General features: G+C 41.8%; 1 protein-coding gene, 1 long non-coding RNA gene and 1 pseudogene across 7 annotated transcripts; 1 reads left to right on the top strand and 2 right to left on the bottom strand.

Moving 5' to 3' along the window:
- Positions 1-877: 877 nt before the first annotated feature.
- LOC144579617 (uncharacterized) lies at positions 878-5,762 on the bottom strand. The gene is made up of 2 exons (XR_013527723.1): positions 3,317-5,762; positions 878-1,454 (listed from the first exon to the last, which is right to left on the bottom strand). It is a non-coding gene; the product is annotated as an uncharacterized LOC144579617 (long non-coding RNA).
- Positions 5,763-19,267: 13,505 nt separating this feature from the next.
- Positions 19,268-20,917, bottom strand: LOC144579616 (elongation factor 1-alpha 1 pseudogene; annotated as a pseudogene).
- A 13,465-nt stretch (positions 20,918-34,382) lies between these two features.
- CD47 (CD47 molecule) lies at positions 34,383-84,302 on the top strand. 6 transcript variants are annotated; one of them, XR_013527721.1, is made up of 12 exons: positions 34,383-35,216; positions 46,390-46,743; positions 57,223-57,312; positions 67,142-67,249; positions 68,434-68,526; positions 69,682-69,774; positions 70,561-70,653; positions 72,751-72,797; positions 76,355-76,386; positions 77,716-77,740; positions 78,366-78,398; positions 80,345-80,558. XR_013527721.1 is itself a non-coding variant. In XM_017965266.4 (11 exons), the coding sequence occupies exons 1-11, from the start codon at positions 34,559-34,561 to the stop codon at positions 80,347-80,349; spliced, it is 1,584 nt and encodes a 527-aa protein (XP_017820755.2). In that variant the 5' UTR covers positions 34,383-34,558; the 3' UTR covers positions 80,350-84,302. The 6 variants fall into 6 exon arrangements, 4 of the variants coding, with proteins under 4 accessions (XP_017820755.2, XP_035130274.2, XP_017820756.2 ...); XR_013527722.1 differs by having other exon boundaries at positions 72,710-72,797; XM_017965266.4 differs by lacking the exon at positions 72,751-72,797 and having other exon boundaries at positions 80,345-84,302.
- The last annotated feature ends 37,594 nt before the right edge of the window (positions 84,303-121,896 follow it).

Raw genomic sequence — 121,896 nt, 5'->3', positions numbered from 1 at the left:
AGCAACTCAGAATGCTCTAGAGTTGATTCAATTAGAAAAACTCTCTGGCCCCAAATATGAATATTTTCACCACACCCAATACTCGTAATTTTAAAAATAGATGTTCTGAGTTTTACCCTGACTAGTAACCTAAAGACCACTGACTTTCGATTTCTTTTTTTTTTTTTAATCATGCTCTACAGTTACAAATGTAAAAATACAGACTAGAGAGGGCCACAGGGGTGTTTGATCCCATCGCTTCATGTAGTTAGGAAGACACTGAAGCCCTGAGAGGGGCTGGACCTTGTCAGGATCACACAGCAGGCAGAGCAGGTCAGGGCCTCAAACCCAAATCTTCTGCCCTCTCCTCCTAAGGCCTCCATCACTAACACCCTGTCATGGTCCATTAGCAATCCCGTACCTTGAAAATTATTTTTTTTTCCACTCACACTTTACCACCCTTCCGTTCTGCAAGCATTTGGAAGTTGAAAGGTCACAGCAGGCTTCATGAAATCAACCAGAAGAACTGAAAGGAAGCTGGTGACAAAAGTACTTCAAAACCTGTTTTCATGAAGACATCTCCCCTCCCTGCTTCAGATCAAACTGAATTTTTCTTTTTATTTTTCTGGTATTCTTCTAATTGTGCCTTTTTAAATGTGTTCGAAATAGTTCTTTTTTTTTCCCTATAGATTAATTACCTTTCAATGCTTCCCTTTAAAAAAAAATCTAAACTTTAAAATTTTCATTTTTTAACTTTCAGTCCTTCTCCTTTATCATAATTCACTTTTCCTATCATGTTCAATGAATTATACAATTAATTACGTTTTCAGCTTCCAAATGGTTTGCTATTGTACATGTCATGTTTTCTTTTGGATGAGAAAACACTTATTCCACACAATAGTGCCATTGCTTTTATTATTCTTCCTGTCACTGAGAGGGGGGAAAGACCAAGAACCAGACAATAAGACTTTTATTTACAGCTACTGGAGAGCTGTCCTGAAGGTCACTACAAGCCTCTGCTGTTGTGTGCTTCCATCTTGGACATGCCATCTGAAATGTGTAGAAAGGCAGGGGTCTTTCAGAGCTCGAGTCTCATCTCATTTCACAGTTGAAGAAACTGAGGCTCATAGGTCCTCTCAGGGCCACACAGCTACCTAGTGCCAGATCCAGAGCTAAACCTCAGGTCCTTGAGTTCCAACCCACTGTCTTTTCCACTGCCCGGAAAATCTCAGGAATTTTTTCCGAGCTCCCTGAATTCACCCCAAGCTAGTGTTACAATCCATTTGCTTTTATCTCAGCAGTGTTGGAAGAAAGGGCCTGTCGTGATTCCTGGCTCAATAATATGAGTTTGCATAATAATTTGCATCATCTGGTTGATGAGTTTCTTGTTGCTCCAGCTCCAACCTTCAAGTCGTCTTCACGAGTTCTTTCGTGTATCGGAATCCAGAAGCTGTCAGCAGGATTCTGCACGTGGCCTTGTGGGGGTAAGAGGATGGGATCTGGCGTCAGACCTGGGCAAGTAATTAATATCCCTCTGCCTCAGTTTTCCCTGATATAAAATAAGGAGACTGATAGCAGCTGTGTCACGTTGCCCTTTTTAAGGATTACATGAAAAAAAGTGAGTTTAATATTTATAACAACTCAATAAATGTTATTCTCACTACCTATGAGGACATACTACTCAATAGTGGTTTAATAAAAGTTTATAATAAAATACAAAGCTGTAATTAGTGCAACTGCAACAGCTGTGGTGTGGTGCAGTAGAAATCATCCTGGGCTATGAATTGGGATATCTAAGCCCCAGATTCAGCTTCACCATGAATGAGCCATGTGGCCAGCACGGAGCGGTCTCACCTCTCTGGATCAGTTTCTTAACCAACAAATCTAATCCTAATCTTTAAATGGGAGAAAGGGACTCCCTGAAAAGCACAATTTAACTGGCAATTTAACCCGTCAAAGCAACCCAATCTCACACCGGAAGAAAGTGAACCCCTCCAAGAATTATGATCCCCTCCTCAATGAGGAAGGTGATTCCTTGGTCTGCCTCCATGAGGAAGATAATTGTTGGGCCATCACTCTGAAGCATCCTGGCCCCAAAGCAGGAATAATTCCACCCTTGCCTTCATGGGAGCCACCTGCCTGAGCTCCAGCAGGAGAAAGGAGCAGATGAACAATGAATGTCACAGCAATTAGTTTTGGCAATTAGGCAGGCAATTAGTTCTGCAGCATGTAGAATGGGAGGAGAAAGTAAATCAGCACTGAGAGGTGACAGGGAAATATGATTAGGGCATCAGGTGCCAGTGACACCCAGGTGGAAAGTCATGCATTAGGGTCCCAGCCTCCCCTTCCCCACCACCGACCGCCACAACAAAGGAGGGAACTTTCCAGAGACTCTGGAAAACAGCTGCTTTAATTGAAGAGATGTCCCACCCTCTGTTCTAGCCTTTTTCTCAAGGACATCTCGTGCCTCCAGTGTTCACTCCATGCTGTGATCGTGCTGGTTTCTCACCCAAAATTCTGCCCACAGTGTCAAATAAATGAAGCAGTACTTTCCTGGAGATTGTCTTCTCTTAGTTGAGAATACATTTGTTTTCTTTTGTTTTTATAGCTTTGGTAGCTCTTCATTAAAGACAAGTTAATGAAGTAAAGACAAGTTCACATTTTCTTGGGGGTGGATAGGAGGCAGATCCTGAATCAGTGTATGATACTGTGGGACATGGGATGGTGCTTTAAAATCAAGGACCTGGAATTAGATTCCAGCTTCACTCAAGATCAGACCTGGGCTCTGAACTTTAGTTTCCTCAGCTCTAAAATAGGCATAACAACAGGATTTCCAGGTAAATACATGACACTTCCATATCTCTTGTTCACAGACATATTAGTTTCATACTTTTGGGAGTCTATGTTTTATTTAGAAATTATTTGTTTGGATCTGACATTCAGATCTCACTGGGCAGCCTCTTTTTATTTGCTTCATCTGGGAACCCTAGAATAAAATAATAATACTTACATCAGAAAACTAATGAGAAGATTAAATCAAGCATTGTATTAAAAAGCCCTAACTGTGTGCCTATCTGGGAAGCCGAGGAACAATTGAAGTTTCCTTCTTTTCGCTTTCCTCTGCCATTCTCACGTGAAAGGTTAGACATTTTCTATAGAGCCTGGGAGTATAGAGCAATGCCAGTAGTGGTGGACTGGTTCTGACTCAAAATAAGGAAAGACCTTTCTAATGGGTTGACTGAGGCAAGGGGTCCAAGCCCAGGCCCAGATGCCTCTTGAAGAGAAGACTCAAGCATCAGAAGAGTAGCTGGACGTGATCTTTAAGGTCTCTTTCTACCTGAGCTTCTGAACTGGTATTTGGAGCTCCTCTTCTTATGATGAAGCACTGGGAACAGCTTCGGAGGACCCGGAAGTACAGTTAGGAAGTGGGATGACACAGGAGCACCTGGTGCAGCAGTCGTCTGTTCAGGGCATTCACAGTGATTCTTAGGAAAAGTCAGGGATGGAATCCGGTGCTAGATTTCACACTGCGACACATTTAGCTGGTGTTCTGATGACCCACCTCACCAAAGGCACCTTCAGGTTTTGTGAGGCATGAGCCTTACACAATTATGGGAGCCCTCTTTAAGAATGCAAAATTGCAAATACAAAATTAGGCATGAAAGCGAATATTTACTTAGAATGAGAAATTATATCATGACAAATTACAGGAGTGCTAGAGAATTAGTTCCTTTTCTTCTGAGATCCCTTTAAGCAATTTACCAGAAATGCTGACATAGAAATGTTTCCTGATTGTAACCCAGCTTCCTCTCCCCACCTGGAACTCTATTAGCAACCCAGGCTCTCACAGGTGCCCTGCATGGGAAAGGATCTGTAACTCACATTTTATTCATTTTATGAAAGATGTTCTCTTGTAACCAAATACTTTTTTGAAATATAATTTTATTCTTTTATTTTTAATTGATACATAATAATTGTACATCTCTATGGTGTACATTTGATATTTCCATACCTGTATATGATGTTTAATGATCATATAAGAGTATTTAACATATTCATCATCTCAAACATTTACCTTTTTTTGTGTTGAGAACATTCAAATTCCTCTCTTCTAGCTGTTTTGAAATACACAATAAATTATTATTAACTATGGTCACCCTACTGTGCGATGGAACACTAGAATTTATCTAACGTAACTTCTCTTATTTTTTATTTTTTTGAGATGGAGTTTCAAAAACACTTAAGTCTGTCACCCAGGCTGGAGTGCAGTGGTGCGATCATGACTCACTGCAGCCTGGACCTTCTCAGGCTCAGGTGATCCTCCCCCCCAGCCACCTGAGTAGCACGTGCCACCATGCTTTGCTAATTTTTAAAATTTTCATAGAGATAGGGTTTTGCTATGTTGCCCAGGCTGGTCTCAAACTCCTGGGTTCATGCCATCTGCCCACCTCAGCCACCTGAGGTTCGAGGAGTACAGGTGTGAGCCACCACACCCACACTACAACTGCTATCTCACTCCCACCTAATGTCTTCCTGCCTAATTGTAACTTTGTACCCTTTCACCAACTTCTCCCCATTCCCCAACTACCCTTCCCAGCCTCTGGTAACCCTAGTCTACTCTATTTCCATGAGATCAACTTTTTGGATTCCACACATGAGTGAGATAATGTGGTACTTGTCTTTCTGTGCTTGGTTTATTTCACTTAACATAATGTCCTCCAGACTCATTCATGTTACTGCAAATGACAGGTTTCATTCTTTTTTATGGCTGAATAATATTCCATCATATATATATACCACATGTTCTTTATCCATTCATCTGTTGATGGACACTTAAGTAGATTTCATATCTCAGCTACTGTTAATCACCCAGCTGAATAATTTTACAATCATGTTTATTACACAAGCAATGTCATAAGAGTGTTAACGGAAAACAAAATAATGAAAAGGTGGAGAGGGAACTCTCATAATCCCTTCATTTCAACCAACCATCTGTTTCTTTTTTCCATGTTTCCTTTTCAGCCCATGCTTCTATATGCACAATTTAAGCACTTGGAAAGTATGGTGCAGATACAATTTCATACTCTTTTCAACTTCACATGCCATCATTTCCCTATGGCTCTCCACTGTCTTAATTGGTGTGAAATTTAAAGACTGCATCATAATCCACTATCCTGCCATTGTGAGAAATTCATATCACACAAATAAGAATTAGAAAGATGGGATCTGAATTTTAGCCTGACTACAGACAGTTCTAATCACACACACATAAAAAAAAATGTAAAGGAAAGAAAGACCATAGGAACAGTGTGATTCACAGAGGTGTAAATAATATGTCAATTTAAATAGAAGAATCAGTCAAACCATTATTAGGTGTGGACAGATGAAGAAACTATCACCTGGTTGTATTTCCACTTTTCAACTAATTTCTTCAGTTAAACAGTTGAAAATCCAGTGAGGATGATCCTTCTCATGGGGTTATGAAGAGGAATAAATAGATTGTCATGTGACTTGATACTACAGTGGATGGACATTTTTCCCCTCAAAAGAGTATTTGTTTCTTAATGGAAAGTATTTCTATTGGAGTCATACCATGGGAATTCTACAGCAATAATCTAATTATGCCAATTAGAATGCAAATTATTCCATAAAACACTATGAGGACCCTCCCTCTGAGAAACTTCTGAGCAAAACATTTCAATAGTGCTCAGTAGCTTTCCCTTCCTGGGTATAAATTACAACAAGTCGGGTACAATATGATTCATACCTTCATGGAACAGTTGCTGTGGGTGGACTTGTGTCACTCACATCCCCTTACAAGCCCATGGCTACACCCCCTTACCTTTTACTTCCTCAGCTTCTCAGTGGGGTGCAGCAACCAAACCACCCTGTCGAGTTTTGACTTTTTCAAACTGCAGTATAAAAGACAGGCAGTAAAGACATGGCAACAGCTTCCAGAGCTCCTATTCTAAATTCTCTGAGTGTCATATCAGGCAGCAAGCTCAGAGTTTGAAATGTCTTTTCTGTGGTTTGGAACTGTTTCCACAGTCTATCCAATTTATAAGGAGAGGTGATTACAGCTCATCACAACTCACTAACAGCATTATGCCAAGATGGATATAAGCTATTAAAACTACAGCTAAGTCATTTTTAGGATGGAGGCGCACACTAACGGGCATGACTCACCTTATTTTGGGATTCCTAATATGACAAAGGTTGTTGCAAATATTCCCTGTTAGGTTTTTAAATCTGCAACTCTCATGTTCTCCTGTTAAGGGCAGGATGGAGGATCTGAGAGCATTGGAGTAGAGGTTTGGTGCTGGGCCAGTTTTGAAAGCACAGTCTCTGTTTCAGCTGAAGGTGTCTCAGATCCTATGTTGTGACGATGTCAAGGTTTAGACACCCTAATCCTCAACCTGTAACATTCCCTCAGACTTTATGGCTTCGATTTCTTGCAATGAAAAACAGAAATTGGGGAGCAACTACAAAGAACTGATTCCACAGGGTCTCCTCATGTGTTGATCTTCCTTCTGCATCAGTGACTCACCTGGCAACACAGGGATGGTGATGATCAAAGGGCTTCTTCCTGGCAAAGACAAAAATGTGTACAATTATTTTTTTCTTTTAATTTTATAAAAGACAACGTGCATGTGAACCAAAACCAGGGAATGACATTCTGACCAGCCAATTTTCTCACTGAAGCTTTTGTAAAATGGAATTTTCTTTGCTTCCTATTTTTATGCTGTCTTCTAGTGTGGCTGGCACGGGTAACAATCATACTTGGCACTTCTGTCGTGCTTTTCATCCAAAGATTTCAAAGTGCTCCACAACAGGATTTCATCCTCACGGCGGGGCTGGGAGGAAGGTCAGCTCTGTTATGCCTAGTGAGCAGACAGGATGCGAAGCGGGGACATGACTCATACGTGGGCCCTGCAAAGCTTCGGTGACAGAAGCAGGTTAGAGCCCAAGCTTCCTAATTCCTAACTCTGTCTGCTGTTCACTTGTCCCAGCTGATACAGCCTTTTCTTCTAAGGACTGAACATTAGGCCCAGCATGACATATTATGAACAGCTTGTTAAGTGTCTGACCCCAGGAGAAATGAGAAGCCCAAATAAAAAGATGTTTGATTTGTTTTTGAGAACTACTTTTCAGACTTTTAAGAACTTGGACCAATAAGCCTTAAAAATGAGTGTAAATCTCCTGGGTGAAAAATGGCTACCAGATTTCAATACTTGAAAATATCAAAGTATTGGCAAGAAAGTCAAGCAACAGGAATCTTAGATTCTACAGTTGGGAATGTAATTAGTACAGCCACTCAGGAAAACAATTTAGCAATGGCTTGTAAAATTGAACATGCACATCCATTTCAACCCAGCAAGTCCACTCCCACATAATATATGTAATAAGAATATAATGTAATATGTTATTTCTCTAGAAGAAATTCTTGTATATATGCACCATGAATACATACATACATGCACATATACATGAGAAATGAACTACAATATTATCCAGTACTGAAAATGAATGAACTACATCTTCCCATAAAATATGGATAAACCTACATAGTACTTACTGAAAAAAAAGCAAGACTGAGATGAAGAGATAAAAGAAGAATCTATTTTTGTAAAGCTCAAAAATATTAAAACTAAACATATGCTTACAGGCACAAACATATACATAATAAAACTAGTTTTTTAAAAGCAATCAAATAGCAAAGGCAAAAGCAGGATGATAATTCCGTATTGGGAAAGTTAGGGCTCTGAGATTGGGGAGGAACACGGAGTGTATGTTCTAGTATGTGAACTCGGTACGTTCTAGTCCTTAAGTTGGGTGGTGGACTCATGTATTCATGTAATTTTGTTTTACCATTTCTCTTTATGATTACATATATGTTACACATATTCTTTTCAAATATTACCAAATAATTTTAAGTCAGCACAGATGGGCTAAAAGTGAAAAAAAACAAGAGACTTTTAAATAAAGCATAAACCTCCACCAAATGTGTGTGTATATGACTGCAGGGCTTAAAATACTGCTTAAAGATTATAAACATCTAAACATTTTGAGGGTCAGTATTTTTAAGATATCTGTCAAACAGTGAGTCAAAAAAAGTATTTGAAACAATTATGACCTAAAAAGATTTATTGTCGTTTGTAAAGAGGTCATATAAATTGAGAAGCAAGACATTAAAACTCAATATAATCTGGAAAAATATATGCACAAACAATTTCAGGAAAATTCAAATGAGAAAGATATGAAAGAGGTTTGGACTTCCTTAGTAAACAAAGAAGTGAAGCTTGTCTAGGATAACATTTTTTAAAAACCCATAATATTAGTGAAGATTGAAAAAATTCTCAGTGCTGGCAGGAGTTCAGTGGAGTGAGCATTAAACACTGCTGACTTACAGCCTTTTCCAGAAGCATTTTAGAAATAGGATTCAGTAGCTTTAACTAAGCCCATGACTTTTCATCCAGTAAGGTCCTAGAAACGACTCCAAAAGAATCCGTTAGAAACCCAAAGATGTTCACAGCAAAATTATCTTTAACAGCAAAACTTGGTTTAAATGCTGAACAATAAGAGGATGGTTTAATATAATACATCCTCAATGGCAATTATTCAATCAACAGCAATGGCGCTTTCAAAAAATACTTACTGATATGGGAAAATGCTTACACTAAGTGAAAATCAGCACACAGAATTGTTCTTACTGCACAGTGTAAGATGTATAAAATATATGAGTACACACACCCCCCCAAAAAAAAACACAGAAGATGTTGAAAGGGTTAAACAGTGACCTGACCTCTGCATAACGAGCTACTGAGTGTTTTCTAGTTTTTCCTTCGTTTATCTCCATAGCTTCCATAGAGAATTTCCTAGATTAATTTTTTTTAAATCAGCATTTTTTCTTGAAATAATACAAAGTTGTTACAGTAGAGGGGCAGGCATTTCTGTAACACAACAATGTGGGCCATAAAGTCCACTGTAGGGTGACCAATTGTCGCAGTTTACCTGTGACTCTCCCAGTTTCAGAAAAGGAAGTCTCACATCCCGGGAAACCTATCAGTCCCAAGGAAAACTGGGACAATTGGCCATTCTTCCAGCCATCGGAGTGGAAGGACTTCCCCACCCTAAATTCCAACCGTAGTCTTGATAATTCCTCAGTCTCCCTATAGACATGGCTATTGTGACCTTGCGTTATGAAGATTTTTAAATGTCACATCTTACAGAGCTTGTGGAACACAGAGCAGATGCATAAATGCTAAATAGGCTAGTTTAGCTGCGTTATGCAAGCTCTGAATGTGCACTCAAATAGGTCAGGAAGCAAGAACCAGCTCTTGTCTTAGGGAAGAGGAGAGTATTTCCCATTTTGTAATTTGTGCTGTACATATTCCTTCCTTTTGCAGAATGGCAGTGCCCTGTGTATCACGTTGCCAGAGAAGAACTGAGTGCTGGGGAATGCAGCTTAGAGGGTGAGGCGAGTTCTCCAGGTTGGAGCCAAAGCCCTGCGGATGAATAGATTCAGGTTGGAACTGCCTTCACACAATCAGGGCAGGTCTCCTCCTACGCTAAATCTCCGGGAAGTTTTTCTATGTTTTCGCTTAGGAAAGCATCTGGAAAATATAACAGGACTACGATCCTGGGTATGCTAACAGCAATCTCTGTGTCACGAAGAGCAGTCAGTGGCAGATAAGGGGGCGGCAGGGAGTCGGCATGCCTATGTTTGAGGCAAGCCTTTGCTACCTCCCAGGGGCATGAATACCTTTGGGCAGCCACTTAGCCAGTTTCTGTTCCTTAGTTTCCTTATGCGTAAAATGAAGATGCTAACAGCACCCACCTCAGCGTTGTGAGGATTACACAGGGCAATAAGAGCTCAAAGCAGTGCTGGCAGATGGGCACGCAGTCGGCTTATTAGAGGGTGCACTTAGAATCAGCCGCAGGGGCAGCGAAGGGAAGGAAGCAGGACTGAGCAGAGCAGAGCAAGAGGTCGAGCTGTGATGAAGTCTTGACAGAGCCTCAGTGGGGACCCACCACAACTTTCCTGAGTTGGGGCTACAGATGAGTCCTTGATACCCCTGCAATCAATCAAAAGACGGCCACCCCCTGAAAGGGGCTGGACCCTGACTTGACAGCCCTGAGAGTCACCTCCCACAGACCCCCGGCTGAGATCTGAAATCCATGGCTGCCTTGCACCACGGGGGCGGCGCCTTGTCCGGGCTGCTCCCAGCTGGTAACAGAGCCAGCGGGATTACTGGGGCAGGCCTCTTGCTGGGAGCAGGGGACTGATCTGATAGCTGCTTTTTATCTGGAGAAATCCCCGATGATCTTGCCGAATTTTCCGGAACCTTCAGAGTGGTCTAGTATTCTTCCACCCAGGCTTCCTTCCTTCTTTTCTGTACTTTGGATCAGCCTTCTCTGGTTTCCCTAAAATTGGTGATGAACACTGTGATATACCAGCCCAGTTCCCCTTTAGGAGCAAATTTTAAAATTTACTATTTTTAATCCTCTTTATTTTTTGAACATGTAAAACTTCACATGGTTCAAAAGCCAAAACTAAACTAAACAGACAGACAAAACCAAGTATAATCAGAGAATTCAGGCATCCATCCTGAAAAGCAGAAAGCAGTGCAGAGAAATTGTTCTCAACTAAAGGGGACTAAATGACTGGTTCAGGAGGCAGGGGAAGGGAAAATCTAGCTAGCTATGTATCTTGCTAGATATAAAAAAACAAATACAGCAAAATGCCAACAATTGCCCTAGATTAAGAACATTGTAATATTCTTTGAGTCTTTCTGTAGACTTTGAAAGTTTTTATAAGTATAAATTCTAGGAAAAAGTAAGAAATTTTTTTTTGTCAAAGTGTCCAGTACTTGAGTTCTTATTTATCTGCAAACATATTAAGACATGAAAGAGAACTAACATGGTCTAAAGCATAGTAAATAAGTAAAGCACTACACCTGTGCCCTAATTTCTTAAAAGTAAAGCAACAACTCATAAAGGGAGATTTCCAGGTTTAAATATGACACACCTTTCAATTCTCAATGAAATTCTAGACAGCAGAATTAAACACATGATTTGTGAGCACTTAGAAAGGAAAGCAATGTTCACTAAGAGACAACATATGTTCATTAAGAAAAGGTCACACAAAATACATCTCTTTTTTCCCCCCAGTGGGGAACATCAAAGACATAATATAATTCAATTACGACAAAGCACTAAAAAGCTGATGATATTGGCTTTGGGATTAAAATGAAGAAATACAGCTGAATTATTAGCTGAGCACTGCTTCTACCCTTCATTCTTTCTTTTGTTCAGTCATTCATTCAGTATTAATCATGTGTCCAACACTGTGCTAAGAAGACACAGCACCCTATTTCAATGAATGAACATGTTAATGTCAATTTAGACCAAAAGGAAAATTTTGAAGATATTTCTAAAAGCGTGGCCAAGGACAAAAAGCATCAGAATCAAATGTGGTGCTAGTTAAAAATGCATATTCCTGGAATCACATCCCAGACTTATTAAATCAAAATTTCTAGAAATGGGACTTAGGCATCTGCACATTTAGCAAATGTCCTAGTTAATTATTTTGCAAGCTAAAATTTGAGAGCCACTATGAAAAGTGATTCTTTGTCTTCTAGTCTAAAATTGTGAACATCTTAATCAGTGAATTGGGTGAATTCCAATAAAAACTTTGCCTATCAAGTTTTACATGACTGAAAGGTAAAGCTGATAAACAATATTAAAGAATCAAATTTGAAAAGACCTTGGAAAAGGAGAAGGATGGAATGAAATTAACAATATACAATTTAATAGGGTTAAATGGTAAGTTCTGCATCTAAGTTCAAAGCATCAACTACTTAAATATAAGGTAGGAAAGCTCTGAACTGACAGGAGTTCACTTGAAAAAAATTTAAAGTTCAATGAGAGTCAAAAATGCAATATTATTTCCAAAAAAGACTGATATAAATTTTAGGATACATTTATAAAAACCAAAACTAGGGAAGGGAGGGGCAAGGTTGTACCCATCATGTTCTGCATTGGCAGAGCATATTTATTTAAAAATATTTAGATATACTTACTTTTAAAAAGGCATTATCAAACTAGAGTGTGTCTGAGGGAAAGTGACTAGGTAGAAAAGTGCCTTAAACCCACATCAGATGAAGAACTGATGAAAGAACAGACTGTGTTTCACAAAGAAAAGTGAAGACTCGGGTCTATTAATAGCCAACCTTATAGGGTTGAAAGGCCATTGTGTTGAGGGAAGAAATAGACATTTTCTCTATGGTTCTGCAAGAAAGAACTGCGGACATTAGGGAAAGCTATTTTTGGTTTAACGTATGAAAGAATTACCTAAGAATTAGCAAGTTCAATAGATGAAATCAGCTGTTGCCATTATGCGATAGTAAGTTCCAGCAGTAGGTTAAAACCCCCATCAGAGATTGTGAAAAGGATTCCAATCAATCAACCAATCAAGGGAGGTGCTAGGGCTTAAATGTTTTCATGCCCCCAATGCAACAGTATTAGGAAGCATGGCCTTTAAGAGGTAGTTAAGTCATGAGGGCTTTGTTCTAAAAACTGGTATTAGCATTAGGCCCTTTAGACCTCAAGGCTGGAGGAAGCACCCTTTTGTCCTCCCACTCCTTCCACCATGTGAGGACACAGCATTACCCCCTCCAGAGGACAAAGCAACAGGCACCATCTTGGAAACAGAGAACAGGTTCTTACCAGACACCAAACCTTCTGGCCTCTGTATCCTGGACTCCCAGCCTCCAGGACTGAGAGAAATAAAATTCTGTTCTTTATAAATTACCTAGCTGTTGTTATTTTGTTACAGTAGCACTAAAGGACTAAGGAAGCTTTGTATGTACCAGTAGCAATGGTGGAATATGAACTAAGAGGTATGTGTAACTGAAGCCACTATGACTGAAATACAAAACTTAAAAAAAAAAGGAAAGGAAAATAAATAAAAAGGATACCTGCATTAGAGAGGACTTCTATCCAGAGATTCCATGCTTTAAATTTCTGTGTAACTACTTAGAATTTGGGGTTCATTGCAAAGCCTTCAAAGCCTTTTCTGGTTATACCATTTGTTTACCCTTCCAAAGGAATCAGTTTCTGACATGTTAGTGGGGCTCTTTTGAAGAAGGCAAGGATCAGAATGCCCGTGACACACTTCCATGGTTTTCTGCAGAGGAAACTGACCATGGTGAATCCTTAAGCTGACATACCTCAGTTCTTCAGCTGTGTTATCCTGCCACAGCACAACAGCCAACCTTGCCAACAGTGGGAAGTGAACCCGAAGGCAAACAGCATGTATTCTGGCTGGTGCTCTATGAATAGCATGGCGCAAAATCTGTGTCAAAACGGGGATGATGGAGATTAACTGAAGGAATGATATGCCATCTTTGGGTGATTTTTGTTTTTACATTTAATGCATTACCATTAAATGTAAACCATTACATTAATTGGTTTGAGCATTTGGAATATGGAGCAGAAGCAGAAGATACCCAGAGAGAAAGTTGACTGAAGATGTTGTGAAAAGCCATTGCGTATACTGAAATTAGAAGTGGGCAAAAGCTGTAAGACAGCTGTAACAAAAAAGATAATAAAGCATGGGAAGGGCTAGCTGGTGGGAATAAGGACTGTTGAAGCAGCTTGTATGTATACCCTTGCCAGAGTTACCTAACGGCACTCTACTGCTAAGTTGACGTTAAGATAATTCAGTTGCTCAGGACCATCTTGGATGTTTGGGGGAATTCCGTTCTTTGAGTAGTATTCCAGTCTCCAATATCAACTCTTGTGCAGCTCTTGTGATTGCCCTTATTTCTATGTGAATCTCACACGACACTTTTCTGACTTTTCTACTAAATGAAAGAAAAGAAGGTTTTAGTACTACCAGCAGCCTGGGATAGAGCCCAAGAGGCTTATCACAAGCTCAGCAATTCTCTGCAGTCTGATGTTGTTTTCATCTTCAAAATTCCACGGGCATTTTCCTCCTCAGGAGATAAGGATTATTTTTTATTAAAAATGTTTCATTCGTTTAAAATGGATAATTTACAGAGACATGTCATATTTTTTGTTTCAGTTAGTTCCCATAATTTTTGGCTAATGCCATGTAATCCCTTGAGATCTGGCCACCTCAGCTTGAGAAACATGATCTTACAATAAACTTATATTACTTGAGGTTCTCTGGGTGACTATTCCCTAAAGATCCTAATTCATGCAGTCACTTTAGGGCGATATGGATGTGCGTGTGTGTCTGTGTGTGTCCTATTCCAGAATGTTATCTGAATTACAAAAGTCAGAAAACAGCATTTTACGTGTTTTAAAAATACAAGCTGAGGCAGGAGAATTGCCTGAACCCAGGAGGCGGAGGTTGTGGTGAGCCGAGATTGCGTCATTGCACTCCAGCCTGGGTAACAAGGGCGAAACTCCGTCTCAAAAAAAAAAAAAAAAGTTGTATATGTAAATAATGTGTTAAACGATGATGATTCTCCAAGCCACTTTTTTGTGCATTGCTAACACTGACTTTCTTTAGAAACTGGCTTATCCTTTCCGGGCATTATTACAATGCATGCAGTGGACAGAGAACCCACTGACGACTCTGCACACCAGTTCACTTCAGAAGTCTTTATGGGACCAGGCTCAACAATGGAAGAGGACTAAGACATGAGCCGTGCCCTTCAGGAGCCCACAGCCTTGAGAGAGAAAGGGACTTGTAAACATACGGTGACAGTGCGGCGTGATATGTGCAAGACGGGAAATACGTACTGGGCATCAAGTCAGGAGGCTTAGAGGTGTCCTCACAGACGTGGTGATTACTGGACAGGACTGTCGCAGTTAAATATCAGAGAGGAGGATTCCAAGCAGAAGTACTCAGAGGTGCAGAGGTGTGAACCAGCATGCTGCATTTGAGGGACAGCTTTACTTCGGAAGGACTGGGAGAGATTAGAGGAAATGAATTGTAGTCTCAGTGAGAAAATAGGATCAGGCTAGATTCAACTTTTCTTCTCTCTGCGTGACCTGAGGCAAATTATCTGGCTCTAAAAGCCTCCATTTCTTTATGTCTAAAATTTCTTCCTAGAGCTGTGTTAAGATTATGGACAAAGACCTGGCCCCTAGCACTCAATGAAGACTAGCAGCATGGTGTTCATGGGGTGTGACATGGTTAAATACATGAACTGGGACCTGTGGTCTTACAGGACCACCTCAAACTCACCACCCTGCAAACAACTGTGAACCAGGGGCATAGCAAAGACAGCAGTGTAGGTGGGGTGTGTGTTATGTAAGACAGACAAAGAGACAGAAAGACCACCCTGGGAAGCAGGAAATTAGTTCCACCTGTGTCTCCTACTTTCTGACACCCTGCCGATTATATATTTAATGTAGTTTTCTTTCTTTCTCTCTTTCTTTCTTTCTTTCTTTCTTTCTTTCTTTCTTTCTTTCTTTCTTTCTTTCTTTCTTTCTTTTTCTTTCTCTTTCTTTCCTTTCTCTCTCTCTCTCTCTCTCTCTCTCTCTCTCTCTCTCTCTCTCTCTCTTTCTTTCTTTCTTTCTTTCTTTCTTTCTTTCTTTCTTTTTGAGGCAGAATCTCACTCTGTCTTCCAGGTTGGAATGCAGTGGCACAATCTCGGCCTCTGTCTCCCAGGTTCAAGCAATTCTCCTGCCTCAGCCATCCAAGTATGGGATTACAGGCATGCAGCACCATACCCAGCTAATTTTTGTATTGCTAGTAGACACACGGTCACACCATGTTGGCCAGGATGGTCTGGAATTTCTGACTTCAGGTGGTCCAACTGCCTCGGCCTCCCAAAGGGATACTTAAATGTACTTGAAAGCTAGTACTGCCCCTTTTCTTCTAACCCTAATGCCTGTGCTGGTCAGCCATCGAGCTTATGGGGATTGAACATGTTCCCTTCCACTCTCAGAAATCCACAGAAGCATGGCAAATGAACACACCTATATGAGTGATGCTCATTATCATGGAACACAATACACTTTTAATAAACGTCTTAACATCAAAGTCCAAACAGATATCTTTCTGGTTTTTGATAAGACAGGATCTCAAATTCATGTGTCTGAAAGCCAGTCTCCCCAAACTTTGTCTCCCAAGCTTGCATCTCCTTCTCTGCTCCCCGTGCTGGCCAATGGCATCATTATACACCCAGCGCACAAGTCAGGAAGTCAGGAACTTACAAGTCATCCCTGACGTCCTTCCTCTTCACAGTTCACTCAATCAATCTCCAACACTCAGGAAATCCAACTCTAAAAATATTCCCTCCTTTCTTACTGTGGCTTCCTCAGTTCAGGTCCTTATTACTTCTTGGCAACATAATTGGAAAAGCTTCTTCAATGGACTCCCCGTGTCCAGCAAAGCCATCCCACATGGTGACAGAGAGATTTAAATTACAGAACTCCGCTTAGAATCATTGCAGGGTGCTGCATGGTCTACAAAATGAAGCCCAAACACAGGATTCAGGTCCTGTGGGCTCTGACCCTGCCTCCCTTGACTGTCTCATCAACCCTCATGTAACGCTTTGCATTTTATGTTCTGATTATGCCAAGTCACTGGTTCTTTCCCAGAAAAATGCTACCAAACCTTCAAGCCTTTGCACCTGCAATCCCCTCTGCCTAGAATTTTGCTACTCAAAATGTGACCCAGGCGCCAGCACCATCAGCATCACCTGGGGGCTCGTTGGAAATGCAGACTCTCAGGCCTCACCCCAGAACCACCGAAGCAGTAGCCACATTTGAACAAGATCCCCTGGTGACTCATGTACACATTAAAGTTTTGGAAGTGCTGCCTAAAAGGTTCTTGCTCCCTGCTTTGCCTGTCTCACTGGCTCTCATCCTTACAGACCCTTGCTCCCCTTGGCATATATTAATAACATTAACCTGCACTTTACAATTGAAATAAATGTTGTGCATAGCATATACCATCTATACTCAGAATTAAAAATAATTTGGTATGATGCTTTCACTCTAATATTTAAAAGACAAGTAATATGAAATCAGATACCTATTTCTCTATATTTATTTTTATTTTATTGTACTTTTAACCATACTTTAAGTTCTGGGACACATGTGCAGAATGTGCATGTTTGTTACATAGGTATACACGTGCCACGGTGGTTTGCTGCACCCATCAACCCCTCATCTAGGTTTTGAGGCTCACGCGCATTAGCTATTTGTCCTAATGCTCTCCCTCCCTATTTCGCTATTTAAATGTGTTGGTACAACTATACTTAAAGATATAACAAAGTAATGAGATGTCTGATTAGAATCACTGGGGATTGACAGATGCAAGACTGATTCAGGTATATTACATTGAGCACACAAATACCACGAGCAATGATATAGTCACAGTGTGATTTTCCAAGATGGTAAACTGCTTTCAGCAATGTTCTGGAGAGAGCAAAACAGAATATTCCTCTGATTCATAAGGGATTCATATTTCTGGAAAATGCAGCTTTTATTAAAATTGTGTAGAGTAGGCTTTGTGCATATATGTGACATGAGTTGGGTTTTAGGTTCAGATAGTTATAACCACATTTTTACCTACATGGATACCTTGTGGGACATTTAAACATCATGCTGGATGCAGGATGATTTTTTGTTGTATAAGATTAAATCATAGCACAGCAGGACATCTCACATATCTGGCCTTCATCCACCAAATGCTGGAGCTGTCCTGCCATCAGTGACCACCAGTAACGACCCCTAAAATTTCCAAACTTTCGAGGGGCCAATGACTTTCCCACTTGATCTGCCTGTACTATAGTTTGGATATTCAACCCTCTAAACCTCATGTTGAAACTTGATCCCCAATATTGGAGGTGGGGTCTACTGGTAAGTGTTTGGGTCATAGGGGCATATTCCTTATCAATAGATGAATGTCTTTCCTAGGAGAAGAGGGGTGAGTGTGAGCTTTTGCTATTAGTTCCTGAGAGAGCTGGTTGTTAAAAAGGGCCTGACATCTCCCTCCCCTCTCTCTTGCATCCTCCCTCTTGCCATGTGATCTCCACCCACACCAGCCCCCCTTTGCCTTCTGCCATGCGTGGAAGTGGCCTGAAGCCTTCACCAGAAGCAGATGCTAGCACCATGCTTCCTATACAGCCTGCACAACCATGAACCAAATAAAATTCCTTTCTTTATAATTACCCATCCTTGGGTATTCCTTTATAGCAACACAAATGAACTAAGACAGCCTGATAACCTCTAGAACTTCCTTCATGCCTCAATTGAAGGAAGGAAGCCATCTGAGGGTGACACAGTTGCCCTCTCCATCCCTGGCGATTTCCTGGTTCTTTCCTTCCATGGTGCTGTCTCAGCATCCCTAAATGTAGTGATAACCCAGTCCTTTTTAGTGCACTCAGCTGTTAGCAGAGCAGGAGTCTCCCTCTCTCCAGCTTGAAAAGAGAGAAATTTGTCGTCTTGCACTTGTGGAGGCCAGAAGTCGGAAGTCAAGGTACCAGCAGAGCCACGATCCCGCTGAAGGCTCCAGGGAAGAGCTGTTGTTCTACGCTTCTCTCTCAGCTTTTGGTGATCTCAGGTATTCCCGTGCTTGTAGTTGCATCGTGTTATTCCTCTGTCTTTATGTGACATTTTTCCTCATCCCTGTCTGTCCTCTTTTCATAAGGACACCTGCCATACTGGACATCCATCACACTGGCCCATCCCACTCCAGTATGACCTTATCATCCTCTTCCTCTTCCTCTCCTCCTCCTCCTCCTCTTCCTCCTCCTCCTCCTTCTCCTCCTCCTCCTCCTCCTTCTTCTTCTTGTTCTTCTTCTTTTCTTCTTTTTCCCTCATTAAACTTTTTTAATGGGTCTCAAAATTCTGTGACAATTTTTGACCAAGTTGTTTCCATTAAAAAAGTACTGATTTTGGCTCAAGCCTGTAATCCCAGCACTTTGGGAGGCCGAGGCGGGTGGATCACAAGGTCAAGAGATCGAGACCATTCTGGTCAACATGGTGAAACCCCGTCTCTACTAAAGATACAAAAAAAATTAGCTGGGCACGGTGGCGCGTGCCTGTAATCCCAGCTACTCGGGAGGCTGAGGCAGGAGAATTGCCTGAACCCAGGAGGCGGAGGCTGCGGTGAGCCGAGATCGCGCCATTGCACTCCAGCCTGGGTAACAAGAGTGAAACTCCGTCTCAAAAAAATAAATAAATAAATAAAGTACTGATTTTAAAAACTAATACTTAAAACTGCCACACACAAAGTAGTAAACCAAAGTGGTCCACAAAACATTCTCCTTTCCTTCTCAAGGTTTTACGATGCATTGTTATCATTGACCAGTCTTTTACTACTAAACTTAAATGCCCAGTGGAAACCAACAGTTCTGAGACCGTCCTTCTTCCTCCACCACTGATTAACACCAGCGTGGTAGGTATTAGGGGTAATATTCATTTAGCCTTCTGAGCCTTCTGGGCAGACTGGGTGACCTTGCCGGCTCCAGCAGCCTCTTTGTCCACTGCTTTGATGACACCCACGGCAACTGTCTGTCTCATATGACGAACAGCAAAGCGACCCAGAGGTGGATAGTCTGAGAAGCTCTCAACACACATGGGCTTGTCAGGAACCATATCAATGATGGCAGCATCACCGGACTTCAAGGATTTAGGGCCATCTTCCAGCTTTTTACCGGAACGACGGTCAATCTTTTCCTTCAGCTCAGCAAACTTGCATGCAGTGTGAGCGCTGTGGCAATCCAGTACAGGGGGATAGCCAGCACTGATTTAGCCTGGATGGTTCAGGACAATCACCTGGGCAGTGACGCCAGCTGCTTCCACTGGTGGGTCATTCTTGCTGTCACCAGCAACGTTGCAACAACAAACATCCTTGACAGACACATTATTGACATTGAAGCCCATATGGTTCCCAGGAAGAGCTTCGCTCAAAGCTTCATGGTGCATTTTAACAGAATTCACTTCAGTTGTAACGTTGACTGGAGCAAAGGTGACCACCATACCAGTTGAGAACACCAGTCTCTACTCAGCCAACAGAAACAGCACCGATACCACCAATTTCATAGACCTCCTGGAAAGGGAGGCAAAAGGGCTTGTCAGTTGGGTGAGCCGGTGGTAGGCTGCAGTCCAGAGCCTCAAGCAGCGTGGTTCCACTGGCATTGCCACCCTTACGGGTGACTTTCCAACCCTTGAACCAAGGCGTGTTAGCACTTGGCTCCAGCATGTCACCATTCCAACCAGAAATTGACACAAATCCTACTGTGTAGTTGAGGTTGTAGCCAATTTTCTTAATGTAAGTGCTGACTTCCTTAGCGATTTCCTCATGTCTCTTCTGGCTGTCAGGTGGCTCAGTGGAATCAGTTTTGTTTACACCAACAATTAGTTGTTTCACACCCAGTGTGTAAGCCAGAAGGGTGTGCTCTTGGGTATGCCCATTCTTGGAGATACCAGCTTCAAATTCACCAACACGAGCAGCAACAATCAGGACAGCACAGTCAGCCTGAGATGTCCCTGTAGTCATGTTTTTGATGAAGTCTTTATGTCCTGGGCATCAATGATAGTCATGTATTACTTGCTGATCTTGAATTTCCACAAGGAGCTATCAATGGGAATACCATGCTCATGCTCAGCTTTCAGTTCATCCAAGACCCAGGCATACTTGAAGAAGCCCTTTTCCATATCAGCAAGCTCCTTCTTTATTTTGTCAATGGATCTTTTGTCGATGCCACTGCATTTGTAGATTAGGTGGCCAGTAGCGGTAGACTTGCCCGAATCTACATGTCCAATGACAACAATGTTGATATGAGTCTTATCCTTTCCCATTTTGGCTTTTGGGATAGTTTTCACGACCCCTGTGTTCTGGTGGCAAACCCATTGCGTTAAAAAACAAAAAAGGGAACTTCTCTTCTTAACTTTACTCTCTACATCAGGAATGCTTCTTAATTACTTTTGCACCCCACAGCGAATCACACAATCTAAAACTGAGTAAATGTTTTTTAAAAAATTGTGGAATAAATGACTTTAAAAATTAAAAAAAAAAACTGTGAGAGCATGTAGATAAGATATTGTCATCCATTAAAGTGGAATGTTTCCAATATATCTATTTTACCCTGAAGATAGTATGATAAATATGGACATTTGGTAATCTCTCTTTTCTTTTCTTCATTATAACTTCAACAACTTCTCCAATCTCTGCTCTTATATTCAACATACTCAAGTATCGATTGTGTGCCAGGCACTGAACTACAGATCCTTTTGGCAAATTCACAATGCATCATGAGAAACAGCTACATACATTACTTGGTATCGTTAAATGTGACTTTATACCTCCCTGGTGGCACCAAGGGAAGGAGTGATTAATTCTGACCAGGGGATTTGGGGAGGACTTTTCAGAAAACAGTTCTACACAGTTCCAAAGATCCACACTTTCCATATATAATAGCAGAAAGATTCATATTTTGAAACTCTCATATAAAGGCAATATGAAGAAATTTGTGATTTATTCACTAACGCCACTTTTCCAAGTCTCTCAAAATAACTGAAGGCAGGCATTCCCCCAAAGGTTCATTGTTATAGGTGTAATGTATAAGCCCTCTGTTGGGTGACCTGGGGCCCTTTTTGCAGACCTCATATCAGCTGTTAAAACTGACTTTTCCAAATGGATGCCATGCCACCATCACAACACTCTTCTTAAACAGGTGATTTGAAATTAATCTTATTGTCCTTTTCCCACTAGTGCATTGAGTTTGTTAATTGTATCCTGAGGAAATTTACCACTAAAACATATGCTTCTTTTAGCTGTAAATATATTTTTACTTTTAGGGGTGGGTTAGGGGATGGTGGTAAAAAATTAAAATTAAAATACTTTCGACATGTTTAATCTTTAATAATTACAATAACATATCTTTCTGCCTCATTGTTCTCTGCTCCAGAGTATTCCACAGATTCTGCCATGCCTGATCCATGTAACAAACATTTGTTAAATGAATTAATGCATGTATACATAGATGAAATGGTTATTTTGCCATTTGTTCAGAGCTTCAGAATTTTTCTTCAATTTACTAAGCTTTAAGGAAGTAAAAAAATATTAAAGAGAGCAACCGGGAAGGTTTTTGTTTTTTCTAGTTGTAGAGTGAATGCTGTCTTTGAGGCACCGAGGACTCAAGGTCAGGGAATGCTGTGACCTTCCGAACCTAGCACAAAGGTGGCCTTTTTTCCCCCTCCTTCTCGTCACTGGTTTCATGAGCTGGTGCCAGCTGAGTCTAGATGGTGTGCCTTTACACTTGAATGAAACACTCCCTGCCCTCAGTTCTGGGAGCTCCACTCTGCTGCCTCCATCTGCTGCCTCTGATAAATGCTCATATTTTAAATATATTGCTATCAGCTCACTCCCAAAGTGGTTTGCAGGCTCTCCATATAGCAAACAATCCCACTGGCACAGAGCCACTTTTTGAGTGGGAAGAATTTGGGCAGACAGAAGACATATATCCCAGTGAGGAGAGTGAAGACAGAGGAAATTGCCTGGAGAAGCTAGTGACAAAGACCATGGCTGTGTCCTACAGGCGTATAGAGTCCCTCGGAATCCGCGTAGGGCTCCACAGCACCTCTATGGAGGGTGAGCACATCTGAAGTGTGGCCATTTTGAGCGTGGAGTGGATGTGAAGTTTCAGAAGCTGCATTGCTTTTCTCTGAAAACCTGTTAAACATTAGCCTGCTCTGCTGACAACACTCCATTATTAGCAACCTCCTGGAAACTACGATACACAGGAATTTGCCTCCAGCCCTCAAAGCCTCCTCCGGCACATACACCGTTTGTGACACTCTTCCAAGTCCCCCTGCTAGTTTCAGCTGGCAGTTGCCTCCCTTTCAGTATTTCTTCCTTCCAGCAACTTATCTCTAGCCAACATAATCACCACTTGCATTTGGGAGGATGGAGTAACACAGTGTGGAAGGTCTCCCTGAAGAACACGATCACAGCAGAAGCCACTGGGGTAGACGACATTCTCTCAACAGTTGCAGTCATAGAATATTAGAGCTAGAAGGGGAGTTAGGGTACATTGAATCCAATTCCTTTATCCTAAAGGAATCTCAAATTTTCATGTCCCAAATGGATTCTTTAAACCCCTCCTCCTGCCTACCTCCCCTTTTGGTTTTCCTCATTTCAGCAGTGTGACTCCAGTTGCTCAGACCAAAAACTGTGGAGTATTTGGTCTGACAGCAAATCCTGCTGGCTCTACCTTCAAAACATGGCCAGTATCTAACCCCCTTCTTGCCTCCACTACTGTTACAATTCTGATCCAAGATACCTTCATCTCTCCTCCAGATTACTGCAATAGCCTACAGGTCAGCATGGGCAAAATCTGTCCTGTGAACTGCTTTGGTAAATAAAGTGGTATTGAAGCACAGCCCGACTCACTGGTTTACCTTGTCTCTGGCTCTTTCATGGTATAATGACAAAGTCAGGGAGTGGCCACAGGGACCTTGTGGCCTGAACAAATACTTACCATCTTTTGCCTTTTACAGCAAATGTCTGCTAACCGCTGCAATAACCTATTAAGTTCCATCCCCGCCTTCCTCCCCCTCCCCACCCCATGATCTATCTGATCTCATCTGCTGCTGTTCTCCTGTTTCTCACTTTGGTCTGGCCACACTGGCCACTCCCCCATCCCTTGATCTTCCTCTGTAAGCCAGGCAGGCTTGGGTTGCCCGGCCTTGTATGGACCTTTCCCTCTGCCTGAAATGATCTCTACATTGACATCTGCCTGGCTTGCTCACCCTTTACTCCCTTTGCACTCAAATGCTCTCTTCTAGTGAGCTTTCTCTGACCACCTTATTTAAAACAGCACCCCACTCACTGCTTTACTTCTCTCCATAGCATCTAACACCATTTAACATACCACATTTTCCTCATGAGGGAGCTTGCATTTTAGTGGGGAGATGGGGAGAGACGGCAGACACAGTAGGTGAGGTTCTGTTTTCCTGATATGCCCACAGTGTAGAGGCATGCGCCGGGTGTTTAATGAATGGATATCCTTTGAAGCACTAGTGCTATAGCGGAACACATCAGTGTCTGAGCAAGGATCTCCACAGACAGTTGTGCCTAGGGCAGTCACTAGGAACCACAGGCAGAAATGACCTGTGGAGTGACCTGCGGACTTACGGAGGTATTTCATCCTCCACTTTCCTACTTCCCTTTTTTCATTGCAGGTCTTACCACATCACCAGGGCCCTCATGCCATTCCTTGAGTCTGTGGTTTTCGTTTCTACAACACTTCAGAACACTGTTTCCTCTTCCACCCATCATTATTACCAAAAGAGGAAGCCTGGCACATTCTCTTCTAAGTCGATAGACTAATTAAAGCCCAAATAGTAATAAATAATAACGTCTCTACCTCATGGAAAATAATTTGCATTTAACCACCTTTCAATGCCTAACTCCGAAGAGGTGAGTTATATGGGAATTTCCAGCAGGCACTTGGCCTGGACCAGCTGGGGTAGTCGTCGACAGGTCCCTGAAGCAAAATCCAATCACAGCCCATGGACAGCTGTCCACTGTGTCTCTACGGGGCGGGTGCAGCCATAGGTATGTCCCCCTTGGAATGTGCATGCACACAGATATGCAGATGCCAATTAGGGACACTGGGAACACCTTAACTTCCATGGGAAAAAGCTGTCCCTTATGTGTGTTCACTACATATATACTATCAATTCTTTCCCTTAGCACTTTGATATGTTTTTGTCTAGCTTACAGTCCCACTAGCACAAAGCACTTCTTGGAAGAAAAAGGAAGCCAGATAGGCATAAGGCGCAGACCCTGGTACAGTTTGGCTGTGTCCCACCCAGGTCTCATCTTGAACTGTAAGCCCCATAATCCCCACATGTCTAAGGAGAAACCTGGTGGGAGGTGCTTGGGTCATGGGGGTGGTTCCCACATGATGCTCTCATGATAGTAACTTAATTCTCACGAGATTTGATGGGTTTATAAGAGGCTCTTCCCTCTTTGCTACTCACTATTCTCTCTCTTGCCATGTTAGATGTGCCTCTTCCCTTTCTGCCATGATGTTAAGTTTCCTGAGGCCTCCCTAGCCATGTAGAACTGTGAGTTGATTAAACCTCTTTTCTTTATAAATTACCCAGTCTTGGGTATGTCTTTGTAGCAGTGTGAAAATGAACTAACAGATCCCCAAAAAGGCAGGCAGGATATGGATTATTAGAGCACAAATTACAGGATTCTATTGGCCTTCTGAGGCCATACTCACCACACTCCAGAACACAGTGAGAGCTCTGAAGGTGGAGAGGAGAAACAGATTAAGAAGCACAACCTTTTCACTTTCAAAGGACAGAAAATAATCTCAATTCTCAGACTGTGCTGTGCAAGAAACCAGTGGACTTTCTCAGGCAATTCATTACTATCCGACAAAATTAAGAGAGTCGTCCAAACTACCAAGGAAGTGGGGTTTATCGGTTAGGTCTGACTGATTTGCCTATCAAGAGCCCTGTTCTGTCTCCAGGGAATGTAGCACTCATGCAAGCCCTCTGTAGAGAATCTGCTTACCTTTCAAGGACAGGGCAGGTTAGGATGAGCTCTTTACCTTAGTGTACCAGAAACAGCTTCAGGTGGTCTCGACCAGGTAGCCGTCACATATCATTTTCTTTGGAATTATGATGGAGCATGACTCATTTCTCCCCTACTCCACACACTGCCACGTAGGACCCACTGAATTTGCCACATGGTGAAATGGTTATTGATCTGTCATTCCTCCAGGGGATCCCCTAGTTTCATTTCCTTTCTTCTCTAGACAAAGAGACACAATTGTGTAACTACATGTACACTTTCTGCATTTTATCAAAATGGCATCTTGTAAATGATAACTCACAAGAGATTAGCACAGATGTCAGATACAAAGTACTTTGATGGACGCACACAAAAAAGGCATTTTGTACACGACAGTAAAACCAGTTTCTTAAAGTATTTCTAAACTCACCGAATATAGAACTAAAGAGATCCTCAAGCCACTTTGAAGTACACATTGGCTTCTATCTGAACAAAGGTAGAACATGTGCTGCTTTAACAGGAGATGTGAGAGACCCTGCTGTCCACATGAGAGGCTTCACTTGCAGCCGACTTGCTTCTGTCTCCTGGGTGCTGCACAGCCCCGACTAGCACCCGTGACCTGCAGCTGATACAAAACACCCAGGAGGCCAGGACGCAACTTGGGTTCACAGGGATTCTCCACTCTACTACAGGTGGATCCCTCCCGACCAAGCAAAGGGGACAGAGGAACTGATGATACTTTTACCAAGATAAATCATGTCCCAGCAGGCCACTTGTCTTCTGAGGTCAGACGCTAAGCCAGTGGCTCTCAAACTTTAGCATGCCCCAGAATCACCTGGAAAACTCAGTAACACACAGACAGCTGGGCCACACTCCAATGTGTCTCCTCTAGTAGGTTTAGGGCTGGAGCCAAGAATTTGCATTTCCAAGTTTCCTGGTGCTGCAGATGCTATAAACCCAAGTAGCACCCTTTGAGAACCACCCCTTTAAGCTCAGCGTGGGTCTAACTTTTTTCTTTCCTGCTACCATTGTGGTTCCCAGGCCCTGTGGCTGGGGAAGAGATGAGGGAAGATGCAGCTTCTGCAGGAGCAGTTAGCATGTGGGAGCAGTCAAACCCAGGGGCTGTTTCAAGACAGATTAGTGAGGGGGACGGGGCCTGGAATCAGGCAACCTTTCTCATGATTCCAGACACGTCTGTCTGTCTTGTCTGACAGTTCAAACTGGTTTATCCGTTTCACTTTTAAATCCCCCCTCAAGAGAGTCTGAGTCCATTGGCCCACACCCACAGCAATGAGATCAGTATTAGAGAAAAGATTGGCAGATGGACTCAGAGAGCTCACGTAGTAGCATCAATAAACAAACATCATGAGGCACAGTTTCTCAAGCGGTTTTGCACAAGTGGTCACAGCAGGGCAGGGAAGGGTGTACCTAGAGAGCCCTGTGTAGGCAGAAAACAGTCTTCTCAGTAGACATTCCTGGCTGCTTCGGGTGGAGGATTTATTTGAAATTGTCAGTCTGAAAGGCAGACAGCTACTATGCAGCTCATTTCAGAGAACACCCATGTGCTCTAGCCTTCATTTTCTTTTCCTACAAAACTTGTCCCTCCGAGGATACAAAAGGCAGTCTTTGGAGATCTATTTCTTTCTATACCTTGGCCCCAAAGAGGAATTACGGTGCAGTAAAAGTTGCCAATGGAGCTGGGATGAAAGGAAACAATGAGTCTGCAGAGCGGTTTTGGCCAATTCAAAGGTGTTTGTGTGAGAGCAAGGAAGTAGGGAGTTAGGTGGCTGCCGGCAACATCTTCGAAGGGATGGGCTGTGGTCATTAACTACCGTACATGGTATCCTTCAGGAGGGATGACACATTTACTTCTGTTTATATTATGTTTCCTTTGAAGGTCCGCTGGGACTCTGCTCTGCCTTATCTTCACTCCAGGACCTAGGCTGAGGGGGGCAGCTGCTGTCTGAGCATTGCTGATTGCCATGGCAGAGGGAAAGAAAAAAAAGAAAAAATTGCATGCTAGGCCTAGAAACTTTGGTACAGATGTACACAGTTATCAGAAGTTGAATGTTATCCACCCTACCCCCTCTACAAATTCATGTCCACCCCAAACTTCAGAACATGATCTTTATTTAATAGGGTCTTTGCAGGTATATGTAGCAAAGAATCTCAAGATGACACCTACATTGGTTTCTAAATCTAATGATGGATGTCCTTATAAGAAGAGGCGAACACACAGAGATAGAGAAGAAGACCCTGTGAAGACAGTGGCAGACACTGGCATGATAATGCTCAAGTCATGGAATGCCAAGGGCTGCCGGGTTAGGAAGGAAGGATTCTTCTCAGGAGCCTTCGGAGAGAGTGTGGCCCTCAGAATAGTGAGAGAATGAACTTCTCTTGTCTTAAGCCTCCTGTTCATGGTAATTTGCTATGGTCTCCCCAGGAAACTAACGCACTGGTCCAAACAGGTCCCATTGCCATACCCGATTTCAATGGCATGGGGAAGGATGGTCTCACAGTGCTGGACAGTCTCTCTCAGATCCACTCTCTTACCTTCCTATACTCTTCTCTGAGCCTGGAAAATTAAAATTCAAGAATTGTATAAATAGACTGCCTTTTCCTCTGGCTCCTGGTTAAGATTTGCCAATAGAGGGAGTTCAGAGGGAGGGAAGAGAGTGAAGTCATCTTCTTTGCCACCTGCCTCCCTGCCAGGCTGGTTGTAGTGGTGTTCCACTATTGAAGGCCACAGCTCCAGCCAGGCAGCTCCTCCTTCAGTTTCTTCTTTCTCTGGGGGTTCTGGTAACATTTCTTCCCCGTACTCCTCTAGGAAAGGGGTGCAACAGCTATTGTTAGCCAACGTGCTCCACCATCCCTTGTTGGTTTCCCATTGCCCCACTTACAACCTTGCAGACAGTCCTTTTATTAATCTCTCCTCAATAACTTCATTTGAGCGTGCCATCGGTTCTCTGCTGAGACCCAGCAGACACACACACCATGTACCCAGGAGGAGAGTCAGACATCTTTGGTGGACACAGTGACAACCTTGCTCAATTGAGAAGCAGCTGTAGTGCAACAATGGTGGAAAACGCAATGAGAGTGGCGGGTTGCACAATGGCTTTGCTTCCACTCCTCCCTCTCTGGCAGAGGAAGGAATGTGAGCTCTGAAGCAGGATTCAAACACCAGCTTCCCCATTTATCAGCTGTAGTAGGAACCTCACTGAACCTCAGCTTCTATACACATACGATGGGTATAACAATGCTTCCTTTATGGGGCTGTTGTGTGTTGTGTGTTTAAGGAAGAAAAATATGTAAAAAAAACAAAAACCTAGCTGTGGTAGGCAGAATAATGTCCCCCAAAGAGTTCCAAGCCCTAATCTCTGCAAACTTGTGAATATGTTACTTCACATGGCAAAGAGACCATGTGGATGTGATCGAGATTACCAACCTTAAAATAGGAAGATTATCTTGGATTGCCACGGGGCCCATCTAATCACCTGAGCACATAAAGGCAGACGTGGAAGGCAAAGATTTGGTCAGAGATACGGCACAAGAAGCAGAGACAGAAGATATCTAGTGTCCAAAGAATTTAATACACCACTCCTAGTTCTCAGATGTGCAGGGACTACCTACAGTGACTCAAAAGAGGCCTCTAAATACCAAGGGAGATGCCAAGATGGCAGCCGGCAAGGAAACAGACCTCAGTCCTACAGACATTGATTTCTGCCAACTACTTGGATTAACCTGGAAATGGACTCTCTCCTAGAGCCTCAGGAAGGGAAAGCAGCTCAGCGAATGCCTGATTCAGTCTTGTGAGACTTGAAACAGAGAAACCAGCTGAGCCTACTGGACTTCTGACCTACAGAACTGTGAGATAATAAATGGGTGTTGATTTAAGCCCCTACATTTGGAATAATTTGTTATGGTAGCAACCGAAAGCCAATCCACTAACATAGTGAGGTCTTGGTGCATGGCACATGCCCACTGCATGTATGTTATCTGCATTCAAAGAGGAGAGGCAGTTAAGTTACAAAGGGGCCTTCTCAGGACCCAAAACAGTATGTGCTCTCAAAGAAACAAGCATGCTGCGATTTACAATGTAACATAGAACCGGGCTTTCTCTAGTGCTTTCAAGCTGTCATGTACATGGGCGCCCTACCTGAATGGCCTCCAGCAGCAACGGTAGAGGGAGGAGTAGAGTATGTTGTGCATCTTGTTATTCATTTGACGAAAACTCATAGCAGATCATGTATTCTCTGTGGCAGGACACCCCGTTCCTAAAACCCTCGATCCTATTACCCTCCTACCTTGAGGCAGTTTCTGCTTCTAATATTTACCCCTAATTGAAGCACAGGCTAGGAAAAAATAACTATTTCCTGCTGCGGGGGCCTTCCTTCTGTTCCCCTAAGCCAAATCCACTCTCCACCCCCACAATCCCACACCAGTATCTTCCAGCTCCCTAACTATCCAAACCTAACCCTTGACCAGACAGCACAGATAGACCTTCGTTGCTCAACTGCTTTATTTGATGGCTGGGGCTCCTATGCCTATTTAGCTGGGTCAAGTTGAAACAGCATCCTAGGAAACTGGGCTCTGAGCCAGGTGTCAGAGACATGGGTCCATCAGCATTTAATCGCCAATGAAATGCAAAGAACAAGCAAATTAAGGGCTAGCCAATAGGCATAGACCTGTGCATCCAGCTTCAATCAAAATTGTTGACACTTCTCAAACTCAAGGTGCTCCTTCAAGGCCCCTGACCAGCAACTGGTGATTCTTTTGATAGCATTTTCACTGCCCTTCCAGGAGACCAATCTCACTATGTAAGATGATTATTATAATAAGGGCTAATATTTATTGTGTGCCTGCTGTGCCTCTGGCACTGTTCTACACAACTGTAAAGGTGTTAACTTATTAAATTCTCAAGCCATTTTCAAAAGTTAATTTCTATTATTTTTATCATCCTTGCTTTACAAATGAGTTCTTAGGAAACAAGGACTCAGAAAGGTTAAATAATGTGTGCAAGGTTAACAGGTAGTAAGTGGCTTGAGCTGTAACTCGGACCTAGGCTGAAGTGGCTCTGTATTCTCCACACCACACTGAGTTTTCTTGATTGATTCGACACACGTAGGTCTCCAGCAGGCACTATGTTTGACTTTGGAGATTGTGATGGTTAATTTTAGGTAAAAACCTGGCTGGATTAAGAGATAGGTGGTAAAGCATTATTTCTGGGTATGTCTCTGAGGGTATTTCCAGAGGATATCGGCATGTGAGTTAGTGGACTGAACTGGGGGATCCTCCTTCAATGTGGGTGGGCACCATCTAATAGGCTGGGTGTCTTGATAGAGCAAAAAGGCAAGGAGAGGCTCTCTTGCGTTGAGACACCCTTCTTATCCCGACCTTGGCCATCAGAACTCTAGGTTCTCCAGGCTTGGAACTCTGAGACTCGCACCAGTGGCCTCCCGGTTTCTTAGGTCTTCAGCCTCAGAGTGAGAGGTGCCCCAAGGGCTTCCCCAGTTCTGAGGCCCTCCGTGCTACCGGCACCCCTGGGTCTCCAGGCTTACCGATGGTCTACTCAGGAACTTCTCAGCCTCCATTATCACATGAGCCAATCCCCCTATCTCTCTATCCTATTACTTCTGTCTCTAGAGAACCCTGACTAATACAGACATGCCAATATACTCAGGACAAGTTTCATTTCCTCCAGGCTAACATGATAGAAGAGGAAACTATCGTGTAGAAATAAATATCTACTGACACATTTTGTAAGCAGTATGAACAAAGCATCATGGGAGAGATAACTAGACCCATGAAGTGATAGAGAATCACAGCAAAGAGGAAAAGTAGGATTGAGAAAGGCTTCTGGGAGGAAATGATGTCTCATCTTGGCCTTGAAAGATGAGTTGGAATTCTTTGAGTTGAGGAGCAAAGAAGAAAACATAAGGGAGAATTATGAGAAGCAGAGCAAACAGCGTGAAGCACAAAAGCCTGAGAGCAGAATGGCCCAGGCTTGGAATAATGCAGTGTTGCCAGTGTTGCCTGGCCACGCAACAGATGTGAGCTTGCATTCCATTGGCCAGAAGTATTAACAACTAAAGAATCTTAATTTCAATAAAAGCACATATTCAGAGACACTAAGACGAAAGAGATAATACTCAGAAACTACAACCAGCCAATGACTGATAAGCCAAAAATAGGAACTTAATGATGCTAAGAACCTCTAATATATCAGATCAACTCCAAGGTTAGTTCAACAGTTTCATTCACATATGCTTACACAACACCCTTTTATGCTGGCTGCTTTGCCAGACGCTGATGGAAGACATGGTTCCTGACCCTGAGAGGTTTATTTACTCATTCAGCCACTTATTTATTCACTCCTTCTGTTTATTCTTTTAACAACCATTTTTTGAGTACCTACTATGCACTAGGCAAAGGGGCCAGCAGTAAAGAAGACTCATATGGTCCCTCCCCTCATTGAGCTTACAGTCTCTAGGAAGGAGTTATTACTGACCAGGAAGACAGCTAAATAACAGACAACTTCAATAAAATACAGTAAATGATATGCACACCAAAATAAGACTAAAACACAAAGGACACTTAACTTACACTGACATCATCCTGGGCCTTGGTTTACTGTGGGATCCTTTGCTGTTAGGTTCCCTACTGTGGAAGATGCATCTGGCCCTACACAAAGCACAGACCATGAGTAGGCAGCCACAAAGACTTCTAAGACAAGCGCCAGGGGCACCAGAAGACAGCACTGTCTCATGCCTCTGCTTGACCCACCACCATGGGGCAAAACAGTATTTGCTGAATGAAAAGTTACAATAAGGATACAATTGTATCTACATAAACTTTTAAAGATATTATCACATCAATACCCACTATGTAGTAGGATCTTGATGTTGTGTGGGGAGGAAGATAAAAGCAGATGTAATATTCAGACAGAGGTGAGGGAAAGGGAAACTTTTTTATGCATTGAGAGAGGAAGTTTGTAAATTTTGTCACTGGTATTGGAGTTAGGGAGACTTCAGTCAGACCACAGCCTCTCCCTGAGCTTGTGACCAAGCCTCACTTTTCTTATCTATAAAGGTGACAAGAGTGATTTTTGTTAAGTTTACTTATCTGTAAAGGGGAAACTATAACAACTTTGATATTATGGGGTACGAAGAAAAGAGGATGAAAATGAGAAAAAGGGAGAGAGACAAACAAAAGAGAGAGCAGTGTCACATGTAACTCTGGGCAGAGTGCTTACCATGCCTCTTTCCCTTTGTTTACTCACCTCAAAGAGGGAGACCATAACCTTTACCCTTTCTGAGGTTGTTATGAAGATTAACCTAGGTGATATATCGAATGTGCATTTCCTCTGTTCAAAACATTCTGATATGTATTATCCCCTCCCTCTCCACCCAAGAAACTCCTTACATAAGATAAGGTGAGCTCCACATCCAAATTAAAATGCTTGGAAAAGTTAAAAGGGAAACCTTCTAAATGATTAAATACTGAAAGGGCTTAAGTTATCTCAGAGAGCAGGTAATCAAATCTAGGCAGGCTGCTTTGGAATGTCTCTCCTGGGATAGGCCTCCTCTTGACCCACCACAAAACATAGCCCAGCTAGATTCCCGGGAGCAGCAGTGGTCACCCAGGTGGCCTCGCATTCTATTTTCTGCACAAAAAGACATTAAGCATATAGCTCAGTAGCTCCCAGTGTAAAACAGAACATCACCCGATTTCTACCTCTGAAGGTTGGGGACAGTCCTTTCTAGTCACTCTTCAGCTTCAGGGGGGTTGGTTGGTATCAGGGACAGCTGACAGCCTTATTTAGCCAACCAGCTGCTCTGTGATACACAATGTCCCTAATGCTCAAAGTCTGGTGGATGATTCTTTTGTATCCACATAAGCAGCAGTTGGAGGAGAATCGATGAGTCCCTTTGGTTGCCTCAGGGTGTCAAGGCTGCCATTCAAATCATTACCACCATAATTATTAACCATTGTTTTAGTGAGATGTCTGCCAGACAATTGTTTTTCTTTATTTTTTAATCATTAAAAACGCAATCAAATTTCACTAAAGCAATGCTTGCCTCAAGTCGCATCAACACATTTATTAAACCCCTTCTGTTTGCCGAGCTCAATGGAAAGTCTTGAAGGAGGGAATACTTAAAACGCTCTCGGATTTAAAAGAATTGATACTGCTGTGGGGAAGAGGTTCACACACACACACAAACAATTACAGGAAGAAGCGCGATAGTATACAGTACCCTGGTACAGAGTGTCATAGACAGTGCCACTTTCATATGCTGGGTTTTATTTCTGTGGCAATGGGGTGCTTGGGAGGAGCCGCACTGTGTAGAGGATTTGCAGAAGTAGGGTACTGTGGTGGGAAACTGCTTTCTTTCCCAGCACGTAGGAGGAAAACAGTCAAGGGGGTGGACAGGATGTGCACCCCATTACAGCAGCCAGCAGAGCCTGACTTTTTGATAGGAGAGTACATCAAAGGGTAACTGTTCAAAGTATCTTTAAAAGGACTTTTGCATCAGGATGAATGCCGTGGCCTCTGATTCAGCGATAAATTCAAAAGGCTTGTCCCTATCGTGGCTTGCGGCCACATTTGTACCCCATTGTTCAAGCCTGTTAAACCGAGGGCCTTACATGGGGCAGTCACCAACCAAGCTCGGCGACCTTGCTGGTGGGGACGTGTTGGACACGCTGCCAATGCCTGTTTGCCACAACGCTCGCCAGTCCCGGCCGTGGCGGTGTTCCCAGGTAACAGTGTTTCCCACCGGGAATGAAACTTGTTTGATTAACCCTGATCCAGGATGAAAACACTGAAGAGCCAAGTGAGAAAGACCAAGAGAACCGCAAAGGAAGCAGCAGAGCCAGTGGGCGAGCAGAATACCGAACTCGCGAGGGGCAAGTGGAAGCTCCCTGCGGGCAGGGACCCGGACACCGCCCAGCCCTGGGCGTGGCGGCCTCGGACTCAGGGACCACGGAGGAAGCGGCGAGACGCCCCCACGCGGGGTGCGCTTCGCTGCCGGACGGCGGCGCTTGGGGGAAATGGGCGCAGGTGAAAGCCCAGAAGGCGTCAGGGTCTACGCGCGCAGCCAGACCCGGGGTCCGGGGCGGGGCCCCTGCAGCGGGAGGGCGGGAGTGAAAGCAAAGAGGGCAAAAGTAGAGCGAGAGGACCCCGCGCGAGAGGCAGGAACGGAGCTGCGGGGAGGGGCGGCCGCGGCGGGGTCCCGGGCGAGCGTGGGAACACGGCGCTCAGCCTCCGGCGGCGGACGGGCGCGGCCCCAGGGGCGGGCGGGCGCGACGGGACGAGACCGGGAAGCGCCGCGCGTGCCACCGCCCGGGAGCGGGCATTCGGCCTCCGCGGAGCGGGCGGGCGCCGGGACTGAAGCCCGCGACTGGGGCGGGGGGTGGGGGGGCACGGCGTCAACAGCCGCGGTTGCGGGGCGGGGCCGAGTGCGCGTGCGCGGGCGGGGGAGCGGGCGGGCGGGGGAGCGGGAGGGGAGCGGCGGGAGCGAGCGTGCGCGCGGCCGGGCAGCCTGGGCAGCGGGTCCTGCCTGTGACGGGCGGCGGCGGTTGGTCCTGCCTGTAACGGCGGCGGCGGCGGCGGCTCCAGACACCTGCGGCGGCGGCGGCGGCGACCCCGCGGCGGGCGGGGAGATGTGGCCCCTGGTGGCGGCGCTGTTGCTGGGCTCGGCGTGCTGCGGTGAGTGGCTCCTCGTTCCCAGCCCTGCGGCTGCTGTCGCTTCGCCCCCGCGGGCGTGTGGGCTGCGCCCTCAAGAGGGTGGCCGGGGCGCAGAACGCTCGGGCCTGAGCGCCCGGGGTGCGGACGCGGGAGGGCCCCGCGGGGAATCGGCCGCCGCCTTTCTTCCTCCCTTCCTTTCCCCGGTCGTCTTCTCCCCCCTGGGCGACGGCGGGGCTCGTCTCCTCCACCCGCTTCTCCATCTCCAAACGCACACGCAGAGGACGACTCCAGAAATGAACTAGAAAGAAAGGGCGCGATCGCAGGCGAGGGGCTGCACCTGCCAGGGACCCCCTTCGTTCGCACCCCTCTCCCTCCTCTGTGCTTAGACGCGTTTGGGGTTGAGGGAGGGAGAGTGGGAGGGCTCGGGCCTCTTGCGATGCAAGTGCGCATTTTGGCGAAGTCGGCGAGAAGGGCTTGCTGCTGTTTGCCTCCCACATGAACACAGGAGCGAAGAGGATGTAAAGGACACAATTAAGTTTCATTTTCAACTCGGCAATCAGGAGAATCTTCCGGCCGTGTAATTTTTGCTTTCGTTCTTAATCCTAAAAATAAGCTTCCTGGAAACTCTTCCTTTCTCGTGACCCCCCACGCCCCATCAGCCACTTTCACACATTCCAAATTGTACGTTGAAGTTTTTCCCACTTTATTTGGGGGAACCGTTTAAAAGTAATCTGGATTTCTCCTGAAATAGGAAGACAGTAGCCTCCAGTCAAAACATGTGCCACAGAATGGGATTTGGTGTCTTCCGACGCCAAAGAACCTCCTGCCTCCCCCACCCCACCCCCCGCCACCCCCAAGCTTTTGGAATCCATTTCGCTTTTGTAAAACGTGTGCTTCGACTGTAAAAACAGCAAGGAATAGAAACATCCGTAGCTCTTCGGTGCCTATCACACTTCACATCTGTAGAGCCTTTTGTGAACTTTTGTAAGATTCAGAATTGAGCTTGAGTACCAGTAACAACAATTGTTACATTTATCCTAGAATGCCAAATTAATTCCATTTTAAACTGACTATTAGCCTCAGTGTGCAGTTCCTAAAGGCTATTTCCAGGATACCCGTAAGTCTCTGCTTAGCACTTTCCTCCCTCCCCAAGCATCCTGGATGCTGGGGCTGTGAATCACGATCTCCGTTATCTAAATGCTGATGTTAGATAGTGTTTCCTGTCATACGTTTAGTATGCTTGCTGCCTTCACGGTCATTATAGCTAAAATAATACTGCTTTCAGAGACGTGTTGTATAATCGCACCCTAATTTCAGAACGCCTTCATATTAAACCAGATATGAAGTGATACAATGGCACTCATTCAAACTGGCCAAAATAGCAGAAAATATAAACCATATGCCGTTTTTAAAACAGGCAGATTAGATTTAAATCAAGTAGCTCAGAACTGTTGGAATGGTTCTCTGAGGAAGAGGATTTGTCAGGCCTTCTTTAGATGTAGTTAATATTATTAACTAGCCCTTGTTTACACACAATTTTAATGTATTCAAATCCCTGTATTCATATTATTCAGAATTTAGAGTATTTTATTGTACTTAGTTAATATTGACCTGAAAGAAAAAAATGCAGGCATTATGCAATTGAGTTCTGTTAAGTGTGGATTGTAAAGCAGGAAGTGATAGTATTTGTCATAAAATATATTTTTGTGTGTGTTTAATATGTGGCTTCAAAAGGACATGATGAAGGAAGATGTGTCAGCACACAAGTAGTTATACACCAAGGGGCTTGAGAGACTGACTTTACAATCTAGAATGAGTGAGAAAGTCATGGATTTGTACATTCATTTGTACCGAAGTTTGATTTTGCTTTCAGTTTCATTAATTAAGCCCAGGGAATCAGGGACCTTTCCTGGCAACCTCTACAGTGTTACTGGCCTTTGTGATAAAAATAAGTCATCTCAGATACTAATTTCGTGCAATTACAGGCAAACTGCACCACACCTTAATGGACTGCAAGATGTGGAATGAACTACTATGTTGCTTTCCACTCTGCCCCCACCTCATGTTCAATTATACTTTGTTTAAAAGTGCATACAGTTTCAGTGGTATTCATTAGCTAGTAAATAAAACCTTAAATAATAATGGTGTTGTGAACTGTCTTTTTAGTGGTTGGATTTGTCTTTGTTCAAAATGAGGTTTTTTGTTTTTTGTTTTTTTTTTTAATCGAGTACATATGATTAAATTTTTTTTCATTGTCTAAGTCTAGTAGTAATTTGGCTTACATGAAAATATTTTCTTTTCTCTTAAAGAATATATATGTAATTAAATACAAGTTGCCATTTTAAGGAAGTAAATGCCTATTTAAAAGTACTTATTTATGGGGCCGCCCCAGCAGTCTAGAGGCAGTGTTTTTTAAAGCATTACACTAAATGCCTACCATTAGGACACTTGCTCATGCTGTCATCTGCGTTTTGGCAGATGTTTTATCTTTGCCACTGAGTTGTTCATGGAGATTTGAAAGGCCAAATTCTAAAGATGAGAAATAGATGACTTTCCCTCCAAATTGATGCATGTTCTGAATCTACAATAATCACTCATATTAGCAAAACTAGATTTGCATTTCATAATACGAATTCAGCTGTAGCTAGTATAGGCATTGTTCTAAATACAGTAATGTTCTTTTTGTGACATAATTTTCAACCATGTTCTCTGTCTTTTAGGTTTCTGCTGTCCTACCTTTTTATACAAGATAAACATTTCTATTTTCATATCTTATCTCTCAGTCTGATTTTAATAATATTGTCTTGGGTTATCATAAACTTACTTCCACTTTGTATACTACTGTAGATATTTCTTCTGTGACAAAAAGAACAAGAATAATAGTGTAGAATCGGTTTTGTTAAAGTCATTCTATTACTAAAATAAACAATACAGAGCACCCAGGAAATTTGATTCTGATATTCCTAGGCTAAGACAATAGAACCTGGGTTTTCCTCTTTGTGGTTATACAGCGTTGAAGCAGAAATCAGCTACACCCTCCTCTGAATATGTCATTCCAAATCCATGAAGCAGGTGCGCAAGACTTAAGATCTGGTCAATTTCATGGTTTGAGACTTAGATTAGGAGAACTAATGTGCATATTTGAATATATATTACACTTATAGGTTAAAAGGTAAGGCAAGATGTTTGGCAAGTTCAATGTCTGTCAAAACCACTTTTTCCATTTTAAGCAAGTATGAGCCTATCCTGTGCACCAAGTACTTTGCAAAGCCCTCTTTGACATACAGACAAATTTCAGACAGTATGTCTCTTAATGACTTAAAATGTAGTGTATAGACAGTAGATATATTTTGTTTTTATCCCCTGATGGTACTTAGGTGCTTAATGAGGCCATAATTCTAGATGTTATTGACTTTAAACTGCCCTGCCCCTGTAATTCTAAGTTGGCCTCTTCCAGGCTTATAAGGCCACTTTTAAATTCATTAGGAGGGTTGCTTTGGGGCAGAATTCAATAAAACTTGTGGATACCCCACTGTACCCTAGACCTTTATTTTAGCCTGCATTGAGGAGAGATCTAACTTCATCCTTTTTGTACATAACCCAATTTAGTTAAAGACTCCAGTTCTTCAATCCAGACACTAGTTCTAAGGGCAAAAATAGGTAGGATTCCTTTCTGGCACATATCTTTACTCATGATCTTTGCTGCTTTACCTTAGAGGCTGCTGAGGCTTCTTACCCTATTTCTGAACATGCCTTCCCAGAAGATAATTAACTTCCTACTCTACTGCAAAAAATAGTGGTGTGTGGTTTGGACTCCCTCAGCTTCCCTCCCACCATTACTAAACTGATCTATAATCTCTTAGATAACCTTCATCTCATTCTCTTCCCCTATCCAGCTTCAGAAGAATACCTACTCACCTTTCCAAGGAAAGGACAGCCTGTCTACTACTTTTTCACTTCCACCATCTTGGAGACCTGCTCGTTCAGCTTAATTCTTCCGTCTTGCATCTTAGGTCTTTCCATCTCCATTGACTCCTTTCCCTTAGCTTGCACACATGATCAAATTTTACCCCACGTCAAACAATAAAACAAGAAACCTCAAGAAACAAAATGTCCTTGCCCTCGTCCCTGCCTCCACACTCTCAGTTGTTGCCTTCTCTGCTTTCTTACACTGCCAAATTTATTGCAAAAGGATCACTGCCACTTAATATGTTTTAAGTGCTTGATAAAGCCATCTTCTTTCTCCTTTCTCTTTTACTTCTCAAACATAGTGTGCATCCGATTTCACAGGCCATTTACATTGCTGCAAATGATGTTCTCAGTTTCCATCCAGAGGCCGTTTTTACTCAGCCCACATAACATCTCTTCTGTCCATATGAAGACCCTCCCTTAGTGTCTGCAATGGTACTTTTTGCTGTCTCTCCTGCTTCTATCACTTCTTTTCCTCGCTTCCTTAGTTTATTCCCCTTTGACTATTTGTTCCATAAATGTTGGTGTTTTCCAGGATTTTATTAGAGAATAATAAACCACCTGCTCTGTTTGCTGTGCAAGGACTCTCTGTGCAATCTTTTTCATGCTCATGGTTTCAATTCCCAGCCATATTCTTGGTGGTGACTCCCAAGTCTTTATAGTTCTGACTTTTCTTCTTAAATTCAGACTGATATGTCCTGGAACCTACTGGCCATTTCCATTTTATTCTAGTGCAGATACCTTAATACCCAGACTATTAAATATTGAGAGAGATTTTCCCCAAATATGGAAGCCTCTTTTCTCTATGATTAACCTACTGTCTGACTGGCCAGGCATACTATTAGGTCAACAATTTTAATGTTGCCCTCTTTGTCTCTCCTGCCTTCCATGTCTGACCTCTGTTGATTGCTGTAAGTTTTAGGTTTTCTCTCCAGTTGTTCTTTACTATTGCAATAGTCTCTCTGTGGGTCTCTCTTTCTCTTTTCCCTTCCTGCCCTCAGTCCTCCCTTTACACTGCTGTCAATGTTATTTTTTGTAATGAAATCAAATCTGAGTAGCTTATGATTGTTTATGTTATCAAGTCTAAATTCAGCATGACATTCAAGGAAACCCTTTAGAATTTTTCTTAATCATCTTCTCCAACCTCATTTCCTAGAGCGCACCTAAATAATTCTCTGCTTTCAGTCCTTCCCTTTCTTTATCTGGTTGTACACGTGTTACTCTGCTTAGAAAGCCCCTTCTTTCCCATAACATTCTTACTCATCCTTTGAGACCCAGTTTAAACATCAGCCTCTAGGAAGATCATTCACAGATATATTCTTGTGATTTTTTTTTTTTTTTTTTGAGACTGAGTTTCGCTCTTGTTACCTAGGCTGGAGTGCAATGGCGCGATCTCGGCTCACCGCAACCTCCGCCTCCTGGGTTCAGGCAATTCTCCTGCCTCAGCCTCCTGAGTAGCTGGGACTACAGGCACGCGCCACTATGCCCAGCTAATTTTTCGTATTTTTAGTAGAGACAGGGTTTCACTATGTTGACCAGGATGGTCTCGATCTCTTGACCTCGTGATCCACCTGCCTCGGCCTCCCAAAGTGCTGGGATTACAGGCTTCAGCCACCGCGCCCGGCCTATTCTTTTTTTAAGGAACTTTTCTATCCAGTCATGTGAGTGACTTGAGATTTTTCCATTAAAATATGCAGCTTCATGATTCCATAAACAAGTCTATACAATTGAGAAGCAGTGATTCTTCCTTGAAATATGGAAGTGAATATTTCCTTGAAATATGGAAGGAAAGTATATTTTCTCCCACATGATTTTTAGATTTTTTTCCATGGAATTCATACTTTAAACTTCTTACATAAACAAGGAATATATTGAATTTTACTTTCTGGACCCCGTGTTAGATTGTTAGGATACCACATGAAGACAGTGTCTTACTTTCTGAGTCTGCAGAGATCAGTTAAGTAAAATAGTAATTATACAGTAGTCGGTACAGTGACAACATTTGAACATGAGGCCATGGGAACAATGAGGAGGGGAAGAATACAATTGAGTAATGGTACAGAAGGTGAACAAGATTGAACATTTCGACTGTGCTTTAGCAGGAAGAGCAGAAGTTAGCAAACTGTAGCCGCCATTTCTTGAGCATTTGCTGTATATGTGAAAGGTAGACAAGAACAGTTCATTATCTTATTAAATCTTAGCAATATCGCTATGAGGTATATACCATCACTATTCACATTTTATAGTTGAGGAAACTGAGTGGCAGAGATAAGTAACTTGCCCAAGGTTATACAGCTAAGCAGTGTACGAGCTGTCGTAAATCGGGTCTGACCCCAAAATGTGTGCTCGCAACTATTAAAAACCCGATGTACTCAGTGGGGTGTAGTGTATAGTAGTTAAGAGGCTGTTTAGGTTTGAGGAACAGCATATGCTAAGGCACGGGGATGAGTTCATTTGCATAGTCATGGAATTGCAGTAAGGTCATTACGATTGGTGCTTAGTGTAGAAATGAGGGAGTACTTGAGGTGGGGCTGGAAAGAATCTTGAAAGACCTCATTTGTATTCCATGCTAACGTACTTAGAATTTAGCCTGAAAAGGGTTGAGGGTGTTGTTAAAGTATCTTTCTTAGGCAAAGGAGTGCACATTTGCATTTAGAACAGTTATTTTGGGAACTGTAGAAAATACATCAGGGCCGGGATGGAGAAATCTTGAGGATGGAGGCAGGGAGCTAGTTAGGAGAGTATGGCCATAGTTCATGGACAGGATGACTGTCTCATTCATTCATTCAACAGACATTGGATTTAGGAACTTAATTAGGTTGACCTACCAAGAATTCTCCAAGGCTAAGGAGAGGGGGGTTATCTAACGTGATTCTTAGATCCACTGATAGAAGATAGAAAATACTTTAGCAAAGTGATTTAGGCTGAGGGTAAGAAGGGGAGGTACGTAAGTTTTGGGACACGCTGACTTTGAAGTAAGTGTATTACATCCAAGTGGAAGTGCACAGCAAACAGTTGGCTGTCCAGCCTCTGTAGTTTAGAAGAAATGCAGTGCATGATTAAGTTGTTTAAAAAAGTTTGCAGGTGAAGAAAACCATGAGAGTCAAGGAAAATACTAGAGGGCAGAGGGTGCTGAATCTGAAGCCCTTAGGAACACTAACAGTATGAGTCAAGGAATAGATTTCAACAAAGAAAGCAAACTAGGATGGGGTGGACAAAGCAGGAGGAAGTTTATAATCAGGAGATACCATGAAGGCCAAGAGAGAAGAGCAAGAAAGAAACTGCCCACTGGCTCAAGAACTGTGGAAAAGTCAAGACAGAAAATGAACAAGGCATATTTGATTTTTCACAAAGGGGTGACTTTGGCAAGAGCTGTAGTAGTAAAGAAATAGGGGTGAAGAGGCGGAGGCCAGGTAACAGATTTAAGAAGTGAATTGGAAGTGAGGAAACACACATAGATTGTTAATTTGGGATGCGAGGGAAGAGAGAAACAAGTATGATAAACTTTTTTTTTTAAGTTGGTGAATATTCAAGCAAGTTTTAAAGACAAAAATTAAAAGAAAAACACCTTGTAAATGGAATGAGGGATGTGGGAAGCTGATAATCAACTAGGGAAAGTCCTTGAGATTGATGGGTATGGAGGCAGAAATGGAAGGTAGCTCTCAGCTGATGAGCTTCATTTATGAAAATGAGGCAGAAAAAAAAAGGTGTGGGTAGTTGGGGTTGCAGGTAAGTTGTAGGGAAGGAGTATGGGAAGCTTCAGGGTCTTCCTCTGAAGGATTCAGTTTGTTTTAAGAAATAGGGAGAGAGTTCTGTTGGAGAATGTGGGATAAAGGGCAAAAGGGAATGATATGAGAGTTGTTATAAAGGAGAGAACATTTACAAGAAACCTGATAAAGATTGAAGGCCCAGAGGAGCTCAGACCATGGCATTCTTCTGTTTTTCCCTAGTAGCCACACAAATTTTGTTGGAAATCTGTAAGACTGATTACTCTTCTGCCCATCCATAAGGACGTTGTCCATACAGAAAAGATAACACTTGTAACTTTGTATTATATACAGTACTTATCATACCCTTATGAGAATTGTAAGTTCATAGAAGATAATTTCTATATTTTTTTCATTGCTGTATTTCCACATCCTATCATAATATTTCATATCAGGTAATTCTCAACAAATGTTTGTTGCATTTGTAAAATTTCTAACCTGAACTTGCGTGGTGTGAGCACCATGGATTGAGTGTTCTCTGCCACTACAAAGCTGTCTTCTAGATTGTGATTTGAGACGGTGTGGGCTGATGGTCTATATTCACCAATACTTGTACAGTTCCAATGAAGGTTTCAAGTCCATTACTTTTGGCATTTGGTATAAAATCACTTTCCCATTTTATTTGCTAATTTATCTGTCACTCTGGCATTACTCTTGGTTACATTTATCTACTGCTATCTGATTGAGACTGCTATAAGCATATCTTGTTTATTCAGAGTTTTCACATTTATGTTAATTTTCTGTGTTTCTTTATTTGCTCGCTACATTTTAAATCGTTTCTTCACTTTGCTGTTTTATGAGAAGGCAGTAGGCAAAAGGAAAAAAAAAACCCAAATCAGACAATTTGACTACTTAATAGTTTTTTAATGCATCTTTATTATAGAGATTGAAGTTATAGTTAATAGCTGGAGTGATATTTTTGGCCTGCCCTTATTTATTAATTACTAGTGCAAAAGTTATTCAAATTGTGGTTTATCCAGGTCAATTTTACTTTTATTTTTACTAATAGCGTTTATTCGACTTAAATCGCTTCAGCTATAAAATGTTTTTATTAATAACTCATAATGCAGTACAATTATTGCTTTCTGTATTTCTCTGAAAATTTGTTCTCTAAACAGACATTATGAACTTGTGGAGTGTTTGCCAGCTGCTTCTTACTTAATTAAAACCTTTAAAAGTTTCATGGGATGACTGAGTTCCTCATTCGTACCTCTTTTTTTTAAAGAATAATTTTGAAAAGTCAAACCATGATTCATACAAGTATAAAATGAACATGTGTCAAAGATTTTATTTCACTCATTAATTAACAAGCAAACCAGCAAGAAGGCAAAACCCTTTTAAAAGAAAATTGGAAAAACAGACACATTTATAGGCAATCAAGAATGCCTAAATGAATTTGCTAATAAATGCAGAATTGGTCAGTGTCCTCAGGGCAGTAAAATGTAGTCTTTTGGAATCTTCTCTTCCACCAGGTAGAAATCAATTGCAGAAACAAGATTTATTTTTATCTCTGTGGACACCAATCCATTTGAATTACCATCAGTTTTCTACAACTTATGAAACTCCAAGATAGCCCTGTCAAAGTCAGTGAAAGGCACAGGCTTCTGCAGAGTCAGATAATTCCAAAAGGTCTGTTAGACATTTCCCAGCACTCCATTCAAAGGATACCCAGTAATCTTTGTGTCCCTTTCAAAATATTTCACCGTATTTTTGGATACTTTCCTTTCTGTATAATTTGAACATCTTCACCCCTCTATTCTTCTCTTGTATACTATGTTTTCTCTCTCTCAGTGTTGCTCCATCAGGGGAAATAATTCACAATTCCAAAGTTTTAAAGAATGCCATGGAAGTCCAGGTTTTGCCTTGGGCTTCCTAATATTTAGGTGGCTAGAATGTAAATAACTGGGAAGAGATAAGATGTGGATGCCCACATTGTAGGTTCAAACGGCAGATTCCCAGAAATACAACAATTTGGACTAGTCAAGGAAGGTCCATATCATTACATTAAAATGCCAGAGTATCTAGTTTTTATAGCATCACCCTACATTTTTATAGCACAGCATTGTTTAGAGAGGACTTGCCACTGTATTTCCCACGTTAATGCTCACCACAGTTCTGTGAAGTAGCCCGGTGTTTGTTTTTGATCCTCCTATTTACAGAGAGTAAACCAAGGCATAGAAAAGTGAGTTGCTTAAGGCCGCATATTTAAAAGGGGCAGAAATAGGATGTTTACTCAGGCAATCTGAACATTGTCCAGCATACATTCCACTATGCATCCTTGCATTCAATTCATGGGGTATTTATTGAATAAACAGTGTCCTTAACAATGAAAACATTCTGTGCCTCTGATTTTTATTCCAGTTTATGTAGAAGGAAATTTTAAGCCTGAACTATTAACAAAGTTGGTATTTTATATTTGTTAGTAATTTGCGTTTTGTTTTAGTTTATGTTTTGAGGGGAAGGCCAAGCAGCTACTTAGATAAATGAGTTGCTACGTGTCTGACGAATATGGAGGACAACTACAATTCCTATACATTTTTGTACATTCTAGTTGAACAATGAGTGATTACATTTTTACCCTTTTCTGTATGGCAAACGACTGGTAGTTTATGCTATTGAAAAGTGTTGATAGGATACTTATTAGCAGTAACTTCTCTTGGTTTCAACTTCTATCTTACTCAGCTTTTTCAGTTTTGTGGTTTGTTGGAGGAAGAATACCTGTAATATATGTACATTTGGAGATTGTTCTGTAGTGTCAATGAAATGTGGGGGTGTGAAAATTTCATTCAAAACTCCCATACGAAATGTCTATTGCTGCCTATATTTTGCAATGGAAAAGTAGCCACAGATAATGTTTTTTTTTTTCTCATTAGTATTCTAAGATTTTTCATCCTACTGGAAAGATGTGATTTGATTCATCCGATTTACCTTGTATATTAAAGTACAGAAGAACCTGCCACTGTTTTTGGAAATGCAGTATAAGGATAAAGATAAATTTCATATCAGTTCAGCAAGTTCTATTTAGCAATGTATTGAAGTTGAGACTGAATATAATATTTGGCTTGATTTTCTGTTCAAAATTTTACCTGATAAGGACAATATTTTTCCACACATATCAGTAGGCAGTAATGATTACTTCAGAGGTTCCCTAGCCAGATACTACACCTGCACGTTCCAACACAGTTGCTGAATTTATTCCCAAGATGCATGGTAATGTATACTTTGTATTATTGAGAATGAATAGAGAAAAGTCATAATGATGCCTTCCAGCTGTGCAAGTTCATATTAAAATATAATTTGTTTCCATTTTTCACCTAATAGGTCTTTTTCATTGCTACCCTGTTTACTTAAGTGAACAATAGAAACGTTGCTTTTTAGCTTAAGGATTTCTAACATACCTAAGATCTTCCAGTACAGGCTTCTATAATTAATGAAATGCTTTTCTTTTTCCTTTCCAGGTTCAGCTCAGCTACTATTTAATAAAACAAAATCTGTAGAATTCACGTTTTGTAATGAGACTGTCGTCATTCCTTGCTTTGTTACAAATATGGAGGCTCAAAACACTACTGAAATATACGTAAAGTGGAAATTTAAAGGGAGAGATATTTACACCTTTGATGGCGCGCTGAACAGGTCCACTGTCCCCTCTGGCTTCAACAGTGCAAAAATTGAAGTCTCACGATTACTTAAAGGAGATGCTTCTTTGAAGCTTGATAAGAGTGATGCTACCTCACATACGGGAAACTACACTTGCGAAGTAACAGAATTAACCAGAGAAGGTGAAACGATCGTCGAGCTAAAATATCGTGTTGGTAAGACTTCTTTGAAAGTTCCTCTTTTGTTTGTCCTGCTACAGCTTGATTTTTTTTGGAGAGTAGGCCAAACGGGGTTAGGTACTCCTTTGAATCAAAAAGCAGACTATTAATAATGAATGTTGATATAATGTTTAGCAGGTTTAAGATTGTGATTTCTATCCTATTTGTTAGTCTACTCTTCTCAGTAAAACACATTTGCTATTCAATTTGTATTACTTGGTAATTTGTATATTGTGCGGTTCTCAAACTTTCGTCTAAGGACCATTCTATTTGGATGATTGGTCCTGGGGTAATGTACTGTTCATTTCTGTTCGCTGCCATCCAAGTACTTTCTTTCCTATGACTAATTTTCAAGTCTTTTTCAAATTATTTAGCCTTTTTTTTTTAACCTTACACTTTGACCAGGGGTTGGCAAGTCCCAGCCATGCTCCCTTTGGAGAGAATAGAGGAGAATCAGGAGATTAAATCACATTATCCTGCATGATTTCTTGAGTTTTTTTGTGCTTAGCTTTACTTTGGTCTTCTTTTCCTTGGCCAAGATATGGGAAAGCTAGGGATTCAAATTAATTTATTCAAATTCAGGCTTGATTATAGCACCATTATTCTGCCCATTTAGTCACAAACTTGGGTTGGCGAGGGGTACAAGCTAGTAAGTTTAGCTGAATTAACCCGTCTCCTCTCTCTACTGTTTCCTGCTGTGCTAGCTGAGTTCTTCAACCCCATATGAGTATCTTCTGACTTTCTGTTTTGAAATCTCTGTTTAGAATTACCTGTCATATTACTGATCATGGGTTAACCACATTTTGAGAACCTTAACTCTAGATAGGTTCAGAACTGTTCAGTTGGATCAACTTTTTGCCTAGCTTTTATGAGGTATCTCCTACCAGATTAGGAAAGGGGTGTTGGGTTTGATGAAATGTCTGGACATCACTTAGGATTGATTATCAGGAAGTCTGAGTTGTAGGCCCTGTTCAGCAACTTACTGTTCACTTGTGTGATCTTGAGAAGGTACTTAACTGAGTCCAAGTTACCTCGTGTCTGGAATGGAGATGACAGTAGATACTTGCTCTTACGTATTCTACAGTCAAATGAGCATCAGGTGAGATCCCACGTTGGACATTTTTTTTTTTTTTTTTTTTTTGTAAACCAAAGCGTGTTGTAAATGTTAGTTGTTTTCCTGGGATGTTTATTTTATGAAGTAAGGTATCAAGTAGTTGAAGCTAGCCTGGAGAATTGTGAGAGGGATTTGTGTGCAGTGAGGAATGGGCAGGGGATGGCTCTGATGAGGCAAGAGAACTTGGAAGGGTTTTCACCTCGGAGATCTCTCTTACATTGTAGCTTTTACTATTGCTATTAATTTGGGCAAAGGAACTTTTTCTTTCTTTCTTTCTTTCTTTTTTTTTTTTGTTAAGTATACTTTTCAGGAAGGGTGTAATCAATGAGTCATATGCACTGCAAATAACCAGAGTTAGATCATCTAATACCTCATTGAAATTTTTCTGAGGGAACGTGCAGTTTCGTGGAAATGAAAGACTAAGACATGGGGGAACAGGAACGTTGCAGGGTAGTGTCGGTCACTGAGAGGTAAACTGGAAAATTCAAGATATGAGATTTGAAAGGCCAGAAGATGGAAAGGAAAGGAATGCCAGGATCTGAGATAAAAATAGTTTATAATTTTGCATGTGATTGAAATATTGTTTTATCTTTCTTTGTTTTCCAAATACCCTATAAAAATAAGAACTAGACTTATTTTGGGGGCCATTATGAGGAGAAAGTATTATCTTATTGTGGAGAGTGTAGAAAATTCTACCAGAAGTTTGAGGCATTTGGCTTTGCATCCATTTTAATTTTTTGAAATAATTATTGATTCATAGGAAGATATAAAGATAGAGAGGTACCGTGTGCCCTTCACCCAGTTCCTATATGGTTCCTCGTATGTAACTCTAACATAGTGTGAAAAACAGGAAGTTCATAATGGTGCGGTGTGTGTGAATGGTTCTCTCTCATTTTATCATGTGTATATTTGTGTAACTGCCACCACAATCAGAACAGAAACCTATCCACCATCACAGATACCTCCCTCATGCTTATTCTTAGTAGTCATATTGCCACTCCCACTGTCCCTGACCTGGCAAGCACCAATTTGTCCTCCATATCTATAGTTTTGTCATTTCAACAGTGTTAAATAAATGGAATCATACTGGATATGACCTTTTGAGAATGGCTTTTTCACTCAGCACAATGCCCTTGAGATCTATCCAAGTTGTTGCATGTATCAATAGTTCCTTTTTTCTTTCTTTTTTTTTTTTTTGCTGAGTAATAGTCCACAGTATGAGTATATCACAGTTTGTTCAACCATTTACCTACTGGAGGACATTATGGTTGTTTCCAAGTTTGGGCTGTTACAAATGAAGCTGCTGTGAGCAGCTGTGCACAGGTTCTTGTGTAGACACAGTTTTCATTTCTCTGGGATAAATGCTTAGAAGTATGCTTACTGGGCTGTATGGTAAGTATATGCTTAGTTTTTGAAGAAACTGCCAGACTTTTCCAGAGTGGCTATTTCGTTTTACATTTCCATCAACAGTATAAGAGTGATCTAGTTTCTCCACATCCACATCAATATGGTGCCAATATGTTGTACCCATTTTTAACTGAAAAAAAAAAAAACTTATCTGCACAAAAAGGTTAAATGGTGCAGGAGTCTTACTACGAAATATAAGTTTTTTCTAGTAAGAATACTTACCTGTCACGGACTTTCAAGATTTAGGCATTAGAAACCATTTTTGCTATGTTGCGATTTTTTAAATACAGGCATAAATAAGAAACAGAATTTTCTCAATAGAGAATTGAATTCTACTTAATGGAATGCAGATAATGGTGACCATTCTTTGTGCCTTTTTTTTTTTTTTTTGGAGGACTAGGCCTGAATACATGGAAACGCTGTAAGATGTAGTTTTATGTACCTCTGCGCCTATGTATAATGTAGTCCAATGTAAGGAGCGCTGGACTTGAATTTAGAAAGCTGTTTTCTAGACTTGACTGTTTAATAATAGCTTAAGAAAACTTGGATAGGAAACTCAAACTACCTGGCCCTCGGATTTTTCTCAGTACAATGGGGATGCCATCAGTATCATGGAAATGTTTGAGATATAAATAATATCCCTCTCGCTTCACAAAATTTTACGAAGTGCCTACCACGTGTCAGGCACTGTGTAGGTGTCACAGGCGCTGGGAAGAATAAGACATCACTGATGTCAAGGAAGTGGTTGCAGTACGAATGAGAAGAGAAACGTGACCTAACATTTGTTTCCACACGTGCCACATACTTCATGTAAGACGTATCTTGTTATCCTCTCAGGAACTCTAGGAGATAGATGGAAGTCTTGCCATTTAACAAATAAAGAACGGAAAGAGATTGAAGGTATTGTTCAAGGTAAGAGGAAGAGCCAGGAATTTAACCTAGATCTCTTTGGCACCAAAACCCAGTATTTTTACCACCATAGTATGTGGTTCATGTGAAAACACCTTGTAAATAACTAACTACTAAATGCAAATAATAGTAATCATAAAATTTGTTATTAATATTTCTGTTCTGTTAGTAGTACAAACGCTCGAAAGCTTAAAGTTTATTTTTTTGTAAATAAAACTATTAGAGTTTTGTTTTGAAAGGTCATTCCAGTTCCACAGAGCTGCCAATTCCATTGTTACCAACAGCACATACAGTCAGTTCATAACAAGGACATGAAGGCATGGCAAGATCTTTGAATTAGTTTTCTAGTGCTGCGTAACTACTACAAACATAGCAGCTTAAAACAATACCCATTTTTTAGCTCACAGTTTTGTAGGTGGCAAGCCTGGCCATGGCATGACTGGGTTCTCTGATCAAGGTTTTAAAAGACTAAAATCAAGGTGTTGCCCACGTCATACTTTCATTTGGAGCTTGAGGTCTTATTCCAGGTTCACATAATTACAGCAGAATTCAATTCCTTATGATTGAATTTCTTTGTTAAATATCTGCCAGGGAATTCTGGTAGCTCCTAGAGATTGCCTTCGTTTCTTACTTCGTGGCCCCTTGCCTATTTAAAGGCAGCAAAGGAGAATCTCCCTTTTGTTGAATCCCTTTCACATGTTGAGTTTATTTGCCAGGAAGAGCCCAGACTCTTTTAAGAGAACATTGATTAGGTCAGCCATCTCTCCCTCAAAAATAATTTCTCTTTCTTAAAGTCAGCTGATTGGGGATCTTAATTACATCAGCAAGCTCCCTTCACTGGGTGACATAATCATGGAAATGAAATCCAACGCATTTACAGTCTCGGTTTCCTACACACAAGGGAAGGGAATTATGAAAGATGCATGGCCAGGGCAGAGGTCTGGCGACCACCTTAGAATTCTGGGTTTGATTAAATAAATAATGGGACTGTAGCCTAGTGAGTTGACATATCAGAACAGCCATCACAATCCTGAAACATCAAGTAAAAGTTTGGCTTGCATTTCAGTATTTTAAATGTTACTGGTGTGTGTGTGTGTGTGTGTGTGTGTAACCTGGTGTTCTCTCTGTTATAAATGTTACTGTGCTGTGGGGTGTGTGTGTGTGTGTGTAACCTGGTGTTCTCTCTGTTATAAATGTTACTGTGCTGTGGGGTGTGCGTGTGTGTGTGTGTGTGTGTGTGTGTAACCTGGTGTTCTCTCTGTTATAAATGTTACTGTGCTGTGGGGTGTGCGTGTGTGTGTGTGTGTGTGTGTGTGTAACCTGGTGTTCCCTCTGTTATAAATGTTACTGTGCTGTGGGGTGTGCGTGTGTGTGTGTGTGTGTGTGTAACCTGGTGTTCCCTCTGTTATAAATGTTACTGTGCTGTGGGGTGTGCGTGTGTGTGTGTGTGTGTGTGTGTGTAACCTGGTGTTCCCTCTGTTATAAATGTTACTGTGCTGTGGGGTGTGCGTGTGTGTGTGTGTGTGTGTGTGTAACCTGGTGTTCCCTCTGTTATAAATGTTACTGTGCTGTGGGGTGTGTGTGTGTGTGTGTGTGTGTGTAACCTGGTGTTCCCTCTGTTATAAATGTTACTGTGCTGTGGTGTGTGTGTGTGTGTGTGTGTGTGTGTGTAACCTGGTGTTCCCTCTGTTATAAATGTTACTGTGCTGTGGGGGGTGTGTGTGTGTGTGTGTGTGTAACCTGGTGTTCCCTCTGTTATAAATGTTACTGTGCTGTGGGGTGTGCGTGTGTGTGTGTGTGTAACCTGGTGTTCCCTCTGTTATAAATGTTACTGTGCTGTGGGGTGTGTGTGTGTGTGTGTGTGTGTAACCTGGTGTTCCCTCTGTTATAAATGTTACTGTGCTGTGGGGTGTGTGTGTGTGTGTGTGTGTGTGTAACCTGGTGTTCCCTCTGTTATAAATGTTACTGTGCTGTGGGGTGTGTGTGTGTGTGTGTGTGTGTAACCTGGTGTTCCCTCTGTTATAAATGTTACTGTGCTGTGGGGTGTGCGTATGTGTGTGTGTGTGTGTGTGTAACCTGGTGTTCCCTCTGTTATAAATGTTACTGTGCTGTGGGGTGTGCGTGTGTGTAACCTGGTGTTCTCTCTGTTGTAAATGTTACTGTGGTGTGGGGTGTGTGTGTGTGTGTGTAACGTGGTGTTCCCTTTGTTTGTGGAGGTGTGAAGGAGACACTTGGTTTTGGAATGGTGTCTTCACTTTTTTAGGTTGCCTCATTTTTGTACAGTGATAAGACAAATGAGGTCCTGGGCTTTAATAACGCTTACGCTTGGAAGCAAAAATTAAACACTCATTCAAAGCCCACACCCTGGTGATATCACTTCTTTGCCTTTCCACCAGCAAGGAGTTCATCTTCATGGAAGCCACTCACCTGTCCAGGGCTCAGACGAGCATGACAGACGTAGTTGCCATCCATAGCTTGGGTAGAATAAGGATGTGAATGTTGTTGGCTTATCTTTATTAAGCCCGAGATGGAAAAATATCTGACATTGCCCTTAGTCCACTTTAAGTTTAATTTATGTTCTCAGTGGCATAGAAATTTAAAGCTGAAAGGGATCTTAAAAAGGTATCATGTCTTACTCTCCCTTTGAGGAAGAAGAGTTAACGTCATCTGACAATACTACTGTAACAAATCATAGCTTCATAGGCATGTAAGTGGCTTTATATAAAACATTGTTGTCATTGTTTTTTCTCCCAGCATCTCAATCGGTTCTTTTTTTTTTTTTTTTTTCCTGAGACGGAGTTTCATTCTTGTTGCCCAGGTTGGAGTGCAATGGCACAGCTCACTGCAACCTCCACGTCCTGGGTTCAAGTGATTCTCCTGCCTCAGCCTCCCAAGTAGCTGGGATTACGGTCATGTGCCACCACACCCACTAATTTTTGTATTTTCAGCAGAGATGGGGTTTTGCCATGTTGGCCAGGCTGATCTGGAACTCCTGACCTCGTGATCCACCCGCCTTGGCCTCCCAAATTGCTCGGATTAAAAGTGTAAGCCACCGCACCCAGCCTCATTTGGTTCTTAAATATCTAATGCAGTGATCCTCCGACTTTTCCCACTGTAACAAATTAGAGAGAGAGGGAACACGCTCATCAGGGACTGTAGCTGAACTCCAGCGGAAATGTACAGCAGTGTTTTCAAACTGAGAGAACCAAGGAGGCCTCTCTCCACTGTGTGCTCCCCACCCACATCACACACACCAGGGAACAATTTAAAATCCTGGCATGTAGTGAGAAGGGAGAGTGATAAACTGATAAATTCTGGTTCAGAATCACTTAGGTCGGGCTTGGCAGCCCATGCCTGTAATCCCAGCACTTTGGGAGGCCAAGGTGGGCAGATCATTTGAGATCAGGAGTTTGAGACCAGCCTGGCCAACATGGTAAAACCCTGTCTCTACCAAAAATACAAAAATTAGCTGGGCATGGTGGTGCTTGCCTATAATACCAGCTATTCGAGAGGCTGAGGCAAGAGAATTGCTTGAACCCAGGAGGCAGAGGTTGCAGTGAGCTGAGACTTTGCCACTGAACTCGAGCCTGGCCGTCAGAGCAAGACTCCATCTCAGAAAAAAAAAAAAAAAAAGAACCACTTAGACAGTTTTCTTTTTTGTTCTATAATCTTATTCTGTCATTGAAATGTCTCATATTTCCTGTTTTCACATAGAATCTGGGGGTCATCAAGTAGTCATCCATTCTGTCTCATCATCTAATTTACAGATTATTTCTATCACACCCCAAGTAGCTGGCCATTCAAATTTTTTACCTAAATCTTGACAGGATGAGACATTATTACTTGCCAGAGAACCTTGGTCTGTTATCAGGCAGTTTCAATTCTTCCTAAAGTCAAACTAAAAATTACTACTATTCTCACTCACTGGAGGGGGGCTGTAGTATTGCTCTCCAGTTTGTTTTCTCTGGGATAAAAATCCCTATTCTTTTAGCCATTGCTCGTGGTTTCAGGATCCCCATTCCAGTCGTCTTCCTTTGGAGCAATTCCCTGTTAGATCTTTAAATGTAATGAGTGAAACTGAGTTCAGGACTGAGTTTGTTGGTCACACCCTTCTCCCTTCCGAATTACTGCTGCTGTAACTTTCTGACAGGTCCTGCTTCCCTGTAACCCATTCTCCGTGTGGCTGCCGAAGATCTGAAATAAGTCAGATTATTTTTCTTCCCTATTGAAAGCTTTCCAACTACTTGTCATTGCACTTAGAATAAAATCCAAACTCTCCCAACACACTGTTAAGATTCTACATGGTCGGCCGAGCGCGGTGGCTCAAGCCTGTAATCCCAGCACTTTGGGAGGCCGAGGCGGGTGGATCACGAGGTCAAGAGATCGAGACCATCCTGGTCAACATGGTGAAACCCCGTCTCTACTAAAAATACAAAAAATTAGCTGGGCATGTTGGCGCGTGCCTGTGATCCCAGCTACTTGGGAGGCTGGGGCAGGAGAATTGCCTGAACCCAGGAGGCGGAGGTTGCGGTGAGCCGAGATCGCGCCATTGCACTCCAGCCTGGGTAACGAGAGCGAAACTCTGTCTCAAAAAAAAAAGACTCTACGTGGTCTTGCCGCAGTAGACTGAATTCGTCGCTGAATTCCAGGTTGGTCACAGTGGTCATTGTTTGGCTTCTCAAACTTGCCATTCCTTTGTAGTCTTCCTCCCTGTCTTCACAGCCTAGGCTCCTTCTCATCCTAGGCTTCGTTTCCTTCCTTTCTCTGCCAGCCTGTCCTTACTGCCCCAGAGCATTTGTCCTCAGCGTCTCCCACTCTGCACACTCATGGTCCCCTGCGTTGTTCACTGCTGGCCCTCAAGAGCCTAGAGGAGTTCCTCCCCCTGGTGGGCTTTCAATAAGTGTTTTTGGAATAAGTGAAAAATGAGTGGTCACATCAGGGTCGAATGTATCCCTTACTGTTACTGATATATTCTAAGTTAATATCAACATATTAATATTCTATTAATATATGCTAAAAAAATTTGCATGTAGGGGCAGAGAACAATGAAAGAACATTTCATTGTCAGTTCATCTTGACTATGAGATTGGATTTTGGCTATATTTTGAAGGTAGAGCCTGCAGGATTTGCTGTCCAGCTAGAGTGAGATGTTGGAGAAATCAAGGAGTTGGGTGTAACTCCAAAGTTTTCGGTCTCAAGCAACTGGAGAAATGAGGTCACCACTACTAAAAGGAGGAGAACTTAGAGGGGAGGTTTAGTGGGGGATGGGGGTGCGGGAAATGCTAGGATTCAGCTTGAACATGTACAGGTAAGATAACTGAAGAGGCTGAATTCACTGTTCCTTAGTTTTTACAACTATAAGGAGGGGTTAATAATTTCTCACATGATCATTGCGATGATTTGAGGAGTTGAGGTATATAATTAAAAACAAAACCACAGAGGAAGTAAGGAAAAATACATTGGTTAAGCATGGCTTTTAGACCATACAGCTTTTACCAAATCCATTGGGGATTAGATACAGAAAGCTAAGCATGACCTCCAAAACTTTTTCCTGGTAGGGTTTGAGGCTGTATTGAAGTGAATTTTCTTTGGTATAAGAAGATATTCAGTTATACAGTTGGAAATTAAGGTGTTGATTCAGCGTGTCTAAAAACATCTCTCGGTAGAGATCTACAACCAAAGAAGCATTAAAAAATTGTCTTCCATTCACTGGCGAAACTGTCTTACAATTATGGTAACCTTCGACAGCAAACATACTGAGTCTCTACTACACATAGAACAAAATGCTGGATTCCGAAAAGCTAATATCTGTAAAATAGTGTTTACAATGTTGCTCTATTCTGGGGATTGATGTAAGCACTTTAAGCTTAATGCAAGAAATATGTGGCTCTCATTATGGAGTGAAAGGCTACAGAGTTCCTCCTGCTCACCTGAGGGATAGAGCATGGTAGAATTCGAAAGAAGTGTTGATGTCAGAGGAATGCCCGTGCTTGCCTAGCGCCATATTCGGAAATGCTCTTCCAACAGCACAGCTCCTTGTACAGACAAACTGAAATACTTTCAGTTCATTTATTTGGCTTTATTGTTAGAGCAGAAATTTCACAGCTAAAATTATGGTCTTAGGGTTTTATAAGATGCAATTAAACTTAATTTTTAAAAATTCTCACAAATCTTATTTGAAGTCTTAATATCTTAATGTCCTTTATATGGAATGTGTGGATATATTTTTATGGTGAAAGTAACATGTGACCCACTTAATAACAGCTTCGTTAATATCCTAAAGCCACTCATGTTACTTTACATGTAAACAGTCCTTTTGAAGCCTAATTATGCATGGATAATTGCAGAGTGAGTTTGAGAAAAGACAGACCAGGCGCATCTCTCTCCATCTTGGGCACAGTGAGAAGAGAGTACGTACTGGCGCATCTAACTCACTTAGGTTCCCTGAGTCTGTCTTTACAGGACTGCTTCATTGTTACTTGAAGGTACATTCTTGGCACTTTTCGCACACAGCTACTCAACACATGGCCACATAATAATTTTAGTTAACTGAGTGCATGGTAAGTGCTAAGCTTTGTTTTAAGCCCTTCGTATATGCTTTATTAACTTTGCTAATAGTTAGAACAGTTCTTCAAGATACAGCTACTGTTTTATACCAGTGTAACGGTTGAGGACACTGAAGAATGGAGTGGTGTGATCATGATTCCACAGAGGGTTAAGTTAGAGTTGAGTTCAGACCCTGGCAGAGTGGCCACAAGCCTTGTTCTCAGCTACTGTGCTGCACTCCCTCCTCCCGTGAAACATGGGCTAGGAAAAATGTGGGAAATGCTTAAGTAACTGTAGTTTTTATTCATAAATAAAATGTATATGAGTACATTATGTGTGTAATTTGTTTTATGTATATATAAATATATGTAAACATAAGGTCATAGTTTTAGTTGGTTTTATTTTCCATCTCCATGATAAAGCATATATTATGGTCCGTTAGCAGGATTTAAAGTGTTATAGTAAATATTAATTGTGACTTTTGTTTTCTTCCTCCCCAGTGTCATGGTTTTCTCCAAATGAAAATATTCTCATTGTTATTTTCCCAATTTTTGCTATACTCCTGTTTTGGGGACAGTTTGGTATTAAAAGTAAGTATTATTTCTACTTTGGACTTCAGTGATGATATAGTTATATCTTGGAGGCATTGTCAATGAAATAATTAAAGTTGTACTAGGAAAAGTGCCAGTATGATAAGTATGAGCATGTCATTTGAATACTAGTGTATGTTGTCACCCACATTTTGCTGCAGTTCACTTTTAATTCCTAAGAAGGTGGTTTCATTTGGTGTTTACTTAAAATCTCTTAAGAACGAATGGTGGGAATATTAGTACCAACACCTTAAACTCATGCCACAGTTTAATATTCATGAAACATCTACATACACATGTTATTTGGCAAACAGATGGTGACAGCCTGCATTAGTTTTAAAATAGGATGTTATGCTTTGGAGCATTTAGAGCCCCTCTTTTTATTTTCCCAGTTTGAATTTCTCTGTGTGCATGCGTTCACCCTTGGAAAAGTCCAGTTGGAACCATGTTTTGTCATCCTCTCTGTGCAGTTCCGCTGCCTCTGCAGAAGCAGCCACCAGAGAGTTGTGTTCTTTCATCTTCCTTTCCTATAATAGCAACATAACCAGACTTCTGAGGGCATATCTTGATGCTGCACCAGATTTAACATCAACAAAATATAATTGTCACTGGTAGACAAATAGGTAATATGCATTATGATTAATGTTTATAGTCGACCATATTTTCATATTTTGGTGAAGAAAATTCACAAAATTAATGCAGTTCTGAGGTAACAGTCTAAACTTTTAAGCTTTTTAAATGTAAGACTTACTCCTTCTTTCCTTGTGGCACCCTGAAGACCAGTAAATATTTATATAGGCAAGGAGTAAATAATGCTTATTTATTCTGCAACCTTTAAACACACAAAAGCTAGTAAAATATTGGAGAGGATTGGCCTATTGTGTATTTTATGAATTTTACTTTTACTCAGCAGTTTAAGCTGTGTATATCTATGGTGATGTATAAACATGGAAGGAAGATGACTGATTGATTATATGTTTTAAGTGCTTTTCTCATGTATGGCATTCTGGAAATGCTTAGTGATTTCAGAAGTGTTCTTCACTTTTGTCTGAAAGGAAAAAAGGGGGAGGAAAGGCGTGGCAGTGGCAACTGTCAAGACATTTTACAACTTTTACTTTCAAGATAGGGTCTAGACTTCTTTTGGAAATGTTCTTATAATTTCTTAGTCTCTTCTATCAAGAAAAGGACTGGTATAGCATTGAGACCTGGTCTGCCATCAATGATATTAGGGAAAGCTTTTAACCATATTGACAGAGCCAGGCTTTGAGAGTTAAGTCATATGACTTGGGCAGGGAACAGCCTTTTTTGAAGATCATGAAATTATTTCATATAGTGCAATTTTTTTTTAGTTTGGCTTGATGAATATTTGCCGTTCCAGATGTTATCATTGGTGACATTATCTTTAGTGAAATAAACCAGGAGTAATTCTGTTATTGGCTGTATTTTTACAAAATGAGCTTTACACTATTTTTTCAGACTTAAAAAAGTAATACATATCACTTTAGAACACTTCATATGAAGTAGGAAGTTATTGAGAAAAAAACTTATCTGTAGTCCCCAAACCTAGAAATAAACTATTGGTGTATTCTGGTGAATTTCCTATTTCCCTTTCTGTCATTTTCTATTCATTTTTGTGATCTTTTTTTTTTAAAAGCTAACCATAAATGGACTCATACAGCTTATCTACTTGTACATTCTGATTTTCCCCCATGTCTTCAGAAATCTTGTTATAGCTGCCTGTGTTCTGCTTTTGTGGATGCACTATACTTTACTTAACTCTCATCCGGATGGATTTTACTATGAAAATAACTCATCTAAAGATATGAAGCCTGGAAATGGCAGAGATATTTTAAGGCTCTAGATACATACTGCCAAAATGTTTTCCTGAAACATTGGTATCAACTACTATTGCAGATGAGAATACCTGTATTTCACCTAGTTATAATTCTGACATTACAACTGTGAAATTTCTGCTGATTTGATGGGTGAAAAGCATCTTATTTTAATTTTAATTTTTGTGTTAGTAAGGTGGAATCTTTCTTTTTTATGTTTTTTATTCTGGTCATATTTTAAGGAACGTGCTTATAAACCTAAAGAAATATTTTGGTGGGAATTTTTTATTTTGGCTCATCTTGAAACTGGTAGATGTGTGTTTATGTGCATGGGAGAGGTATGTCTATACTTGATTCACGCAGCCTGTACTCATATTTAAAGGTGTTGTTGATAATAATAGGCAAACACTTGCGGAGCTCTTGCTCTGCATGACAGGTTCTGTGCAAAGTACTCTGTATCTGAAATGACATTTATTTCTCCCATTTTGTAGATAAGAAACAGGCCCAGATAGATGAGGCAGTTTGCCCACAATCACCCAGCCATTTTCTGGTGGTACTGGGTTTTGAGCTAGTACTGTTTACCACTGCACTGTACTGCCTCCCTGTTTTGAATTTATTTTGAGGATTTTCTTTCCATGAAGGGTGAACCTGTTTCTAAGCACAGAATACTGAGAAGATAAAAACCTATTAATAGAATAGAATGTTGACCTAATTTACTTATTTATTCTGCAAATAGCTAATGACGGGGTGCCTACCAATTGCTGGGCACCAAACTTCCTGCCTGAAATGTGGGTGTGATGCACATATTGCCCTGGCTTTGTAGCACCCACATTTAAGTCATTGCAGCCAGGGAGACATGTATGTATGCACGTCCTGTGCCTTGTCACGTCTTCGAGATAGTCATGGATCTGAATCGAACTTTTCTGTTAGTGCCTCCTGCTGATGGCCTGAGCATTCCACCAAACAGAAATAGCACCTCTATTGCCCACCTGCTTAGACGTCTATTTTTTTAGGACCCAGTATGATAAAGCCCCTAGAGTATTCATAATAACGCAGACCCATGACTTTTATTCATAAAAACGCAGACCCATCACTTTTATTTTATAGCGTTCTAGTTCACCTTAACTTTCCCTGGTTACCATTCATGGTCTGTACTTGGCTACAGGGGATTTCTCTCAGTGGTTTTTCCAGTTCTGTGTGTGAGTCTTTGTGGTCCAAGACAAAACCTGGACCTTTACTTTCAATAAAGACAGCAGGTTATGCTCTCACTTGCTCAGTCTGCAGAGAAAGAGTCTCTTTATGCCAGAGCTGTATCTTGAGTGGTATCATCTCAGGATGCCACTGGTCCTACTGAGGAAGTAGCCCAAGAAGACTCTGAAGTCCTCCAGTCAGGACCTGGTGAGACCTGGACCATGTTTCAAAGATAAAGGCCTCTTACAGGGAAATACTCCTAAATACCTTCACCTTTAAATGTTAGCTTTAACTTAGGAACTTTGAAGCAGAATCTCTATGCTTAGCAAACAGCTCAGAGATGACTAGAATGAAACACCAAGCCTTAACTGATAGGATTGCATGTCACACACTTTGTTTGTGCTCTGAAAACTACACCAACTCACAGTTAGCCACTCTACTGACAATTACGTTCCTGACTGATTTTCAGGATTCTACTTTCTCACTCTTGGATAACATTTTAAGTGCTGGCCACCTAGTCCTCTAGTTCCTGCAGGATTAAGGTCTAAGTGTATGTAAAGAGCTGGCTAAGATTTTGAAATTCTTTGAGATAGGCCTATCTGTTCTTTCTTTGCCTTTGTAACGTTGTCTTCTGCAGGCACAAAACTGCAAGACGCTAAACATGACCATGTCAGCCGAACCTCTGCCAAGCAGTCTTCATGATGTGTGGGAAGCTATTATTGTATTGTTTCATCACCTTTAATTGTTGTTGTCAAAACCTTAAAAACTCTGTTATTATCAGTAATAATGGCACTGGGAAATTAAAAATAAGAAAGCTAGTCTTCAGTATGTGGTGAATGAAATCATTAGCGACCTCGAGGATGAACGTGCGTTATCAAGAGTAGCCTGAACAACGTTGTGTGTTCTTCTCGCATAACTTTAGATACAGTGCAAGCATCTCTTCTGTGACTTGGTGAATTGTCACACCCCTTGCTAAGTTTGGATCAGTTTCTACCGTTTTATCCTTTGCACTCTCAATGTCATGAAAGAATTCCTTTAGTGTTTTTCAAGGTTTAAAGCTTATTTTATTGCCAGTCACCTCCTCTGGGACATCTTTATTCTTTTTGTTACATCTTCCTCACGTTCCTCGTTGATGTCAGTCAGTCCACCTTCACTGAGTTCTTCTAGCTTCGTCTCTAGAGTTTCTCGCATAGCGGTAGTGTCAACATGTCCATAATCAGCTGTTTCTTCTCTTCCATGTATGGTCTGTCTATTCAGATTTCACATGCAGAGTTTGTCAGAGTTTATTTCTTTACTCTTTCATCTTTGTTGCCTAGTTTTCTCTTTTGATTTATCCATGATACAATGTCACATGGGTTTATCACTGGGAAACAAGGAGGTAACAAAAAATCCATACTTTGCTGTCTGTGCATGACCTAAATATCAGATGTACAGTGACTAGTCACTAGCAGTCTTCAAAAGAAGTGACATGATTGATCTCTGATCATGATGAGGCATCTGCTATTTACATAGTTGTTTGTGAACCGAAGAAATAGCAGTGAAGTTGTACTTTATGCAGTTAGTTAATATAATGAGGTAATTGAAATTTGGACTGTTTGTGGGGATTTATTTGAGTAAACCAAGGTAACTGGAATTCATATCAGAACAGTGCAAAGTGAGGACTGCTGTAATTGGTTTCAAATTTAAAAGTGTATTCTAGGCATCTTTAATATTTTTTTTCAACTTTCCCATCCCTGCTCAAGATTATTCCACAGATATTTTGGTTATGGCTCAGACATCTTTGAGCAGATGTTCCTGTAGAAAGCATTGTTAGAAAATTCAAGGAAAAAAGTTCTCATTACACTGCCTTGAGATCCTACTAAGTCCTTGAGTTTAGACTTGAGGATAGCTTAATAATGAAAGGAATTAGGCCATGGAATCATTTTTAAAATAAGTAATGTAACAGGAAATTTCTTCCTATTTTAGAAAAATTATCTGAAAAAGTGAAGACATATTCTAACTTGGACTAGGAAATTTCTATCCAAGAAAGCAGAATATCACTACAATAAGTATTACCACAAAGAATCAGTCTATGATCTAGTTGATGGCCCCTAATAATAAGACTTTGTTATTAAGTTTACTGTGAATTCTGTTCAATAATCTTGAACTCCCAGTGCTTTCCCTTGGTCCTGTCCATATAGTGATCACATTCTGTTATTAAATAATGCGACCATGTGCTGATCTTACTGTAGGAAGAGTTGAGCAAATCTGTAGCTCAGCATTTTACTCTTCTGTAGAAATCCCTTGGCCCTTTCCAAATCCAGACATTGCAACTTTCTCCATATACTCTAAAACTGAAAGACCATCCACAAGCCAGGGAAAGTTGATAATGAAAGAAAGGAAGTTTGGGCTGTTGGACATCCTCTCTTTTAATCTTTCATGTTCAAAGTACTTGATGCGCAAAGCCCAGGCTCTTTTATCTCTGTCCTGTAGACTGATGTCTAGTCAGTATTCATTGTGACAAAGTTGTTTCATCAGAGCAAATTGGATCATGTGTGGAGTTTATTTTAAAATCATTTAACTTGCCTTCTGGCAAGTAACCAGTTTATAACTGGTATTAGTGTTCTTTTTTTTTTCTAGTACCAGTTTCAGAAGCTTTCATTTGCATGTGCATGTGTGTGTTAAATAAGTGTATTAAATATTTGAAAAATAGTATTTTAAATTTAAATAATTTAAAAAATGAAATTGTAATTTTATGTGTAAAAGTGTCAGATGTGCTTTATTCTGCATTGGAAACAATATTCATTTACAGCTCAACAGATACCAAAAAGATTCTAAAATTACTTCCCTAGAGGTATCAGAAAACAGCACTATAATAGTGAAATCAAACACATCTTTTCTTATGATTTATTCTTAGTCTGAGACCCATCAGCCCGGTAAGCCTTTCTATCTCTCTGCTTACTTACCCATCCCTCCAATGTCATGTCTTTGGGCAGGTGTTAAATTCCTGGGTTTTGGGTTTTGTTGGATGGACTGCAGTCTCTGTGGGCCTATGTGAGTGTGTCAAATCCAATCTTTGGGGTATCATGGAAACTCAACATGATACATTTGATTTCATCCCCAAGTTGACTTGGTAATTTCATTAGATTTCATCATTCACAACCTGCGTTTCATCTTATATGTGCTGTATGTTGGTCACGACACCAGAAAACCCTGAGTGTTCACTGTCAGCATTTAGAATCATGACTGTCATATAGATGGATAGTGCTCAATCAATTATTGTCAAATTAAGTAATCTTTTACTTGTTCCTTGATTTAGACTAACAAAAGGGTCTGGTACATTATAGGTACGCAGTAAATATTTATAGAACAAATGAATGAACCAACCCAACAGATTTCTGAGAAGTAGCCTGCTTTTGGTTACTAATTATTTTATAGAACATATAAAAGAAAATTCTAGAATATCTAATTTGTTCACAAAAATGTTATATTGTCTCCTCTGATAATTGGTATTCCTGTGTCAGGCTGAGCACTAAAGTTATCAGTTTTTGTTAAGCATGTAAATACTATTGTTTCTCATGTACTTTATTTTGCGTATTGATTTCAGTAGTTGTAGCTGAGGAGAATCCTTAAAAGCATGCCGATTTTTAAAATTACATAGATTGCCTTGCCTAGCAGTCTGAAAATCATGCTAGGAAATTTGATAAGAGCCAGCTATTAAGGACACATTAAGTTATTTCTATTATTTTTGTCTTAATGCTAAGTGGAGAATTACTTGAATTTATTTTCTTTGTTGCATTTAATGTTTTGATAAATTCAATAAATGCGGATAAATCCACTTATTGAAGGAGAAGGAAAGATCAATAAAAGGTCCTTGAGGTTATTGGGTTCTAGGGCATCTATGTCAGATTCCTTGCCCTTTCGCTACACTGAGAAATTTGACGACTGGGCTAGCAACAAGATACCTACCCCACACTTGCCGTAGGGGTAGCCACATCTGCTGAAATGTGGCTATGCGAGCAAAGAAAACGAACCAGAAGAAACTTTTTGAAGGTTCACTGAAGAAAGCGTGGAGAAACTCCTTCATTGCCTGCGGTTATTTAAGGAGATCCCACAGAGATGGGTGGAATGTCCATTAATTATCCAAAATGCCTGGGACCAGATGTGTTTGGATTTCAGATTTTTCTCAGACTTGGGATCTTCAACATGTATATTTGTTGGAAATGGCTGCTTAATTTAAGGTGGCCTGGAAAATAACTAGTAGTTGAACCCATCAACAGGAACTAAAGCTACTTCTAATATATAGTGTACTTATACTCAAGGGGAGACACCGTTTTATGGTGAAGCCTGTCTATGGTAGTATTTTGTGGTGTTTTATTTTTGTTGATATTATTTGCACTGTTTTATCCTATAACGGCTCTTCTAAGCCTAAAGAGGAACAATTTTATATGATATTCAAACTCTTGTTTTTGTTAAGAAGGACATAAGTCACTGGGTGCAGTGGCTCAGACCTGTAATCCCAGCACTTTGGTAGGCCAAGGCAGGCAGATCACGAGGTCAGGAGTTTGAGGTCAGCCTGGCCAACATGGTGAAACATACTGGCTCTACCAAAAACAAATACAAAAATTAGCCATGCGTGGTGGTGCCTGCCTGTAGTCCCAGCTACTCAGGAGGCTGAGGCAGGAGAATCGCCTGACCTGGGAGGCGGAGGTTGCAGTGCGTGAGCCGAGATAGTACCACTGCACTCCAGCCTGGGTGACAGAGCAAGACTCTGTCTCAAAAAAAAAAAAAGAAGAAGTACATAAGTCAACCTTTTTGCATGAAATTATACTGTACTCTAAGGCAAATTTTTGTTTGTTCTTAGTAGCTTTTTTTGGGGGGACGAGTTTCACTCTTGTTGCCCAAGCTGGAGTGCCATAGCACAATCTTGGCTCACTGCAACCTCCGTTTCCCAGGTTCAAGTGATTCTTCTGCCTCAGGCTCCTGAGTAGCTTGGATGATAGGTGTGTGCCACCACGCCAGGCTAATTTATTGTATTTTTAGTAGAAACAGGTTTCCACCATGTTAGGCAGGCTGGTCTCAAACTCCTGACCTAAGGTGATCCGCCCACCTCGACCTGCCAAAATGCTGCGATTACAAGCATGAGCCACCATGCCCGGCCCTTAGTAGCTCTTTTATGAATTGAATTAAACATGAAAGAGTTTCTTATGAATGTTTGATTGATTGCGAGGTGCTGTTGAAATGGCTTCTATTTTATAACCCTTTGTAGAACTTTCAGCCTCTCTTTAGATAACTACATATGGGATTAAAATGGAAAATAAGACATATATCTAAAGAAAATTTCTTTTTCTGTGTATGTGCCTTTTGTGACCTGTACACTCAGTTTCATTGTAGTCAGCATTTGAGCCTAGAAAATAGGGAAGCTATGAGAACTCTGTACTTTATAAGAAGGCAGGGATATGACTGAGTATTATACACCTAAATCCCAGGGCTGGGCAGAAGTAACAGATCAAATAAAAACTTGGGGAACTTGCCGTAGAATGTTTTCTGATTAATGTGGATTTCTCATCTCTTCAACTGAGTAACTGAAATCCACATTAATAAGTTGGTTATTTGTTGCTTAGGTCTCATCTCCTCATAAAGAGACTAAAATTGAGGTTATAATCTAAAGTATGGGTAGGTAGAAATTCCAAAAATCTTTAGGTACCTGTCATATACCTTAAACATAGATTTTTAATCATGATCATTGAGGGGCTTATTTATTGTTTTTACTTTATTTAATGTTTGTCATTGTAGAAGAAAAACACTGAATGCTAAATGTAACATTTAAAATATTTTCCCTTTCGTGACGGTCACCCATTGATTACTGGCATGGAGAATATCTCTCTGTGGATGACATACAGCAGCTTTTCAGTCACGTGCTGTTTCTTCTTGCTACTCAGTTTTCTTTTAGGTTACCTTAAACAACTTTCTTGGTGAAAAAATCAATTTCGGTATTAACCAAAATTTAAAACATGCATATATAGTAAAAGAACTGATATTTGCAGGTTGATCTATTCCATTCTTCTTGCAGAGATAGTATGAGATACTTGACAGTAGAGCTAGCAGCAGAAACAACGACGTGTATGATGAATCCTGTTACATCTTTGTGGTTTATTTTTATTGAAATATTTTAGTTGAACAACTTAAGCTTTTTTCTTCATCAGGATTTCACAAGGGGGTAATTTGCCCGGTGTTTATTCTGTCATTTTTTTTTTCAAAACAAAATAACTGGTTTACTTATTTTATATAAGGTGGAACAAAATTCTCTTTGTCTCAATACTATTAATTAACCCGTTATTTCCCACTGGTATTATGTACATCAGTGTTGCCGTGTCAGTCAGGAGTGATTTTACTCCTCAGGGGACATTGGCAATATCCGAAGACAGTTTGTTTGACGTAACTGGTATCTAGTTACTAGCATCTAGTACGTAGAGGCCAAGGAACATTCTATCTTGCGCAGAGCAGTGTCCCCCTCCCCCAAAAGATTTATCTCATTCGAGATACTAGTAATAACATGAATGAGAAAGACTGATGGATAGAACCTCATTTTTTAGCGTAGGAAAATAAGGCGTCACCAACAAATTCACCATCCGTATTTATACTGCCATGAAACTATCTGTTTGCTTGTGAGAGAGATGTGGGGTGACTTGGCGATACGAAGGAGTTGTTCCTCAGAAGTTATCACATTATAGTGCTTTTGTCAGTTTGTCTGTGTACCTTACAAGTTATTAAAATGGCTTCACTTGTGATTGAGTTCATGTAATTCTTTGTTTTTCTTTTTTAAGCACTTAAATATAGATCTGGTGGTATGGATGAGAAAACCATCGCTTTACTTGTTGCTGGACTGACGATCACTGTCATTGTCATTGTTGGAGCCATTCTTTTCGTCCCAGGTAAGATGTTCCATTCCTAGTCTGGAACACAGGAGGTGGACGAGTGCGTTCCGAGGTGAGGAGGGCTGCACTGGTTTCCTAGGGCTGTTGGAACAGATGACCACAAACTGGGTCCTCACCACTCTGGAGGCTGTAGGTCTGAAATCAGGATGTCATCAGGGCCGCATTCCATCTCAGGGCTCTAGGGAAAAATCAATTTCTTGCCTCTTCCAGCTTCTGGAATTTGCTAAAGAATGACAGTGCTTATCATTCCTTAGTTTGTGGTAGCGTAACTCCACCCTCTGCTTATCTGGTCACATTACCTCCTCCTTCCTGTGTGTCTTACCTGTGTTGTTTTTGTTAACTCTCCCTCAGCCTCTCTCTTAGGAGGACGTTATCTTTGGAATTAGAGCCCACCCCTCTAATCCAGAGTAAGCTCCTCCTTTCAGATTCTTACCTTCATCTATCTTTTGCCGTATAATGTACTCTTGCTGCCTTAGGTAATATTCACAGGTTTTGGAATTAGGAGGTAGAAATAACTTTAGGGTTATCATTCAACTCACCACAGAGGCCAACTTCATTGGCCAAGACATGAAAGTGAAATGACTGTGGGAATCAAGTCTGTGGACATTGGCAGTTGCTTTTGGGGGACGGGAATGTGAGTGGGAAATGAGGACATGTAGCACATATAAAGGAAGGCTTGGACTCAGTCTGATAACTGTAGCACCCCGTCGCTTCTGGAGAAGAATGTAGTACAGGTGTAACATTTAGGAACGTGGGCTTGGCAGCTCTATTTGTATCTGAAGTTAGTGAGGACAGCGGGAGGAAGGAGATGAATTCAGAAGACAACTTGAAAGAACAGTTGATTTGACTTTGGGACGTACAAATGAAGGGAATGGTAAAAGGTGAATACACAATTTCTCATCTGGAATTCCGTAGGCTAGTTAAGGAGGAGGCGGAGCCAACTCAAGGTTTCAGCATGTTGAAATTCAAATGCTGAGATTTAGATGGCTTATGTTTGGTTGTAAATAATCAAAAAATAGTCACTAATTTTGTGCGAGGTTTTCTGGGATATGTGTATTTTTAAAACTCTCGCAGTTGTTAGGAGTAGAATTTAGATTAGTACATTTAAAAAATTAATTTTAACTTCCTAAAGATTAGGAAGTATGTAAGAAAATATTTTAAATGTTTTGATTTATTAACAGGTGAATATTCATTAAAGAATGCTACTGGACTTGGTTTAATTGTGACTTCTACAGGGATATTAATATTACTTCACTACTATGTGTTTAGTACAGGTGAGTACTTGTTGTTACAGTATAATTTTGCCTACCTTTTTCATTGAAAAAAACAGCAGTTTTGGTGAAAATACTCATATAATTTTTTTACGATTCAATAAAAGTTGGTTTATTGAAAGATTTTTCATGATAGTCTTAGTGACATTTTCCCATTCATGTTAACATTAAGGTCATTCTAGGTCAGCTGTTTTGTAAAAAGTGATTTCATATGTATTTAAGGCCAATCAGCATAATTTTAATTATGCCATATAATTTCTTAATGATTATTTTTATATTCCCATTTCAGTTTTTTGAAGTTAAAAGTAGATGTTAAACACAGTCTTTCTCTTCTTTTGCTAAGCTTCTGCTTCTGCATTAAGAAGACTGGTTCTATGAAATGGAATTATGAATCACAGATAGTAGAAACATGTTTGTTTTTATTTTTATTTTTAATGAGTGAGAGGTTCTTACGTTGCCCAGGCTGGCCTCGAACACATAGCCTTGCCTCTTCTAGCACCAGGACAACTGGCCTGAGCCACTGTGGCTCCCCATATTTGTTTTTATTATTAGCAAACCTTAACACTGTAGTTTTAAAAGATGGCATTGATATCCAAACTATAGTCAGTATGATTTTCACTGCATTTTGAAAGTAGATCACTACCATATTTAGTTATTATTATTAAAGAGTCACATTTAACACTTGGTCTTCGAGCCTATCCCTGGTTTATTGTACACTGGAAAGGTATTAGTTTGTTATGAAATGACAGATCTAGAGATGTACAAGATAGAGAGTAAGATATTTCCAGTCACATATTTGCATAATGGTTCTCTCAACAAGAGCAATTCTGTGTGCATGTGGAGAAGCCATTCATAATAGCCATTCATACTGTAAAATGCACAAGTGTGGTAAAAGCAGCATTGTTCTAAGATTCAGGGTAAAAACTGCGAGTCCAGCTTAGCTGACTGGGAAAATTAAGGGCTGCTGAATGTGTGAATTTGGAGCTGACTACTCGTGTGGAAGGGTTAGATCACTGAACTAATATCTGCCATCAAACAGTGAACTCCAGAGTCAGACTTTAGTCTTAGGAGATCCCTGATTATACCAAATGCAAGTGGAAGTGATTGTTTCTTAAATACGCTCAACACACTTCTGTTGCATCCTTTTCCTTCCTCCAGCGTTTGGATTAACCTCCTTCGTCATTGCCATATTGGCTATTCAGGTGATAGCCTACGTCCTCGCTGTGGTTGGACTGAGTCTCTGTATTGCGGGTAAGAGTCAGCTTTCTGTAGACCTAATATGGGTTACCCTTGGACAGAGCTCTTCTTCCTTTTTCTTTTTCTTTCTCTCTTTTAAAAAATACATAGACTTGATTTTTGTATGTGTGCAGTTTTTGGTTCATGGCAAAGTTGAATGGAAAGTACATTCACATACCTATTTTTGTGTGGACATAAGTTTTCGATTCCATTTGGGCAAATACCAAGGATTGCAGTTGCTGAATTGTATGTTAAAAGTATGTTTAATTTTGTAATACACTGCCAAACTCCCTGTATCAAAATGGCTGTACCCTTTTGCATTATCGCCACCAATAAATGAGAGTTTTTGTGTGTTCATATACTTGACAGCATTTAATATTCTGAGCTATTCTTTTTAAACCTCCGATTTACCCCCGTGTGAATAGCACTTCACTCCTTGCTACAAGGATATTGACTGTATATGTGGCTGGGTGACTGATTGTTCTGACACCCAAACTGAAAGGCCTGTATTTCTGGTGGAACTCTTAAAATAACTGGGCTCCACCTGGTTGGAGCCCTAGACTTGAAACGCTAGTCCTCATTTCCTGATATGATAAGGTATGTGTTATCCAAAGGAGGGCTTTGTTCTTATGACAATTTGTAGTCATTTTACTGGCTAAGTTAATAATAAACATATATGGATGATTTTTGTTTTTCGATCATTACAATAATTACTCTTAAAACTTGAGATTATTACTGTTGTCTTTTTAAATGAGTCATTTCATATGCATTTCTAATACAGAATTTTATTTGTTTTTACAGCGTGTATACCAATGCATGGCCCTCTTCTGATTTCAGGTTTGAGTATCTTAGCTCTAGCACAATTACTTGGACTAGTTTATATGAAATTTGTGGGTAAGTCAATATTATTTTCGTTGCCTATGCCAGGAATTTCAGATGTATCACTTAGAAAATGCTTTTTAGTTTGTTCTCCCAGTTTAGGATCAAAAATGAGAAATTGCAATTGGAATGATTTGAGGGTAATTAAAGAGGGTAGAAGACATATAGGATTAATGAAAAGTTTGGGTTACAAACTAGTTTAAAAGAATATGGCTTTATGTATTTTAGAATGTTTATCTTTTTTTTTTGAGACGGAGTTTCGCTCTTGTTACCCAGGCTGGAGTGCAATGGCGCCATCTCGGCTCACCGCAACCTCCGCCTCCTGGGTTCAGGCAATTCTCCTGCCTCTCAGCCTCCTGAGTAGCTGGGATTACAGGCACGCACCACCATGCCCAGCTAATTTTTTGTATTTTTACTAGAGACAGGGTTTCACCATGTTGACCAGGATGGTCTTGATCTCTTGACCTCGTGATCCACCCGCCATGGCCTCCCAAAGTGCTGGGATTACAGGCTTGAGCCACCGTGCCCGGCCTAGAATGTGTATCTTTTTATACTAAGTAAAAGGGGACCCCATCTTTGAGGATCAATTTTAAGTAACAGGAAAGGATTTCCAGTTGTTGCAGTGTTCCTGTGATAGAGCTGTCCTGCAGAGACTGTTTGTCACTTGCTCTTTTTTCGTGGAGACATAGACACCCCTAGATAGGAATTAATATTAAGCATCTATCACTTTTGTTAATTTAAAGAGCAGTGACCTCTAATGCATGACTTTAAAACAGATCTAGTTAAAACCAATATAATGAAAACATTGAGTTTTAAAATTTAGGCTTTTACTCCTTTTAAAATCAATTATTAATAAGTATGGAATTCACTTCATTGCTTCTAACTTTTATATTTAATCTGCCAATTTTTAAGTTACAGCTTTCTGCATAAATTCTTATTTTTTATTGAGATCTGTGCACACAGATATTTTTAATTGTGCCTGAAACTCATGTTATCTTGCCTAAATTCAAGACGTTTTCAATAATCTAATTTATATATATTAGTTTCTCTTTTTTAAAAAATAGCTATTTTTTTAAATAAAGCAAACCCTTAACCATCTATCAAAATAATCAAAAGTTATAAATTAATGGAGTTAAAAAATAGCGTTTCTGCTTTGTTCTAAGTAAACTTTGCTGTCTGTGTTTCTAAAAATTAATACAGAACTTGAATTGTTATAGTCAAATAGTTTCTCATATGACTTACATAATAGTTTCAGAAAGTTGCCTTTATTTCTGAACTTTGGTTCTTGGTGATTGATAATTGAATTCAATTCTCTCATATGTTCTGTGTCTTTCTTTAATTAAAGCTTATTAGATAAGTAATTAAAATATTTCCAAAATCTACCTATCTTTAATATATGAGTTCATAAGTCCTAGGTGTTGCTCAGTAAGATTTTCTAATTTCATACCACGTAACTCCATGAAATACAATGAGATATCTAAAAAAGAATGGAATTCTTGTGGTACCTACAGTGAACATCTTGAATGTTGATGCGTATTCTATTTGTGTTACATCTTCCAATCACCATGTGTCTGGTTCTTGAAGATCACACTCCTGGTGTTGTTGCTCCCACGGATGTCTGAGACTAGTGTGTGATTTGCCGTATCCACACAAGTCTGGTGTTAGATGCCTTTGGCTGATGGGCAGTGCTCTCTTATTTTTTCCTCACTCTCTGACTTGTCCTCCCTTTTACTCCCATGCCTTCATATCCTTTCCATTTCTAGCAAAGAATGATCTTCAGTACAGTTGCCAGCAGGTCTGGCGACAATGCCTCAAGTGGACTAAGCATTGTGTATCTGCCACCCCCTTAACCTCACTCTCCTGCCTTCTCCATCACTTACATTCCTAAGAAGGCTGTGAAATCACTGCACCGCACCTGTCACTGTTCTGATACTGACTCAAATCCTGACTAGTACCCCAAATTATTTTTTCATTGTCATAGGTTACCATATAAGTATGCCATATGCTAAAATTTATGCTATATGTTTAAATTAGTGCAGTTTTATTGATAGCATCCTCATTTTATTGATAGTATCCTAAATTCACTTCTTGAATCCACTTGTCTGATGCCAGAGTTCAGAACGACACCTACGGTCAGTTGAAAGGCAAGAAGAGACAAGGTACAGGAAAGTTGCTCTTTAGTTAACCTGGTAGACTAGGAGGAACATTCATATGATTTGTTTATATAATCTGACTATGTAAATCTGAATCTATGTAACGTTAAGGTTGCAAATTTGAGCCTTTGTATTAGGAAGTTAAACCTTTAAGTGTCTCCGAAATAATTTTTACTCATCGCACATGTTCTCTTTTAGAAAAGTCAAATGATTGTGTTTTGACTAAAAGGCAACAAAACCCTCACATAGTCAAAAATCCAAGCTTCTCTTCAAGAAGTTAACGGTTAATGTCGCTGTGAGATTTTTAACTTCTATATTTTTTTGTTTCCAACTTGAAATTTGTAGCCTTCATTATTAAAGAGTAGGACTTTCACTTTCACTTTCTACAACTTTCTGTGAAAGTGACGTTCACTTTCTATTCTTTAACTTTTTTAACTGTTGGATTTTTTTCTTTTGTTGGAAGCATTTTAATTTTATAAGATGAGACAAGGGACTGGGCACAATAACTTAATGTGAAAGCACAGAAAAGATTACAAGAAACTAACCAAGCTTACTAAAGTTGGGCTTGTTCTTTGCGCAGAACGTTTATGTAATTATAAGGGTCAATACATACTCATTTTTTAGAGCCATTATCAGTTAGTTCAATATAAAGTCATATAGTGTTTTGGTACAAATCAAGATTGATTTGTACCCAGATATTTTAGAATGATGCAGATACAGAATATATACGTAGAATTTATATCTATGTGTAGCTATAAATTCATATATAAATTCAGATATTTTCTTGTTCAATTTAAGGAGAGGTAAATTTGGCATCAGTAGAAAAAATGCTTCTGAAAAATGTAAACCCTGGAAATATATTTGTGGCATGTAGTCAGATGTTTCAGGGAGAGAAGAACAAATCAAGAAGCATTGCAAGTAAGCTCATATGGAATGCTTAAGGCTTGTGGTTAAAAAATATATATATACACATATATAAATATGGCTGTCAGTGTCTTAGGCTCATGGTAACAGAAGCCTAATCATAATCACTCTTTTGTCACATGGGTTATATCCATATTGGAGAGAATTAACTTGGATGAGATTAATTTTTACACTGTTAGATTTTATAATGTTTGGAGGGATCACAACTGACTGATGTCTCTTTGAAGTACCGTTCTTTATAGATCTCTTTTTTCAGAATGGGCTGGCCAAATGTGACATCTTTTGGATCTGAGATTTAGAGCTAGAAACTATTCTTTACACATTATTAGGGAAGAAAAGGAGTTACTTGGCAGTTAGTAATATTCTATTTTGTTTTGTTTTTAGAGACAGCGTCTCATTATGTTGCCCAGGCTGGCCGCAAGCTCTGGGGCTCAAGGGATGCTCCCACCTGAGCCTCCCAAATAGCTGGGACTGCATGCGTGTGCCACCACACCTGGCAATGTTTATTCTGATAAATAAATTTATGAGCTCAAAAATGTAACTCTAAAACCTTTTCTCTGACCTTTCATATCACCATCAGAAAATTAGATGGCTGTTTAGTTCTCTTTTTCTTTGTAGAACATAGATAGGATGCATGGTTTAGTTGAAGTCAGTTGTATATACATGTAACTATCTTGAGGTTCCCAAATGAAGCTCTGTATTTCTGCTTGGTTTATTGGGGAGGCTGCTAAATGTGGTGCGTCCCAACCCATTTTACTCCATTCCACTTTACAAAAAGGTTGGCTTCTTGTTTGAATGCAAGGACCAAATCACTCCCCCAGGTGCCTCCACAGTAAGGGAGATTTATTTAAAGCTGCCTATGGCACTAACAGAGACCAGACTCCTATGAGCTCAGAAATGTGACTGGGGCTCACAGGGGTGGAGCAGTATATAGTCTGGGTGTTGGAAGGATCTGTTACGTCTCTAAGAACTGAAGCATCATGTGGCCGTCTCAGCAGCAAGAGTGCGATGATGCTCCTTTCACTCACAGTTACTGAGTTCTTGTCTTTGATTCTTTGCCTGTTAGCTAGTTAGCTCATCCTCTCCTTTACGCCCCTATTTTTTTTATCCTATTACTGTCTTCTCACAGACCGTTTTTCCACCCACAGCTTTGAGCTCATCCTTGCCGCCTTTCTGTTTCTTTTTCACTTTCCCTTCCCACCGCCAACTTTCTGGTCTTTTTTCTGTTTCTCCTTAGAGTCCAGTGGCAGGGAGAGACCTGTCAGTCCAGTCCGTTGCCATTTTTCCTGTTTGAGAAAGACTCACTAGCTTTTGGCTAGCTCACAGCCTGGCTTTCCTTGGGTCGGGACCCACCCTTTTCCCTGCCAGCTTTGGAAACTTGACAGAGTGCGGGTGTGCAGTGGTGGTGAATAAATAGTCAGGAACACAGAGCAGTCCTGGAGGCGTGCCCCAGTCTGCTGCTGAGAAAATCCAGTGCTGCCATCTAGTCCAGCTCTCAGTGGAATGGACCTCTGTTCAGTAGGATGCCCTCCTGCTCAGTGGTTCATGGAATGCTCTGTTCTTTCTACCTTTCCCATCTGTAGGAATGTGATTCTGTATTTACGACTCGCTTTAGCTGCTTGCAGCCTCCTCATTGGTTTGTTTGGTTTTTTTTGTTTTTGTTTTTTGGAGATGGAGTCTCCTTCTGTCACCCAGGATGGAGTGCAGTGGTGAAACCCCAGCTCACTGCAGCCTCTGCCTCCCAGGTAGGGTGGTCCTCCCACCTCAGCCTCCCAAGTAGCTGGGGCTTCAGGTATGACCACCACACCAGCTACTTTTTGTATTTTTGGGAGAGACAAGTTTTCATCGTGTTGCCCAGGCTGGTATCGAACTCCTGAGCTCAAGAAATCCACCCGCCTTGGCCTCGCAAAGTGCTGGGATTATAGGTGTGAGCCACCGCGGCCGGCCTTCTAATTTGTTTTTTATAAGGAAGCTATCTCTTCTTCCCTACCCAAGTAGAGTATTTTTTTCCCTTTTGTCACTTTTTTCATGTCCTATATTCCTTCATTAATGCATCCATTTAGAAGCTGTGAAAAAGGCAACTCAGAAAGCTAAGGAGAAATACGTAGAGGAATACTCCGAGCTATCTGCATATTTTCTTTAGTGTATTAGCTATTTGGAGCTTTGAAACTGGAAAGACCCAGGGGGTGGTGTGGAGAGAGAGACTGAGCTGTAAGAAACAGGAGCAGGGAGCTAAGGGAGATGGAGTAGGGGGGACAAGTTCTGGCACATTCTCTCCACACTCTGGCTAGATAGAAGAAGGAGGATGGAGAGTCCATGGAGGGGGTATGTCGATGACAGTATTTTCCTACCAAGCAGTGTAACAAGTGGCTGATTAGGGGGAAAGATGACATGAACAAATGAGAGAATGTGTTTATTATTTGATGTAGGTGGGTTATGCGCTTCATTTTTCAAATCAGTGTATATAATCAAGAATATTCAGCATGTTTGAATAGATTATCAGAGCTGGGACTCTTTCACTAACATCTCTGGCACCTTTAGTTTTAGCCCTGAACATTTTATCTTAAAATTAAACATTACCCATTGCCTTAGTTTATTTCATTTATTAAATTTATATTCTTATTTGTTATTTATATCAGCTTCCAATCAGAAGACTATACAACCTCCTAGGGTAAGTTAAAGTATGTTAAATGAATTGCGAATAATCATTTGAGGGATTATATTGAGAAATTGGTAATTGAGATATTTTGCTATCTGTTTAATGTCACATCAATTACGAGAATGTTGAAGTCATTGCATGACCATTGCATGAATGGGTCCATTTCTGTTTTGAAACCTGTGTTTGGTCATTTTAGTATCAATGGGATGGAATAAATGATTTCTTAAGATTGTACTGACTTCTCACACCCAGAACTGGAAAGCAGGAATAATAGCTATATTATCTCTGCAATCAGAAGGAAGCTGATTCCAATATATCACCTCACCTGTTAGATTCATTGGATGTGCATACACAGAATGACAACTTCAAGCTTAAAAATGAGGAGGAGAAATTTATACTAAATTGAGTTCATTAGAAATTATAATCTATAAAATAAATGTAAATATTGCTGAAAACCTCTGTTCGAAGTAATGATTCAATCCCCTCCCATACAAATGTTTTATAAACATTTTTTTTTCCTTAAAACTGTGCTTAACTTTTTACTGTACCTCAGATACCTTATTAAGCCATCTGAGAAAATTTCCAAGAAAGGAGTAATTTTAAGACGGCATAAGTGAAGAGAAAAACATAGACTTATCACAGGGACAGGCCCACGAGCTATTTTGGGGAGATAAGCTCTGGAAAGGGTTATATTGTACTTAGCTTCCTATAACAGAGTGATGATAGATTTATCTGGAATGCCAAAGAGAGTCTTCTGTCTGTGGCAGGAGGTGGAGGTCACATACGCTTCTAAGCCTGACAAGCCTCAGTGTGCCTAAAGGGCGGGCGGGGTGGGCATGTGTGTCTTCAACAGGGGTATATTCTAGAAACACTGGTGCCATAGCCACATTGGTCAGAAGAGGCCAGCAACTCTTCTGTTTCTGTAGATCCCAACACATTTTCTTTCCTGGGTACTGAGTTCAACTTGCGAGACTGAAAGATGATTCTGTTTTGCCCCCACCTCTTCACAGCATCACTTACTCTCTTGTCATCATTTGTGCTTGTACTTTAATAGTTTTAGAAGTTAGACTTTCTTGAGCTGAGAGGGGTGAAGTTGGAAATTCTGCTGAGAAAAATAAATTTAAGAGAATAATATACTTATTATTATTAAACTATTAACCGGACTTGGAAAGCTTTGCTTTAACATTTATAGCCTTATTTAGTTTTTGTTTGTTTGTTTGCTTTTGACTGTAGGATTTACTGCTTACTACATAGTTTAAACATTAGCGTATATAAGTTTTCATATAAAAGGACATAACATAATTTATATTTCTTTGTAAATGTATTTTAAATATTTTTCAGAAAGCTGTAGAGGAACCCCTTAATGGTATGTGGTTGTTTCACTCTTAATCCCTTACCAGATCATAATTTGAACTGGCCCACAATCCAGTTAGAATGCCCCATCTATGCCTTAGGAAGAATATAGGTTTTTTTCCTGTTTCCTCTTGCCTTGATGTCTGTACTCTTGATTATTCATCAAAAATTATGAGTGCTGCTTTTATAATATTCTCACCTGTGGGAAAAAAAGAACTGTTCTGTGTCTAAATAGCTCCTTACCTTAACCAAGTGATATTTGGGCAAGGGGATCATTGCCCTTTGGTACTGGTCGAGATGAAGCATGACACCCCCTAGCAGAAAAGGATCCCAGTCACTTCCAATTTCTGATTTAGGAATTTTAGAAAGATATAGGCTATTGCCACAGAGTGAGACCAAAGCATCTCACTTTCTTTCCTTATAAACCTAGATCTCATTTCCCAGCTGAGTCTGTTTGCTTTGTGAATGCTGTGGGTGTGCTCCACAGAAAGGCTACATAGTACAGTGATAGCTTGACAGTCAATTTGGCTGTAGGGCTGTAGACTAGTTAGCACATCATTGCCTATTTGTTTATTTAGAACTGATTTCTAACTGTGGAACCACACTAACTGCCTGCTTGGCTTGTTACTAATCCCTAGCATTTAAAGAATCAAAAGGAATGATGAATGATGGTAAGTATAAAACGTGCTTAATAATTTTAGATCGGTTAAAACATGGACATGGGGAAACAGAAAAGCTTCTTGAAAATGTGGCTCTTTTTTAGTAAACGGGACACTGTCAAATGATAAAGGTTCTCGTTTCTTGATGTATAAAACTTAAATGTACTTTGCTAAAAATTGCAAACTACTACTATAAAAGCTATAGGGTGTCACAAATCAGACTCAAGTCATATGGCTCCCAGCAAAGAGAAATTACTACTTTTGTAAAACGTTTTTCAGATTCAGTGTCTGGTGACTATAACTTTAAAATGCCTTTTATAAGACAGATCAACAATCTGGCACAAATCTTTATCATTTAGACAGAATTTCTTTTATGCTTGTGTTGGTGATTTTGTTGCATTTAACCCATGGGGACGTAACAGCTCTGCTTTTCCAACCAGGAGCTTGGCTCTAACCTTTGGGAGATGGTGAGAGAGAGAGAGAGAAAGAAAGAGAGAGAGAGAGAGAGGTGTTTCGTCCTCAGCTTTTGCTTTTTTTATATATATATACAAGGACTCTGGGCTATCAACTTTTAATCTTTACTGAATATTTCAAAGACATATATTTGTTCTTAGAGATACATAGGTTTGAGATACTGAGTGCTACAAGCATTCATTTTGGTTTTACCTTAACATACTACAATTCCTCAGTTTTGCTGGTGCTTAGTAACTATATGTTTTTATCTTATCAAAAATTTCTTCTTACCTTTGACATTTATAATCATTCCTCAGTCATGTAAATAGTTTGCTTCGTATTTTGCTGTTTTAAAGTCTGTGACCTTACCTGCCCACTTCTGTAGCAAAGTGCAGCATTTAACTCAGGAAGCTATATTCCCCCAAGTGCCATTAATGTTTGCGTAAGATCAAAAACACTCCAAACATGCATTGGTGAACAAAGTTTAAAACAGTGTATATTCAACATGGTGTCACGGAGTGATCCCACTTTCGTATGTTTGTGTCACAGCCTTTAAAAGCATGTTTGTTATATAAGCCATTCGCCTCCTAAGAACACTATAGTTCACAGGAATAAATTAAAAGACATTAAAAAAGAAAAGAACTGGTACTAGGAATTGTGGTGTGGTTTGTTCCAGGAATTGTGGCATGGCATGGTTTGTCCTACATGTTTACCTTCTGATGTCCTATGTTTTTATTTCGTTGTCCTTTCCTTTTCCTTATTGGTGTCCTTGTTCTGTAGTTGAATGAAGCAACTACACTTTTCTCCATTTTCAGGAAAGCAGTCTCAAAGTCTTGAGTGCCTCTTCCTTTGTTAATTTCTCTTAAGACATGACTTTTTTAAACTACTGCACCCGGAAATATTGTAAAACAGATTTCCGTCGAATATTTGCGTTGAAATGGGCAATGATCTGCGAGATTCCCTTAATTTTGCTAATATTCAGCTGATCAGAATTTGTTTTTAAAATGTCTGTCTGGTGGGTACTTCCCACTGACAAGTGCTCATTGCTCAGAGTGTGTCTGCCTTGTCAGTGAATGAGGTTCAAGGTGCTTTCCTAGGGATCAGAGTTCGTACCATTTTTCCCTTTCATCTACTGCTGATCAGATGTTTATTTTACTTACATTAAATGAATGGTGGAGATCCAAAGTGAATATGATAGAATATTATTCTAGGATCAATGTCTTTTGCTTTGAAAAGTCAACATCTCTTGGCTTTTCCTCAGCCAACCCAGCAAACAGAGATTATCAGACTGTGTTGATTTTTTACTTTCATTTAGCATTGGCCTTTTTCTTACAGAAATTAAAAAGGCTAATGATTTGCCTGGTTTATAGCTCTGACCTTTGCAGATGTATTTTCTTAATTTTTAGATACTGTATATCTGAAACTATTTTTTTAATGCACCAACTTTTTAATGGATACAAAGTAGACACAAATAGTGATTGTGTGTTCATTTTTCGATTTTCCAGAATAACTGAAGCGAAGTGGTGGACTCTGGTTTGGAGAGTAGTAAGACGTGAAAGGAATACACTTGTGTTTAAGCACCATGGCCTTGATGTTTCACTGTCGGGAAGAAGAAACAAGAAAAGTAACTGGTTGTCACATATGAGACCCTTACGTGATTGTTAGTTAAGTTTTTATTCAAAGCAGCTGTAATTTAGTTAATAAAATAATTATGATCTATGTTGTGTGCCCAATTGAGATCCAGTTTTTGTTGTTATTTTTAATCCATTAGGGGCAAAAGTAGAATGGACAGTTTCCAAGAATGATGCCTTTCAGGTCCTAGGGCCTCTGGCCTCTAGGTAACCAGTTTGAATTGGCTCAGGGTGATAATTACTTAGCACTTCCCTGGTGATTACCCAGAGATACCTGTGGCTCCCATCAAACCTTTGCCAACTCAGGTTCACAACAGCTTTGGGCAGTTATGGCATTAGCTGTGATGTGTCTGCCACTTCTGGGTCAAGGGAATAATAAGTTAAGTACAGGCAGGAATTTGGTTGGGAGCATCTTGTAATACCATCTCCGTATGATGTGATATTGATGGAGATAGTGGTCCTCATTCTTGGGGGTTGCCATTCACACATTTCCCCTTCAGCAAACAGTGTAACAGGTCCTTCCCAGATTTCGGGTACCTTTATTGACGGATATGTTTTCCTTTTATTCACACAACCCCTTGAAGCCCTGTCTTGTCCTGCTGTTACTTGCTTCTGCTGTACAAGATGTAGCACCTTTTCTCCTCTTGGAACGTGGTCTAGTGACGCGGTAGCACCAGTTGCACGAAGGAGCCAGACTTGTTCTCAGAGCACCGTGTTCACGCTTTTCAGCAAAAATAGCTATGGTCGTAACATATGTATTCCCTTCCTCTGATTTGAAGGCAAAAATCTACAGTGTTTCTTCACTTCTTTTCTGATCTGGGGCATGAAAAAGCAAGATTGAAATTTGAACTATGAGTCTCCTGCATGGCAACAAAGTGTGTGTCACCATCAGGCCCGAAGGCCAGCCCCTGAACGGGGTTTATTACTGTTGTATCTATGTTGCATGAAAAACGCTCATCACCTTCCTCCTGTAGTCCTGCCTCGTGCTCCCCTTCCCCTATGATTGAAAAGTAAACAAAACCCACATTTCCCATCCTGGTTAGAAGAAAATTAACGTTCTGACAGTTGTGATCGCCTGGAGTACTTTTAGACTTTTAGCACTCGTTTCTTACCTGTTTGTGGGTGTGTGTTTGTATGTGCATACGTATGAGATAGGCACATGCATCTTCTGTATGGACAAAGGTGGGGTACCTACAGGAGAGCAAAGGTTAATTTTGTGCTTTTAGTAAAAACATTTAAATACAAAGTTCTTTATTGGGTGGAATTATATTTGATGCAAATATTTGATCTCTTAAAACTTTTAAAACTGTCTAGGTAATTCGCCACGCTTTTTGACTGCTCACCAATACCCTGTAAAACTACATAATTCTTCCTGTTTGTGTAATAAGATAGTAATATTTGTAGTTGCATTAATAATAGTTATTTCTTAGTCCATCAGATGTTCCTGTGTGCCTCTTTTATGCCAAATTAATTGTCATATTTCATGTTGGGACCAAGTAGTTTGCCCGTGGCAAACGTAAATTTATAACCTGCTGAGGCCTCTCAGAAAACTGAACATACTAGCAAGACAGCTCTTCCTGAAAAAAAAATTACGTATACACAAATATATGTGTATATCTATATGTACGTATATATATGTTCTTCCCTGATTGTGTAGCTGTCCAAAATATTAGCATATATAGAGGGAGCTGTATTTCTTTATACAAATCTGATGGCTTCTGCTGTACTTTTTCCTTCTGAAAATACTTACATTTTGCTAATATAGTTTGTTACTTTAAAAATCAGTTTCAATGAAAGCGGGGGGAAAGCAGATAGACTTGAAAAAGAGCCAAACTCCTATTAGGAAAGGTATGAAAATCTTTATAGTAAAATTTTTTATAAACTGAAGTTGTACCTTTTAATATGTAGTAAACTCTCATTGATTTGGGGTTCACTCTTGGATCTCATCCATCCGTTGTGTTCTCTTCGATGCTGCCTGCCTTTGAGGCACTCACTGCCCTAGACAATGCCACCAGAGGTAGCGGAGGAAATGCCGGATGAAATCAACTCTTGCCTCACTAGTCGCCAGCTTCTCTGGATAAGGGGCCACAGCAGCAGGAGTCCTCCTGCGTGGGCATCATTGGGCCAGTTCCTTCTCTTTAACTCAGATGCGTCATGGCTCCCAAATTCCATCACATCGCAGTTAAATGCAGACAATGTTTTGAGCATTTGAGCATCATGGATCTGTTTTGTCCCACAATATGCTTTTTACTCCCTGATCCCAGTTTCTGCTGTCGACTCTTCCATTCAGTTTTATTTATTGTCTGTTCTCACAGTGACACCATTTGTCCTTTTCTGCAACAACCTTTCCAGCTAGTTTTGCAAAAGTCAATTTGTCTTCTTCAAAACATTCTCCGGCCCTGCAGCCCCTTTCCCCAGCTCTCCTTGGCAGTCTCTCTCCATCTGTGTAGCTGCTCTTCCAACTCTTCATTTACCTTTCCTATAGCATATAGGAAATAGAACGATCTGTCTCTGCTTAGTTCTATTAGTTTTTTGGTCTTGCTCCTCTCCCTTGATTTTAAAATCCCTTCAGTAGCTAGAGCGTTTCTTTGTTCCGTTCCCCCTTCTGGCAGTGTTTTGCATACATCAGACGCTAGGTACGTAAGTTACAGATGATTGAGAGTTAGGTGCATTTAGATTTATCACTTTTTAATAGGGTGAGTGTGAGTTTTCTTTTTTTTGACAAATTTCACATGCTCTGAAAACCTTCAAAGGTAATGATTTTTCTCCTGGAAACTCCAGGTCCATTCTGTATAAATCCCTAAGAATGTCAGAATTTAAATAGCGGGGCTAACCCGAAATTGGAAGTATTTCTTTTTTTCAGGATGCTATAGTCAATTTAGTAAGTGACCACCAAATTGTTATTTTCATTAACAAAGCTCAAAAGATGATAAACTTACTTCTTCATCTCAATAACAAAAATGAAGCTCTAATCAACCTTCTAGGCTTCTCTTGTCTTAAAATGGGTATTCAAAAGGGGGGGTCTGTGGCGTGTGTATGGAAACACATACTCCTAATTTACCTGTTGTTGGAAACTGGAGAAATGATTGTCGGGCAAGTGTTGATCTTTTATTGCATTTTATTTGGTTGAAGGTTTCTTTTATAAACAGTTTTACTTGTGTCATATTTTAAATTACTAACTGCCATCACCCACTGGAAGTCCTTTGTTAAGTCATTTTCATTGACTACTAGGGATTCTCCAGGTAACTTTGAAGAGATGAGCAGTGAGTGAGCAGGAAGTTTTTCTGCCGTTAGCTTTGACAGCTCTTAATTATGATCATTGAAGACCAGCTTTCTCGTAAAGTTCTCCTTCTGAAACAAAGAAAGCCTTTGTACTAAGTTTTTCTGTAAGACAACATCTTAAATCTTAAAATTGATGTTACCGTGGCTGGCGAGAGAAGAAAACATTTTGTTTTTATTAAATGGAGCATTATTTACAAAAAGCCATTGTTGAGAATCAGATCCCACATCGTATACTTATCTAGTAACCATTATAAATGAAGAGAGCTCCAGTGTTGCTATGTGCAAGACCCTCTATTGAGAGCTTTTTTGCATAGCAATTAAAGGTGTGCTATTTGTCAGTAGCCATTTTTTGCAGTGATTTGAAGACCAAAGTTGTTTTACAGCTGTGTTACCGTTAAACGTTTTTTTTATATGTATTAAATCAATTTATCACTGTTTGAAGCTTTGAATATCTGCAATCTTTGCCAAGGTACTTTTTTATTTAAAGAAACATAACTTTGTAAATATTACCCTGTAATATTATATATACTTAATAAAACATTTTAAGCTATTTTGTTGGGCTATTTCTGTTGCTGCTACAGCAGACCACAAGCACATTTCTGAAAACTTTCATTTATTAATGTATTTTTAAGTTGCTCATATTCTAGGTAACAATGTAAAGAATGATTTAAAATATTAATTATGAATTTTTTGAGTATAATACCCAATAAACTTTTAATTAGAGCAGAGTTTTAATTAAAAGTTTTAAACCAGTCTAATGTGTTTCATAATTATTTTTTAATTAATTTTTTCCAAGGTGCGGTGCAAACGTCACGTGAGAAAGCAGGAGACCTGGGTGCTGGTCCTGGGTACACTGTAGCTAGCGGAGGACACTACCTACAGTGTACTCTACAGGTAAAGACAGACACTGCATCTCAGTGTCTGTCTTTACCTGTAGAATGAGATAAGCCTCTTCAAGACTGAAATTTTAATTATCAGTTAGTACTATTTTGATTACAAGTGACAGAAAACTTAAATCTAAGAAGAATGGTATCTATTGGCTAATGTAACCTGAAAATTAAGGCACAACTGGATTCTGGGCCTCCAAAAAGTGTGAAGGACACAATGTCTGTCTTGCCAGCTCTCAGCTTTACTGTCCTTCATGTGGCTTTACTCTCCCAGGTTTCCTGTGATGGCAAATGGCCAGCTGCGGTCCCAAATCCATTTTCTCCCAGCTTCAGGGAAAGTAGAGGAGTGAAGAAGAGCGCATGTCTCTCTCTTAATAGTCCTGTCCACCCTGGGTTGCACCTCAGTGCTGTGACTGGGTCACATGCCATGCCTCATTCAGTCACTAAGGCCAAGCATCTCTGGTGCTCTGATCTGGCCTGGCTGACTCCTGAGTCTAGACTGGAGTGGAGGCAGTGGGCTCCAGCTGAGCACATGTACTTGGCTGGAGGTGCCAGGTGGAGGGGAAGTTCACCTGAAGCAAACTCTGGGGGTCATGCGATGTCATTTGATTTGGGGCCCAGTGTTACCAGTCAACGCTTCATTCCTTCAGGTCTGTATTCTATGATTCTGCATTGTATGTGTGATTGTAGACCATTTGAATGGAAAATAATATTTGACAGCAAAATACCATCTCATTCCTTACCTCATAGGCAATTTAAATTTTATGCACTTAGGACTTTTCGTTCTCAGCAGGGGTAACTAATGAAGTTCAGAAGGCATTTAATGGCCTGCCTCCTGCACTGGCAGCTACTGTGCAGCACAGAACTGTACTCAGCCTGATTGAACTCCCATGGAGGGACAGGCTTCCAAATGCAACTGAACTTCATTTTTGTGCAGCACCTTTCCACCTCAGGCCTTTAGCTTTGAGAGCTTTAGAAAATAACGGATATGGTAACACCATCCAGGTAAGGCATGCTTTTACCAGTGGCTCAGAGATTTAAGCACAGCTGGCAGTGTTTGATGTTAGAAGTAATCTTTATTTTTCGTAAGCTTCATGCTAAGTACTCATTCACCAAATCAGAGGGAAATGAAGTATTTACCCCTCCGTTATGCATAACTGGCCTGGTTATTTCAGGTATCTGTGACCGCATAGGGTAGTAGACTTAATGGGTAGAACTCTACTTAGCAAGTATTTATTTAATCATTTGACTAGAAGGCAGCAACCTTTCAGCTCTGATGAGAGCCAGTTGTGAAAGACTAGGTATATTTTTCAAATTTGGTTGATGACAAAGGCTTGGTAAGAAGTCCAATTTGAAGAGAAGCGATTTGTAATCTAAAGATGGCAATCTGATGTCAGTTTTGACACCAGACAGTAAAACTGCTGCCATTGCTCACTTGATGGACAGACTGTATACCACCACTAGTATTAGACTTTCTGGAAGCCTCCACTTAAAATAATCTTATCTGATCATAGAACTCCCTTAATAAAAAACAAAACTATAATGTTGCTTCTTACTTTCTATGGGTTGCCTAAGAAATTCTTCAAAATTAAACTAACAGCCTGTAAGTGGTTTGACTTTCTAAACAAATGGATTGTTTGAAAATTTTAAATGTATTGTTTATAACACAGGATGGACATTGCCTCACGCCTATAATCTCAGAACTTTGGGAGGCTCAGGGGGGTGGATGGCTTGAGGCCAGGAATTTGAGGCCAACTTGGGCAATATGGCAAAACCTGTCTGTACAAAAAATACAAAAATTAGCTGGGCATGCTGATGGGCACCTCATCAATTTGGGAGGCTGAGGTGGAAGGATCACTTGAGCCCTGAACAGAGGTTACAGGAAGCCATGATTACACCACTGCACTCCAGCCTGGGAGATAGAGTGAGACCCTGTCTCAGAAAATAATAATAATTAAAATAACAAAGCCGGCCGGGCATGGTGGCTCACACCTGTAATCCCAGCACTTTGGGAGACCGAGGTGGGTGGATCAAAAGGTCAGGAGATCAAGACCATCCTGGCCAATAAGGTGAAACCCCATCTCAAATACAAAAAGCTAGCCGGGAGTGGTGGCACGTGCCTGTAGTCCTAGCTACTTGGGAGGCGGAAGCAGGAGAATTGCTTGAACCGGAAAGGTAGAGGTTTCAGTGAGCCAAGATTGTGCCACTGCACATCAGCCTGACAAAAGAGTGAGACTGTCTCAAAATAATAATAATCATAATAAAATAACAAAGCATGGAGTATGTCTTTCATGGAGCTCTCTTTTTTTACGCATTTTTATTATAAGTATTGTTTGTGGAAGGTGTTGTAGTTAAGCTGCGCTGTGGCAGAGTGAACTCCTGTGTCTCTGGCAGTCATCATATATGGCACCGATTCTGTGGGGAAACATGTCTCTGGCATGCTAACCGGAACAACTGGAACGTTCGGTCTCCCTGCCATCGCAGCCTCCTCCCCCAGCAGTTGTGGAACTAACAGCCCCACCACCTGGGGTGAGAGCCTCTGGGGCCTGCCTCCAGCCCCTGCCTCCCAGGCAGCTCCTTCTGGGAAATGCTCCTTATTCTCCAGGGAGTTTCCTTCCCCAGATCCACCAAACATTTTTAGAATGCGATGCTTATAAGCCTCACTCGTGCAATTGTATAAATGTGGTAACCCGAATTAACCTTTCCTTAATGCAGTGTTATCAAGTATTCACTTCTTACAGTTGAGCTGGTATCTTGGATTTTTAAATTTTTTAATTTTATCATCATGGATTCAGTAGAGCCCATATCTCTTCCTGTCTTTAGCTACATGCCTAGCTATCAATGAGGATTGTCTGCTAACAACTATTACTACATGGAACAGAAAAGATTCATGGATCCTATGCAAGAATGTATTTGAAAGCATCAACACAGAGAGTTTTTCTCATTTTTGTTCAAGGAAAGTTGTCAGAAAATGACAGAACCTTTCTGCTTTCAGCTAATGATGATGGAAGATGGGGCGTTTATTAATTGCTTAAAAGAATTTTATGCTCGAAGGTATGCCGAGAAAATGTGTTTTAGTTTTTTCAAACACATCATACTTAGTAAAATTAAATATGCTTGTATTATTTTTATGTCTCCGGAAAAGTACTAAATATATTCTCCCAGAAGAACCTTCAGCAAATAGGCTTGGCTGGACTAATTTACCACAGCTCGTCCTTGGCCCTTCTGGGTAGAATCGTTTCTCTTTCTTGCGCGGACAGATCAGACTCGGTACAGAGACCAACAGGGTCTCTGCCTTCTCCTCGGAAGCAACTGGAATTCTCCAGAGCAGTCATAAGGTGACAGAAAGGCCCCAGAACAGATGTTTCGTGGGCGACCGAGCCTCCAGGGAGGCCACTCCCTTGCTTTAACAGTGCTAATGAGGCCAGGTTGCCCATGGGTCCTCACCTGAGCCAGTTAACTTATTTATTTATATGACTCCATCTTGCTCCTCAAAGGCTTTAAAGTGGCCCCTTTGGGCCAGGCATCTTCACACTGAGAAAAGCGGCTTTCCATGGCCACAGCCAGGTGCGTGCACTCACCCACATGGGCGTCCAAAGAGAGCAGGGCTGTGGAAGGTAAAATGCCCTCTGCAAAATCTTGCCTCTAACTGCCTTGCTCAGAGCAGTCTGCCACAGAGGTCAAGAGCGTCATTTACTCACCTATAGAACAGTTCTTTCTCCCCCACCCCTGAGAAGCAAAGCCCCCATAGTAATTTTCACGATATATAAAAAAAAGTGTTTTAAATCAAAAACGAAACGGAATTCCTGATTGGACACATTCCGAGGGCTGTCCAAATCCAGCTGGCAGTGACACCAGTGCTGGTGGAAACCACATTTTATGAGTCTCCCTTCACTCGTCCTCCAGGGCATTTTTATTCTTCAAATCGGAGATAAAAATAAGGGTTGGTCTCTTAAGGTTAGGAGGGAGAGAGCAGCATGTGTTCTTCAAAAGACTCAATAAGATAATAGATTTTTTTTAAAAAAGCTGTTGCTAGTGTAACTTACTTAGAGTTTCAAAGGGCTTTTTAAAAATGAAATCTTTGCAAGCAATAGTAAAGAAATCTAGAACCCCCTGAGGTGATGGGTAGAGTCCTGTCAGGGATTTAAATCTAATTATCAGCCTGAAAGTAAAAAGGAGAAAGCAGCAGCCAAGTGTCAGCCCAGAAAACAATAGTCTCCGTGGTGGTGTTCAGCCGCCCAGTTATTAGTGCCTTCAAGGATAGTGCAGCGCATTTATTCTTGCCCTTGAAAGACAGCCACAGAAGCCTCAGTGTTTTCTGATAATTGCTTCCTTTTCCATGGAGTAGAGGTGCTTCCTATGCTCCTAGGTTTCATCTCTTCTGAGCACCTCATGAAAGACATTGGCAGTCGGTGCAGGCATTTAGAAGAGAAGCAATGTGACAGAGCCGAGTGCCCCAGCCTGCACTCCCCACCTGTGTGACCTTGTGCACCTAACGTGACTTCTCTGTGCCTCAATGTCTTCGTGTGTAAAATGGAGATGAAATGTGAAGATTAGATGAGATAACGCATGTAAAGTGGGTAGCATGGTGCCTGGCCCAATGGAAGCTCTCAATACGTGTAAGCTGTTTATCCTTTTCCTCTTATTATTCATTGGTCAAGATGGAAAAAGCTTAGCATGACACAGTCTGGAGATGAGCATCACATATGCTAGAATGTGTATTTTCCTCTGCTAGGCTATTGCCAAAGAAGCAAACAGCACACGAAATGACTGATAATATAAAATGATGTGACAAGCGCTGCTAAGCGGCAGACAGGTTCACTCCAAGCAATATCCATGTCAGGCCACCTTTTGCTTCCCTTAGTGAAAGCAGAGGACAGAAGGTGACATTTGGCATTGGGTAATCCTATTTGCCCTTTCCTGGAATGCAAAGGTGGAAGGAAAGGAGCCCACGCCTGTAGCACACCGAGAGTCTCTGGGGCCCCGAGCCTCCTGCCAACATCACTCAGCTCATTCATTTATTTATTCACGTCAGTGACAGATTCTCAAGACCTCTGAAAATGTGTTAAGAGCAGGCTCTCCAATCACGCCAGAAAGAATGCGATTAAGAACTTAGAGCTGTCTTTAGGCTAATAACCAGCAGAACCTAAATCCAAGTATTTGAGAGTGAAGATGGATGTTGAAAATATTGAGGCCTAGTAAATATTATTTAGCAAATGAAAGTATTTCAGTTGGGGGTTTTGATAAGGCTTAGGTTTATACTGTAATCAGCCTGCTCTCTTCTCTAAAATGATTAGAGTCCTTGTTCCATCAGGCCTCCTGAATGGCTGTAGAACACAGAAAAGGCAGCTGGTGACATGCTGTGAATTGGAAGTGGCTTCTATTTACCTCTTCTCCACCTACTCATATGGCCACGGATGGCGTCCAGTTCATGCAGGAATGAAACACCACGCAGGGCTAACTGGCCTAAGTCCTTGGAGTGGAGGCAGAAACTTGCTTGAAGAGAGCCTGATTAAAATCCCCAAGTCCATTTTAAAGCACGGTTTTCTATAAAGCCTCTAATGCTTATAGTAGTACATATTTTACAAAGAGAGGGAACCCGAACAGTCCTAATATGTAAGCATTTTAGGTTGTTGGAAATAGACGTTCAGTGCCGCAAAGAAAAATTAGCACTGAGACAAAGGATCTTTCAGCAATGCAATTTTTTTACTTCCTGGACTGCAGGAAGGGTACCCTCGCTAGCCATCATGCCACAAGGGCACAATGAATAAAGGAAAACAGAAAAATTTATTCCTTACGCGTTTGGGGTTGTCCTTACTGCTGGGTCTGATCTCCATTGGCTGCAGCCAGACCTCACAGTCTAAACTAAAACCCGACTGGCTAACAAAATTTTCTAAACAGGTAAAAGCAATGGAGAGCTGGGACTTGCCTATGAGCACGTCCAGACCAGATATCTTGGTTAAAGTACAAGGACATAGAGTGTACTACGTGCCTGTAAGCATGGCACATCTAACAGCTACATAGGATAAGGCTTAACAAAGTTATTAGCACACTTATTCTTTAACAAGAAAGGAAACTAAACAGAAACCTTTCTACTTCTCACATAGCTCCTGACTCCCAACTTGGCCAGAGATGTGTGGCGAACCAATATGTCACATTCCATTAAAAGATGCTTCCCTGTTTATGTTTGTTTGGTGTTTAGAAATGCAGTAACTATACTAGAGTTCTTTCTTAGGCTGTCATCTGCCTCTGAGGGAACAGCAAGTGATGCAGAGAGCCAATCTCAGCACCATAATTATAACAGAAAGCTATGCATGTGTCCTGCATTAGGAGCATTGCCGTTCTATGCTACCAAATGAAGAGGATTTTATAGACACCTCCCTCTCGCTTCTTCCTCCAAACCAATCCCTTGTTCCTTGCGCCCAGAAATAAAAGGACACTGTGAGTTATGGCATTATCAATGGATTTTCAGTGGGAAGGATGTTCTGAGCAGTGAAAACTATAAATAAATTGATTCTACACTGGAATTAGCTGTGGAGCCAGAAAGATAAACACAGGACAACTAATTGCAGCTGAGCATGATTCACAAGCACGTGCTAAGGAGAGAAAAAGTCAACAGCATTAATGAAAATTAAGCAGCATCTTAGTGGTACTAGTAAATAAATAAATATATGTCTATGTTTAATTAAAAGCAAGACCCAATTATGTCTCACTTCTTACCGAGCTACTTAAATTGAGACAGTCTAATATTAAATGAGAAAAATCAACTCGGGACACTGTGTCATCTGCATTTAATCAGGACCTCCGTGTCTCACACAGGCTCTGAAGATGAGTAGCGGTAGGGGTGTATGTAGAAGTCTCAGGCAAACTTCCCACTGACTTGCAGTGGACAGTCTATAAATCTCCACCTGGAGTACGGAAAACTTCTAGAAGAATTGTGACTGTAAAGCCACTTCTGTAACTCTTCCTCTGTGATTCTGAGGATGTTGGACGAATATAAGCAAAGCTTATATCTAAAGCTGTAGCTACAAGTATCAGTGTGGTGCTAGTTTTTCTGACAATAAAAGCAAGACATCAATGCTCAGCAAAGCATTGACTTAAGGTTTTGCTTCTTTTTTTTTTTTTTTTGAGACGGAGTTTCGCTCTTGTTACCCAGGCTGGAGTGCAATGGCGCGATCTCGGCTCACCGCAACCTCCGCCTCCTGGGTTCAGGCAATTCTCCTGCCTCAGCCTCCTGAGTAGCTGGGATTACAGGCACGCGCCACTGTGCCCAGCTAATTTTTGTATTTTTAGTAGAGATGGGGTTTCACCATGTTGACCAGGATGGTCTCGATCTCTTGACCTCGTGATCCACCTGCCTCGGCCTCCCAAAGTGCTGGGATTACAGGCTTGAGCCACCGCGCCCAGCCGGTTTTGCTTCTTTTCAACTAAACTTGTTTAGCGCACATTAGAGGTCAGATCTGGAAAGGGCAGATTGGGAGGCGGGTTGTTTCCACCTGCTTTGTCTAAATGCCTTGCCGCAGTCAGTTTCCTTAGTTGTTTTGCGTCTACCCCCATTAGTTAAGAACCCGAGGTGAGATCACCTTCCTTGCTGAGTTTACCAGTGGTTCTGTCCTAGGGGAAGAAGAAGGTGTAAGAGGCAGAAGCTCCTCTCTCCAGAGGAATCTGAAGAGAATGCGCTTTGAGGACACTGGGGCTGCAGGAAGGAGCCGCGGCCCCGGCCGGCAGTGACTATGCCTGACCCCAGAGTTGCCTGCTTGGCCCTTACTGTGTCATTTCTTGTCTCACTTCCTCTCACTTGTCAGGAACACTGCCAGGATTGGTGAAAAGACAAATGAGATACCACATCAAATGAAGCCAAATCCTTGAAAGAAAGATGAATCAGACATTTCTTATCTCACTATGAATGATGCAAATGTCTTTCTTTCCTTCATCTCAAGAGGTTTTCTTGTTTTTGTTTTTTAAATCTTTCAGGAAAGTCTCATCATTTACTGATGATAAAATAACATTATCAGAAGCTCTTTATTGAGCAGTTCTTCTGTGGTGGTCACTACACAAGGCCTAAGAATATAGTCGGGATCGGACACAGTCCCTCTAAGATGGGGTGTGTAAATTGAGCAAATTTCCTGCTTTCTCTGAACCTTGATCCCCTCGTTTATTACACAGGATATTTGTAAAAATAGTAACACATACATTCCAGATAATTTTTTTCCTGAGACAGGGTAGTGCTCTGTCACCCAGGCTGGGGTGCAGTAGTATGACCATGACTCACTGCAGCCTGATCTCCTGGGCTCTAGCAATCCTCCCACCTCAGTCTTCCAAGTAGCTGGGGCTACAGGCATGCACCACCACACTGGCTAATTTTCTTTTTATTTTTTTGTAGAGACATAGAGACTGGATCTTACTATGTAATCTAGGCTGGCCTCAACTCCTGGGCTCTAGTAATCCTCCTGCTTTGGCCTCTCAAACTGCTGGTATTACAGGGGTGAGCCACCATGCCTGGCTCTGGACATGTTTTGAGGACTCCATAAGATGATGTATATGAAAGGGCCTAGTGGGATATAACTAGGAGCTCAACAAATGTTATACTGTGTTTTCCCACAATCATAAGCAGGAAAAGAAAAGAAATTAAATCCCTACATTTCCCCATTTCTTACGTTTTTTTTTTAAAGGGTGGTGTTAGGGAGAAACCTGAAAGTTTTGATTAAAAAAATAGCTACTTAGGAATACATAGGAAATCATGGGTCAGAAATCACAGGACAAGCAGTTCTTTAAGCCAAGCTTTCCCTGTCAGGATGCCTTCCCCAGGGAAGCAGACCCTTCACTGGCAGTCAGAAAGGTGCTCACTTGTGTCTCAAGCAACAGGCTGGTGAAAATTGGTGGAGAGCCATGGAAATGCTACTTACTGCCAGGTCGGCCCCTCATGACCTGATGGGCACTGTGGACATGGGAGACCCCAGACCCTGGTGACAAAATAAGCAACAGATTCTTTTTCTGGATGGATCTCAGGTGAATTCTGCTCACAGCCAGAGGAAAATGAGCATTTCCAATTTTTCTCCTCCCCTCCTCAGCTTTTCCTCTGGCCTTACCTAGGTGGCCAGGTTTAGTACTGAAGTTCAAGTCACTGAAGTTCAAGTAATTCAGTCTGTTCAAATCCCAACTAAACTCCAGAGACAGCCAGGAGGGGTCATGTGTGGAGGCAGAGGCCAAAAAGCACAGCGGATGCAGCCTCGGGTGGTGGGGCAGGAAGGACGGGATCTCACCCTGCTGCTGACGAACTGGGGACCCAGATAAGATGCTGTGGCTTCCTGCCTTTTGGCTTGTTTGTCTGTGAAATGAAGGACTTGACCCAGATACCTCAATAGCTCACCAGGGTACTCGCCTGTCATCTCTCCCTGGAAGCTGGTCAGGTTTCCAGGATCACCTTCCCTCTAACCTCCACCCAGGCAAAGGCCGGAAAGTGACCTTCAAGAGGAGTCAGCACTCCAGCTCCTGCCTCAGGGTGACATAAAGACCCCAGGAAGGAAACTATGCTGAGAAAAGGAGATCACACCTCTGTCTAGCCTGTACCAGCCCCTTCGCATGCCCCGAGGGCACCAGGCCTAAATCAAGGTCAAAGACACGACCCTCCTGGTTGTGAAGATCCCAAAGACTCCCGGCTACACGAGGAGAGTTACTCAGAAAGCCAGATTCGGAGCCATTCAGCAAGGACCCTTCAAACTTCAGTGTACCATGTAGAAGGAAAGGTGCAGACAGGCGCCCAGCAGGTGGGTTTTATTTGGTGTGCCCAAAGTTTTGAAAAATACATGTGCACCATTAAAGGAAAAAAGAAGAAAAAGAAAAACAGCAAAAGCAGGAGACTCTACATTTTTTAAAATCTGGATTTCCAGCTTCCGTTAAATAAAGAAGTAGAGGATCTGGCTACACTGGGCCCGCATTACTCCCCTCCTCTAAAGGTGAGCTGGAGTCACACTGCTTCCGTCCTCTTTGGGTAGAGAACATGCTCCCCAGTTCTCCAGGGCTCCTTCCGCAGTTGCTACTTGAGCCTGTATTTCAGTGTTTTGCTTGCAGTGGAGAAATATTTCTCTCTGCTCATGAATCTACAAAATGTGAGAAAACAAAACATATACCCAGAGGACTGTGTGCTTTACCAGCAAGTGCAGAAAGCGCCTTTGTGGAAGCAAGGAATAGTGTTAATATTTACTATGCAAACCTCCGGCATGCACCACTCATTCCCATTACCTGCTTGGCTCTTCAAGGCATTTTATGTTGTAGCCTCTGCCTGGAAGACTTGGAGGATGGAAATCTGTAAGTAGTCTGCAGCTAGTGGTCCACCTCTTTCCCCTAATATAGGTCATGGCAGAATTACTGTGGCACCCTACTTTGGGGAGAGTTCTGCTGCCTTTAGTCCTTGCATGCTTAATCACCTGCAGCAAACTCAAATCTTATCCTTCAGTCTTCAAAGGAGGAACTCTGCAGCCATAAAAAAGCACGAGTTCATGTCCTTTGCAGGGACGTGGATGAAGCTGGAAACCATCATTCTCAGCAAACTAACACAGGAACAGAAAAACCAAACACCACGTGTTCTCACTCATAAGTGGGAGTTGAACAATGAGAACACATGGGACACAGGGATGGGACATCACACACTGGGGCATGTTGGGGGTGGGGAGGTAGGGGAGGGATTGCATTAGGAGAAATACCTAATGTAGACGATGGGTTGATGGGTGCAGCGAACCACCATGGCACGTGTGTACCTATGTAACAAACCTGCACGTTCTGCACATGTACCCCAGAACTTAAAGTATTTTTTTGAAAAGTAGATAGGAATTCGTACAATTTTTTCCCTGTCTGAAATTAAGGGAAAAAAAAGTTTTTTTAAAAGAAAAAATTAAAAAGGTGGTCAGGAAAAAAAACCAAAAAGATGAGGTAGGAATTTGAGAGACTAATCATTAGCTCTTTTGCTTGGAATACTAGTAAGATGAATTTCTACGATGGTCTTCTCCATCTTTCATGTACATGAGGAAATTCAAGCTGAGGCAGATAAATGACTTGCCCGAAGGGTGGAACTGGAGTATGGGCTGCTCTAGAAAGAAGGCTGGGAAGGAAACATTTCCTTGCTCCTTCACCTGGGGAAAGCAAGGTGCCCTTCCCCCCACCCTCTTCTGTCCCCCAGAATGCATACAATATGCACACACTAGCTCACTGACTGCAGGCTGGCCAGCTCCTCCCAGCCTCTCCCAGATGTGGGCAGGGAGAGAAGTCCACTGGTGCCACCTGCCAGAGGAGATGGCCACTGCCAAGTGAGGCTGATCTGAAGAGTAGGTTCCAGGAGTTCTGAGCCGAACACTGGATGCTATTCATGGACAAGGGCAGATCAGAAGCTCTCCCGGTCTTCTGCCTCTGGCTCCGCAGTGCTGCCTAGTTACCATAAGGGAGGGCATGAGGAAGGAGCTGAATACTCATCCCAGCTCAGAAGTGGAACTGAGACTGCTTTGCCAGGACGCTAATATCATGGTGCATGGAGAGCATATAAACATCCTAGAGGCTGGGCGTGGTGGCTCAAGACTGTAATCCCAGCACTTTGGGAGGCCGATGTGGGTGGATCACCTGAGGTCGGGAGTTCCAGACTAGCCTGGCCAACATGGTAAAACCGCATCTCTACTAAAAATGCAAAAATTAGCTGGGCATGGTGCTGCATGTCTGTAATCCCAGCTATTTGGGAGGCTGAGGCAGGAGAATTGCTTGAACACAGGAGGCGGAGGTTGCAGTGAGCCATGATTGTCATACCACTGCACTCCAGCCTGGGAGGCAGAGAGCAAGGCTCTGTCTCAAAAACAAAAATCCCAGAAAAAGAGCAAATGCACAGCATTGGCACTGGTGGTGCAAAAGCACAGCCCAGGATGCCTCTTCAGTCACAATCACTCACTAAAGCTAATCGGTGAATGGTCTAGGTACCTAGACCAACACACAGTTTCCCAAACATCCCTGGCTAAGGCCACGTGATTCACAGAGATGCTTGTTTGCTGAGCATGAATCAGATGTGGAGAAAGTCCTGAGAAAGTCCCTAGGCTTCTATGTGTGAAGCTCCAAGTCAGGATGAAAGCAGCCAATTCACCTGCTGTAGACTAAATGGTTGTGTCTTCCTCCCCTCAGTTCATATGCTGAAACCCTAACCCTCATGGTACTTGCAAGTGGGGCTTTGGGAATAACTGGGTTAGATTAGGTCATGAGAGTGAGGGTGGGGCCCTCATGATGGGATGGATACCCTCACACACACAAAAAATGAAGAAATGTGAGATCTCTCTCCACCATGTCAGGGTACAGCAAGAAGACAGCTCTCTGCCAACCAGAAAGACAGCCCTCACTAGACAGAGGATCCGCCAGCCCCTTCATGTTGGACTTCCCAGCCTCCGCACCTGTAAGAAATTAATGTTCGTGGTTTAAGCCACTCAGTCGATAGTATTTTGATACAGCAGCTTGAGCTTAGACGTCACCTGTATCGATTCTTTGGCAATGAATTCAGCAAATGGTTGCTTTGTACAATGATCAGTTCACTGCAGGAACCAGTCATCAGACAGAGCTCAAAAGTCACATGCCCAGGGAGCTTCACCCGGGTTCCAGGAAGAAGTTAAGAAAAAGAATAACAACTTAAGCTTCTACACGTCCTAACACCGCACCAAATGCTTCAGGTACGGTGTTATTCATTTGAATCCCAGAACAGGCAGCAGCATGTTTCCTCAGATATATTTTATCCAGGGGGAACATAAGGCTCAGAATATAAGGATGTCCAAGGTCAGCAGGTTTGCAACCAGCACAGGCAGGTTTCAACTCACTTCCTCTGACCCAAAGCCCTGGCTCCGCTCTCCACCGCTGTGCCAAGGAAGGCTGTGCCAAGGAAGGAAGGCTGTGCCAACGCTACCTTTTTGATCTCAGACTGTCGAATTTCCCTTGACTCCTGGGAAACAGTTTTAAGCAGCTGCAAACATGGTTTCCACAACTGCATTCCTGAAGCGCATACCGGGGGTTACTTCTTGTAACAGCGTCTTCTTCCAGATGACTGAGCTGTATCTGCTGGTGATAAGATCAGATTAACCGATTTCAACTTGATAGCCGGATTCTGACACACTGAAAAGTAAGAAAAAAGAAAAAAGTGTATGAAGGATCAAAACCACAGTTACACTGAGCACAATGTTTTCCCTTAGGATACCCTCAGATTTTACAACCAGATATTTACTATAGATCCAAAAGAATAAGAATCACCCTTCTTCCTTGATCTCAAGATATACAGTTTGGATAGTCTAGAATTAGGACGTATCTTAAAATCAATGTTTAATTTTAATAGGATGGTCTTTCTTTTCCCCTCTCCCACTCCAAACAAGCATTGACTTAGTGTCAGGAGACTTCAAAGCTGCAATTCATATAACCATGTGTCTTAAAATAAGTGGCATCTTATTTTATTTTACAGAGACACGGTCTCTCTCTCTGTCACCCAGGCAGGAATGCAGTGGCATCTTCTTAGCTCACTGCAGCCTTAAATTCCTGGGCTCAAGGGATCCTCCCACCTAAGCCTCCTGAGTAGCTGGCACTACAGGCACACAATGCCATAACTGGCTAATTTTCTCATTTTTATTTTTTGTAGAGATGATGTCTCACTCTGTTGCCCAGGCTGGCCTCCAATGATGCCCTCACTGCAGCCTCCCAAAGAGCTGGTATTACAAGCACGTGCTACCTTGCCCGGACAAAGGGCATCTCACAAAGAGGAAATAAGAAGTCTGGCCAGAAAGCTAATTTGTTTACATGTCTCCAATCCCTAGTGTGCAACATGATTTCAATATGTGCTTGTGGAAATGACAAATACATCTATAAAATAGACACTGATTTTTTTTTATAAGGAAAAGTTTCAAACATATACCAAAGTATGAAGAGTGTTACAATGAACTCCCTTCACTCAGCTTCAGTATTTTCAACTTACGGCCTGTCTTATTTTCTCTGCCCCTGACCACTCCCTGTCTGCCCCAGGTAATTTTGAAGGAAATCCCAGATGTTAGAGCATTTCATCAGTAAACGTTTCAGTGGGGAGAAAAGACAAAGACTGCCCACCTCTCTTTTTTGAGATGGAGTCTCTCTGTGTCGCCCAGGCTGGAGTGCAGTGTCATGATCTTAGCTCACTGCAACCTCTGCCTCCCAGGTTCAAGCGATTCTCCTGCCTCAGCCTCCCAAGTAGCTGGGATTACAGGCGTGTACCACCACACACAGCTACTCTTTTTATTTTTAGTAGAGACAGGGTTTCTCCATGTTGGTCAGGCTGGTCTGGAACTCTCGACCTCAGGTGATCCTCCTGCCTCCGCCTCCCAAAGTGCTGGGATTACAGGTGTGAGCCACGTGGCCTGGCCGACTCCCCATTTTAAAAGCATCTCTGACAACATCATGACACCCCCCTAAGAATCCATCACAGCTCCCTAAAAACCAATATTAATTCTGTAATACTATCAGATATTCATTTCGTATTTACATTTTCTTGATTATCCCATAAATAGCCTCTTTCTACCTTGCTCTCTTTTCTTTCCTGAGAGTTTATTTGCCTCAGTATCCCTAAGGCATGAAAGCTGCATCCTCTTTTTCCCCATTTGCTGTGTTACTGAAGGAACTAAATCTTCCTGCCTGCTGGTTTCCCACATTGGCTTTCCCAACGGCATTCCCATAATAACACTGTTTAGTATGTTTCCTTTCTCTTTTGTTTCCTGGGTATTGGTACTTGGAGCGGGAGGTCGTGCCGACCTAGTCTGCCTTTTTTTTGTACTTTAATCAGGAGGTGCATAACGTCTTTGGTTGTTATCAGCTATTGATGATGACTGCGTAGATCACAGCAGGCACCTTGAGTCGACTGCCCCATACCAAAGTTGCCCCAAACATACGCATTAAAAATAATGAATCTGAGATGTTGGGTATGTTACCATTTGGTTTCAGGTCCTTATGATGACAAGGGAGAGCTGTCCCCTTGTGTTGGCCCAAGCGACGGTGGGCTCTGCTATGGTGATGTGAGGGTGGTGTGCCCAGGCAACCTTACCTTTAGAAAAACAGCATTATACAAACTTTGGTTTCAGTCAACAAAAAAAGAGGGGCATGAGGACTGCGGGAATATCTACAACAAAGGCATTGTTTATGGTTGTAAGTATACAGCTGGAACACTGAAACTGTGGCCTGTGATTCCATCTAGCTCTTGCTCGACAATCATGTCTTATAGCAGGAGCTGTGGCTCACGCCTGTAATTCCAGCATTTTGGGAGGCCAAGGCGGGCAGATCATCTGAGGTCAGGAGTTCAAGACCAGCCTGGTCAACATGACAAAACCCTGTCTCTACTAAAATTCAAAATTCAGCTGGACGAGGTGATGAGTGTCTATAATCCCTCCTACTTGGGCGGCTGAGGTAGGAGAATCACTTGAACCTGGGAGAGGGAGGCTACAGTGAGCTGAGATCGCACCACTGGACTCCAGCCTGTATGACACTATGAGACTCCATCTCAAAAAAAAAAAAATTATGTCTTAGGCTATCACAATACTTCTTAGACATTTCCATTACTTCTAGCACAACACAGAGGCTATGGCACTTACACAACAGGTCTTTCCCTCTGCCCACACACTTTACTCCTGTACTGGGCATAAGAGGGTCTACACATGTCCCCTAACCAATCGTGTTATGAGCCATTTAGCATATGGAAACTCATGCTGTGTACGCAGATAGGAAAAAAAGGAAAGAGGTATCTCACAGGCAATCAGGGAAGAAGGATGAGTGTGAGGAGACCTCCTGGAGACCTCAACTCATCAGAGGCAATGGTGGGAGCAGAGTAGCCACTGTGCGCGTGCTTCCATATGTCCCTTTCTTTTTTTGGCTCTAGCCATTTCTTTTCCCAGTACCAACTAGCTTCATCACACTCTGCATCTCTCTGTAAGTGACTGGGACATTAGAATGGCGCAATACATACAGCAGAAGCCTTCAAACTTTTTTCCTTTTATTTTTTAGTTGACATATAAGCATTGTACAGGTTACGGATACACAGTACTGTTTCAACACATGTATATAATGTGTAATAACCAAATCAGGGTAATTGACATATCTATTACCTCAAACATTTATCTTTTCTTTGTGTTGGGAACATTTAAAATCCTCTCTTCTATGATTTTAAAAATACACAATAAAGTATTGTTAACTATATTCACCCTACAGTGCCATAGAACACTTATAACTCATTCCCTTATCTGTCTGTAATTTTGTCTGTTAACCAGCTTCTCCTCACTATGCTTCCCAGCCTCTAGTAATGACTAGTCTACTCTCAACTTCTAAGAGACCAACCTTTTTTTTAGCTCCCATGTATGAGTGAGAACATACAGTATTTATTTTCTGTTCCTGGCTTGTTTCACTTAACATAATGTCCTCCAAGATCATCCATGTTGTCACAAATGACAGAATTTCATTCTTTTTATGGCTGAATAGTACTCCTTTGTGCATATATGCCACATTATTTTTTATTCATTCTTCTGTTAACAGACATTTAGGTTGATCCCATATGTTGGCTATTGTGAATAAACATGAGCAGGCCAATGTCTTTTCCATACATTGATTTCCTTCCCTTTGAGGAAATAGTAAGATTGCTGGATCACATGGTAGTTATATTTTTAGGTGTTTCAGAAACCTCCATATTGTTTTCTTTTTTGAGACGGAGTTTCGCTTTTGTTACCCAGGCTGGAGTGCAATGGCATGATCTCGGCTCACGGCAACCTCCACCTCCTGGGTTCAGGCAATTCTCCTGCCTCAGCCTCCTGAGTAGCTGGGATTACAGGCATGCACCACCATGCCCAGCTAATTTTTTGTATTTTTAGTAGAGACGGGATTTCACCATGTTGACCAGGATGGTCTCGATCTCTTGACCTCGTGATCCACCCGCCTCGGCCTCCCAAAGTGCTGGGATTACAGGCTTGAGCCACCGCGCCCGGCCCATATTGTTTGCTACAATGGCTGTACTTATTTACATTCTTACAAAGAACGTAATGTAAGAATTCCCTTTTCTCCACATCGTTACCAATAAATATTGTTTTCTTTTAATTGTTGTTGCTGTTTTTGTTTCACCTTTCTGATAGCAGCCATTCTAATGGGGCTTGGATGCTATCTCATGAGATTTTCATTTTCATTTCCCTAATAGAGATGGTGAACATGTTTTCATATTCTTGTTGATCATTTGTATGTCTTCTTTTGAGACAGGCCTATTGAGATTCTTTGCTCATTTTTAGATTGAATTGTTTTTCTGCTAAGTTCCTACTTTCAAATATTTTTACCATCATTTAATAACTTTTTATCACAGCCAGGTACACACAAACATGTAGGGATGTAGGCCAGCATGTATGATGTGAAATATATATATAAAGAGACCTTTGAAACCAGTTTTACATACTATCAGCCTTGCTATGTGTTATATATCCTGATACCTTCTTTTCTATTCTATTCCTTTATTAAACATTACTGGTTGTGACCTGCTAAATTTATTTCAAAACCCACTGGTGGGTCATAAGTTTCATCTTGAAAAACACATCCTATTGTGGAGGTAGAACTGGAAGAGCATCAGACCGAGGTCCTTGGGAACTAGACTGATTCCAAATACAAGAATTATGGCTTAAGAAGCTGGAGCATCATTACACCGTGAATTAGATCAGAAATTGGAGCACGCTATATTTGTCACATCATAAAACGCTATGCGATGTAGGTAGTCAAACGACCCTTTGGTTGTAATGTGTGATCTGGTTAATCTTGGAAGTGAATCAATATCCCACAGCGATCCATTGGAGGAGAGAAGCACACTGGCCTGATGAAAGCCATCCAGGAGCCCTGCCTTTTCTATTGTGGCTTTGATGGATTGGCACTTGCAAACACTCATCATCCATCACATCATCCCCATTCTATTTTTCTAGCTCGACAGAGCACACTGTGCTCTCTGGAGCCACAAAGAGAAGAAAATATTCCCTACAACACTCCTGCATGATGAATTTTTCCACCTCTACACTAAGCTCTGCTCACAGGGCATGTCTTTTTGGCTTTTTGAGTGTCCCAACTATGACAGGAAAACTGGTAGGAGACCAATAATGCTGCTCCTATCACCAACCCATATTGCCTGACATTTCTCACCTCTTTTCTTATAAAGAGCTCCCAGCTCCAAGAAGAGAAAAAGAAGATAAGAGGAAAGGAAAACCCATACAATATCAATAAAGTTTACCCTTGAGATTAAGCTGCATCTCAGATGGTGTTTTCACAACATAAATTTTTTTTGTACGTTCTGCTTAGATTTAGATATTTGGGCAGAAATCAAAATTTCCCTCCAGTTTTTATTCCACACTAAGTGCTAGGTTTCTGTCTCACATACACACACTCACACAGATATTAACATATGTGGAAAGTGACTTCTATGATAGAGCTAATTTCCCATTTCCTATGAGCAGGGAGCTTTTTTTCTAAAATATGATCAACTTGGCGGTGCTAGTGTATAAGTTTAATAATATTTTTGGTAACTAGAAAAGAGGAAATAACCCATGAGTCATGAAAAACCTGAAAAGACTATTCTGATGTTTGTTTATCTTGAGCGAAATTTGCAGAGAAATAAAATCACTCTAGCAGCTATAACTGCACACTCACATTCTTTTGTATGAATTAATTATACTTAACTGCTCTGTAATGTCCTGATTAATTATTTCCTGTTCCAGTCAGTTCATTGTGCATTTTGATACAAAACCTGCATTATGATGAGGATCTTGGATCTATTTCTCATCTTATGTATGGCTGATCTGAATGACTAGCTTCGAAGGAAGGCTACATCTTCATCAGCACCCCAGGAGGGCTGTGTCGGACACAGGCAGTGATAATGGAACTGAATTTTTTGGACCAGGGCGTGGAATCACCACTTATGCATGAGGAGCAATGACCTGGGGAGTTTAACACTGCACAGATTGTGAGAAATATAATTCTCCATCCTGCACAAACCCTGGTGACTTGTCTCCCACCAACAGACTCAAATGTGTATGAAATGACGGGGCTCTCAAGAGCAAGGTGAACATTGCTAGGTAAGTCCTGGAGACAGGAGAAGCCAACTGTGTCAGTTTCCGACTGTTAAGGAGGTTAAAACAACACAGATTCATTATCTGGCAGTTCTGTGTGTCAGAAGTCCTAGAATCAAGATGTCGGAAGGGCTGTGTCTCTTCTGGAGGCTCTAGAGGAAAATCTGTATTCTTGCCTTTTCCAGCTTCTAGAGGCTGCCATGTTCCCTGGCTCATGGCCCCTTCTTCCATCTTCAGAGCCAGCAGAATAGCATCTTCGAACCTCTGACTTTGACGGCCACCCTCACATCTCATTCTTTCATTCTTCTAACTCTTTCTTTCCCTTATAAGGACACTCGAGGTTACATTGGGTCCAGATAATCCGCAGTCATCTCCCCATCTCAAGACTTGATTAATCTCCTGGCATCTGTAAGGTCCTTTTGCCATGTAAGGTTCATATTAGGATATGGAGGTCTTTTGGGGGATGTTATTCTGCCACCACATTGAGTATCCAGACTGAGGAGGGTCCGGTGTAGGTCAGGCTAGAGCCTAGGTACCCTGCCCCTACCACGGCAGGGTAGTGTTTAGTCAGGCCTTCACAGGCACCAGCAGAGCAGGGCAGGAAGTCTGTAGGTGTGAGTTGTAATCTTAGCAAAACGACTGACAGAATGGCCAAAGCTGCCATGTGTTTTACCTGGTTACAGGCTGATTTGCATTCGGCATTCTCTAAAACCATAAAGCTATTACTGGCAATCCATGATACCAGATTAGCTTGCAAGTGTGGGTAGGACTGAGGACAGCAGGAAGGTGCCACCAAGAACCTGAATGACGGCTTGCTCCTTGAGTTAAATTCTTAAAATCAACACAGACATTGATTTTTCTGAAGTTTTGTGATCAGTGGTTAACCCCAGGCTACAGTTAGCATTCATACACAGAAGAGTGTTACCAACCACAGGTTCTTGGGGTTCTCAGTACACTAAGAATTGACCTGAAGCCCAAAGAGTTTTCTCAGACAAGACTTCATTGGAATGTATCTCTGGACGTAAGGGTGGCAGCACAGGAGAGAGAGAATTCTCTGACTGGCCCTCCAAAAGGAGGTGATAGTGCTTTTTATCAGGCAAAGCACAGAAATTGACATCAGGGTAGAGTATGCAGGCTGGGCTGGGGAAAGCACTGAGGGGTAGGGCACGCGGTTCAGTGTATTTTGTTTCCATGGTTATCTTGAGTAATGGACCACCTCACGGTCTGGCCAGCAGCAGCAAGGCTGTTAGACATTGTTCAGCATTCCTTCCTGAGGTAGCACATTACACAATCTGGATTTGTATATCTGGATTTCCTAAGACCAGTTCCTAGACATCTTTAAGGAAAAGGCAGGGTCAAACCTAGTGGCATCAATGAGGTAGTGATGTAGGGTTTGTGATCAGTGGGAATGCAGCCAAGAATTAATTCTCCAGCGGGAATGACCCGAAGCTGTTAGACTAGGGAGGTAGGCAGACAGGAGCAGGGCAGGAACGGCCCGCTGCACCCACTGCAAGCAATGTCGTGATCATCAGGCAGTTGGTGCCAGGGAAGGACAGTCTTCCAGTAGAAAATACCTGATGCTCATGATCAGCAGCTTCCTGCTAAGATCTCACGAGTTGGGCAAATGGGCTCAAGCATGTGCGCTAAAAGGCAAAATGGCAGAATTTAACTGGTATATGGCCTTCCTCTAGGAATGCTCAACTGCTAAGGGAAAAACACCTCAAGTGGGCATGTGCACAACTTCAGTAAACACACTATACATGCAGCCCCTCCCAAATGCTGGCAGGCCACCGCTTAGGCAGACAGCCCGCCCCAAGGGAAAAACCAAGGGAGGAGAAATGGAAACCCTAGAACCATGTCAACCTAGCTACTAGGGAGGCTGAGGCAGGAGAATCGCTTGAACCCGGGAGGCGGAGATTGCAGTGAGCTGAGATAGCGCCACTGCACTCCAGCCTGGCGACAGAGCAAGACTCTGTCTCAAACAAAAAGAGAGGGGTGTCAAACAGGGCACTTGGATCTCTCACGTTACCCACTGGGCCCCCTGTCGAGTGTACTGTACTTCCTTTGGTTCCTGCTCTTAAACTTTTTAATACACTTTCACTCCTACGCTAAAACTTGCCTCGGTCTCTCCCTCTGCCTTAAATCTACTTGTGCCCATTAACAAAATTCTTTCCTCTGAGGAGGCAAGGGACAAGTTTGCTGCAGTGCGGTCAGATTTGCCAAGTCAAGCTTTGTTCCTCCTCTGTCTCAAGAATGTGAGAATCAGGAGAGTGAATGAGCTTTGGCACAGAAAGGTGCAAAGAGGTTCCTGTGAACGGAGACCCCACACTGCCCATCTCCCCTGACAAGCCCCCTGGGCCCGTCCCCTGCAAGAAGCGGATGCATCAGACACAGAACCTGAGGTCTGGAAATCTTTCGGTCATGTAATAACTGCTCTTTCCTCTGATTTCAGGCTCACCACAAAACCCTAGGATAATTGGGCTTCCCAGGGAGCCCCTCACACAGGGAGAGGATGGGCTGTCAATCTCCAGTCTGCTTGACAGATAGACTCTGTTTCTCATAGAAAATTAACAAGCCAGCATGCTGGCTTGCATATATTCATGTCTTGGGAGTTTAGTCAGTATGAGTCAGCACCTCAAAGCTGTCAATCTCTGGTCTGCATGACAGATATACTCTAAATTCTCCTGAAAATTAACAAACAGCTATGCAGATTTATATTTATTAATGCCTTATCAGTTAGTTAGCACGAGTTGGTAACAACTTTGATCAGCTTAAAGGTCCCTGTAAGATCTGAGCTGCAATGAATTCCCCAAGATTTTCCTCTGGCCAAAAAAGTCCAACCCTGCCCCCATGTCCCACCTGATTTCCGAGGCCTCATTGTGGACCATTAGAAAATGTCCATTCTGGCACATCTCCAGGGGCCCATTGACAGATGCCCCCTGCAGCCCCGCCCTGAACAACTCCACAGGGCTCCACTTACATTCTGCTGCTCCTTAGCAGGAACCAGCAGAGCGAGGACCCCCCCCCGCAGAGTTATTTTGCTTCCTTGCTTCATACTCTAAGATGACCACACTTCGCACTTCTCACCCTTGTTTGCCATCTGCCTCTCCCACCTTGAAGGGGACCAGGTTGGTTTTACCGACTCTTAGATGTCCAGTGATTAGCGCAGTGCCTGGACAAAGTAAGTACTCAATAAATATCTGTGAACAAATAGATAAATAGACGCTGCCCTGACCTCCCCTTGTGCCTCCTTTTCCACCGCTAGAGAGTGGAGAATGGATACTAACACCACAAAAGATTCCGGAGCCGCTATTGTAAATTAAGGAAAAGGTCACATTCAAGATAAGACAGAGAATGCCTCTGTGGAGTTAACAGGAGGCTGTCTTCCCAGGAGCAGTGGAGAGACAGCCCGTCAGGACAGACTGTGACAGGACACTGCTGTGGCGGTGACAGGGCGGCAATGAGCCATCTTTACCAAACAGCTGGACATTTCTATTTGAATGCCCTGACATGACCACCACTCAACATGTTCCACCTCGACTCCCACGTGTCCCGATTTCTAGGTGTCTCTCAGCCTCCTAAGTTGGGAGTTATGTGAGATTTCTCTCTCTCTGAAGAGACCAATTAATAAATGAACCACTCCTGCAGGTTTCTAGCCTGATCGCTGCCTTACTCCAAATCCATCCCATCGTACACCTGGGCAACTGGAACAGTATCTTCAGTGGGCGTCTAGTTCCTGGTCTCACCTTTTCTTCGTGCCCTAAATACTTTTTTGAAAAAACAAATACCACTTTAATAACCTCAGCTCCTATTTCTCCTCCCACGTGGAAACTCTTTCAACGGCTCTATGATCCCACCTGTGCAGCAGACTGGCCCCTAAGCCCTGTGCATCTGCGGCTTTTCCCATCCTCACCTCCTACTGTTTCATTCTCCAACCCCGGCTCCTCTGTTCACAAACCAGTTCTGCCTCTTCCTCCAGAGCAGGGAAATTCTGTTCCTTTTCCTCTGATACCCCTCCCCCTCCCGCCCCCATGTTTTTGTTCAGGCTGGATGGACTGCCTTGTCTTTCTTCCCTGTTGAGGGCTGATCTAACTCCATGGCTAAGCTTAAGACCCAAGGCCTTCATGAAGGTTTTTCCTTGACTGTTTCAATTCACACAGAGATGCTTGCAGTGTTGCAAACCTCAGAGTGCAGCCTCCCTTTACAGCTCAGGAAATTGCGCCTGACAAAGCCTAACTGTGCTACCTTTCGGAGGCTACCACTTTTCTTTACCATTCATTATGACAAGTAATCATCATCTTTCTTATGAGGAAGGTTGGCCCCAGGAAGATGAGGAAATCTATTAGGCTTTTTCTGTAGCAACCTCAACATCTCATTCAGTGAGAGCCTTAAAAGACTCTCCATAAATTGACACTGAAAGATAGACAGTGAGCTGTGCCAGTGTAGGAAATTATAGTAAAAGACAAAGAGCTTGGCCATGGGTATTTCCAGTCATTGCCAGGTGACAAGGTAGCCTAATTCTTAGCGACCCATCCCAATCTTCAAGCCAATATTCAGGCCACCTGGTCTAACACAGCTCGGTTATGAAGAGGATACCACAGATATCTCAGAGTTAGAGATTGTAGTGGATTGGATAATATCCCCCAAAAAAGACAGATCCACCTCCTGACCTCCAGGACCTGTGGTGGTGATCTTATTTGGAAAAAGGGTCCTTTCAGATATAATTAAGGATCTGGAGTTGAGATCATCCTCAGGGTGGGCCCTAAATCCAGTGACAGGTGCCTTCATAAGAAGCAGAAGAAGAAAAGGCACAGAGAAAGCAAGAAGGTCCTGTGGAGACAGACAGGATCTTGGAGAGCCACAAACCAGGGAATGCCTGGAGCCACCGAAGCTGGGAGAGGCAAGAGAGGATGCTCCCTTAAAGTCTTTGAGGGAAATGTAGTCCTGCTGAACCCTGATTTCCAACTTCTGGCCTCCAGAACTGTACAGAATGCATTGTAGTTGTGTTAGTTTGCTATGGAAGCCCTCAGAAGCTAATCCAGACAGCAAGTGCCTCCCTGATGCCGGGCCGGAAAAGTATATCTGCCTCTGCCACACTTTCCTCAGAACGACCCATGGGCCCTTCAGGCATGAACAGGGCATTGTCATTGACTGAGGAGTGTTTCTCTGCTAATTTCTCATGTTAACAAACAGCAATGCAGATTCATGTTTATTAATGCCTTATGAGTTTAGTTAACATAAACCTTTGGAAGCATTTAGAAGTCAGCATGAGCTGGGAGAGGCACTTGTCTAACCGGGGCTCAGGTTGGGGGAGGAGGGACAGTCTTGGAGACAAGGTAAGGGAGTCTGTTCAAGGAGACCAAGAACTGAGTCTTGAAGAATGAGAAGACATCAGCTAGGGAGGAGGCTGGGTGAGGTATCAGGCAGGGAGAACAGTGCAGCAATCCACTCTTCACAGAGAATCAGGTGTGAGGCGAGAGTGAGGAAGGCTGGAAGTTGAGGTAAGGTCCAGGGGCTGGAGGGCTTCGCAGGCTGTATTAGGGAGTATGCACTTTTCTCTGAGATTATTACCAACTGAGGTGGCATAAGAGCATGTCTGGAAATTTGTGTGTTGGCATTTAGTGGCCTTGCAGCCAGGGATGCTTACCGTCTTTCAGTGTGATGGACAGTCCAGCCCAAGCAAGATGGTCTTATCCATCCCCAAATTTCAAAAGAGCTCCATTCCCTTGAGAAAAACTTCTGGGTGATGATTGCAACCATCGAAGGGGTTTAAAGAGAGAAGAGTGACAAGATTGGAATTGCAAACAGATTATTAGGGTGTGATGGGAGTGTGAGATTGGAGAGACAGGAGTGGAGGCTTGAGAAAAATGACGGAGCCACAGTTCAAATACTTTCAAGGGTAATGGGGATAATATAGTCTCAGCCAGGGCAGGGGGAGGAGGGGTGGCAGGAAGGGAAAGGGTGATGGAAGGAAGGGGCTGAGGGGGAGGAGGGGGGCAGGAAGGGAAAGGGTGATGGAAGGAAGGGGCTGAGGGGGAGGAGGGGGGCAGGAAGGGAAAGGGTGATGGAAGGAAGGGGCTGAGGGGGAGGAGGGGGGCAGGAAGGGAAAGGGTGATGGAAGGAAGGGGCTGAAAGGTAAATGTGAGAGACTTTTAGGTAAAAACAGCAGGATTTTGTATTTGAATAAGGAGTCAAGAGTGCACCTCGAATTTCTAGTGGGGAGGTTTCATTGACAGGTATTCAGAATAAAAAGAGAGTAACCCGATCATAATTTATTTGAGACTCGTTGTTGAATTGCCTGTGGAGATAGCTAAGCAGAAATGCCCCGTAGGTAATTGGAACCTCTTAACATTTGAAGGATGCTGGAAACATTGTCATCTCAAGGGAGGGTATTTTCAAACACACTGGCAGAAGGTGGAGGCCCCCATAAGTGGACAATTCGGAGCCTCTAAAATTACTAGTGTCACACTAAATGGATCAGGTGCGTATAATTTAATTCCATTTCACAAGAATTTGGTTCCTTTAAATAATGGACAGAAGAAACTCTTGACCTTCAAATGAAGGGCTCTGCTTGCACTCAGGTTAGTTACCAAAGGAAGACGACTGCTTGTGTGTTCAGGGGCCATGCCACTTTCATAGTGAAGACCGAGGTTGTTTCTTATTTAACGAATAATTGGAAAAAACAAAGCATTACAACAGTGTAGACAAGTAAGACTAAGACAAATGTCGACTCTTGCCCTTTGAAAGAGGATCCTAGACTAAGGAAGATGGTATTTCGTTTTCTTTATTATGCTGCATGGAACACTTGATATTTCTATCAGCTTATGTTTGACTGTAGAAATCACTTCACTACATTCCTTCAGTTTAGTGTGGAGGAAATTCCCAGTACTATTCTTTTTTTTTTTCCATTGTTATTTTATTTCATTTTATATTTTATTGCACTTTAGGTTCTGGGGTACATGTGAAGAACATGCAGGATTGTTGCATAGGTGCACACATGGCAATGTGATGTGCTGCCTCCATCTCCATCACCTATATCTGACATTTCTCCCCATGTTATCCCTCCCCAACTCCCTACCCCCCACTGTCCCTCCTCTAGTCCCCCACTGCAGACCTCAGTGTGTAATGCTCCCCTCCCTGTGTCCATGTGTTCTCATTGTTCAACACCCGCCTATGAGTGAGAACATGCAGTGTTTTATTTTTTTGTTAAAAAAACACTCCTTCTAGTCCATGAGGGTTCCCGAAAGGTTTAGGAGCTTATTCTCACTTCATAATTTTATAGCTATATGTAAAATCCATGAAGGCAGGGACCAGATCTGTCCAGTTCACCATCAGATCCCCACAGTTGGCACACTGCCACACACAGAGTGGGCACCAAGGCATCCGGTAAATGTTTGATTTTTAACCAGCAACAACAAAAGCTTAGACAAATAACTACAGCAGTAATTCCTGAATCGCCTGTGGATGAAGTCTGCTGAGGGAAAAACAGGTAGCGATGGGAAAGAATAACTGGTGATATTGATCTGTTCTGGGGAGAGGAAGACTTAGCTGAGAGTCATTTGAGTTGAGGCCTGATACCTAAGATGAGAAGCTTTTATGACAAAAGAAGGAGGAAGAGAGGCAACGGATGATTACATGCCACGATGGGTGATACAGGTGAGTGATGGAAGTAGGAGATCAGGCTACAGAGAGAGGTGAGCTGTCAGCTCCATTTCCTGAGCTGTAAAGTGGGGCTGGGTCCTGAGGTCTCAGTGCTTTCAACACCCCATCCTGCTCCATGAGTCTCTGTATCTGGGTGGAAACAATCAAGGAAAGTTTCTCAAAAGTCTGGGGACTTAAATTTGACTGTGAAGACAGATTGTGTGCTTAAACAGGAGGCTAAGAGAAGGGAGGACACACTAGGCAGTAGAAATGCCCTGAGCAAAATCCTAGGAGCAGGAAGGAGCATCAGCCTTCTGGATGGGAAAAGGTAAGATCTGCCCATTCAAGGGGAGTGGGAGAAAGGAATAAAGAAAGAGAATGGCTTATGGTAGAAAATACTGGGCCTAATCCCTTCCTGAGTTAGGAACCGATTATCTCATTTAACCTCACAGAACTGTGAGTTCAGGACTGTACTCTTAACATCCCAATTTTATATTACATAAACAAGAACACTGAGACACAGAAAAGTGTAAGAACATGCCCAACACACAGCACAATCAAGTGGTGGAGCAGGAATGTGGGGGGCATGAGCTGTCTCATGCCCTTTCTACCCAATAAGGGTATAAGCCTTGTGAGTCCAGGAAGAAAGACTATAGTGTTTCTTTTCTTGACTTTCTTTTTCTTTCTTTCTTTCTTTCTTTCTTTCTTTCTTTCTTTCTTTCTTTCTTTCTTTCTTTCTTTTTCTTTTCTTTCTTTCTTCTTTTCTTTCTTTTTCTTTCTTTCTCTCTCTCTTTCTTCCTTCCTTCCTTCCTCCCTCTCTTTCTTTCTCTTTCTTTTCTTTTCTTTCTCTCTGTCACTCAGACTGGTGGAATGCAGTGGTGCAATCAGAGCTCACTGTAGCCTCTAAGTCCCACACTGAAGCGATCCTCCTGCCTCAGCCTCCTGAGTAGCTAGTACTACAGGTGGGAGCCACCATGCCCAGTCAATTGTTTTTTTCTATACTTTGTAGAGCCGGGGTCTCACTCTGTTGTCTAGTGAGCAATACTGTTGATTCCTGGCCTCAGATGGTCCTCCCTCCTCAGCCTCCCACAGTGCTAGGATTGTTACCAAGGACAGGCTTGGCTGCTCACCAGTTGCAACTTTACAAGCAAATGACAAGGATGAGATTCAAGAAGAAGAAAGTTACTTTAATCCAGAGCTCAGCAGTGGGAGGTGACCAGACTCACCTCACCTCTGAAGGAACCGCTTCAGATTTCTGAGCAGAAAGCAGGGTCTTAAGAAGGAGAATTTTGGTATGCAGGGCATACACGAGGGGCATGGAGGTGTGGCATCACATGACTTGCTCTGAGGACTTATCTTGAGCAATAGGCCATCTGGTGGCCTGCTGGCACCATTGTGGGCATGACCGGGCTCTAAATTAATCATTGTCTTGAAGCAGTCTCCTCATGGGGGAGAATTTTGAATGCACCTCGTTTGTCTTAAGATTCAGTCCCTGGAACTTCTAAGCAAACATATAATTAGATATGCTCGCATTGCTTGCAGGGGAGTACCTGATAAAAGAAAGAAGGGTCGAGATTACTTTTGCATTACTAAAAGGTTAATACAAAGAGCTGCAGAAGGAAAACAAAACAAGAAACTTTCAGAGTGGGGTACTCAGTTATAGGATCATAGGCCTGAGACACCACACCAAGCCCCCACATTTCTTCTCATTCTTTATCGCTCTAGAGCCTGGAAGGAGACTCATTCCTACATTTTTCACTGGAGAAGAGGCTCCTGCAATTGTGCCTGCCCTACCCAGGACCTCCATCTTCCCATGCCCCTTGCCAGTCTGGCCAGGAGTGGACACCTTAGTTGAGGTCAGTCTGTGACCTTGAGATCAAGCATTGCTAGAGCTCTAGCTCTTGCCAATAAAAATGATCTCCGCTAGATTGAAGTATCCGTTTCAATGTATCAGACCCTCTTTTATATGGAGTCTGAAATGAGATAATCTGAGACAATCATCAGTCAGTAGCAAGGACAGAGGCCGGGTGACATACAGAAAGAAGGCAGGAAGCAGAAATTATAAAGCAGACAAAAGCAGAGTCAAGTCAACAAACAGTGAAACAAGAAGTTGAAACAGGGAGTGGCTGAGTTACCATAGAAAAATTCTGGCTGGGCACAGTGGCTCATGCCTATAATCCCAGCACTTTGGGAGGCCTAGGTGAGCAGATCGCTTGAGGTTGGGAGTTCCAGACCAGCCTGGCCAACATGGTGAAACCCCATCTCTACTAAAAACACAAAAATTAGCTGGATGTGGTGGTGCGTGCCTGTAATCCCAGCAACTCAGGAGGCTGAGGCAGAAGAGTCGCTTGAACGTGGGAGGCAGAGGTTGCAGAGAACCGAGATCACGCCATTGCCCTCCAGCCTGGGCAACAGAGTGAGACCCAGCCTTGAAAGAAAGAGGAAAGAAAGGAAGGAAGGAAGGAGGGAGGGAGAGAGGGAGGGAGGCAGGGAGGAAAAGGAGGAGGGAAATTCTAGGACAAAGAAAATATGACCCCTAGAAGGACTGGTTTCACGGGCATGTGACCTGAGCTGAGAAATGCCCCCAACTTGCTGTCATTGGCCTGACATTCTTAGGGGCCTGCATTTTCATTTTGTACTGAGCCCTGCAAATTATGATGATGGTGGCAACCACAACAACAAAAATGATTACTATTGGAAAAAAGGACTCAGTCACTTAGGCAGACTTGAGATTGAGAGATACTAATATTGTTCTTTCCGTTTCTCTTGCCCTCAGGTGTCCAGACTCACCAGTCATGCCCCATGCAGGGTTCTGTGAACTGTCTCCAGATCACTTCTACTTAAGTCCTCCAATGGCTCCCAATTCCTCGTGTGATTTTGAACTTGACCCTCTGCAATTCACCTGTCCTCATCTCAGAAGTAGGTCAAGAACAGGTTTGGAGTCATTCCATTGGAGCAGCTTCTCTGAGAAACAGCAAATGTAATCTGGCATCAAATTGTTAGCAGAGAAATATCTCCTCTCAGAGATTACTGCATGTTTTTGGAAAGCTTAAGACACTTGGGGATGGGTGAAGGGATGAGACCCCAAGGGGTGTGCCGGAGGAACAATAGATGGTGGCTGGAGGGAGGCGTGAGGTAGGCTGAGAGGGGCAACTTGGGGGCAGTAGATCCTGTTTCCCATGGACCTTCTGTTTTGCCGAGTTGGCCATGATGTTTGAGGTCACAGCTAAATTAGAACAGTGGCACAAATGAGGGCGGCCTGTCTTCTGCCCTTTTCTTAGGCAGAGCTCAGCCTCTCATTTGAACAAATATTGGATAAATATTTAAAGAACAAAGTTTTAAAGGATGCCAAACCATCAGACTGCAGTATGAGACAACGTGTTTCTGTCTAGCCTTGCTCATTCCCTCTTCCTTGTCTATCTGTCTGTCTTTCCTTTCACATCCATATTCCTTTGCCCTCCCATTCCATCTGCCCTGTCCCTCTTCCTGCAGTGGCCAAGAACACAGGCTGAGTCAGATGCCACATTGGCCTCTCAGCTTCACCATTTAATAATTGAGTCCCTGGGAATGGTGTTTTTTGTTTGTTACGTTGTTCTGAAGTTTTGTGGGCTTTTTCTGTGCTTTTGAAATTAATCTCTGGTCTGGTTTCTCATCTGGAAGTTGGGATAACAGTAGAGCAATACCAACTACAGAGCTGATAGGATTAAATGAGATCATTTATTACCTGGCGCCGTAATTACATAAAACATTTTTATTATTAACACTGTGTCTGACACTTGGAATTATTTTAATCCACTCAACCCAATAAGCACTTAATAGATATTCCTTGCATTGAATTGAATGCTAAATCCCAATGCTAATCTCCTATCACCTCACCCTCACCTTTCTGTAACCCCACTCTCCCCCTTGCTAGAACTTCTTACCCGAAGTCAAGATAAGAATGAAGAGCAATCCAAATTCTCTATTCCCAAATCCCATCAAATATTTTGAATTGCAAACAGAAGAAGATTGTTTTCTGATGGAATACTCTGCTATGTTCTTTTGAAAGACTATTTTAAAGTATGCATCTACCCTACTTAGTAAAAGAGGGCCGATTTGCAAAGCAGGTGCATGATATTATGAGGCTGTCTCTTGAACAGTAGAAGAGTGTCAGTTCGTGGGAATTTATTATATGGAGTTCCTGGGGCCTCAGGGTCATGATGTTGGCATTTAAACCTTAGCAAGAATAGTGCTGAAAGCAAAGCTGACATATAAGAATGAGTGGGCTCCAGTGCTGCCTCTTTATTCTTTCAGAAAGATCATAGCATATTAATGGGAGTGACTTCTGAGTCTTCCTTGCTGGCTGCCACATCACTCTGAACACACCATCCTTCCGTTCTCTGGATGGTCGATTTGGTTGTGATGGAATGAATTTCAACAGGACCCTTCCTCCTTTCCTTTGCTCTTCCTTCCTTCTCTCCTTTACTTTTTCCCTCCCTTTCTTCCTTCATTTCTGTTTTCCTTTATTAATTCACTCAAGAATATTTAAGGCTGCCTACCATGAGCCAGGCAGCAAACCATATTGAGTTGCTCCTTACTCTTGTGAATCTTACAGTCTAGCTAGGAACATAGACATTGAATGTCAGTAAATTAGATGTTGCCATGGGAGTAAGAAGAGATAAGTCTCAACCAATTTCTGAAGGATGAGAGGAGGTCCCCTAGAAGAAATAATTTTCCCCGGAGATCTGAACAATGAGCAGTTCAGCTGGGAGGAGCAGGCTGGGAAGAGGGAGTGTGGGGGCCAGCAAGGGCAGTGGGAGAGGGGTGTGGGAGCTCTTTCTCACTCAAGCAGCAGAAGGTGCTCCTGATCCCAACCTGAAGCTGCTCTGGGGGATGCCCATGGCCCTGGGCACTTCTGGAAAATCTCTGCTACTGCATTCGTGCTGGGGTGGCTTTGTTTGGAGATGAAGTCAGCTGCCACCTCCTGCTGTGATCTGAGGTGATTTTGTGCCACACTGGGCTTGGTCATCAGTGATCCCTTCCAGATTGCACACATGGAAGTCTAGTCTCTGAGAAACAGAGCAACTTGCCCCAGACTCAACATTCTGAGAGGCAGAACTGGAATTAGAACACAGGATTGTCTGTCTATAAAATGTGTGTTTGTTTCTACAAGACTAGGATAACTCCCAGAGGTCTTCTTAGGTGAACCTTCCTTCATGAAAATACCATCTTTACACAGATGCCTGCAACCTGTCCACCAGAGAAAGATTGGGTCTTAGGAAATAATGTGGTTCAGCAATACCATTTGACTTAGCCATCCCATTACTGGATACATACCCAAAGGATTAGAAATCATTCTGCTATAAAGACACATGCACACATATATTTATTGGAACACTATTTATGTTAGTAGAGACTTGGAACCACCCCAAAAGCCCATCAGTGATAGATTGGATAAAGAAATGTGGCACGTATACACTTGGAATACTATGCAGTCATAAAAAAGAGTTCATGTCCTTTGCAGGGACATGGATGAAGCCAGAAGCCATCATTCTCAGCAAACTAACACAGGAACAGAAAAGCAAACACTGCATGTTCTCACTCATAAGTGGGAATTGAACAATGAGAACACATGGGCACAGGGAGGGGAGCATCATACACTGGGGTCTGTTGGGGGGTGGAAGGCAAGGGGAGGTAGAGCATTAGGAGAAATACCTAACGCATAAAACCTAGATGATGGGTTGATGGGTGCAGCAAACCACCATGGCACGTGTATACCTATGTAACAAACCTGCACATTGTGCACATGTGTCCCAGAACTTAAACTAAAAAGGAAAAGCAATATGTGGTTCTTTTCCCATGGCCCCGTGGTAATTATCAAAACAAACACTGTGCAAGCTTTGAAATGTTGAAAATGCTTACCATAAAGAAAAGGGGACCAGCAGCTTCTTAAAGCTGTCCTTACTATTTAAATTATGAATACTTCTATATCTTGAATCTTCTTTACCTTAAACTAATGCATTTAAAAAGTTCTTTTATTGTAAAAAGCCAATATTCCCTGGAGGGGTGACCTACTGAGTCAGTAACATTTAAGGATATATACGTTTACCAGGACATTTTCATCCCAACAAGAGAAATAAACACAGTACACAGATTATACACGCCCACACGAGTTGGAGATGGAGAGACAGAGATTACAGTGCTAAATATAAATGTCGTGTTCTTCAGGATTTCACCTTGTACCAACTAATTTAAGTTATTATAAAATATTCTGAATTCCCTAAGCCTAGTTCACGTTTCCACTGAACATTTGCTCAAACTTTTTTCTCCATGTGGAATATCTACTTACCCCTTGAAATAGATTTTACCTCCTCCAAGAAAACGTCTCAGATCCCCTTAGTCAGAAATAGTCTGTGCCCCCCTCTCTCTGCTCATGATATATGGTGATATGTCTATTATTAAGGCTTATTGCATTAGTTCTCATCCTACCTCAGGTTAATTAGGCATTCCCCCGTTCATTTCTCCTAAACTGTGAAATCTCAGGAATCATACCTCATTAGTTTGTGTATCTTCCGCAGGGCCCAGCCTGGTGCTGTGTACGTCATAGGGGCTTACTCAATGTTTAAAGACCTGAAATGTAAATACGTTCTTCTTCCCTGGTTTGACTAAATCTTTAGTAGAAATTTCTTCGTAAGTCATCAAGATGAAGAGTTCTTCAACTTGAACCATTTGTACGATTGCCTTGGCCTTGATGAGTTTCCTTTGATGAAGAAAAAAAAATGTAACCCGAATGTACTCTCCTATGATAAGAGTCATAATTTCAAGAGACTGAGCTTTTCACAGCCAAACATTTTGAATTCTGTGCTATGTTCTGAGCCAATTAGAAGCAATTGGATTTATGAATTTTTTATTTTCCTGATTGATTTTCTATTTAGTTGCTCTGCAATAAGTACTTAAAAATCTTTCCTTAACATACACCCTTTTCGTTGATTCCTAGCTCTAGAGAACCAACCTTTCAGCAATTATACAAGCCCTTCACACAATTTTTTTTGGCATTCCACTTCTTTTAAAGTAGTTTATTGAAATCCTCTCCAGAAAAAAACCTTGAAGTCATTAAGCAGATCACGGTTCAGACCACATTAATTCATCTGTTTTTCTCCTGAAAAGAGATGGCTGGTGGACAGATTGGAATAGCAATAAGGTATGGTGTTTATCTGTAATACTTCTATGATGAATAACTCATTTATTAAAAATCCCATTACTTGAAACATTTCAGTCACAGTAGAAAGAGGTCTCTGATCTGGGTCCTGGTTAATTTAGAAATGGCTTCTCTCCTTGGGGACATTCAGAGCTGCTGAAGCCAACTGGTGATAGAGCCTGAATTTGAATACTGCAAAGCTAGGAGGATGAACCATAGCTTCTTAATTCCTGGCTTAAAATAGCCTGCAAGGTCTGGGGCCTCTCCTATCACCCTTGTTTCCAGAGATGTTGGCCCCTGTCCTGAATATCTTCTCACCACCCTAAATGTTACCACAGTGGTGCTGGATGACTTCTGTGTCTACTGGGGATTGGATTTCATCAACACTTAGAGCTGCTGAGCTATGAAGGGCTCAGACTTTTGGAATCTCCTCTTTGACCACAAAACCCCTCTTTGAACACAGACCCTGGGAGTCCCCTCTTTAACTACAACCTCTCCTGGCCTGACCCCTGGCTCTGACAACCCACTGCTTCCGTACTCATAGAGGAAGACAATCAAAGAGTCTTAGTGGGGAATGGGCCCTTCAGGAGAATCCTGCTCAGGGCATTTAGCCTAGGAATGCTTTCCTCAAATGAATCATACGTGGAAGTCTCATGAGAAGGAACAGAGCTGCTCTAACCGAAGAACATATGTAGACGTCAAACCACTGATTTCAGCCTGTGTTCCGGATTTACAGCTCTCCTGGGATTTTGAATACATTGGGTTCATAGCCGTAGGCTTTAATTCCTAATAGTGAATGTGGGGTCTCTGTCCCTGCAAAATCCCCATTCACTGTCACCTCTTCCCAAATCTTCCTGGAAGGTTCCAGAGAGTTTCTCACCTATGAACATGAATGAAATCGGTCAGCTCCCCACACAGCACCATCTCTCTGCCCTTCTTACCCTCTTGATTCCATGCAGGGTGGAGTCTGTGCTCCTAAATCCAACAGGCATTGCTACTGCTTTTGCTGGGCACCTCTGCTGCCACCCTCTGCAGTGGGTATCCCTGCTAAGGCTGTGGAGACAGGGAGACTCTGCCCAAGGTTGGCTTCCCTCTTTTATGCATGCCATTCTGTTAAAAGGGTACCAAAGCAAGAATAAGCATGGAAATGAACTTTTTGTGTTTGTTTACAAGCTTCTCGCTCCCTGCAACAGTGTGACTGAGTCAGAGGAAAGCTGGGATGAGAACCAGTCTGTCAATGAGGACTGCAGCTTTGGTCCTAGATGCGGTTTGTGAGCTGGATTGTTCCTGCCTTCCAAAATGAGTTCCATCTGAGGCTCTTCAGTGTCTCAGGCAAATTGTTTCTTCTGGCAATTCACTAGATGCACTGAATGGCAGCCGTCCATAAGCTCAGATCAACTGGGGCATCACCTCTCACCCTTAGCCAGGGATTCCTCTCTACTCACCTCTGCCCCCAAACACAGAGGAGGAACACAAAGTTTGTAAGGAACTTTTTAAGTCTGAGGTCTCTTGATTTCTCTCTCTTCAAGGGAATATACGTTTCTAAAAAAGTGATCATTGTATTTATCATGGCAATGGGAACTGAAACCTGAGCAATTAATTTAAAATTTTGATCAAGCAAACCAATCATACTGCATGATTTGGAAACAGCATAAGGATATAAGTAGTCACTAGGACTAGTCATACAACACACCACCCACCCAACCTCCCACACACACACGTACACACACACACACACACACACACACACACACCCCTGAGCCACCGAGGCAAAGGAGGGACCTTTCTTCATTCCCATTTTCTCCCCTTAGGATTGCTTTAAAGCTTTGCTACTCAAACTGTGGTTCGCAAAACAGCAACATCAGCGTCACTTGGGAGCTGGTTGGAAATGCAGACCTTGAGTCCGACCCCACTCCAGAACCCCTGGATCCGAACTTGCATTTTTAAAACGTAGGGGCGGGGCACAGTGGCTCACACCTGTAATCCCAGCACATTGGGAGGCTGAGGTGGGTGGATCACTTGAGGTCACCAGTTCAAGACCAACCTGACCAACATGGTGAAACCCCATCTCTACTAAAAATAGAAAAAAACATTAGTCAGGCATAGTGGCATGCACCTGTAGTCCCAGCCACTTGGGAGGCTGAGACTGGAGAATCACTTGAACCTGGGAGGTGGAGGCTGCAGTGAGCCAAGATCATGCCACTGCACTCCAGCCTGGGTGACAGAGCAAGACTCCATCTCAAAACAACAAATAACAAAAACAAACAAAAAAAGTCGGAGGTTTATACCTACGTTCTAGTTGTAAAGCAGTCCTCCAGGTTGTATCAACCTCTTACACATAGAGACAATATGTCTCTAGCCTTCGGTGTTCACATGTGGTTGAGGTAAGGAAAGAAAGAAGTCTTGGGAAGCTTGGAGAAAGATCAAGACAAAAAGTGCTAAGGAAGGATGCTGGGAATGTTTGCAGGAAAAAAAGCCTTCATACTTCTCAGTTTTGCCAAAAATTAGCTCTGGGCACCAGCTTTTATAGTTGAAGCCAAGAAAAACATCATCCGACTGTATAATTTCAAATAGGAACTGTGGTGTTTTCTCCAGTTCCACTGCTAGGCTGAGATCAGGGCCACTGGCCCAGCAGACCAGGACCTCGATTTCCCCTTTTCTGACAGATGACAGTCCCGGAAGCTCTGTTTAAGAATTTAGTAACTGGCTTGAGAAAGAAGATACAATCACCATTGCTTTTCCCCTTGAATGAAATCAGTAAATGCTCTGACAACGGTGAAGACATGTGGCTGCAGGAAGAAAATCCTAATATTAGTAAGTCACAATGATACATCTGGGGACTTTTTCTGTGTAATCCTCCTTATGCTGGGGCATTTAGATATCTGCAGAACAGAACTAGCTAAGTACCTGGCTTTGCAAAGCAATGCAATTTTATTTGCAGAAGATGGTGAAGCTTAGCAACTACCATGTCTAAAAACAGACAGCACTTCCCTGGACTCAGCTCTCACATCCCTGGGCATGCTGTCCTACTGATGAATTTCTCACCGGGAAAGTACCAGGTAATGGCATAGCAGGAATGGGGCCGGAGCCTGCGCCGGCACGCCTTTGCTGTACCTTGTCCGGCTTACGCTTTGCCCAGTGATGAAATCAGTCAGGGATGGGGAGCAGCTGCACGTGCACCCTGTGCTCTCACCCTGCTCTGGGTAAATACCACTGCCCCGGATCATTGTCTTTTCCACGGAAAGAATCTGTCTTGGTGACCCAGGAAATCCAGGGCTTGCAGCCAGATACCGTGCTATGAGTGCAGGGCCTCCGCTTGGCCAAACAGCCACATATAAC

The sequence above is a fragment of the Callithrix jacchus genome, chromosome 15 (assembly GCF_049354715.1).
Source record: "Callithrix jacchus isolate 240 chromosome 15, calJac240_pri, whole genome shotgun sequence".
Classification (NCBI taxonomy): Eukaryota; Metazoa; Chordata; class Mammalia; order Primates; family Cebidae; genus Callithrix; species Callithrix jacchus.
This window is presented reverse-complemented; position numbering and strand designations above follow the sequence as displayed.

Bases quoted from the DNA above. Each gene is read 5' to 3' on its own strand.
- CD47 (XM_017965266.4), top strand. From the start codon at position 34,559: ATGGGCGCAGGTGAAAGCCCAGAAGGCGTCAGGGTCTACGCGCGCAGC. The intron at 67,250-68,433 runs GTAAGATGTTCC...ATTTATTAACAG, and splicing joins AGCCATTCTTTTCGTCCCAG to GTGAATATTCATTAAAGAAT. The intron at 76,387-77,715 runs GTAAGTTAAAGT...AATATTTTTCAG, and splicing joins AGACTATACAACCTCCTAGG to AAAGCTGTAGAGGAACCCCT.